Below are 144,179 nucleotides of genomic sequence, written 5' to 3' on the forward strand. Positions count from 1 at the left end.
GAACTGAGAACATTCAGTGGAGGAGCCATTTCCTCCAACCAATAACTCATTCAACCCACTGACAAGAGAGCCCACCTCCGAAGATCGTGACTGGCTGAGGGACAGACTCGGGGGCAGGTTCTCAGGAATTTCTTGGCTTCTCTCCCCCGAGCCAGAAGAGGAACACTACAGCTTGGAAACACTTACTGTTCCTGAAATTATCAAATCTGTTGGGCATCATGGACCTGAGGCAATTGTGGCAAGCATGGCATTGTTTGAGGAGCAACAGAGGGCAATTCAGGTGGCTACCACTGGTCAGCGAACCAACACAAACTGGCATTTGTTCAGGAAAGGAAGGTTGACTGCCAGCAACTTTGGAGCTGTCCTGAGGTCAGAACGTGTGACTGCTTCCCTTATTGCCAGGGTGCTAGGGCAACAACAGGCCCTTGATGGTGTTTTGTCTGTACAGTGGGGGACTATGAATGAATGTGAGGGTGTCAGGGCATTCACCACTGCAACCCAGATGCAGGTCCATGAGTCAGGTTTGTGGCTCTCCCAATCAGGATTGTTGGGGGCATCTCCAGATGGTCTGGTAGGGTCTTCCGCTGTGCTGGAGGTAAAGTGTCCCTACGGAGCCAGGGAAATGACAAAGTGAAGCATTGCAAATCAAGGGCTTCGGTGTCAGTAAGGAGGGAGAAATATTCAGCCTGCATGAGGAACATCCTTACTGGCACCAAGTGCAAGGTCAGCTTCACCTCACTGCAAGAAAGAAGAAGAAATTAAGAAATTGTGAATCGTTTTTAATTTACATTTACTCGCCTTTGCAATGTTGTGGTTGTTAGAGTGTTAGGCTTCCTGTCAGCTCGTCTGTTGGGAAGATATAAAATATTAGTTTCATGGAAGTCACACCGTCGCATATAAGAGCATTAAGACTTTCAGTACATAGGCTAAAACAAAAACATCTAAAGATATAACCTTGCACTTTGATAAATCTCGTGAAAATGTTCACTATTTTGCCATTTTTATAGATCAAAATTGAACTAAAGAAATAAATGGTAGATTAATCCATATTGAAAATAGGTGTCAGCTGCTACACTAATTATAATAGTTATATTTCTAAATTAATTAAGATAATATATTACTGTATTGATTCCAATTTGGGAAATGTTTGTGTTGCAGCAGCATAACAAGAAAAACTAAATATAAGTTATTATATATACAAAAGTATGTGAGGGATGGAATATTAAATTGAATATAAATGTAAAATCTACATGTGATTTTACGTCAAAGAGAAGCTATGGAGCAGAGAGTTCTCTGCCAGCCAGAGGTGATTTGTTATTAGTTCAATATGTCAAACTGATTTCCCTGAATACAATCTTTAGTTACATGGTGAAACGTTATGCTGCTTGTACTAATTAGACTTATCATATAAGCCACACAGGTTTCAATGGGATTTATTCATTATCTTTACTTTTGTTGCGGTCTTTTCAGCAGCACCGTCTCTAAAACGGCGATACAGTCACTACCCATCATTTAAATTTCACCGTGACATGGACAAAAATGTAACGTCAGCTTACCTCATGGCACGAATCCAGACTCTTCTTTGGAAAACATTGGCCGGGAAACGATAGAACGAGCACGTTTCATGCAAAGACATGGCTGCAACCCGGAGCAAACCAAAAAACCATTGCGTAGCTAACTAGTAGCGCTAGATTTAGCTAACGTTAGCCAACTAAACGAACTGCCGAGTAAAATTGGAAAACACTGGTAATTAATTGTTCTATAATTTGTAAAATTACGGTGTTAAAAACGACAATTTCAAAAATACAGATTCTAATGGTCAGATATAGATATACAGATACTAAAGATAGGCAGGTACTTGCTTTCAAGCAGAACATAGGGGAAAACAAACTTAGCGGGAGTGTTTACGTGTTCGGCGTAATGACGTACAATGGCCTCGACAATATTCTGTCCTATTCAGCCACTCGGTAACTAACAACCATCGTTTTTCAGACACGTAAACTCTTAAAAAATCACTAGTAGGGTCACTGCTGATGTATTTAATGTCGTAGAACAAAACGTGATTTATCTCTTAAATTTGTGTCAACCACAGACCTTATTTCGAAATATTTTCCAAAACCCTATGGAGAAAATGAATTGCTTTTTGACGAAGGAACCGGAAGTGCTAAAAATGCTAACTTACTTCCGGGTTTTAGGACGCGTCACTGTGGTTCTCTATTAAGTCAATATACATGAACTGGTCATTTTTTGTACAATAAACATGTGTTGCTTCCTAGGGTAGATGTATACATTTGATACAAAATTGATTTTAAATGTGTCGATATGTGTTTTTTCACTTACGTTTGCTGATGCAGACACTCTTAGGTCATTCCTCTCATTGAAAACCTTTCTGCCCATATCTTTATATTTATCAATTTTGTTAGAAGGAGGTTCTGCAGCGCCACTAGCGTCACAATCCTACCCTGCCAGTGGCTTAAATTAAAAAAAAAAAATCCCACTTTAACACATTAGACTTCCCATTTCACCCAGATAATTACACAATTATACTGCTTCACTCAAAAAAAATCCATCCGGGGGTAATTGGTGTGTTGGGAAGGGGTGGGGGGGGAGTCACCCAGAATACACCGCGGTGAGGGTCTGGGGGAATGAATCCAGATATGTCAAGCAGAAAAAGGGAGGGAAAAAGCTGCACTTATTCGATTTTAATCTCGCCACTTTGCAAGCATTTAAATAGCCTTCATCAGACTCCTGGCTTGCAGCCCTGCCTGCCACTAACCTGTTATCAATGCTGAAAATGCCCATTTTAAATGTCAGTGTGAGCACAGAATGGAGACACAGTAACAGGTGCTCGGCCCGAGGTGAACTGCAGTAATGCCCCCATTATTGGTTTCTCAGAGCGGTTACATGTTGCATTGTCGCTGCTCGGGACACAGCATTCTCCGGGGTAAAAAGCGCAGCTAAATTATTGGCACAGAAACACGCAAAAGCACACAATGGCCAGCAGAATAGGGTCTACCCGGGCTACATCTGTCGCCAATTAAATAACCTTGATAAAAGTAATTGAATTTTACTCTGATAAGATTAACTTGTGGTAATTGTGAGTAGTAGGAACCTTGGGTCCATACGAAAGAAACGCGCTGGATGACAGTTGGGAATAATAACAGCTTCCCTCCCAAGAACATATGCAGAGGAAACAGTGAAGGAATCAAGTCTTAAATCAGGATCTCAGTGGCCAACGCTCCTACCCAAACAGCTTTGGATGTCCTGATTACCATGCACACTCCCACAGTCCTTTTAAATGTGCTGATATGGGCTTTAAACAAGATTCAACACATTAAACCTCACCAGACTTAATTAAGGGTGGGACCTAGCACATGCAGAGATGAGCAAGGAGAGAGGATTGGATCTTGGGAGGAAGGAGGAGGTATGGAAATGGTGGTTTGATGCAGAATAATATGTTGGTTCATTTATACCCACCAGTCCACACTGACCAACACCTCTTTTTCCACGGCTGCACACAGACACCGTTTCATACACATGCAACAAAACAGCGACGTGCCTTAAACTCCACATTACTTTGCCAAAACTGTCTAAAATAACAAACAATGCACAGCCGTGGGGGGGCGCCGCTTAAGCAGCCCAGTCTCATTTCCATACAGCTTTTACATGTTTCCAAAAGATATGCATAATTACAGGTTTTGTATATAATTGGTCCAACACATTGCCGGGAAAAAGCCAGGTTGTTCTTTTTTTTTAACGTTGGCTCTAAGAAAACAGTCGCAGCTTCTTTCTCCCTCGTTTCTCCGTTCTGAACAATTAAAACAATGCGGCTGTCTTGGAAAGGAGTTCTGCTCTCATTATCGCCTTCTCTTCTTCCCCCGTCAGAACATATTCCGCTTAAAAAGAGGCCCAGGCACCTTGGCATTGAAACACACCGTTTCTTTTTCTTGTCTGCTTTTCCTCTCCTTTCTTCTTCTTCTTTCAGTGGCGCTCGGACTGGGAAAAAAGGGAAATGTAAATAAGATGGGCTCATTGTGTTCCCCTGCAAAACGGAGCATCCAAGGTGTCGTAAGAAATCAAAGCAACTTTAAATAAAGCGAGTTGTACTGGTTCGAAAAGAGGATGCACAAATTGTTCCACCTGATATGAGCGAAAACACGCAATTTCTGAATGTGAAGGGAAAATATCTCGAGTTGTCAAATACTTCCTTTTTGTAAGGCTTTTAGTTCATAGCAGTAATGATCAGTGTGTTCCTGATATATGATTGTAGGATGTATGTTTGTGTCTCGGGGAAATGTCTTGTCTCGCTGTCATGTTGCTGAGTGCTTTTTTGCTAAAGCCCACTAATAACCTGCAATAGTGAGTGTTGCTAGCGCCTTAATGGGCAAATAGCCTTCATCCTTTCAGTCTCTATCATAGCGGAGACATGGCTATTATCCAAATTCTTTGGCTCAACATGAATTGTGTTGAGAAAAGAGACTTGTCCCTCACTGGATTGATGAAAGCTTCGCCATAGCTGCCGGGAAGCTCTATTTGAAAGCAGCACCTTCAATGTTTTTTTTCGCAGGCCGCGCGATTTGAGATTATCAACACACAGAAAAACAGCAATGTCAGTGGTGTGATTGACAGCTCCCCAAGTGGTTACTCAGAGCTCCTCACTCAACACTCAGTCTGTCATCCAATTCAAATGTTAGGCATATCTACATCAGGGAGAGACACGCTTCTGCTGGCGTCATCCGCTTGTACAACAAAATAATCAGCCGACTCGCACAAAAGCTGTCAAACACTTTCCGTCCTATTGATCAACACAAGAGAACGGCAGACCCCACGCACCGTCGGACCTCTGTAGAGGTTTGGTGATAGTCCTTTTTTTCCAGCGGAGTTAATTCCCTTCGAAGGCTTAGAGTGGGATTAATTTTTCTTAAATGTCATGGTCAGAGGGTATGTGGCCCAAATTGGTCTCTGCTGACAGTCTGCAGACAGTGATTGCGGTTGACTGCGATGATGTATCAATGCAGCTGCAAGACTTCTTCATCCCAGAACAATATACCACTCGGGGGAGAAGGAGGCGGGGGGTGGGGGCAGGAAAAAAAAATACATCCCTTTACAAGATAAAATTACTTTTTCCTCCAGAAAGTCAGAAAAATGATAGGAATAATACACCATTCATGGTATCGGACAGCAGGGAAGGGAGGAAGCTAGGCATGTTTTATATGCTTTTCTCATACTCATATACCTCGCTGCTGACCAGTGCAGAAAACCCAGGTATCCTAATGTTTAAAAAATAACACCATTATTGGTACCTATTGAATCCAGTTGCAAGCAATGCAACTTGTAACAGATAAGGACCTGATGGAATCTGTCTTTGCTCTATCTGAGCCAAAATGGTCTCTGTATGAGTCAAATGGAGGAGCAACATTGACAATTCAAATGGAACAGCGCTTTGCAGGCAATTCACCCTGTAATCTACATGCTTCCCTCACCAGCTGGCCCCAGCTAGATTGCGTTTTTATACACAAAAGGCATTCTTTTTCTGAGGGCCAGGGTGTACACGCACAATCTAATAAAGTCCGGAGATTTACAAGTGCATCTATAATAACTTAATTATACATTAATAGCAATAACATTGATTTCAGAATAGGTTGTTCAATGCCAGGTAAATCCCTAACAGCGAGACCGTTACATTAAAAGAATACTTTATGCCTGTGATCCTTTTTGCATGACCAATTACACTGGAAACCATGCAACAATAATACCCTCGCTTTTTTTTGCCCTGCTAAGCTTTTTTTAATTGGAACAGATAGCAAATCCCATACATCTCCACCTGGCTGTATATGTCAATATGCCTCCCCCCAGTTATAAATCAGTTACACCCACAACACGCTACATTAAACATATAATAAATGTACAAGCAGTGCACCCTTAACACATATAATTTGTTTTTCTGTGGTTGCCGTAGGGATAACACCAACCTCTGACCTCTCCAGCCTTGAGGAGGTCCCCCGATAGCCTCGCTCCTTCATGAATCTTTTAGGCCAGGAGAGTCTGCGGTTCAAAGTTCCTGTGAACCCGAGAAATAATAAGCTCCCTGATTAGTGGGTCTAAAAATACCCCTGTCCGAAAAAGGCCCCGGGTCGGCACCGCTCGCTCCTGGACAATTTACATGCTGGGAGGCAGCTGATGAGCACCTTCTCTAGCTGGAGGGGATGAACACATCACACCTGACAAATAGTCTGCTGATGGCTGATCAGGCAGTGAGTTTCCAAACATCCACAGAACTCACTGGCTGGTTGTTTACTGTAGGTCAGGAAACCTTATTGGATAGCAACAACAGCAACATCTTGAAGGTCCAGACGCTTGAATGGCCTCAAGATGTCGCTGTAGTTTAATTTCGGTATGTCTATGTAACCGTTGTCGACTAGCGGTGTCTGCGTTGTGTTGTGGAAGGATAAGACCCGAGTCAGCATATTGTTGGAGCCAATATACGTTTATTCTCTCCCGTGAAACACGTTAACAAACATGGAAGAGGAAAATGTGAGGGACACAAATAATCGTATGCACTGAAAAAATGCTGCTCCAAAAACAAGTTAAACAACAATGAAAACAAGGTATTTTCACTTGAAATAAGTACACACATCTGGCAATAGAACAAGTGGAATTTTGCTTGGAAAGATTCCTTGAAGATGGGACATTTAGATATATCTGATTATTTTGGAACTATATTTGACCAGAATCAGGAATTGTTTCTAATAAAATAAATTACAAAGACATATTTGACTCTGTAACACCAAACACTACTGCATATTTACAATTGGTACATCTATACTAATCCAACAGGGATCCAATCAAGATAACCACATCTACAGAAAGCAGGAAGCACCTGGTTAGAAATGAGGGAGAAATTGATGCCATTTTAGAGCCTGAGGAGGTTGATTAAAAATAATTTGTAGTTCTCAACCACATTTGGTGTCTTTGAAAACAACTCATTTAAAAAAGGTATTCTCATTTACCGCCCCTTTGACAACAGAATCATATCAATTGATGTTCTTTTGATAGGGCAACAACTGTTACAAAACAGAAGTCCCAACATTTACAGATGTGCAGCTGCTATGTGAATATTGGTTAAATCAATGACAAAAACTGCTTTGATATTATCCTCATCATTAAAATATAATTGGTAGTCGTACCATTATTAACATAAATACTAACTAAGAAGCAGAAGAACAGGCTGCAAACACATTACTGACATGTTACCCCCTCCCTATCTCCTTGTTATGGTGATTAGTGAACGTGTATGTCTTCCTGTATGCGGCTTAGAATTATGCAGATGCTGCAAATTAATTACATTTTTTAATTCAGTTTTAGTTGTGTTTGCGTCTACGAAGAAGACCAACCCTGCCTTTAGCTAACAATGCGTTTTTTTACAACTTCATGTCCTGAAATAGATATGTTATACGTTTGTACATGTTTGGTGCTGTTGAGCATACAATTAGTCATTTTGTTCTGTAATAACTTCATAAAATGACTCATTCATTAACTTGTTTGGATCCATACTTTGCAAGCTGGATAACTACAGCATTGTTATTCACGGGGAAATAATATTCTCTGTGCTTTGTGTATTATACATCATTTATGGCTTATTTCCCTGCATTGCATTCTACAGCCCTAATGAATTTGGATTGGAGGGTTTGGTTTTGTTCCAGTGAAACATGTTGTCAACTTATAAATGTCTCTGACAATGTTCCAGTGTGTAGCCCTGGGCAGGTGCTGCTGTAAATGATTTAGCAGTGCTGGACTTAAACACCATCCTATCCCTGTTCCCACTGCATATCGTACAAACTTACAGAGAAAAGAGCATAAGGTGTTATCACACGGAAAAACTAAACTTTACAATTTCGTGTACTGAATTGTCCAACAATGCATTTTGCAATTGAAATCCTGGAGGTAAATATAAAGGTAAAATGGTGCAAAAGCGTGGATGAAGAGAACAAGAGAGAAACTCCCTCTGGGCGTGAACTTTGGGATATAAGCCTTTTGCAGACCATTTACATGCACACAAATCTATGTCACACACTACAGGAAAGGAAAACCCCAAAAAGCAAAGTAGGGCCTTTTTAAGAGGAATCAACGGGCTGGTTAGATGATTAATGGGGTAGGAAATTAGGTTTTTGTGAAATATAGGAGAGCCTCAACAGTTATTTAAATGAAACAAACAAACAGACAGACCCTGCGTAACAAGCCACGAAAGGTTGGGCAACACTTGTTGTATTAATTATGCGTCGAATTTTTTAAAGGATGTGTTTGTTATGTTACACTTAGTTTGAAAAAAGATCTAGGTGTTAGATAAATATCGAAAAGTGCAAGTATAATAGCATAAAATAGAAATACACAAGTAAGGTAGTCCTAAAATTGTGCTAAGTATTGTTGTGGGTTTGACAGGAAAGACAGACGGCACCAAGCTGGAAATACATACTGCGGAAAATGACAATATAAATGTATTATAGCTCTTTTTCTTTGTCTAATTATATTTATTAACACCCAGTAGAAAATGCTCTGGCACATGCTTTGTATCCTGCTCTCAGCTTTGACCCCCATGTTCCTCACCCCCCCGTCCCCTATTCATCCCGTCTCCGGTCCTGAGGACAGTTTAATGGGAGGAACATTTGGACCGTCTCACAAAAGGGACAACATTCTGCAGTTAGTATTCACAGGAGGAGATATCCAGGAGCTGTTTGTGCTCTCCTGCTTCCTTCCAAGCACACATGCAAAGAACCCCAAGCACACACACACCAAAGCACACACACGCGCACACACACACAACTCTCTTTCCTCCTATTTTATATTTAACTTCAACCTGTCAATTAAAGAGTGAGAGGGCAACTAAGAAAAAAGAAAGAGGGAAAGAGGAAGACAGCAAGAAGCACAGAACTAATTAGGCAACTGTGTAATTTTAATTAGCTGTTTTGATAATTAAACTAATTAGTTCCCCTGTGTTTCCACAACGTGCAGCCGACTGGAGTTTTATTTTATTTATTTATATCAAGGCTTCAGAGATCCACTCCGTTGGTTAATTAGTCACTTTTGCATCAGAAAGCTTTATTGATAGCCTTAATTTGCAGTTGAAATGAGAAATCTGCTGTCAATAATTCGGATAATTGCCCGCTGTTTGATTGCAGAGAACAAAAGTAAGCAGCCCCGGCTCGACACATCCGCAAATCCCCGGGGTCGTTTCCTGAATGCTTAGTCTCTGTGATCTACATATCAGCAAATAAGCTCCCTCCTGCCTGCTTCTTCTTTTTGACCTCACTAACTAGAGGAGAATCCAGTTAAATAAGGCATAGATTGACCCACCACACCCCTCTCCCAGCCCCGTTTCCAAAACACCTCCTTAAAACACCACCCACAGCCCAGCCTGTGATGCTTCCTCCTCTGCGTGCTAACTTTAAGTGTCCTGCATGTGCGGTAATTGGAAAAGAAGGCAGGGGTGGGGGTTGGCTGCTTTGGGGGGAGAAGGAAAGTTACTGCTTGCTTTGTAGCTAATTAGTGTCCTTGGAATTAAATGAGCAGCTCGTTGTGCACCTCCAGCTCCTGCGGCCCATGTTTGTGAATTGAATAATTGATTCTCCTCCACTAATCAGAGAGCGACATAATGAGCCAGTTTAATTAAATGGGGATCTAACCTGGCGAACACTGGGAAAATATTTGCTCGTTTACGGTTAATCAGGAATAACACGGAGAGTGGGGGAGGGATGTGTATGATGGGAACAAATATTGGTTTGTGTGTGGGGGGGCTGGGTAAGCTCAGTGGCACCTAAACGGGGGAAATACATGTGTTGGCAGGATGTTGGTCAGTGCCAGCGGTAACCCTGCCGTCATTGAACTTCTAAATCATTTTCGTAAAGCTGATTGTTGGTAATGATGTTCTGCTCATGCTCTTGTTTCCACAGAGCAGACAGCATTACAGTTTCCCTTCTGGGTTTCGCCTCAGACCTTGGAAATAAAGAGGTCCATTTTCACTTTCCCTTAGTGTGTTTTAATGCATGTAAATGGTCTGCAAAGGTTACAATCCCTTAGTTCACGACAGAAGGAGTTTCTCTCCCACACATATACTATGAACAAGGTCCTGGCTTTGTAGCTAGCTGCATGGTTTATAATCAGACTAGTCCATATTTTTTCTTGAAAGCGAAATATTCTTAAAGGGAACGAGTTAACTCAATTCAAAGCAAAGCGAGAGTGAATCCAAAACTACTATTGCACAGGTGCGTATACGAGCTAGGCTAGGCTAACTTCAGGGAGCCGCTGTCGTCATTCAGACTAGCTTACTTTCTCTCGTTCAGACTGTCGTACTGACTCTAAGAATGTTGTTCTATCTTTCGTTCTTACTTTTGTTACATGTTCAGACTACTGACTGTTTTTCAGTGTCTCATTGAGACATTTGTTTTAACTCTCATTCGGACTCTCGTTCTAACCCTCAATCAGACAATCTTTCTAACTGTAAGTGTTTGAACCCAAATCCAGCCCACAGGAAACCAGTAACAGTTCGTAACAAGGTCTAATTTCAATCTCGGCTGGTACAGAGAAGGGCAGGTAATGTGCACAGATACATTACATTACATTCAGCTGACGCTTTTATCCAAAGCGACTTACAATAAGTGCATTCGACCAAGAAGATACAAACTTGAAGAAAACAGAATCATATAAGTACATCAGGTTTCATAGAGCCAAACCATTAGAAGTGCTACTCAATTGGCTTTAGATAAGCCAGTCCTTTGTTAGTATGTAAGTGCTTTGTTAGTATGTAAGTGCTTTGTTAGTATGTAAGTGCTTTGTTAGTATGTAAGTGCTTTGTTAGTACAAGTCACTGGCGGTTCTACGGGGTGGCAGCTGCCACCTCAGAAAAATGCCTTGCCACCCTAAATGTAGGCAATGAATTTATTAATGTTTTTTTTTTTTAAATGTTGATTATAAATGCTGGTGACATTTATCCATAGTTCGTGGAAACGTCTTACTCAACAGTTTAGAATGAACTCCCCCCCCTAAATAAAGAAAACAAATGGTTGCACCCGCCACGGGAAAATCGTGTCAGGTTCTTCGTCTCGCACATTGACCTCTACTAGCGCTATTGTACCCTACTAGAAAAAGTCCACGGAGTCGGTCGGAGTGACAGTTGGCCGGAAGTATTTCCCCTTCCACTAGTTTTGGTTTTACTAAGGACGAGAGCTACAAAATACAAAATATTAATAAAACACTGCTGTTTGAATCGATAGCGTTTGGTCGCTGTTTGGGACGTTACGTTACAAACAGCGCTAGCTGGGAGATTGATCACTTTATTTGCTAAACTATGCGGAAGGCCTATATTAAATCCAAGTAAATTACACATCACAGCAATGAGGCCAGATAAATTAAACCAGGATACATCCTTTACCGTCAAAGTGGATCTAAACACAGCTGCATGTGTGCGTTTGATAAATACTTTGATGTTATATACTTATTAGCTACATGGCCCTAACGTGTACAGTTATACAAGCATTTGTACCAGTGCTTTTTACAAGTAGACTCTTGCAGGCCAGAGTAGCTGGAGTGATTGAACAACAACACAAAGACATATCTGAGAAGTGATCAGGATGAACAGAAAGAGGAAAAGGAAAAGAGAGTTCACTGAAGAGACCTCGAGGGTCAGAGCAGGAGGAAGCCAGGAGGAGATGAAGACAGTAGTGAAGAAGAAGACATGTATCTGAGGAATAAAGATGAAGTGTCAGAAAGAGGGACAGAGGCAGTGATCAGATGTCATTTGTGTACTTCATTATAACCAAGTACTTTTACTGTACTTACAGAGAAACAGGGTATCATGAGTATTTTCTGCTCTTTTATACTATATTTTAGTTTGTTTGTCTGAACACCTTGTTTCTCTTGTGCATTAAGAACACTTGTATTAGGGCATGATTTAACAATAAATAGGTTATATATATATACAAAATACCACGTACTGTCCGCCCTCCCATGTCACCCTGGCATGACCTCTTGCCCCCCCTTTACCACCCCATGTAAAATGTTCTAGAACCGCCACTGGTACAACAAGTTAGTATATAAAAAGTACAAGCAGACAAACGAGTAGGGAACAGGCGGAGGGTTAGTCGGAGCTAGGCAGAGGATTGGGAAACAAGGTAATTGTTTGATGCAACCAACACCAAACAGCCGCAGGCGGACAGGAAGCAGAGACGCGGAGGCAGATTGCAAGGCAAGAGACAGAAGGATGCTGAGTTTACCGGGGATGAGGAGAGGAAGGCTGGTCAGAGGCAGTCAGAGGCAGTCAGAGGCAGGCAGGGACGTCAACAGGAAGTCAATCCTGTGCTGGAGAGTCTTGCATGAGAGGCAAAGAACACAGTTGGTGGGTGAGCTTGAGAGGCTTAAATACTGGCTTGATTGAAGATGAGATGCAGCTGGGAGCACAGGTGAGCTGATTTGGTGGGAGGGGCTGGCTAGTGGGGTGAGATGGAGGCGGGGTTGTGGAAAAGTACTGGGGTGTAGCAGGAAATTAGAGAAGCAGACTGACACTAACCCTCAATCAGACTATTGTTCTGACTCTTGTTTTGACTTTCCTTCTGACTTTCCTTCTGACTCTCTAACAGACTTGTTCAGCATGACTCTCCAGCACCATGATCCTCCTACAGCTTTCTCAAACACACGATTCGTACATGAATCATTCCAGTCCGCAAACCAAAATGGTAAGAATCTACTGGTCGTAAGTCCATAGAGAGTATACAGCACACCTATTGCAAGTTAATCCAACACTCAAAATCCTTGTAGTCAAAACAGGGTTAGAATCACCATGCAGTATGCACGTGTGGCACAATTCTGACAAACACCACAATATACTGTACGCACTGGAGCCGCTGCTTTCATCATGTTGTGATTTCAGGACCCAAGTGAACTCTGATATCATGTGAGACATGCTTTTCAAAGTGTAATAGAATGAATGTTATAATAACAAAATATACGATGATATGTTCAGGTCATATATGTTGACATTGAACTTAAAATGGAGATGTATCATCGCATCCGCCTGCCATCCTCCTGTCAGATATGTTGACCATGCAGCCTCTGGCAGCAAGATGACTTGAGCGACTGACCTTTCCTTATCACTGTAATGGAGAGCCAAGGACCCTTAGCCCGGGTCCCTGTCGGAGGAGCCACAGGGAACTCAAGGCCTGATAACAGAGCTGGCCCAAAGCTGTGACCCTGAAGTCCATCACAGCTCTGGGTGGACTGGACAGAGGCTATGACGAAGGTCAGACATCCTCGAGTGCATGAAGTTTGCACGAAAAGTAGTTTTTGTATTGAAGCTTTGATAGAGATTCTGTAAGTGACGTCGCAGTTATAGTACGAAGAACATTTGGAGCCTAACCCTAACCCTAACCACGTTGAGGTCCATCAAGTCAGTTTATCAGGACATTTTAAAGAGAACTTTTTCCTGCTCTATCTGTATCTTCAGTCTTTAGAAATAAGGTATGTGGAATAATAATGCTAAATAAAAGTAGCAATGCAGGTAAGGCACAAACATGTCTACTGTACACATCTATTTCCACACAGCCTGCCCATATTTATATGCACAGGTTAGGCGATGTGTTGAAGGAAGATACGACTCTGTTGCTTCTAATGTACTTCAGTGTTGCATTGTGTTGTTGAGTAACTCGGTGACACCATGTTACCTGGCCTGGTAAATCTATCTTTTATTTCAAAGAGAAATGCAATTCCCTACTGTGCAGCAAATTCCTGTTTTGCATGTTTTCTAAAGACAGAACAAAGAAATGCCTCTGTGTTTGCAATACGATTCTTACGGCACACGGTTGCCAACGTTTTTGATGTTTATCTTAATTCATCAATGAGCACGAGAAGCTTTGAGGGGCTGACTCAGAAATCATTGAAAAAACTGTCTTTGTGGGGGGAAAAAAATAAAAATGGCGCATTGAAATTCTGCACCAGAGGAGAGGGAGAGGAGAGGGAGTTTTGAACCAGTTGCCTGTCAGTCTTTTTCTGTGTTTTTGTGCGAGGAGATGAGTGAGAGTTCCCTGTTCCTCCTCCATGCTACCTGTCCCCAGAGTCTGGGCAAACCCGCTGCACAGGTTGGAGAAAAGTTAAGTTTGTGGACTTTGAAAGAGGAAAGAGAAAAGAAAAAAATCTACCTTGCTTTTGAACTTTCACAGCAACAACATACACAAGAGCCGTACCTCAGCAGAGTGTGCATGGGAATACAAATAAAAAGTCAAATAACCTGGGAGTGCAGCACACGGTCAGGGACGACAGCTGTGTTTCTCTACTCATCATTTGAAATGTACAGCTGGGTTTATTTTCTACGCTTTCACTATTTCAGCCGTAAACTACCGCAGCTGTGTTTCTGTTTTTGTGTTTCATACACCTCTGACAACATGATGTCCATCCTGAATTTAACACTGGGATACATTTATACTGCATTACAGAGCTTTACACACATCACATGTTGTATTTGTTTTATGCATCATCCACAGTAGTGGAATATAGGTTAATTGTTGGTATTTAGAACACTTTTATGGTTTTTCTTCTTCACTACACCATCTTCATATTTAACAAATTATAGAGGAAATATTGTACTTTCTACATTTGACAGTTATAGCTATGATTACTTAATGAATGAAATAACGAAAAACTAAACAAAAATGGCGGGAAATTGTGTGCTAATGTAGGATCTAATTGCTTGTAAGAAGCTTATTTAGAACATTTATTTTAATGGTATTAATACATGCTCCCTTTAGCTTTGTACCTTTTATGAAAAACTGCAGTTGTATGTTTTGATGTGTGGTTCAATTATATTGTTTCACATATTCAACATCATTATGCAATTGTAACCTGTTATAACATATATATCAATAGGTCAGGCCCTCGTTTCAGAGTAAAAGCATTCTCTCTATAACCATGGTTTAAAATATTTTACAAAAAAATAACAATATGGCAATAAACTAGATCTGTATTCATGGCATTTGTTGCATTTGTATTGAGTAAAACATCCTGCTGCCTGTTGTGTTTTCCATGTTTGAGAATAAAGAATCCAGAGAGCAGTGTGTGAGTGATTGTCACCGTTAGAGCTGTAATGACCCACTCGACAAGTCTTATTGTTATCGTTACCATCTAAGCACTACAGCTGTCCACACTGTGGATGTTCACCAGCAGCCCTGACTGCCTCCATTTGTCTCAACTTCTGCTGGGCCACATCTCCTCTAAATCTCTCCCCTCTGAAACATCTTTAATGCTGTAGCAGTTGGGAAGAAAAAAGAGGATCTGAAATGGTTTACCTGATTGGTTCCACGGTGCAGTCGCTGCGCTACATGCAGTGGGAGAGAAAACAAGGGCGAGAGTGAGGGAGTCGCGGCCCGGTGAATAACAGGCAGCAGCACATAACGAGCCTCATCCTCCAGCTTCATTAGAGAGGAGGAGTCCCTAACCCCGAGGGGAGAGGGGCTATTCCCATAGCGCCCATTGCACTTTTTAACAAGCCCCTGTTCCAGACACAGCCCACCAGAGATTTATCGAGTCCACCTGATTTGTCAAGTCCAGCCCACTAGCTCATTTTAGTTTAAACAGGAATCCGCCCCAGATTATGGCGCTCCTGTGGGAGCCGCTGGAGCCTCCTCTGGCACCACCTGCTTGTGTTTGCAAACAAGCAGAGTCTCTGCAGTAAATAAGGTATTAGGAGCTAAGGAACCACTGCCTCATACAGCACACATAATACCTGAGCACAAGTCACAAACTGTTTAAACCACCCCTGCTGCACCCTTAGACAACATGTGTTTGATCTGAAAACTCGAAGGGTTATATAACACAAAAGGTCAGCTCTTAAATGAGCCCTATGGCCCGTCCACACGGCGGCGTGCGTTGAAGCTTCAACGCTTCTGCCCATTGACTTTGAATGGGGTGACGTCACGCTTCGCTGAACTGCAATGTGAGAGCGTCGCTACGCGTTGCTCGACGGAAGCGTCAGCCAATCAAATCATATGCCAGTACAAGCTCTAGCCAATCAAACCGCGTGCCCTTGTGTCCTGGGCGGGAGATTCATGTGATTGGTTGTTGGTCGAGTTTCAGACACGCCCACCTGCAAGCTTCAACGCATGCCGCCGTGTGGACGCTGCGCTACTCTGCTCATTTTCAGGTTCATATTTGCATTGTGTGCCTCTACTGTGACTTGCTTTAATGTTAAAAAAGGTCATTATTTTTCTCATACTGCCTCTTTTCACCCTCTGTCTGAAACCAGAGCCCAGTCTGCTCTGATTGGTTATCTGGCTGGCTCTGTTGTGATTGGTCAACCTCTTAGAGATGTCCCACACCTTAGTCTATCACGTACAATGTGTTGGAGCGCAAGCCAATAGAAGCTTGAGTGTTACATAGTGATGTCACTATGTCACAGAAGTAAACAAATGAGTCCAATTGAGGTGTTTCAGGCAGGGGGGGGGGGGGGGGGGGGGGGGGGGGAGTGTGTGGAAGAGAAACTCCCTCTGGCATGAACTCTGGGATTTTAGCCTTTGCAGACCATTTACATGCACACAAATCACACTACAGGAAAGGGAAAACCTAAAAGAAGCATAATAGGGCCTCTTTAATGACTGATCCCAGAGATCACTAATTTCATTTTGGACATACATTTTCTAATCACCTTATCATTTAATTAAAATGTTTACCAGTGTCACATCCCTTACTTCCTTCTGATCTTTCTGAAGACCACCGGCTTCATAGCAGAAAGAACATTATCATAGTGACAGCGGGCCACAATCCATTTACTAGAGGGGTCTCTGTAATAGCTCTCCAGGTATGTTTAGCTCATATTCACAACAACTGCTTCTCCTAACAGAAGGAGGAGACGTGCTCGGTAATCACTCTGTTTTCTCAGGGAAAATGCTGTTATTATTCAAACTTTACTGTGAATAATTGAGCTAGTGAATGTGCAGGGAAGGGCCCAGAAATGAGACAGTAAGTGTGTGTGTGTGTGTGTATGTGTGTGTATGTGTGTGTGCGTGCCTTCTTAGCATTCGCCTGCTGCCTTCCCTTTGAGGAGCAGCCATTACTAATCGCAAAGAAATTTCCTCCCTTTCCTACCTGCAGGCCTGTCAGGTCGTAAATGAAAAGGAATTAAGTAGAAATCCATACGTCTCCAAACCTCCTTCCATCCCCACCCGCCTGCACCACAACGCAGTATATCATTAGAGAAGCAAATTAAACATTAGCGCTTCGGCTGCCGCTAGTTTGGGCTAATTGCTAATCAGCAGTAAAAGTTGCCTGGCACAGAATATTGCTTACCATAAGCTAAAGGTAATTTGCTTCTCAAGACGAGCTAGACCGGCTCGTCTGTTGTTGTCCAAAGTCCATGCCTAATTACTGCCGGAGGGTGATGACAGTCACTCAATGGAGATTAAGACCGAGGCGAAAAATGGAAATGTGCCATAATGCTGGAATGAGCTAGAAGTGCTTCTGTCTGCTTTTCTTTAATTCCCTCTCTTTCTCCTTGCATGGCTTGCTACTGAAATAGATGGATTCTGGGAGGGGAAATCAGAGCTGTTGCTCTCTGAAGAGTGGCCCTGAAAACAACCCACAGTCATGTATGTGCGTTGTAATCATTTACGAAAAACTTTTTTTTTCATTAGGAATTATCCAATAACTGACTGACCGAGTGGGAAGTAGCCATATGTCAGCGGCAACTTTACAGAGATCTTAGTCACTACTATGAGAATAGTTAGTCCACTTTAAAGATTAGCCCATTTTAACACTAGAACCGCCAGAGGTCGCTGTATACCTACCTATATCCGCCAACGGGTAAAGTTTACCCGCTATTGATTTCCAAGGTACAATGTACCATACAGAACGGTGAGTTTTGATCGCACAGGGATGAAATGTATACCAATATAATCTGTGGACTCTCAGCTTTTCATATTAGGTAAATATTACCCGCTGGCGGAAATAGGTATAAATAGCCATTTTTTTGGCGATCTTTTCAATCTGACTTCATATTGACAATTTTTAACAACACAGGGTGTTACATAACACACTTTCAGGAAAAGTCACGGACTGGGAGACGTTAATATTTTATTGAAAAAAAGTTACATACAATAAAAAAACAGCTGTGAGTAAAATGTACCCGTTGGCGGTTCTAGTGTTAAAGGGGAGCTATCATGCAAAATGCACTTTGTGATGTCTTTTATACATAAATATGTGTCCCCGGTGCGTCGGGGAACTCAAGCAGCATTAGAAAATAAAACCCTCTCTTTTCCTCCGTACCCAAATCTTTTAAAAACGGGTGTACAACGAGCGGATACAGATTTCCATCCGCTGTGACGATTTCCATTCGCTGTGACGTCGGCGGACCCACAGAAAGTTGCTATCAGAAACAATGCCTGACGTGTTTTGGACGTCTTTTTTTACATTAGCAAGCCTCGCTAACACTCAGAGCTAACCTGTACTGTAAAGCACATGTGTTTAAAAAGCAGGAAATAAAAAAAGAACTCCCCTTGTGATAAACCTGCAAGAGAAAAAGCATTTGAGCTCCATACTGTTTCAGAAATAATCCTTGACGTGGTTTAAACAGGATGGCGTTTTATCACAACCGAATTTAACTTTATCTCCGGTAGAATTCTGATCAGGCATTAGCTCCGCCTCCTCTTCTTTTCTTTTTTTCAAGTTAAGGACCCAAGATCCGCGTTTCTCTAACAGGGCTTCAAAAGAGGGGTTTGAGCAGTATGATACATGGCTACAATGGGTGATCTGTTTGGTATTTTGAAAAAAAAACTTCACAGACATGTTTTATATAGGTATGGCCCTACAATATATCCTTCAAATATAGCATGATACGTCCACTTTAAGTTAGCCTGAACGTCCTCTTTTTCTCTCCACACAGACTTTTTACCTGCATGCAACCATAGTTGTGATATGTGATAAGTCAACACTACTTGGATTTTAAACTACAACGTTTACTTCTGCATACTAAATTATTGTCCTGTTGCCTACAGATTTCGCATTAACATGCAGAAATCTGTTTATGGAGATTACACAACCCACATTTCCAACTTGGGCCACTTTGCCAAAATTGCCTTATAATCCCTATTGACTTGGTTCTCGCCATGTCTCTACAGCCCTTTGTCAGCACTAATGAAAGGTCTGGAAGCAACGATTATTATTGTAGTATGGGGGGGAAACACTTTTGCTCGTTTTTCTTCAAACCAATTAGCTAAGCTCAGGATGCAGAGACAGTGCCATTGCCAAAATAGATAGCGCTCATAGCGGAGCGGAAAGAGACCGCTGATTGAAATTGGTGGTCAATAGCTGAGTAGCTTGGTTTGTCCAAAGTTCCTGGTCCCAAATAGCGACAATGTTAAGGTTAACAAATGTTACTTACCAATGCTGATGTTTTGTCACCTAATATCAGTTTGGTGAGGTTGTATTAACAATATCTTTTCAACGTCACATTTTTAATTACAGGGCGTTCAGATGTAAAACAGCAGTATTTGAAGCCGACTCACGGTGCTGTTTATAATACCATCAGACAGGATTTCACATCTCTGGGAAGTTATTAGAATGACAATCATCTTCTCATTCAACGTAACAGTTGTGATTTGAACAATGGAAATGTTTCCTGTTACAAAATAATTAAACGGTACTAAAAAGGTATTTAATTTGCCAAAGCAGCGTGTTGCCAGATCAGTTTGCATTTCAGAGATTGTTCAGCCAGGTTCAAACATTTAGTTGATGTTGTTCCGAACGTAGCCTAAAGGTAAAAGAGATGATGTTAGGTGAGGAGAAGTACATCTGTTTTGACAATGGGGTTCATCCAAACATAATTAACTCTGGTATGTCAATGTCATACACCTTCTTTAAACATGTACTGATGTCTGTCGGTGGTCGCCCTGCCATGCCTACAGTAGATGTCATACTACAGATCCCTGTGTTAGTAAATGCTGTTTGCTCTGTGTTCTGTGGTGAACAAATGCTTTCTCTCTCTCCTAGCTGTCCTTCATATTTAAGAGCCCAGGGCAGTAGGTGATAGACATCAGGGAGCATGGTTATCACAGCCCAGTTCACACTTATCATAATTAACCATCTATCATTGCTTCTCTAATGCTTCAAAGGCCAACATTCTCACCTAAGAAACCTCTTCGTTTCGGATGCGAATGTTGCAGCTCATAGTAGGACCATTCTGTCGTCACATTGTTGATATGTGTAAATATTTCAACAATTGATTTGAATTTGGTTAACTTTGATCAGAATCAGAAACAGGTTTATTACCAGGTAGGTTTATACTTGCGAAGAATTTGACGAGGTATCGTGGTGCATACATACAAGTAAAACAACAATTAAAACACAGATAGAGAACTCGAAAAAATATTGAAAAATATAGTAAAATATAAATATAACAGTATTTGCATTGCTTACATTAGTACTATTACTCAAGTTGGATTTCTTTTGCTATAGTATTAGTTAATTTGCTGTACAATTGTATTATTAATAATCTATTGAAGCAACCTCCATTATTATCAGAGCTGGAAAATACTGACCTACCCAAATATTGAAAGAAAAATAAAAGGCCAATATCAGTGCGTTTGTTGTGTGTGTGTGTGTGTGTGTGTGTGTGTGTGTGTGTGTGTGTGTGTGTGTGTGTGTGTGTGTGTGTGTGTGTGTGTGTGTGTGTGTTACATTTCACACACACTATCAGCGCCTGTCTTCCTTATGTCAAAGTCCGGAATAGCTCCAAACCTAAATGTACAGCAGCCAGATACTGGACGATGGAGAAGAGGTGTAGGTGTCTCTGGCGTGAAAAGCAGCCCGGTTGGATCCTACTACAGACCAATCAATACATCGTTATAGATCGTAATCACGTGAAACGTATAATCGCCTAAAACCTATCAATTATAAAGAGAGAGATAGCCGGGGCCTCCAAATCCTGGCCTGCAGCCCTCTTCCTCCTTGGATTAGGATCTGAGATTGGGTCAGGATCATAGGGGCTGCGCCCAGGCTGGCCAGATATCAGATTAATGACCACTCCAGGGGCACACATCTCAGCCAGCGGTTAGAGGGAGAGGGAGAGGGATCGGCGAGTTACTGCAAAAATAAATAATACATCATTTGGTCTGGGAGCTGACATAATTATCACCTAAAACACAGGCTCTCTGGCCTGTGCATGTTATATATCTTAGATCAGAGTGATATCAGCCGAGTGAAAGCACGGCTCAGACACGTGTGACGTACGAAAGAGTTCTTTGTGTTTACTTATAGTTTTTTCCATTGACTTAATTATGTTGATTCATTCAAATGTGATACACTATCAGACTTTTCAGACCTCCTTCAGCCAAAAAGAACAAAGTAACACAAGGTGTGTTCAGAAACATTACAGTATTTATCCCCAATGTGTATCCCTTGAATATAATACCCCATACAGTACTTGTCTTGTTCGCTCAATATGTAAGGAGAATGCGTCTTAAATACTAACATGATGTTTATCGGACCACAAAGCTTTTAATTTAAAAGTGTCTTTTTGCACCCGGGTGAAAATAGCTACACCAGAGTTATTTGGCTATTTACACCCACCCAGTACAAAGTTGTGTATACGAAGATTTTGCCATGGATGTTCTCTATATACATATACGGTGGTTAAGAAAACCAGTTATGTTCACAGTAACTTCAATTTAAAAGGCACTGATGGATCAAGCCTAAAACCAGGCAGATTAAAATAATGGTTTAAACATAAGGGGGCACTGATCACATTTCTGGGGCCCATGCCACCCCTTCCCACTTCCTGGACCTGTGTAGATTCGCTGTCTACGGCAATGCTGGTAAGCAATTGGCATTCCCCCCGCTGAAACACCCTGTTGCCAACAGCAAGGCAATTAAAGTCACAGGAAGTAATTTGAAATGTGCGTGTCTGCAGCTAAAAATCTCCAATCAAGAGACTGCCTGTGAGGTGATTTCTTACTACTGTGTGGATGGGGAGGCCTCCTGCTTCCAGCTCCCCTCCACCCTTTTGCTTTCACAAAAAAAAAAAAGAAAAACAGTCTGATGGTTATGGGAAAACTACAAAAACAAATATGTATATTTTCAATTTATCTCACCTCCCATACCTGCCTGTGCTCCCCACAAGCCTTGGCATCTCTCCTAGCTGCCCCTCCAACTCACTATTTAAATTCAGAATTCCTAAGCGGATTTTCTCAATTTAGCCATACTTTTAATCTTTGGCGAAATGAGTGATGACTTCTTTCAATAAAAAAAATAAAAAAACCTGACAGGCTTACAGCGCACACCGGCGGATTAGTTTCCCGTGGAGATGAGGTTTTCCTTTGTGCCGCCGTGTGTCTGTTTGATGGGGTTTAACAGGAAGCGTTGGTGCTGAAATTGGATGCAGCAGGGATCGTGGGTAGATGGCCCGGGTTCGATACAGACCCCCACGCTGCAACTTTGCCCTGTGCCTTTTCCTTCATTTTCTTTCCCCCCGGGTCCAATGACTGAGCCTTTAAACACTCATGGACAGACTGATACACAGATACACACATGTCAACACACAAGTACAAAGAGAAATACTGTCTTTAAACACACATATGTGAAACCACAAAGCAGCACACCTGCACATATTGGAATATGCACACCCCTCCAAAGCACCTTCTTTGAACAGTCTGGTCGAGTATTAAATCCCACCTGCTCCATAATGTGTCGGAAAGTCCACATTTTTTGTGCTAGATTCTCACCGCCTTTATTACCACATGATTCCAGTTAAAACAATGTATATGCTGGCTGCCATCACTGTCAAACAACAGTTTATAACATACATGCACATTGATTGGTTACTGTGACGTCAATGTGATAAAGGCAGAGGCGTATCTAAATGAAATAAGGAGAGGGGATTTCCAAATCTGATTGGATGGTTTTTATATGAGGAGAACATACCGGATTTGCTAGTCTGGAAAACATCTTCACTTCACTCTCATGTCACTTAATGTCTTGGGAAATGGGAGGGTATTTGGAAATACTACTGACTTTGGTGTCAAGTATCGGATGATTCCATAAAATGCGGCCCATTTATGGTGAATGCAGGCCCTAACCCTAGCTCTGACCCTGACCCACAGATCATCTGATTTATCACCAAATTCAGGTCAAAATATTAGTTTATCCAATACCTGCAGAACTAATGACACTCCCACCATCTCATTAGCTGTTTAGTTGGTGTTTAAGACACAAGTTTCATCACTATACAACATTGAATTGATTCTTTCAGGGCCTGTGAACACAACAACCTCATGCGCTATACAACACATCCGTTTTAGTTTTATTAACTCACACTAAGCTACTGAAATATGATTTATGACTGGACCATTTAATTAAAAACATTCAATATTTGTTAAGCTGTGGATCCTTGTTAAAGCTGGTAAGCAGCAAAAATAAGGAAAGCTGGTCCACCTTAAAGGTCAGTCCACCTTAAGTGAGCATAAACGTTAAAAATAAGGCTATAAGACTGAATAATGGGTCATCATACAAAATATACCTTGCAGTCTTGCTTATATCTTCAATGTTGTAAGGGGTGCAAGAGACGTTTAAATTCAATCAGAATTATAAAAGCAAATTCTTAAAATATACTTTTTAAACAAAATATGTGAATTGTTGGAAACATATCTGGCCTGTTAACATTGTATGCCACCAACAAAGGGAGTGATGAAGTGTTCATGTTAAATCTGTGGTGGAGAGCACATATTACTAACACCTCTTAAGCTCAATAGATCTGGTTTGTGTTATCTGTATATGGGAATAAATGCAAAGACATGACATTTTTTAGTTTACAGCAGTCAAGTGCTCAAAAATGATGTGTAGTGCGTCTGACTTTAACATATGTTGCCAGATACCGCTGCATCTTTTGGTCCCTTGTGTCAAAACCTAATTAGCTGCAGTGTGTTTCAGACATGACTCTTTTAGAAAATGTTTATCTATTGAAAGACTTAAAGTAATTTCACAATGTTTCCGCATTATTTTCTCCGGGACAGAGACTGCCAAGTGAGTGGTACGTTCATCCATTCAGGTGTTGATGTGAGAGTCTATCAGTCATCTGCTGTAAGGCATTCTTTACATTATGTCCGTCTCAAGTTGATACTTAAGGACAAGACATATGATGGTCAAAGTAACCACTGTATGTTGCCAAAGGTCCAGGACCAGGGTGATGACAGATGGGCTCAGCTAGGCAGGGCTCAGACAGTCTGAGACACTTGGGGTTAGCCAACAGCATCCATGCTCACTGAGTATCTATGGCCCACCATTACTCCTATACTTCTTAATCCAGTATAGAGGACTTAAGCTTCTTTGTTTGCTCATTTGACTGTGTGGGTGCCATATCCCAAAGCTGGGCGTAGGATTAGTCAGGCATTGTGTCAGTAGCTTGTGATGATGCTGGGGAGGGGGATGGGGTTGCTTGATTAAACAGAGGCAGCAGAAACAACAACATGAGCTTTCATTAGATGAGAGACTACGCTGGTAGGAGGGATCCCAAAAGGATACAGTGGCTGATTCTATAAAATCCATGAGATACTTTGGCATTTTCTATAAGATATGTTGACTCAGTTTGCTTAGACGCAGCCTCGCTCGCCAGCAGGAGAGGCGTTTAAGTAATCTAACAATGCGGAGAGTGCTTTTGAAATAGCCATTCTCATCATTTCCTTTGATGTGTACATACAACGTGAGCCAGGGCTGGCTGAGAAGCATGGTACATCGCTGGAGAGAGTTTCTTCACTGCACGTTTTCCACGGGGTCGGGCTGGCGGTAGGGGTAGTGCAGGGGTGGGAGATGTTGGCATTCCTTTTGGAACTGTGCACTTGACCTACTTTTCTTTAATGGGGATTCTGGGTGAATAAGATAGCTGTTTAGCCTGTGATGAAAACCCAAATGACATTTGGTCAAAGGCATTGGACGGAGTGGATGCAGTCCCATCTACTGACCCCAAAGGGTGTATGCTTATTGTCATAGGATGAGGCTGCTGGGTTGGAGGGGCCGGCTGAGTGGGGAGCTAGATGAGCCTGGTGACACAAACACCTTTTGAAAAATGTTTGGTGAAAGCACTGCTGGGAGGTTTTCAATGCCCTCGCTCATGAATCCAAAAAAAGGCAATTTCCAAGATGCTTGCTACTTAAAGTCTAAAGGGGATATATCGTATGAAGAGCATTCACATCCATCATACTGAGTGGAGATGAGCTAGCCCTAGGTGAGGAAACCTCCAAAGTTTGGTGCAGGCTGAGTACAGTGACAGCAGGTGAAAGAGAGACGTGTGAACACTGTCCAGAAAGAGTGGAGAGAGGAGAGAAACGGTACTGAGCCACGGCAATTAGAGAGTCTCACTTCCGAGGTCCAACTGACATCAAAGAGAATAATTCAGGTCCCACCCTTTCTCCTTTATTTTATTATAGCCATTCTGACCCCTCATTGCTGCAGCCACAATGTGTTTCACCAATTAGCCTTGCTATGTGGAGATGTTGTCAGAGTATGAAAGGTGGCACAGCATACCTAATGTTGTGTCTCAATCTGCAAATTATTCACTCTGGCACATACATATATGATGACTGTACCTCACAGCAATCTATATTGGATTTCTCTAATCCCCAAGGTCAGAGTGTCAGGTTGAAAATAAAGATGTTTCACAATAATATTTTTGACCATCTTAACCATCTTAGCATTTCCCTCTGTCTCGTTTTTCCTTCCTCTTTTATTTTCTCTCTCGTGCGCGTGCTCGTGTTCCCTCTCTCTCATTTGCTATTTGAAGCAACTATTAGTGTTTTAACACCACAGGAAAGCGGCTTCATTGAAATGCAATGAAAACTGCACAGAGAAGGCAAAGTTAACTAATGGGCTCAAATTTTCAAACGAATGCAAGATTAAAGTCAATTGAATCTCCCATTGGGTTTTGACTGAAACCCTTTGAAAAGAAGCCCCACAGTGGGTTTCAGAAATGAAAAATAGGGCTTGTTCTAAAATATTAATAACATTTTATACCCTCATTACAGCAAGCAATAACATTTGTTCAGAAACTTACTTCTATCTTTACCTTGAGGTGGTTCATGTGCTTCGGTGAGGAAGGGAAGGTGGTCCTTCTGCAGATGTTACTCATTGACATATCACAGGGCAGGATATCACTGCAAATATCCTATATTCATATTTGATGTGCAGCTCTAAACTCTGCTGCTTTTTTCTCATGCTATTTCACTGTGAGCATTTTTTAAACCATGATCCAGTTCAAATGAATGAGAAGGAAGACATTCTCAGACAATATTAGGGTGTCTTGGCTGCCAAAAAAAGAAAAAATCTGAGAAGCAGAACTACAGAATAACCAAGCAGAAGAAAGGGATAAAGAAGATGTTCAAAACCTTAGAGAGAACTACTCGGATTCCTTGGAGGGCGTTTTTTCCTTCCTTTGCACTATTATTTAAGAAGCACACACAGCAGATCCTGCATAAACTACGATGGCCTAGTTTTTTTACTTTATATACCATGAATTAAATATATTTTTACAATACGTGCCCACATTCCCTTAAATGATAAACGAACAACATAGAAGACATTAGGGAAAGTTGCTCTCGTTCTTCGACAACAAACTCAACAACTCTTTGTCTCGTGCTTGGCGACGCTCGTGCCTACACATAGTGCATGTTCTCTCTCCCTGAATGTCTTTGGAGGATTTCAATGTGTCAAACTCACATTCAAGCCTGAGACAAAGAGCAGCAGGCCCACAGGAGTGACAGGAGGAAGGATCTGAAAATCTTCCCTCGTCTGTAATGGGCTAGAAGTCATTAAAAACATCACTGCCGGCCTAATTAAGACGGGACATCTGGTCTTTCCTCACAGAATGGATCGCAGCAGAGTACAAATAACTCCTCTATGACAAGTTGAGAGGTGTCATACATCTCAGTGATCGTCAGTCAACATGGGAGTTATGGAGCTCTTTCATCATTAACGAGCAAATGCTTTGTTTTTTTGCCGTATGAAAGAAAACAGTTAGATAAATTGAAAAAAATAGATTTTGAGGTTTTTCTGTGTCTTCCAATGCTGCTCATCTCCCTTTTATCCTGCTGCCAATTAGTTGGAATAAACTTTACTCTGTCTTTGATGATACCCGTTTTCCATGGAGCAGAAGTTGGCTTGAGTCTTCTGCGCTGCATTCGGTAATTTTCCCTTAAATGGGTCAATCACTGATTTAGCTGCTACAGCAAACATATAGTCTGATATGGAGTAGTTATGGGGACAACATTCAAATAAATCTCTATTTGTACAACATACACATGAAATAAAGAGATTCAACTAATTGAATTAAATGTCAGTACACTGTAACAAAGTGCAATCTATATTATTTGATATAAATAAGGGCATTTTCCTAGGCTTCAGAAACCATAATGCATGATTTCAAGAAACCTTTTGTATATCCAAACGTCTAAAGCTGATCTCTTGCTTTAACAAAAGTGACTATGTCCTGATAACTTAAAGGTGGGGTAGGTAAGTTTGAGAAACCGGCTCGAGATACACTTTTTGTTATATTCCATGGAATGCTCTTAACATTCCGATAGCAATGAATATCTTTGACAAAAAATCCATTTAAAAACGTCATCTGTGGAAGCCGTAGTGCTGTAAAAAGCACGACCAATCATTTTAGCCAGCCCAGCGAAACTAACTGGATGGCCTACCTGCCTGTCAGCCTTCCATCTGTGCACAAACTTATCTCGGGCCCTCATTGGTCACGTTTGTGTGTGTTGGAGGAGGGGCTCTGTAAGGAAGTGGCAGACTTTTTCCGGTTGTGTATTTTCAAATTCTAGCGCACTCGAGCTGGTTTCTCCAAAATTACCTACCCCACCTTTAATCATACTTAATAAAAAACAAGAAATATTTGCTATGGTAACATATTTACTGGCTTAGGGTTTAGAAAATATTATGGTTGACCTTAAAGGGGCCTTATTATGCTTATTTTGTATTTGATGCCTCTACTCTGACATGTCTCCATGCTTTAATGTTCAAAAAGCTCTTTATTTTTCTTATTTCTTATACTGCCTGTGCTGCAGCACCTCTTTACACCCTCTGTCTGAAACCAGAGCCCAGTCTGCTGCGATTGGCCAGGAAAGGAAAAACCCAGAAAAGCATAATAGTGCCTCTTTTATCTCCATACAGTAAGTCAAGTCAACTAACAACATTTTTGCAATTTTCAATCATGGTATGCAAAAAAAAGCATCCACTATTTGTTTTGGATTGTCACCTGCAGCATCTTTCCAAACTCAGTTGCTTCACTTCCTGTCATGCTTCATGTGTCAGGAAGTCAGATACAGTGATCTTGTCCACATCTCCATGACCTAGCCTCATTGTGCGTCACATCAGCAACTCGATTTTTGTACACACAGGATTTTACCATTAAAAAAGAATCTAGTCAGACACTGAAGGAGCAAATGCATGAAAAATAATTGGAGCCCAAGGGGTAATATTTGTTCTCCTGAAATGATAATTATTCTTATGGTCTTTGTGTGCTAACGCTAAGCCACAGAGGGAGAGCACAATCCACCATTATATTTTCATCAATAACCGTTTGTGGGCGTCTGTGGAGGCAGCTGTATTTCATGCATGTCGTCAGCCTCACTGTTTACACGGATAACATGTCTCCTTCTAGGGAGTACTCCATTCATTTTCCGTGTGGGCTTATGATGGACCACATTACAATACCACATTTGGGGCTGAGGGGCTTTTTTACATTTTGAGCGTGCATCAAAAATAGCTTTAAACTTTATTTCGTATGACATGAGAAGAAAATGGAGAAATAGATACCATTGAACATCTGCTTGTCTTTTGAGACCACTAACAAAACATCCAAACCCTGCATTTATATTAGTCAAAACTAAATCAATGGCCGTCTGCCAATGAGGCTCTGTGTCTGTGAGAAAATTAAAGAAGGAAAACGCTCAAGCTCAAAATGTGGACCGAGGCAACATCAGTCACTGAAAAATCACACAAACTCTGCAGGCCTTAACACACAATAAATAGAAATGCTCAAATTAAATATTCGAAGGTCCAAACACTTTCAAGTCTACAAACTGCCTTTTTGTCTGACCTAATTGCAGGTTTAACCAGACTTTCTATAAAAAACTGTTTATAAATATAAATGTGACCATATTATCATCATCATATTATCAAGTCAAACTACCAATAGGTTACTGACAGATATGAATAAACACATAATTGAAGACTTGATATATGCTTGTCGATGCTAACTTTCCATTTTGTTGGTAGCGTAACAACTAAATGCTGTCTTATTAGTACCAAATGACTTCTTTCCAGACAATGCCATAGGAATAATGAATGACAAACTAAGCTAGTCTTCTAAATATTATTTATGTAATTAGACTCGAGTCCCTCAGTAACATCTCATATTCAATTTGTTTTACTTTTCAGATTTGGTGAAATGACATGAAGCATTTCAAATACATCACAGTATATCTAAAGACTTTGGGTTGTACGTCCACACTTTGGATTCAGACAATGACCAATCGAGCCACTATAAATTAAGCGCTATTAAAGCTGATTTTATTGGAAAGGATTTGGGAACACGGAGTACATTTCAATCATTTGAGAGTCACGTCCGTCCAATGAGACCTACACCTTTTTTTTCCTCAAACCTTCACACGACACATGCAAAACCAAACAACATGTGGACAGGAGGAATTAGGGATTGAACCAACAATCCTTTTGGACAATTAGGGCTGCCACCTAAGCTACTGTACAACGGCCTAACAGTTTAACCTCTGACAGGGTTTACTGTGAATATGCATAATGGTAACTAAAGCAGTGAAAAGGTGCTGTTTAGTCTCGTGAACTGGACTCTAATTAAGTCTAGTGCTTGAGAATGTATGTTCTTGCCCCCTCTGATAAGCAACAATGAAATGGTAAAGCCATTCCTAAGTGTTGCATTCTTTTTCCATCAGTGCAGTAAACCAGCACAGGAACACTATCAATCAATACCATATCCTAACCCAGACCTCGGATAAAGAGCTATAATAAGAGAATGGAAGAAGTCCTTATTTAGCTAAAATAAGGCAATTTCTATGTAAATCGGCAATAAAGCAGAACTTTTACAAATGCATGAGCTTTACCATTATTGACATTTGGTAGTCGAAAATCGTTTAGCTGCTTGATAGCAGTCATCTTATCTCCACAAGTATTTGCTTATCCTCCTCTTATATGAATGTTTCTGCGATATTAAGCTGTCCTCCCAGGAGATAAATATCTGCTGTGGAGCAGCCACTCACACTATAGCCTTTGATTATTTAGCCAGGTAATTCCTTTATAGACACAGAGCTGTAGCTGTGCAGCCACATGATATTAACTGTGAGCACAATATCAATTTCAAATTGAACCTTGGATGCATTATTGATTGACCGCTGATATTGTTCTCTGAAAATAAGTGCCATTGGGTTATTGTTTAATATGAATGATAATACCAAGCCTCTATCTGGAAATAAGGTCCCGGTGTTCTACCCAAGCCTTTGGAATAAGCTCTGATTGACTCGATTGATACTGTGGGATTGTGGGTAATACAACAGCGATGAAAGCTAAGGCTCTTCATTATTATATCCACAAAGATGGCGCAGAGGCAAATATATTTATTTGGAAATGTTGACTTTGCTGTCTTTTTAAATGATTGTATTTCTTTCTGTACAAAATACTTTAATTTCAAGCTTTGTCCAGAAAGCAACATGACATAACACATACAAGAATCCAAAAATGTCTACACATACAAGGAGGACTTAAATACAGACTGACCTAATGAGGGGATGAAGGGCAGGTTAATGAGGTCAGGTGGCTGCAGAGATCATTGGGAACAGGTGAACCTAACAAGGCCACGACAGACAATGAAAAAAGGCGGGATAACACACAAAGACAGGAAGTAAAAACAGACATCAGACAGAGTGAGAATACTTTTCAAAATAAAAATAGGAAACCGATCAAACAAGTGTTATAGGATCATGAGGGACTAAGTTGCGGAGGACCCAGGTTCGAATCCTGCCTGGGACCCTTTACGCATGTCATCCCCTCTGTCTTCCCCTTTCAACACTTACTCTCAAATAAAGGCTAATACAAATAAACTAAAAGTCTAGATCCATTTTATTTTGACCAAAAAGAACCCCAAAACGTAGGGTCTTTCTTTAACCCTTGATCTTTTGAATCTGTCAGTTGGTCCACATTTCGTGCCCAGAGGATGAATCCTAATGAACTTGGTAATATTCAACCTTTTTCTCTAGAGCCACCATGAGGAAGACATTTGTAATTTTTAGTAACCTGTCTTAATGGATTAACTAACGGAGAGATGTTTTGCCAAAAAAGTTGTACATTACGCCACGTTCCCCTGATTGTATATTTATCAAATTGATGATGCTCTTACTTTCCCTCTTCAACCAGCAATAAAAGTTCAATAATAAAGGAATTCAAAAATATACTATGTCGAAGCTGAATAATGTTTTATTTGACATTGAGATTTGAGCCCAACTGACACTTTTAAACTCCTGAAGCTGCTTCATTGTAATCATTTGACAACCATGCAACTCTGCAGCTACTGTAGCATTTGTAATGTTTTCATCACTAAAAAGACCGGACTCAGCATATACTGAGAGTGAAGGAGCGATGATTGAAGGCTAATAAAACAACTTCTTAAACGTACAAATTAATGTCACTGTTTCCCAAAGACCAGACTCAGCATATACTGAGTATAGGCTAGGATTTCTGCACAATATAAAGTATTTGAATATCAGTCGAGTATGATATATCCAAACCAGAGGCTTTTTGGGCTCAATCCCGTTGTCTGTCACAAACTCTGGCTGCTGATGAGTACATCAGTTGTAGGGCATTGATTTATTCATGTGTTTTCTTTTAAATATTCACATTGTGGCAATCTATGGAGACATGCATTCTGTCTCCAGTGCAATAGATGAGGGGACGCAAAGGCCCAAGAAAAAGGACAGTTACTTATCGAGTAAGTCAAAAAATAACCAGTAATATGTATTTTCTGAGGTGCAAGATCATAAGCATGTGTATAAGAGCACAACAAAAAAACTGATTTGCTCAGGTCAGTGTTAACATTCGGAGCATGGACAAACAACATATGTTGTCATTTGATTTGGAGGACATGTTGCTTCTAACCCTAACTCTGAGGGTTTTGGAAAAGTGTTTGACTATGATGCTTAATAGGTGTTGGATATTAATGTTGTCCTACCATAAAGAGCCATGTTTTCGTATGGTGACTGGTCTCCGTAAACATGCATATTAAATAACAATAGTCGATTTTGAAACCATTTGCTATCCTTATCTAATAGTATTGCGTGAACTGCACAACATACTTTGGTAAATATGACAAATGTCATGAATGAGGTTTTACTTGATAAAGAACTCTAAAGTTGCAGCGCTTTATAGCCCAGTGTGAAATGTTCTTAGTGAACATTAGGACTAGCAAAAATGTAGAGCATAGGTAGAGTGTGGAGCTTATGCATTACTTATGCTTGTCAATATTTAAAATTAAACTGTTGATATGATACTATACAGATTTTGGGGAGTTTGGGACGAGCAACTGCCTCTTTGCAGTCTGTCTTTATCTAAATTAAAATGTATATCAGTTGCCTTCGCCCTTACAAAATACCTGCACACCCGGACACATTGATTGCTTGTACTGGCATATGATTTGATTGGCTGACGCTTCCGTCGAAGCTTCAAAAGTAGAACATTGCTCTACTTTTGAAGCGAGCAACGCGAAGCAACGGAACCACAATGCAGTTCGGCAGAGCGTGACGTCACCCCATTCAAAGTGAATGGGCAGAAGCGTTGAAGATTCAACGCACGCTGCCGTGTGGACGGGCCTCACAACAATCCTACATTATTGTGATGACTAATGATTAAAAAGCACTGCCTACAGGATGGACTTACTTTGTTACACCCGATGAGTGTGTTTCATATGTTTTTTATATACATGAAAATATATGCTATATTAATGTGTACCAGTGACACCGGGGTCCTCTGTGACGCAGACAACGCACATTTTCCAGGCTACTGCATCACATGGAGCTCAAGAAAGCCGGGGATAAGAACAGGCGGCCGGGTGTCAGATCTGCAGAGCGCCCCGAACAAAATCATATCACCAAGAGTATGACAATAACATTGAAAGTTATTATAGTGAAAGTGAGCCGGTCTCATGTATAAATCCTAAATATATGGAACATGTATTGTACCAGGCATTTAGGAATACAAATTGGTTGACTCAATATCCTTTAGAGGCCAGAATAAAACCCAGAGATAGTCATCATATTGTTGTTTCTCACTCAATATCTTGTTTAAGAGCATCAATCTGAAGGCAAAACTAATGGAATTCTGTGGAGCAGACGGTCTGGTATATTGTGATGAAGATTGCAATATTGACCAAATGTCAGTTATAGAGCAATGTAATGATTGAATAAAAGAGGATACATAATCGAAGATGAGGAGTCTGCCAGGGCTGCCTGCTGCTAACAACACCCTGGGAAATACTCAAAATCATTAGCACACACAAATATATCTGCAAACATAGCATCACATATCACTTCAAATAAAATAAGACATGTAACAAACGCTGTAGCTTAGCGGAGATATTTGTAAAAATGTGTTGGAGTGATTGAGGAACTGCAAGTGGACAGAAAACCTTGTTACCCAGTAAAAAAGCTCAGTTATCTAATTTGAACCTTTGTAATCAGTTTAAAACTTGCGGCCTCATTTCTACCTTTCCTGCAAACACACCAATGCCCGTTCAGATGATGGAATTCAGTTAAATATCAGAAATCAACACTTGAAAAAATTAATAAAAGCCAGTTTGTATATCAAATACAGGTTACTCAGTTCCTAGATTCACTGACAATGTTTCCAATAAAATACGTTATCATTCAAGCCAGGATAAATCATTGGTTTGACTGTCTAAGACTGAGTTTATCAACGATCTGTGGATGTGGCTTGAACAAATAGTGTGTCTTTGAACTGAGATACAGCCATCGGATAGTGTTTGAATTGTATTTGAAATGTGGACAACTTGGCCCCATCTGTTCTACACAGGCCCTCTGAGAAACCCTCAGTGTCACACACTGTTTGATGGGAACAATACTTGCCTAATGGACCTTCAAGAGCTCATTTGTTTGAAGCAATTATTCCAGGAAGCCTGTTTCTGTAAAGTTTCCCCTCAGACGGCAGAGTTTATTTGCTCCTTGCTTTTTAGAGAATGTCTGAAGGGCATCTGAAGACATCCCATTTCTTTACTGTTGTGCTGCTAGCAATAAAGATGGAAAAAAGGTAAGACTCTGGGGACGGCCATCTGCCCACTCTGTGTATACAGAGGTGGAGGGGATCAGCCAATCAGCTCTCAATGTGGGAAAACAATCGCAAAAATGAAAGAGAAGCAAGCCTGAGTCAGCAGATGGCTTCTGTTTGATGGCTCAGGCCTTCACGTCAAAATGTTGAAAATCTCACAAAGCTGCGTCACAATGATCTTATGTCTTCCTCCTTGCAACAGGGGCATAATTACAGATGACCCAGCTCCATTTAATACATCCTGACATGGAGATCATCGCTCAGATTTGCCACATCCCACGGTTTTCCGCATCTATAAGAGTCCAATTATCCTGCTTTCTCTCAGCCCTTTCAACGCCACAGTTTTATCCAGTTTGGAGAACATTTTAATGTATACTTCAGCAGCGGCGTCACCGTCAGCGCAACAATGATAGCTAAATGCCTATTAGATGTGTCACCGTCAGTATCGCTAAAATACATTCTCATTCAAAGAGAGACAGTGTAGTGTGTTGACACCTGACATGTAAGGACATTAAATATCACATTCTCCTTTTTATCAGTCAACTATTTTGGATTTCCAAACCTTCCCCTCATCTTCATCCTCCCCCAGAATGATCAATGGAGCGCAATTGAAAACAGCCCTTAGCCAATCTGAGAGGAGCCTAAGACGGGAGGAAATATCAAAATGGCTACAGAAGATGACAGGCCCAATGTGTAGCAAAGCCTGGATCTCTCAGCCTTATCCTTTGTGATTCCCTTCCTCCCTTTTTCCAGCATATCAATCCCCCCCCCCCCCCCAAATGCATAAGAGTGAGAAGAGACAGCTCCTCCAGTTTTTCCTGCCTCTATTAGCTCCCTGGTGGATCTGCCTGATGTGAAGTGACTCCAGCTATAATCTCTCGCTAAGTTTGTATGTTCTACAACTTGGCAGGATTTAACTCACTTCTCACACTTCCTTCTTTGACTTTTTGTGGTGCAGTGGCACTTCTGAATCAGAAAATGAAGGAGCGATGCAGTATTGTGGCCTCACACACACAGTAATACAGTCAACAGTATTCGAGCAGCTGCCTGTTTCAAACTGCTTATCCAGGCTGAATCCAGGTGGGAAATCATTCCCTAACAGTTTCCTTTCATAAGCGCTGGTTGGGGCTTAGCGCCGCTGTGTTCATCCCAGCGCACAAATCACTTCTCAGAATGGTCAAAAGAGCAAATAAATGATGAGTGTGACACCGAGGCTGGGGTCGACTTTTCCAGATGGAGTTCCGCGTTATCAATATCGCTTTGATGGAAAAGAGAAATGCCGCACTTGGTGATCCTGTGCCTGCCATGCATAAATACACTCCACCACCTTCAATGGTTGAGTAATGTTTGGCTTCCTTTTTCTCTAAGAATCAGAATAAGTCCACTTGACATAAAAGAGCAGCATCCAATACCTCACAGAGAGTGATTCTGAAATGGACCGAGGTGACTCGCTACCTCCTGGATTCTTACTGTATAACAAGCTTGTCTCGAAAATGTATTCTGCGGCGGTTGTTGCCAAAGACACACAGATATAACGGAGCAGAATCCGGTCCCTCTGAGGCTAGGTTGGGGTGTGATGATCACAGGGGGATTGGCAAACTGTTGTGCGGGGTCCCATGACACTCTGAGAAAGCAGTCAATTAAAACATGAAGGAGGAGGACGGGCGCTCTTCCCGAAAATACGAAAAATAAAAAAATGGGGAGACAACGAAGTGAGATGTAAAGACTTTGAGTTTTCTTGTACATCAACGCTGTTATCCTCCGCTGTGCCGCGTCTGAGTTAAAGGCCTCTCATCCTGAGGGGCTTTGAACCCCAAAGCAGCATGAAATAAAGGCTTAATTTGCAGTTTGACGACACAATTCCCATCAAACCCTTACACGTCTGCATATTAAAGGTCATAAAATAATGCAACCACGCTCATTATGACGCTTTTTGTCAATTTGTCTCCATGTCCTGCCTGTGTAATTGTGTGGTTACATTTAATATGGAAACATGATAAACTTTAGGATGCCAGTAAAGCCCCCAAATTGAAAAACAGAATATTAGTTCTAGAAATGCCTTCCAGGACAACATCTTTTTTTGTTTATACCACCCCAGGAGGATATCAGTTGTCGGATCTTTTTTTAGGTTTTGGCTTGAAAGCAGTTGGTTCAAATATTCTGGTTCGGGTTTACATAATTAATTACTTCAGGTTGGGGAATAGTCTTGGTAGTGAAATGAAATTTGCTGTTACTGGGTATTTGTTGAAACAGCTGATGCCAACAGTCAGTCCGCATATAACACAAGTTAAATAAAGTATACATCTAATGAACAGTGCTATGATGAACAGGCTGTGTATGTTGGAGTCTAAGAAACTGTTTAAATTCACAACAAATGTATACGGTAATTTGTTATCTCTGATACACTTCAATTAAGTACTGCCACTGCTTATTTATTCATTCCGAAGCAACATTTATCTTATCTTTTCATTTGTAGGCCTATAAAATGTCATCAAAGGGTTCCTAAAGTGACTTCAAAGCTACTTTAAATGTGTTTAACTGAACTACGAGTATGCCTATAATCCAGGGTTGCCAACTCTCACACATCTGGCGTGTGACACACGCTTTCACTCTCAATCTCACGCTCTCACGCTGCCCAAACTATTCTCACGCCAAAACAAGAATACCGAAGACTAGAAACGGTTTTGAAAACGGTTGTCACGTCGTATTCTCAATAGAACATCTTTGATAATGTCTTCTGGCCAATCAGAATCAAGATAACGGCGAGGTGTTGTTGCAGGAAGTCCCGACTGCAACAACTTGCTGTAGTACATCTCTATATACATCGATACAACATTACGTGTTGATAGAAATCAACACGTAATGAAATAAGACCCCACGGTTTGATGATTGATAGGTGTGTGGGCTGTCTTTCATTTTGACACACAGAACAATGGGGGCTATCCACCCTTATCCACAATGTAAAGTAATTCACACAGCCTCTTCCCTCTTCTCTCTGTGAGGAGCAGCAGGTTCAGCTTTCAGAACAAAGTAACACAAAAATTAAATGGCATTCATTTTTTTAAATATGTCATGTAGTAATAGATTTATTTATTTTTCTTCTCAAGAGAGTAGCCTACCAGAATGTGTATTTTTTGTTAGTATTTCAAAAAATCTCCTGGGGGACAATCCCCCCAGACCCCCCTACAGAGGTTGGGTTTTCAGCATGTCAACTCTTTCACTTGTGGGGAAATTGCAGGATTGGCTCCAGGTCGCCCTTTTTATTTACTACAAGACAAATGTGCCTTTTTGTTTCATACAGTTCCATTTGGATTGAGACAGGGAAATCTAAACCTCACGCGTGGCGTTTCACTGTCAAGGGGAGCACATTACATTGCAAATACTGACTTGCGCCCCACCACTGTATGGGTTAGCCCTACCATAGATTACCCAACAAAAATACTCCGTAGCCGATAAATCAATTAATTGCTTATCGTGACAGGCACACAATAAAACAGTGGAAACAAACATGTGTTTGACTTTCATTAGTGAAGGAAGCTGTGTGCCCTTTATAGTCTGTGTCCAATATTGTGTATTTGTATATTGTATTATCCTATATCCTAAGGTCCCGCTACTGACACGATAGCAGTCATTTCGTACGCATGTGTAATTAAACCCATGATATCAAAATCTCACTCCAGCCAGGTACCCAAAGTTGGCAACCCTGCTATAATCAAAGCTAATGTCAACATGCTAGCAATGCTAACATGTGAGCGTTAGCATTGCACTGACAAATACGTTTACAACAGGGATGCTCCGATCGATCGGCCGCCGATCGATATCGGCCCGATACTTACTCTCTGCCGATCGATCGGTGCTTTCTAAAAATGCCGATCTCGAGAGCCGATCGCATGATGTAAAATGATGACGTAAAATACATGACACTTTTCTCTGTGCACGGCAAAACAAGCTCGCCAAAATGGCTTCACCAGTCTGGCAGTATTTTAAGGTGTCCGAAAATGACAATAAAAAAGCGGTATGCAACGTGTGTGAAGCAGAAATCCTGCAGCTCCACCCGCTGTGACGGACCGGTGAGCGAAGCAAAACACACACTAAGAGTTACACCTAACACACTTAGCTATTTTATCTACCTTTGGAACAAGCTAAACTAGTTATAAATATGTTTATTCTTCACTGTCGGGTCACTCATTACTGGATCAGTGAGCTGCATGAGATAGCCTACTGACAGGCTGTCAGGAGATAGAGAGAGGGGGAGAGAGGAAGAGAGGGGGAGAGAGGAAAAGAGAGCGCTTCCGGTCATTTCTCCCATGTTATTATCCAAAGTTAATGTAAACTTGAATAAAGTACTTAATTTGAATGTAATAATTATGTTGGTTGTTGTTTGTGAAAGGGCCAGTGAATGAGCCCCATTAACTGAGTTTTAAGGCTCCATCTTGGCTCAAGGCTCCATCTTGGGGCCTCTTCTCTTTAACATCTACATGCTACCACTGGCTCAGATAATGAAAAACAACAAAATAAGTTACCATAGCTATGCAGATGACACACAAATGTATTTATGGTCTCTGACCTGAGTTTCAACAGTCACATTAAAACAGTTACTAAATCAGCCTACTATCACCTAAAGAACATATCTAGGATTAAAAGACTAATGTCACAGCAGGATTTGGAAAAACGTGTCCATGCTTTTATCTTCAGTAGACTGGACTACTTTAATGGTGTCTTTACAGGTCTCACTAAAAAATCTTATTAGAAAGCTGCAGCTAATTCAGAACGCTGCTGCTCAAGTCCTCACTAACACTAAGAAAGTGGATCACATCACTCCTGTTCTGAAGTCTTTACACTGGCTTCCTGTGTGTCAAAGAATAGATTTCAAAATACTGCTGCTGGTTTATAAAGCTTTGAATGGTTTAGGCCCAAAATACATTTCTGACCTCCTGCTAAATTATGAACCATCCAGATCTCTCAGGTCTTCAGGGACTGGTCAGCTTTCTGTCCCCAGAGTCAGAACTAAACATGGTAAAGCAGCGTTCAGTTATTATGCTCCAAACATCTGGAACAAACTCCCAGAAACCTGCAGGTCCGCTGCAACTCTGACTACTTTTAAATCCAGACTAAATACTTTTCTTTTTGTCGCTGCTTTTAATTGAACTATTCACATCTTAAACTGCACTGTAACTTTTACCCATGTATTTTTTCTTTTAATGTTTATGTCATTATCTTTTCTTTTTAATGACTGATTTTAAATGCCATTTACTTAATGTCTTTCGTTTTTTGTAAAGCACTTTGAATTGCCTTGCGTTGAAAGGTGCTATATAAATAAACTTGCCTTGCGGCAGTCTTGAACTTTATTTAGATGATTAATTTCATCAGGCTTGATTGATAAATATAGTTGAAGTTGCATTGAGACTCAACGGAAGTGCTTTAGTTTTTCAGGTATTTGGTTAGTGTAAGGTACTGGAAAAAAATTACATTTTGAACTCATGGTGATATAGATAAAAAGTCAGAGAATTGGCAAATACCAAATTTTACCTTAGCTTAACTTAATTTCTACTTCACAAAATTGCACATTTTAATAATATTAGTTTATTATGCCAGAGGTGTTTCACTATAATGACCAATTAGAGCACAGTTGTGTGGCCCACCATAGCTTATCTGTGTCTAATCACAAAGGCTCCATCAGGGGCTGGACATTATATCCCATGACTTCAGAATCGAAATGCTTGTCTTAAGCCATATATCAACCTTCCGCCCCTGATTTTCCCATCATTACTGCAGATCAGCAGGCTAATGTTAGAAATATCCACTTTTTTATCCTGTCACTGATACCAGACAACAGGTGCCGGGAAGAAGAGTGACAGAGCCTGCAGCCGTTGTGAAATGAAGTGATTAGCCATCTTAATTAGCTGTCGTCTTTGGCCCTGGCCTTCTCTGCATGATGGAAAGTTGTGGTCCGAGGATCAATGGGGAGTAAAACAACAGCCACCCACAAGCCTCCTCTTAATCAACCATTCCTCTGCTTGGAAGCAGAAAAACCGAGAGAAAGCGAGGGTGGGCAGGCAGTTTCTGGTTGAGGACACTGTTTGCCCTCTCTATTGGCCTCTGTTCAGCTCATTATTCATCCAGTCAATAGGTGTTACACTTCTTGCTTTTTACATCAACTATTGTTGAACTTAACACCTTTGACCTTTTCTATGAATCCATATTAAAGGAAACCATACTGCAACATTTCATTGGATAAGAGAGGAATAACCACTGTGTCTGCATTATGCTACAATGGTCATGCTTCATATAAGTTTGTTCATGCTCCCAGGGGGATAAACTCCAAACGTACTGCTCCAGAATCATGCAAAGCGACACTCCATACCCATTATTAACTATACTACAGTGTGTGGCATGTTAGACTGTGGAGACTGGTATATATTCTATGGCAGAATAAGAATAGTACAAGTCACACTTTGTCTGATAATGTCACCTCACCATTGTAGTCATACTGTATACTTGTGGGGAAATTAAGTAGAGGTCATGGGTATTACTATTTTGTTAACAAATTGTGAGTTTTCTGGTAAGTTATGTAATTGGAATTACTTTAATCAAGTGCAATTTCCTTGTGAGGGCACAAGAGTTTAGTTTAATGTAGAAGGTTTAATGGGATCTGAATCATCGCATAGACTTCCCCTCCTGGCTAGACCACTCCCCCAAGATTGTATAACTCCGCCTCTAAAGCATGTGACTCCATCCTTTCCCTCAAAACTATTCTACTATTCTACTACAAGGGCCAAACAGAATACATTTAAGGATGGACTTTTCACCTCGGATAAACTGTTTACATAGACTTCTTTAATATTACTTACGGAGCGTCCACACTACAGCTTCAAAAAAAGCTTGGAGCTGGGCATGTCTGAAGCTTGGGGATTTTATTCAAGCAACGCAACCAACAACCAATCACATGAATCTCCCGCCCCCGACATACAAAGCAAAAACCCCCGGGGATTTTATGGGAGCAATATATATATAAACTCCCCAAACAGGCGAAAACCTACCAGTTTCCCCCACTGTCTCTGCCACCTCCCTCCATGCCTGGTTCCTCCGGTTTGTATCCCGGTAGGTGAAGAGGGTCTGGTCATACAAAACCGGGTGATTTTCTACGGCGATAATTAGTTTCTCCTCCATCTTTTTTTTAAATATAGAAATGAACGGCGAGATATCTCTCCCAGCTTAGACGCGGTTTGATTGGCTACGGCTTGAGCTGTCAGATTTTCCGAAACGGGATTTGATTGGCTGGCGCTGGCTACTCCGGCGGAGACGGACCGCTATGCTACCCACAATTCAGTTCGGCGAAAAAGCGAGGCAACGTGACGTCACCCCATTCAAAGTGAATGGGCAGATTGAAGCTGTCGACGCTGTAGTGTGGACGGGCCGTTAGGGTTACCATCTTTATTTACTGTTAGTATTTCTTTGAGACCATTCTGATCTGTAATACTTTATTTTATTCTTCCTTTGTTTTGAAAAAAAATCTACCATCCGACTGTTTACTAATCCAGGAATACTGTCTTTAAATCTACAACACATCATAAATCACCACAAACAGTAGGGGTTCTACACAACAGAAACGTTTTGTTTTTTTATATATAATCTAAAATCCAAAGTAGATAAATAGTATTTTTTCTGTGATTTTGTTGCATTGCCGAGATCTTATAACTACCACTTTCAAGAACCAATATTGTTTAACACATGCTTCAAATGAAAATGCAGTAGCGTTGTTACACTTTGATAACAATTGTTCAATTGTATGCAGGTACTAGGTCTTTCACCACTGCTAACTGCATCTATCACTTGCACTTCTAGCATCGGTTTGGGAGCAATCGCCACACTAAACACAGAGTGGAGATTTGGCAGCTGGAACCACTGGGTGAGCTGTCCCTGGCTGGCTCTGTCTTGTTCGACGTGGTGATGTTCTGCTCGACCGTGGCTCAGCTGTGCTTCCCTCCAGGGGGGCTCATTTGTAAGACTCCCTCCCTGCGCTACGCTAAAGCAAGAACCACTTGCTTACATATGGCCCTCAATTAGTTTGGTTACTGAGGGGCTTGGACAGACTGCTCTGGAAAATGTACTACTGCAAATGACTGAAATGTTCATAGCCAGAGGAGATCGTGAGTGTTGTTATTGTCCTCTCATTAGTGCTGTGAATATAAAGAAAATCTCTGCATGATGATGATGATCGAGTGTGCTGCAGAGCTCAAGCAGCTGGAGCTAATGCTGTGAGTTGTAACAAAAACAGAACTATTTGATTCTTAAAATGCATAATAATGTTTGTCATCTATATTTACTTATGTATTTTTGCAGTGAGCATCTGCGGGGTCCTACAACTTTTACTAATAACTACATTTAACCACTTATCTCTTTCTCTCCAAATTCTCTGCATAGTTTTGTGCAAATCTATTCTTAATTTTGTAAGCAGTGAAACAACTACGCTGGCAGAGGTTATGAATATTTTGCAACCACCTCTGCCTCAAAGGATACAAGTAATTCCCTTTGTACAACAGATGGCTTAATGTCAGAGGTACAATTAATATTTATGTTTGTATTGAAATCCTTCCCACACTTGTTTCCCTATCCAATGTGTAAACCCAATCCAGCTGTCTCTTTTTCTTTAAATGTGATCACCTTTTTTGTCTTTTTTGCTTCAGTGTTTTGGTGGCTAGAACAGGATATGGAAAGAATGTCAGGGAAAGCAATATTCCATCATTAGCAGGAAAAAACTGTACTCACAGGTATTAAATAGACTATTCATTCATGTGTATGTAAAAATGGCAACAGCAAATCCAATATAAACATCCCATTCTAAGCGGCACAGTTTGACTGTCAACTGATGCTCTGCACTGCAATCAGGGATTGTCGGCAAGAGATTAAAAGATATTTTCCTCTTCAGGCGGAGTAAATTGGTTTTGGATTAAGGCTGATTGATTGCTGCTGAGGTATACAGCAGTCTGTTTGAAATGCTCAGTTCTGAACACACAAGTAATTTCAGCCCAAGCTACTCAAGGAAATCACGCCGGATGGAATCGATAGATATTATGTAGCAGTTACCAGCATTGCATTGTTCAAGGTTATCATTAAAGGCTTGGAGAAATGTTATTATTTGATACTGAATGAGTTTGCATGCGTGCGCGTGTGTACGTGCGTGCGTGTGTGTGTGTGTAATGGCCTTTGAAATGGCATCTAAAATCTCTAAACGTTTCAGTGTTTATGTATCAGTGTCTCTTGGCACATGCTGTTTTCATAAAAGGGTTCGTAGCTATATTTACGTGAAAAATCAACTGTCATATCGTGCTTAATTTAAAGATGCATTGTAACATTGTAATCCTGGTAGTAATCCCCAATTTATAAAAATGTAACTGTAATCCGATACGTCTTTTTTTCTGTAACTGTAATCTGTTACAGTTACAGAAAAAAAGACGTAAAAGACTTTCTATCAGGCATTTGTGAATCCATTTTGTATTTGAAAATGTGTTTGTTGATCTCAATTCTGTTTGTGGATCGTTTTTTTACACACACAGAGTTTTGAGACTAACTTTACGCAGCTACGAACCAAAATCGTGTCATTCGGCTATGTAAGAGGTGGAGGAGGGAGAAAATGTGTCAAGAAAGAGGCCCTTTGCAAACAAACAACAACTTCGTTAATAAGTGTATGTTGTCTTTTTCCTTTATTTTATTCTCAGAGTCTAATGCTTAGTTTGCACGTTAGAATTTAAAACAATTACAGGGGTTTAGTTTTCCACGTCACCTTTTTCAGTGACATGGATTTTAATGTAGTTGGTCAAAGCTTAGTACAGCACAGGCTCATATAATATCAGTATATCATGTGATTTATACGTCAAAAGTAACTGTATTGCGTATTAGCAATGTTATGGAATAAAAAGTACTACATTTTCCTCTGGTTTGTAGTAAAGTACAATTATGTGGAAAAATGACTGCAGAACAGTACTTGGGTAATTGAACTGGGAGATGGTTAGCGTCGCGATACTGTACTTTTCTTTTTGTCGCTGCTTTTAATTGAACTATTCATATCTTAGACTGCACTGTAACTTTTATCCATGTATTTTTTCTTTTAATGTTTAATTGAACTATTCATATCTTAGACTGCACTGTAACTTTTATCCATGTATTTTTTCTTTTAATGTTTATTTTATTAGCTTTTCTTTTTAATGACCGATTTTAAATGCCTTTTTCTTAATGTCTTTCATTTTTTGTAAAGCACTTTGAATTGCCTTGTGTTGAAAAGTGCTATATAAATAAACTTGCCTTGCCTTGCATACTTTAGTGGCTACACAGTAAGTTGTATTTATTTGGTTGATTTTTTTGTAATTTGAAACAAAGATGCAAGGTCTCTTTTCTTTGTAGACGTTTTTAATCTTATACATCCTTATTTAGTGGGAATGCTGATACAGCATTCCAACTATCTGTTCTTCGTTTTCTTTATTATTATTCCGCCGGGATTTTACACCTCTTCTCCTCCCGCATTGAACATCGCAGAAACTTCGTTCGAACATCAAAACGTTCAGCTCGGTCGGGAATCGATGGCTATTACTTTTATCATTCATAACTTTCATCATTCCAGAGATACATCCCATAATTCATCAGATTTTTAACATGGAAGTCAATGGAGATATTATTCAGACTTCAACAAATCTTCATGCGACTTCAACTGCTAACTGTTCATTCATATTTCCAACTTTAAAATGTTACACATCTTTCTGACATTATTCCTGTAAATCTGATTCTTACTTTTAGAGATATTAAACATTGTTCAGACCTTGGTAAAGAGGCCTTCTTCAGATTTTAACATTAACTAGTGCGTGATGTCACAGCTAGAGTGTAGGACACCTTGAAATGTGCCTTCATATATTTTTTTTAAACCTGCCATAATTCCCAAACCCTACATTCCTGAGACATCATTTTTTATGACAAACGTAGGAAAACATCTCGTAGCTTGAAGAATGACAAATAATTAAGCAAAAAATAATTAAACAAAATGCGTCTTGAGGGCATGAAGTGACAAACTTTCAACATGTCTCCATTAAAGCCCATTGTAATTTCAGGCTGATATTTCCTCACAGCAGCAGCCGCACACCTTTAGTTAATCTGCCAAAAAGGCCGCATTATTGACCCGAAAGTACACAAAAAGCACACTTCAGATACTCAAGGTCCTTGACATGCTTCACGCTTTGAAATTTCACCGATACCTGTTACGGTTCTTCAACAAAAAGTTCACATGAAAGAGGTTTATCTCTCATTAAGAACAATGAAAATGCTCTCCTCTCACTGATTACTGCACATCACCATGGAAACCTCTGATCTCTGGACACTCTTTAGCTCAAATATAAACACCTGTGTCATGGAACACGATGATGTCATAACTCCAACTGACATGCTCAGAGAAGCAGATTTCAGATAATGGTTAATGGTCCGGCCCTCAACAGCTCTATGTCAATTATGTTGTGTCATCATATGCCGTTGCCATGAAACATGATGTCGCTGTAACTCCAATGGACACGGTCCGATCGCCCCCAAACTTCGCTTGTATATCACCGGTCCATGCCTCAAAAGCTCTACGCCAAATCTAAGATCTCACCATGGGGTGTTGCCATGGAAACGCATCCCTCGCCATAAAACACGATGTTGTCGTGATTCCTATGCAAATGGTCTAAACACAACCAGACTTCAGATGACAGTTAATGGTCCAGCCCTCAACATGTGCCATTAGTGAGTTTTCCTCAAAAGCTGTTGCCATGGCAACTCATCCCTTGCAATAAACACAATATTGCTATAACTCCTATGAAAATTGTCAAAAAGTGCTCAAGCTTCACATGTGTGCTAACAGTCCAGCTGTGAAGACATCTACAGGACAGTTTTGAGATTTCTTCAAATTCCGCTGCCATGGTAACACAAGGCTCGCCATGAAACACGGTTTTCTCATAACTTCAGTGAAAATGCTTCAAACGGCCCAAACGTTCACAGGTGTGGTAACGATGCAGCCATCAACGCATCTAAGCGTATTATGGGGTGTCATCAAATACCGTTGCCATGGCGACAGATCATTCGCCATCAAGTTAGTTAAATAGTTTGCAGTTCAAATATTCTGCTGCTTTTCTAACCTTTTTTACTTTATTTTCTTCTCTTATCACACATTCAAGCCCCAAGTGTTCATGTATCATTTCAATCTAAATTCTTCACTTTCTTCTTACACATTACATTTCAGCATAGCAGTTCAGCGTCAGCTTTTCAGCATAAAGCATTCCCACTAGCAATTTCCTCAGGAATTGCATTCTCTAGTTTATATTAGCGTGCTGAGAAAACAGTGTAGGAAAGCGCTTGAACAAGCAGTTTTAAAATGTGTTGGTGTGAGGTTAGTTTTCTAAATTTACGAAGTGGATTTGTGAGTTTTTTTTATTTATTTACTTCTGTTAGTTTTACTGATCTACAACAATGGGTTCAATTGCATGCATTGCTCATTTGTGCGCAGGAATTAGTAATGTGTGTGTGCTGTTTATTTATTGTTTTTGAGTATGATGTGTTCATTTGTATGCACCCTATGATACATGCTGTGAGTCTGTGTCTGGTTCTGAGATACTAATAGAATATAATCTAATTAGTTTTATTGGTTTTCTGTATTAAACAACCGCATACAGACCTTATTCATTAAAAGCATACAAACAAACTTATTTTATACGATTTCAGACCTTTCTGAAATGCATTCTTCAAAAAAAAATTCCTAAGCTGATTCTTAAACATACTTTATTTTCCTCCAGCTAAAGGAAAATGTGATGTCTTGACCTTGTTAGGTCTGTTTTTCAATAACATATTCACAGAATTCAACTCTGCAGTCATTTTAAAGGCGCTGTTTTGATGTCCACCCTAATTCAATAGTATGTACATAACTCTAATTTGCATTGAAGGCCAGAGTAAAAAGTTGTTATTGTGTTTCCGATCAATAAGTCCCTGAATTTTAAATTTCTCAGAATGTAGGGATTAGAATATATTGCTTTTTCTTTTGAAAAGCATGTTCACAAGAGATTTACCCAATATAATCCAACACCAATCTCTTTTCAACACTAATGTCATCTTGTAGCCTACCTGAAATTAAACTGTGTCATTCCATTTTAAAGATATTTCATCCTCTATGACAGTTTCATTACAAGGGTGAGCAGGTGGATTACAAACCAACACATGATTACCACAGAAATACTTCCTGGAGAATGAAGGTAGTGTTGAAGCAGAGAGGAAATTGCTTCTTTTCAAATCACGAGAACCCAAAATGATGGGCTTCAGGTGGTAGCTTAAAATCTCAGGATGATTCATAGAACTGACTGCAAAATGTTTATCTCATGAATAAACAGTCCCTCTGAAAACTGTTAGCAGCATGTTCTGATGATTACCCAGCCTAACTTGGACACTCTTTCTTGAAAAATGTTGCTGTTGAAGTTTTTTAAGTCATGTCTAAGTGCTGTGAACACCACCAACGCTATTTCATTGACATCCACTGTCAGTATCTCTAAACTTGGATAAACTCGTGATTATCGTATTCAGCCTCTTGACTGACAATGAAGTGGTTAAAAGCCTTCAGATTTAGCTCTCACTATGATGGATATTAACGATGTGATGTTTCAGACACCGCAAAAACATGACTTTTTAAAGCTGTCATCCGAATGGTTTTATGACATATACAATCTGTATTCACATTAAGATCTGACACAGCAATATTAGACAAAATACTCTTTGTTCTGCCCCTTAAAGAGTGTTTTCTGTTTTGCACTGTATGTCCATAAAGGCTTGCCATAGTTTCCTGGTTCTGGCTGCCTCTGAAGCACATTACATTACATTACATTGCATTTAGCTGACGCTTTTACCCAAAGCGACTTACAATAAGTACATTCGACCAGGAAGACAACCTTGAAGAAAACAGAATCATATAAGTACATCAGGTTTCATAGAGCCAAGCATTTCAAGTGCTACTCAACTGGCTATAGATAAGCCAGTCCTTTATTAGTATATAAGTACTCTGTTAGCAGTTCTTTGTTAGTAATTCTATCGCTCTAGGTGGAGTCGAAAGAGATGAGTTTTCAGTCTGCGCCGGAAGATGTGCAGGCTTTCTGCTGTCCTGATGTCAATGGGGAGCTCATTCTAGGGCTGTCCCGAATACCATTTTTCGGGCTCCGGATATTCGGTAGTAATCAGCAGCGAATATTCGAATATTCGGTGCGGAGAGATTTGTATTTTTTTTTTAATACATTTTTTTTTCACATTTTTTTTTTTTCCCCAAAAGGTTTCATAACACGCTCCGAATCCGAGACACTTGACAACACGCTGTTAAGCAAAAGCGCAGATAGAGCATACTATTACGATTTATATGTATTTATTGTATCAGTACTCGCAAACATTAAAACTAAATGTGTCCTCTGCATTTAACCCAGCGCAGCACCCGGGGACCAAATCTGGTTCCACATTCCGTCTATAACATTTTACAACCTGAACAGTCAAACAAAGATACAAAACACATATTTCAGCTGCCAGCTTCATGTTGCTGGCATTGTCGTGGACAACGGCTACTCGCTTATAATTCGGAATGGCAAAGGCGTCCGCCACTTCTCCAAGCTGTTCTGCAATATTTACTCCCGTATGGTTTAATTCCATTACTTTGGTTTCCAAAACAAAGTTACAGAGTTTCCACTCGCGAGTTATGAAATGACAGGTGACAGCCATATACGCCTCCATACGCACCGAGGTGGTCCAAATGTCCGTTGTAAAACTTACGGCAGTTGAGTTTTCAATCTGAGTTACAATTTGGTCTCGGTGATCGCTGTACTTCAGAGACATGGCATCTAAAATACTGGAGCGTTTGGGGACAGTGTAGCCGGGCTCCATCTTCTTCATTAATTTTCTGAAGCCTTCGCCTTCGACTATGTAAACGGGTCTCATATCCATAGCGATGAAATGTACTATGGCATCTGTTATCTCTATCTTTCTTTTCTCCGTTATCGTTTTTTTTAACTGTAGGGTCTGCTGTATTGTTGAGGATGTTGATGGCTGGGATGCGTGGGGATGCACCTATGGCCACAATGTATTATTAGGCTGAGCTACTCAACTTTATGCCAATAATTGCCTTAGCCCCAGATGTTCCCACATTACTCCTATTATTTTCACTATGCTGATAAAATTAAAAAACTAATATAAAAAAATAATTCGGTTGCTTGCTTGCAACTATTTTCCAAGCAAAGTAAGTGCACGTTTTTATCATGTTTAACGTTACTGTTTAAACGGCGGATAAAGCAGCTTCATCATGGCAACTTCACAACAGCTAAGCTAAGCTACAGCATCCAGGTGACTTTTCAGAGTTGTTGTGCCACCGTGGTAGGCCAGTTTCTTATCACATATTTGGCACACTGCCTTCTTTTTACCGTCGTCCAATTTAAAATGGTCCCACACAGCTGAAGTCTTCGGCATTTTATGGGTGAAACGAGGTGAAGCGAGGTGAAGCGTGCCATTTGCGTTCGTGACTGTGAACAGTGAACGCAATGTCAGGAGCACAGGCTGAGATTGTATATATTTCCGCATTTTAACAGTGCAATTCAAAAGTATAAATATAGTATAAGAATATGGCAATTCGCCTTTATTAATAGCATACATTTAGAAAAATATATTAATTTGTTTGAAAAATATTTTATTTTAAAAATATTTTTTGTTTGAAAAAAAAAAAAAAAACGAATATCCGAATAATGAAATTGAAACCCGAATAGTTGGCCAACGAACGAATATTCGAATAGTCGAATATTCGGGTACAGCCCTAGCTCATTCCACCATTTTGGAGCCAGGATAGCAAACCCACGTGTTTTTGCTGATGGGAACTTGGGTCCCCCTCGCAGCGAGGGTGCAGCGAGTCGTTTGGCTGATGCAGAGCGTAGTGCACGTGCTGGGGTGTACAGTTTAACCATGTCCTGGATGTAGGAAGGGCCAGATCCATTCGCAGCATGGTACGCAAGTACCAGTGTCTTGAAGTGAAACATGGGTTGTGTTTCCTGTGTCCATCGACATTTCCCAGCTGAAATCCAAGGGCCTTAATGTCTGTAAGTAGCAATCCATTGTCTTACATGCACACTTGATTTAAACAGTTGACTTGAAGTGCTAGAAACTGTAAAACAATGAGTAATACTAATCCTGTTAACATGTGAATGGGAGATCAAATGTTTAGTTAGCATCAATGCTAATCGTTATTCAACTGTGTACAATGTTTGTTAAATCTTGTGTATTTATATAATGGTTAAGGATTGAGTGTTTGTTAATGTGACAACAATCAAGCAACACCTTGTAAAATGTGTGTGTTGTTTTTTGTTTTACAATGAAATTAAATGAAGTAAGAAAAGAGATAAACATCCTAAACTGACCTGCTGTCTCCTGGGTGTGTATTGAAGACAATGTTAAGCTGTCTGCCAAGCTAGGAATCATTCAAACATTCTAGTAAGGGCAGAATAGTGTTATTCATTAGGCCTACCCATTTAGAATCTAAGCTCAGTCATTCAGGAGGCCTACTTCTGTCTTTTCAACCATTAAAATACAATTCAAAATGGTTATGTTGTGCAATATCCGCCCCAGTGGGACAGAGGTTCAGTACAGGGTGTGGTGATGGCAATCCAGTAGCGCATTGCAAACTTGTTGCCAATAATTGTGCGTCTTGCCCCCAGCTGCCCAGGCAAGGTTGATACCTACCCCCTTTGTTTTAGAATATTTTGGTTCCTGTATTTTGTAAAGACACTCAAACATCTCTTAAATCACAGAAACACTATCTTGTGTTGTATTTGTTTGACAAGTGATCAAGCAGGAGAAGAAACTTCTGTTCTATTCTGATCATGTCATTAATGCCACAGAATAAAGATTAATGAGCATCCGTACGGTTGGCCTTTCCTTTACTCTGGTGACACTCTTTACAGCCATCTGCAGGCAGCAGCTATACCTGTTCCATCTGCTGTCTCTAATTGGAGTGATGTTACACACTGTCAAGACACAATTACCCACAACAGATCAACCAGTTTTTTTTACAACAACCACCAGAATATAGTTAAATAATCACAGAAACAAACGCCTTTCTGGTCTTGACGTAAAAAAAGCAGCCGTTTACATCAATAACGCAAAGGTTTATATAGTGGTATAGTTTAAGGCCTATTTTTATATTGAGAGTACACAATTATTTGGTGTCTTTACAACACGTTCTCACTCCATTTAACATACGGTAGCCCTATCCTTTAAACAGGGATAATCTATGAAGCCCTAGAGCGTGACTTTGGTATGTGTCAGTTTCCATTTGTTGCTTACGATGTTTTTTCTAAACTTCTGCTTTTCACAGGAAACTACTTGGTTAAGGTCAGGGAACCTAAGATCATGTTTTGGGTTAAAATAAGTACCCTTGTTACGAAGTTAAGGACATTACGAATGCAACATAATTTAAGTATGTTACGTAACTAACCATTAACTTTGTTCTGTAACAGGACATGTATACCGGACTCCTGGGTAAAGGGTTCTGTTTTTTATAACCATCCATCCACCCTGACTTTCCACAATGTTACATCATACTTTTACTGTTCTGCTACAACCAAGTAAACACAACTGATGTATGAATGTGCAGTGTTTCCAAAAGGTGAAAATGTAGCTTGCCACAGTCTTTTATTTCCAGTTCCGACTCAGAGAGAATGAGACTGCCTATTACCAAAGTCTCCGCTCTTTGACTGCGGCTGTTCTCGTTTTATATTCTGACTAAATGAATAGACGCTTGAATTAAGTAATCTCCATTAACTCTCAGTGGAGTAATAAGAAGGGTCAATACTCTTTGGCCCAGCTATTCTTTAGATTCGGAGGGCTCCCTTCTGACCTATTACCGAAGGTGATTCTCCAGATTTTATGTGGAAAGATGGCTTAGGAACTTAGCTCTGCCACTTCTCTTTCTGCCAAAAGACAAAATTGGCCTGCGGGGGAGAGGAAAAGTTGTCATTAAAATTACGTATCCCTTGACCCCACTTCAAGGTCGTATACTGGCAGCAATTACTGAGTGTGACTTTAAGGAGAGGCTCTGCTGGTCGTTAGTGTAGACAGTCCCCTGGCTTATCCCCCTGGGGCAAACCAGGGTGTGTGTGTGTGTGTGTGTGTGTGTGTGTGTGTGTGTGTGTGTGTGTGTGTGAGGGGTTGGAGGACCAGCTGCAGTATCCAATCCTTAAGCTCCTCGTCGGCCTGTGAGGACTCCTCTATAGGAGAAGAGTGATAGTAGAGAGGGGCTGGAGAGTCCTCTAGTAAATGTCAAAACCCTCAGAGGAGATTCTCTTGAAAGGACAGACATCTAAAATGGTACTGATGGGATAAACCACTTACATCTGGTAATCGTGACAGCTTGATATCAATATGCCCTACTTCCTCAATCCAACAGCCAACTTATGAAAACCTTTACGTCAGCTGTTCTAAACACCTGCTATCGGTGAGGTGTTTCTCTGGAAAATGCTATGAGTCACCTGTCATATGTTTTACACATCGACGGTGTTAAAACCAGAGCTAAATTACAGAAAAAAGACGTAGGTTAAAAGGACAATAGCCCAAAAATGTAACAGTTAGTTCAAATTAACAAGAAAATGATGTAATTGATTGTATTGTCATCTCACTGTTATGTAAAAACCAGTGGAGGACCGCACCCAAGTGTATTCACTAAATGTTAATCTTGTAGTATATACTTGTCTTGAGTAGGGTTAGGGTTAGGGTTGGGGTTATTACTAACCCACTACATTACCCAGGGAAATAGTCATTTGTGTGACAGCTGCTTTGTTTTAGTGTCCAAGGTAAGTATTATATTCCCTTTTAATGTATCTTAACTTTCAAGTTTGTAAGGTTCATATGTTTAAGGCATTGCACACATTACGAGCCATAAGAGTGCAATGTACATTACCAGGCGGGTATCTAATGGAATTAAAGGGGCCCTATTGTGCTTTTTGGGGTATTCCCTTTCCTGTAGTGTGTTATATAGGTTTTAGTGCATGTAAATGGTCTGCAAAGGCTAAAATCCCAAAGTTCCCTAAAGAGTGAGTTTATCTCTAACGCTACTTGTTAACAAACCTGATTCTAATCAATGCTATGTTTTGCTATTTCATTTGTATAGTAAATACATGAAAATCTAAAGAATTGTATAAATGTTATACATCATGACTAGCAAAAATAAGAGCATGAATCAAGAATAGTATCCTCAAGTTGACAGGCACTTAGTCCACTGTCTGACTCTGTTACATGAATGAATCTGATGAACCCCAAAGCCCTCAAGTGTTTTTTCCTGTATTTTCTGTCATACTGTATGTAGGTTAGCATGTACAGGAAGTGTCAAGGACAGCACGTGTGTAAGAGAGCTGGTATCAGCAGCAGCCGAGTGGAGTCACTTCAAGTACATGGGTTTATGGTCTTGAACGGTCTCAGCAGTGAGTGCAGACAGCTACTGTCAGCAAGTTTAACTCTGTCACACAGTGAGAGTTTTTTTACACTTTTTAAGGTTGTATGGCTTCCATTTATATGGCTGTCAGTTAGTTTGCTAACATATCAAAGAGTAGGTGGGAGAAGGAGAATGTGTAAGTGTCAGGCTGCTACTTCCTACTTCCTGCAGTATGCGCTCAACAAAAATACTTGGTACAAAACTATTGGATTATTTTTACAAGCCCATTAGTTTGCAGCTACAAAAAAGATTATTTGGTTAAATATTGTTCATTTTTATAAATTAAATGTGCCTAAATGCTTAAATACATCAGAAATGATCTAATATGCGCATAAAACACTTAAAGGGCTCATTTTGTGTACCGTACTCTTGTTACCTTAAGTGTAATTACTGACTACTGAGCAGGAATATTGCTTTTAGAGTATTTTTGTGATGTTTCTATTTTTTGAGAATGCACTAATTCTTATTTTTGTAATAGTTAGTCAGGTGTGTGCTATCTGAAAAGTATTCACACACCCACAGAGACATATTATCAACTCAGCAATTCCCCTCAGCTCTATGGAAGGTTTCAGGATTTCTGAGATACTGTTTTGGTTTTGAAAAATCCACTCATCAACAGCAGCAGCCGCTAGGAAACCTCTTAAAACCCATCTCTACACCTGGCAAAAGCACCAGACAGACACAAGATGAGAATAGATGGTGTGCATTGTATAGCAGCTAAACAGCCAGACATTATTTCTCATCTAATAGAGCATTATTTAATTCTTGAATTTACATGGACGTATGAGAATCTTCTTAATTGGAGATACACAAAGCTTAATTTTGATAACCGGCACTAACAAAAGGTCGACTGATTGCCTGGCCTCTCTACCAGGATTTGCATTTGAACGAATTGAAAGACCACAGCTGATACTGGCCATCAGCAATCATTTGCTTTCTACGATGACTTCTCTGTGTTCATAATCCATCAAAGCCATGTGGAAAGACAACATAACAACCATTTTCTCACTACTGAAAACTGATTATAATTAAAATGTACTAAATGATTTCATAAAACAGCTGATAACTTAAACACACATTTCTCAGAAGGAAGGAAACCAATCATTTTGGGGACTATTTTCTTTGGCGGATGAATCCACATTTGGTCTTTGGTGAAGATGTTTTTTAATTTGCATGCGTTTTGTCACATTTGTGTTTTTTTATTTGCATCGTTTTGAAACTGTTGCTCCCAGTCATGTTTGTGGGTACAACGTAGCTCTATGACGCTGAAGAACATTATATGCCAGACTTTGATACACACACTCTTTTGTTGACAAAAATAAGGGAATATCTTCAGACTTCTGAATCTCAATCACAAGTAATGCATACACGGATCTACTATCACTGTCACACTTAAGATATGCCCTCGAATCAGGAGCTGCAGGCATCACACATTCAGTGCTGGAGTTTCACTTTATGTGCTGTTGTGGAAACACACACACACATACATGAACATTTCAATCTGGGTCATGAATCCAGATATCAAGAAAAACGACGCGCAGTACATCTGTGACAACATAAAGACTTGAGAACATTTTTATCCGCCACTGCTTGCTCGTAAAATACTTGATTACACCCCATCGCAAATAGTTTTTTTTGTATTTGTCAATATGGAGATTTGTCTTCTTTTTAACATGCACTAGCTTGACATTACCATTTCCCCAAGTGCTTTCTGTTTTAGCACTCTGGCTAATTAGATGGGTGAGAGGAGTGGCACTCATTGGCATTATAAAAGCTGCACTATCTGTCCTCACCGGTTACAACACCCCTCCCTCTTTCTCCCTCTCTTCAAAGTTGAGAGGAATTATTTAAGATAAAAAAGCACTATGGAAAAAAAAGATCCTCCCCTGACAGATATTATCATTACAACCCTTTATGGAAAGTGCTAACCTACTCTTTCCCTCCTTACCCTCTTTTTCTCTCTCCATCTGTGCCACTCGCTCTGACTCCCCCCCCACCCCCATCTCCCAAAGGGTAGAAAAAAAGGCAAGGAAGGAGGAATAGAAGAGTGAGTGAGCTCTGTCAATTGGAGTGAGTGCACTGCTAAGTCTGGCTACACTACAAAGGTTAGCAGATCTGACTGTCAATAGTGTCTTGTGGGTGGGAGGGGGAGGAGGAGGTAGGAGACATGGGGGTGAGGTGGTGGGGGGGCGGTCGCTTTGAGAGAAAGAGATACTTTGATATTTCGGAATGTTAGAAGGGTGAATGTGGAGAACTGGAGGTTGGGGATCTAATTACCGGGCCATAATTGGGGGCTGGGGAATAGGTTGCCGTCCTCTCAACTCGCTGCAGATCAATTATGTTAAGAGAACATCTGTAAGTAGAGCTTAATGAGGTCCATTAGAGCAACATGCGCTGCCTTCCCTAACGGTGCTTGTCAGCTTCTTGGATGAGCTGGAGTGTGCTGCTGACTGGGGACCTGGTGGAGGGGCTTAAATAGGAGAGGAGGCTCCACTCTCCGCCGCTTGTTTCCAGCCAGAGAACCAGAGAGACGCACGGAAGAGAGAGGGAGGAGGAGAAGCAGCTAAAGGGGGACGACGAGAGACGACCTGTGAGCCGGGACACGTAGGGGAGCCGAGGTTAAGGTGCAACTCAAGGCGGAGAAGTTCTCTTAACTCCTGTCGCAAAAGTTTCCTTAAGATCTGGAGTCTGAGAAAAGTTGCCTTGTGGACACTTTTAAAAGAAGAAGAAGAAGACATCTGCAGCGACCCGGAGAATTTCTTTTGGGGCATCCTTGGCTGTACTTAAAGGTACGTGGTTGGTCCTCTGTGTGTGTTTATGGGATATGAGTTTACGCAGGACTAGAGCAGCGCGTAAAGTGAGCTCCACAAGAAAACAAACACAGCTCGGTGATACAGATGGGAGGACACTTCACTTCTGGCGTGTCCCCAAACAGGCTGCATCTGTAAATAACACAGTGTTGGGTTAAAGGAATCCGGTGTTGGTGATGATGTGTTTTGGTGCATGTCCCAGCTGTCATTCCCTGTCTTCTTTAGAAACTGGGATGCAAGGTTTGGGTCAGGTACAAGCGTTCCATTTGCGCATATATGATGGATTAATACATGTGCGTGCCTCCGTGGGATGAAGATACTTAATCCGTGCCGTTTGACTGTCTCCTCCTCCATCCTCCATCGCTGCCTTTTTTCTTCCTCTCCCATTCATACGGAGGATGAATAACCGGCAGGAGGGCACCGGGAGAGAGGTGGCAGCCTCACACACTCTGCAGAAAATTGCATGATTACCAAGATAGGCCGCCTTGGAATAATTCAATCCATGACAAAACCTAATTACTGGCAGGTAATACCCTGTCAGCTTTAATGCATCTCATCACTCATAATGGCGCAGAGAGCATTTTATGACCCATCTCATTATCGCTGCATTTTAGGCTGGAGCCGCATGCCAACTATTGACTTGTATCTCCTCCTCCCACAGACTCCCCTCCCTCCATCTTCCCCTGCAAGAATATTTAAGGGAATAACTTGTCAGGCTGTGTTGGATGGGGATGAGGTGTGGGGGCACAGTGCCCTAACATGTGGGCTTCATCTTGTCCAAACTGGGTCGCCAATCGATGTTTCACAAACAGGGCACAGAATAATTTCGTCCTTTTTAATTACAGGAATGATTTAAATAAAGAGTGTGGAGAGGCGGTCATCAGTCCGGGGCCGGCTGCCACTGTGGAGCCGGGACCTCACATGACGCCGTGTGCGCGCATGGAGAAAGAATGCCAGAGAAAGAGGAATCAATGACCTCGGCGAAGATTGATTTAATTATCCATAATAGTTTGTCTGCTTCCTCTTTATTTGAGGTCTATATTTTCTAATAGACTAGTCTCAAATTGAAGGGAATTAAAAAACCATGTTAAACAAAATCACGTGTGAAGAAATTGTACTCTTTTTGCTCTTTTTGATAATTAATAACAGTCATATTTAAGTAGCCTGGTTGAATCCAACACATCCAGGGTACTGTCTTTACACCATGCTGTCATCAATCTCCAGTCTCCAAATCTGAATGTTCTCTGTTTTGTCAGTCAGGTGTCAGAAGAAACCGTTTTTTTTCTGCACAATAACATGCCCCTGAACGCAGCACTTCCATCTTAAATTAATGCCATGCCATGCTCTTCGGGCACCCCTAGACTATACATGTGTTTCGGTGTCTGTAAAATAACGAGCGCCGTGCGTCTGCGCGCACCCGCGGCTCTAAAGATTGAAGGACGTTACGGGAAATGGGCGTTCCGGGGGCGCGCACGCGATGTATGCTCTCCGTCATATAGTGGAGCGGCTGGTAATAAGTGAATGACCTTATCGTGGCGGTGTAATGTCTCACCGGTGAGGGATTTGGGGGGGGGGGGGGGCTTGGAGATAATAAAGCCTGTCTTCCCCGGTTCTCTCGCCACTCTCTGTGAAACATTTGGGGACGTCCGGCCTGAGCACCGCACTCTCTCGGCTGAACACCTGTAGCTGGGCACTCTTCCACTAACTGGGCGCCTTGATCCACGTGGAGCTCATTATTTCCATCCCGAAGATCAGTTTGGTGAACTTTTTATTTCTCTTCAGAGGAGCTGGATCCGTTGCTGGAAGAGATCAGTTCTGCTTAACTTGTTTAGAAAGGTGAGACAAAATACTATTATTTAGCGTTTTAAATTTTAATTGTAACCAAACTGAATGAGTGCAGGGGATGTGATTAATAAAAACACGCAATGTGGGTGAGAATGAGTTTTGTAATAGCAGGTTGTGGTGATGGGGGGGGGGGGGGAGAGACGACTGTGTGCAGATGCCTGCTGCTGGTACGTCAAAGCGCTGATTAGAGCAGCGTGCAGCAGCCTGTAATGTGGCCAGCAGGATTAGATGGTCTCTGCGCCGCGGAGGGGAAGCATCTCTTTGTCGTCCTGTCATTCGCTGCCTGCCTCTCTCCGCTCATACACCTCCGCTCGGCGATAACCGTGCTCTCACACGCCGAGTGACGACCGACGACGGCGAGCAGCTCCGTTTTTGTTCGCCGGTTGTTCTCTCTTTTTCTCTTCATTCCTCACCGGGTCGCCGTGTTGGATTGTTCCCCATCTAACAAAGCCCGACCCCAGCCTGCCTGCCTGCCTGCCCGCAGACAGCTGCTCTCCGGACCAGGGGCTCCGGGTTGCATGGTGGGTGCTTCGGCTGCTTCAGCGGTTCAACAAATGCAGAAAAGGGAGAAAAGTTTCGGTAAGACGCTGACTTTGGCGCTTCGGCTTGTATTATCGGCACGTTTTCATGTGTGTTTTGGTGTGCTCTGCGACGGCAAGTTGCAGCATCTCTCTGCGTCGAAAGGCGACGAGTCCACGTCTGACCTGCTGTTGCTCTAACCTGATCCAGTAGGCTATCTGTTATTCCAGCATTTCACCGAGACATCACATTGCATAGCCTATACGTGCTCTGGTGTTATGTTGGTGATCACACAGTGCCGTGCCTGTCAAAGCTGCATGGCAAATTGAGTGTGTGTTAAAACCGTTATTGGCCTTTACCAGGACTCCGCTGCCATGGCAACAGTAATTAAACTGAAAGGGTGAAATGTCAGCATCTCGTTGGCGAACAGCTGGGGCTGAGAAAAGCAGGCTATTCCTCCATCATCCTCCATCCGCTGGTGATGATCGCCTCCATGTGCATGCCGAGGACGCGCAGCAGCCTTCAGGTCCACAATGAGAGAGTGGGAAGGGAGGATACGAGCCAGCGCGCAAACAAAACCGATATCATTAGGGCTCCGAGAGCAGCTGTGGTTCCCTTTCCTTTATGGAAAATGAAGCTTTTGTTCAGCACTTCCCCTCGGCAATCGGAAGAGCGAAGTGGTCAAATTCCTGCCATGCTTCTCCTCTTCTATGCGAGTTGATTGCACAGTAAAAAAGGGGGGAGTCGAAACTTTTTTCCCCCTTCTTTTGGTTTGGTAATGAGTAGCGGGGACTTTGTAGTGTTAACGAGGCTGGACGGATCAGTGGCGCTGAACAGGAGAGCAGCCGCGCGCACTGCTCTCTAAATCCAGCCAATTAACAAATCAACAGCCCCAACCCGTGGAACAAATGAGCTGCTCACTCTGCAACCTGTTTGATAGTATGTCTGTGCGAATGATTTCTCACTAAATATGCTAGATTGTGTGGCAGGAGAAGAAAAAATGAACAAGTAGTGACAGGTTTCTTTCAAAATAAGACATAATTTCAGTGTTTTCATGCTCATTTGATGGATCTCAGGTATAGTTTTATCGAAAACATTGAAACTCATTGAAGAAAAGTGCTTGTTCTCAACTTTAAAAGGAGCCACCATGTTATTTATGTTACAAAATTAGACACCGGATTCAAGATTGTGTCACTTCAGACAGTTCAAAATTAATAGATTACATTATTTCTACTTCCATGACCAAGTGTTGTTGTGAAATTAAAGGAGACACTACATTATCATTATACCAACAGTCATAATGAATGAATTAGAAGTAAAACAGTGTCTTTCTATCTGTAAATGGACACATTTGAACTGGAATCCTAAAAAAAAGTTAGTTTCAGTATTTGAAATGAAAGCTGAAACTACATGCTAAATATCAAGCGTGTGTGTGTTGTGTGTGGTGAATGGTGGGACAAAGGGTAGTGGGGGTGTGCCTCTCCTCAGGGAATGGTAGGAGAATACTAATTCCAGCTGGTGCGAAGCTACATTGTCCCCCCCACCCCTCTTCTCCTGGCTCCCAATGGGCCAACAAAGGCTCTCCACAGTCAGCTCAGGCCAAACAATACAGGCCGCTTGCAAAGCTCCTCGCCTGTAGCCACGCCCCTCTAAACACAGGAGGTCAATGTAAAAAAAGTCCTGGAAGAAATGTGAAACTGTGGCTTTGTGTCTGTGTGGGCTGCTTGTTGCTCTCACACTGGACAGGACTGTTTTGGTTTGTAATGTCAGATCTGCATTCACTTCTTCTCCCTTTTTAGTCCATCGCGGGTATTTTACTGGGACTAGTAACTTGTTTTGAACACTGGATTTCTACATCGTTAGAATAATACTTTTAACTGTTATTTAAAGTGTGTGTGTGTGTGTGTGTGTGTGTGTGTGTGTGTGTGTGTGTGTGTGTGTGTGTGTGTGTGTGTGTGTGTGTGTGTGTGTGTGTGTGTGTGTGTGTGTGTGTGTGTGTGTGTGTGTGTGTGTGTGTGTGTGTGTGTGTGTGTGTGTGTGTGTGTGTGTGTGTGTGTGTGTGTGTGTGTGTGTGTGTGTGTGTGTGTGTGTGTGTGTGTGTGTGTGTGTGTGTGTGTGTGTGTGTGTGTGTGTGTGTGGTAAAAGTTGTTTGCAGAATTGAAGTAAACCATTCCTTACCGGAGATGTTTACAGCTCACATTGGTCGTGTGTGTTCTCAAAGTTAGAAAATATTGTTTCGTATTTAACAAACAAAAAGACTGTCCCATATCCATACTTAATTTTAAGTACTTTTCAGTAAACTGGAACACATTTGTGTCCACTTAGTGTGGACACTTACTACTAAGTATAAGGGAATTGAATTATAACACGAGTTAGAAATAAAGGTAAATAGAGTTTTTTTTCTAAGGTTACCAAAGCTCTCACTATTTTTAATTGGGTTATATCTTTTGTAAAATATTGTATTTGTTAAGTCTGCATACTAAGTTTTTGAGTATACTTTAATTTGGAATTGTGGAATTGAAACTAAGCCCTGCATTCTCATGTCTCTTGAGTATATCTAATTTGCTATAGCAGACCAGGTTAAAATCTGTGTTTTCAAACCACTAAAAAATGTAAATAAGAATGATCTTGTTTATTAATGCTCATTTTCACTTATGTTTTTTTTCTTTCATTTCAGTCTTAAGTGTTTATGTGTGATAAATACATGAATATTGTACTTATACCACCTGCTGCTTAAAGACCGAGGAGCACAATGAAAACAAGTGAGAATTTGTATTTTGCTCCATTTATCTGTCATCAATTTATTTCTTGTTCTGTATTTTTTAAATGCATCACAATCCTTGTTTTTGTTTTCTGCCTAGAATGTGTGTGTTTTTCTTTCACCATAAGGAAACGTTCCTCTGCCAGTGTGCTGGTGCTGGATGAGTTTTTAAATCGTCTCTCTTCTTTCCCCCCAGGTATACAAATGCTCTCCGTCCAGCCGGACACCAAGCCAAAAGGCTGTGCCGGCTGCAACCGGAAGATCAAGGACCGCTACCTGCTGAAGGCCCTCGATAAGTACTGGCACGAGGACTGCCTGAAGTGCGCCTGCTGTGACTGCCGGCTGGGCGAGGTGGGCTCCACGCTCTACACCAAAGCCAACCTCATCCTGTGCCGGAGAGACTACCTACGGTAAGAGAGACGGCGTCTGCGTGACGTTCAACAAACACTGCATAATGCTCGGTCTGCTCCAGGGCTGTTGGAGAGTTAACCCACTGAAATCCATTCTACACACATTGAGAGTTCGGTTTGAGCTCTGTTTGTTATGTGGAAAGGAGCTAAGGCCGTTTTTATTCACAAGAAGGCATTTGGTTTGGCATGTGACCCTTTTTTAACGCCTCTAAATGTGTCACAACCCAGCAATCAGACGGGAAAGTTACACATACGTTATGGTTTGACATTTCACTTTTTTCTTTATTGTGTTTTCATTTATTTTATTTTGCGCACCTCAATACAAATCTGTTGCACTTTTGTCCAGTTTCTTTTCTCAAATTGGTTTAAAATATGGTTGTTATGACACTTGTGTGCAATCAATATTTTGTATACATTATATACATTAGGGCTGCACGATTTGGGGAAATCTAATTGCGATTTTTCTGACAGATATTGCGATTCAATTTGCGATATTTGTTTTTAAGCGACCCAACAAAAGTTTATTGTAAAATGCCGCCATATCTCCGGCTAGGAAGGTCGCATCAACGTGCTCCCGTCTCTAGCACCCCTGCAGCCCGAGCTAAGAGTGAAAGAACTAAACTTACATGAAACTTCCGTTGGGTTGCTTGAAAGTCAAGCTTCAGTTTAAGATTCACCCTGTAATAGATGTAAAACATGTGATGGAGCATCACTAACCTGACTCAGGTGGTTTGTTTCACCAAACCATCTAGGAAAGCTCCATTGGAAGCCATTTGGAAAGGGCAGGCATTTTCAAAAATACTTGGCTTCTATCATGGGCCACTTCTGATTGGTTAACAATGACTGGTACATGTGGAGCACAGCACTTCTGATTGGTGTAGATGACTGACACACAAGAAGGGAAAACAAATCACAGGCTTTGCGATTTGATAATTGCATCATTTCAAATTTCGATTTTAAAATCGATTAATCGTTCAGCCCTAATATACATGTAGAATGTACATTTGTCTTTTTAAAAAAACAACCTCAAAATATTGCAGCTTGTTAAGTTTTTAGTGAAACTCAAAGCAACTATAAGCCTCTATTGTCATACTAATATTCTGTACAAACTGTGAAGTCCACTGAGACAAATGTAACATTTGTGCTATTGGGCTATATAAATAAACATTGATTGATAAACTATAGCATCTATCAGAAAGCAAAGTATATGTGAATAAGAGGTGAAATCATATGAATCAACCCGTTTCATTGAGCACTTATTTCTCAAGAATTATGACAGGAATAATCTCATGTTGACAGATTATTTTTGACATATTTAAGAATAAAAAGGCCGATCAGTTTTTAACTGGGTTCAGTATAAGATCATTTTCCTCTCCATGGCATGTAGCACTGACACCTGCTGAGAGTAAAACAGCCGCTGGCTTTAAAGTTGTTTACATAAGAACTTGTAGTTTATGGAGGTTTGACACATGTAACGCTTTGTAGAGACATGGCTTCACATTAAATCATCTTTGGTTTTAGTTTCATTTGGGTAGGAACCTGATTTCTGATAGACAAGAATATATCATTTTGAACAGATATATATTTAATAAACATGTGACTGGTTGTAGGGTTGTTTCTGTTAAAACATCATTTGAGATGTTGTCCTACCAGCGACGTTGTCCAATCGACGTTTATAGACGCAATTGTGATATTTTAAAAATATATATAAATGACAGGACCATTGCACACAAAGGGAAAACATCTGCATTTTAGTTTATTTATGTTAAATAAAAAAGTGTCAAGAACATGATTAGGTCAGAGGTCATGGGCCCCTGTTCATCCCAAGTGTGTAAATAACTTCCAATGTTTTCTTCCGTTTAGTTCACTGTAATGTAACTGTGCAGAGAAGTTGAATCTACCAGGCAGGAAGACACCTTTTTTCCCACTTCAGTTGTGTTGCAGATTGTGATCAGTTTCTACAAGCCTCATGTGTAGGCGGCTACTTTAAATGTCTAAACCAGGCTTGTTGAATTGTTGGCATAATCTTCAGGCAGCACCACATCTGGTGGTCAGTCCAATGTGAGACAATAACACAGACATACTGCTTTAATGTATTTAAACATTAAAAGACCCATTGTGTATCCACCAATGGGTGAGATGTTCATTTATTACCAAGAACACACACGTGTATATGTATTTTTACTAAATCACACATACACCATACTGATGGCCCAAAAGAAGATTAATCTGACACAGAAAATAGTTTGCACTTTGCAGCAATGCACTTTTACATCCTGGTTGATGAAATACAGTGCTACATTGTCCAGAAGTTTAAGGAAGTTGCTGAGATGCACCAACAAATCATTGGTTTGGGTGTTTTTACAAGATTTGTGAAGAAAAATAAAATGTACTACTCTCTGGATATGATATTTTGTTAGTTAGCCTGGTATCCTTAGGAAATTAGGTTTCCATAAAAACATAGCACATTCTCAATTGTGCTTTTTGTCCACATTGTGTCCCGTTTTTGTTAGGGTTAGGTTCATAGTGATAGTTCACACAAGTAATCATAGGGAAATGTAGATGGAAGAGTTAATCAAGCTCTGGGGCCTCATTTATAAATGGTGCGCAAAATATGGCGTACGCCAGTTTATACGCAATGTTTGCGATTTATAAAAAGAAAGACGAGAAACTGCGACACCGTTGGCAGAAGGAAGAATGGAGAGAAATATGTGGAAATAATACTATAAATAAAATGTTACCTCATTTATCATATATGAAGAATTCATTTGTACAAATTGATTAAAGCCAATCTTAAAATTATTAAACAAACGCCTGTTTGAGACTCCGCCACAAAAACATAACTTGGAGAAATAAATAAATACGGAAATGTTATTGATCACCCCTCGATTATGCTCTCTTGAGAAATGTATTCTCATAAATGATGCGGTAAACAGGACAGATTTCTTTAAACTGACGCCGTTTTGCATTTCTCTAGGTTGTATAGATGCGAGCATGGTTTTATATACTATCATGTTTAATCATGTTTTATGCCGTTCGCTAAGACTTGATAAGTCGCTCGTAAAACACAGGAGGTATGGAAACTAAGAACACCATATGTGGTCAATTGTACAGCTAACACAACACATTAGTTGTATTTCCTTTAACTGGTGGATTATGGATATATAGTTACTGATCGACAGCTGGAACACAAACCACCAAATACAAAAATGACTCCACTCCGGAGGGATTCCCCGATCATTTCTTACAGTTTCTCATCAAGGGGGTGTCTCCTGTCCCCGGTACAAACACACTGCCTGAGGAAGGTTAGGCTATGTGTATTTTGTATTAACCTTTTTCGGATCACTTATTTATTTTTGGTGATGATCCGACCTTCATGCTGCTACTCTGGTTCAAACTGCATCCACCAAACAATATGATTTATCTCAAAAAAATTGTTTTTTTAGCTGTTCTGTCGTCATTTCCTGTGATCTTCTTCCTGCAGTCACAATGAATGAATGAATGGGCGTTTCTTTGACTATTTATAGGCAAATATGGGCGTTACGTGAAGCCTGCAAAAGCTGCGCCGCATTTCGAGTTGATTGTGATTTATAAAGGGAAACCGGCGTAGGATGTGCCGTATGCAAGTCCTACGCCGGTATGCAGTGTTTTATGAATCACAAAGTGTCTGTGCATATTTATTTGCTTTGTTCTACGTAAGCAACCTTCCCACGTCAATCCTACGCAAGGCTTTAGAAATGAGGCCCCAGGACTTTCCCCAGGAGACCAACTGTCAACTCAGACTATATTCAATCTTTATTCCGTAACTAAAATGATGTGGCTGGGGTAACCATTTTTAGGCAAACTATTATCTGTCACTAAACCTAACCAAGTAGTTTGGTAGCCTAAGCTTTTGCATTTTATTTTTCTCAATCACATCTTTTCCTCGAAACACATACAGTTTAGACATATCAGAATAATAGTTTTAGTAGACTGGTGTCCACATGTTTACCTGGTGACTCCTGTGTAGCAGAGCTTCAGAACACAAACTCTAAATGTCATCAATGAATCAGTTGGACATTGTTTTCCCAACACCAATGCATTCAGTAGCCATGAGGACCGGGCGAGCGTTTCTGAACAGGCGTACAGGCTAAGAGGAAGACCAATTCCAACATGTTATTCTTTCATCTTCAAAGTTCAAGGTGACTGAATTGATTTGACGCTCGCTATCACGCGAGTGGCCTGCCCGCGAATGCGCCCTGACATCTCCTCACTGCTGGCTAATGAATGGCAAATATAGCAAAACCGCAGTACTCCACATCTGATCTGCAGAGCAACAAAGAAAGCCAGGCTCCATCACCAACACAATCAATGGCTGCAGCATCGCAAAGCAATACCATTTTACACACACACACACACACACACACACACACACACACACACACACACACACACACACACACACACACACACACACACACCTTGCTCAAAAAGCAAATGTATTATTTCTACTTATGTTTATCTCAGTCTGTCAGCCCAGGTTAGCGACAGGAGAGGGAGAAATAAGGACATTTAGTCCAGTTTTATATTCTATTGGCTTTAACAGTAAATTATTTGGGCCTTCATTACACCCCCCCACCCCCTCCTCCAAGTCAATCCTTTTCTGCTTAGCAGGGTGGCATGTTATTAGGCCTGACATAACCAGGGTTAATAGAATTCTTCAGGGGTCTACAACCATGAGCGATGTGATCCCACCAGCAGAGAAATAATAATCCTTTATCGCAAAACATGCACAAACAACTGAGGAAAGAAAACGAATACGAGGGAGGAAAAAATACTTAGTTTCAGCAGTCTCTGTGTGATCAAAAGTGATGTAAAGAGAGGTGTGTGTGTGTGCGTGCGTGTGTGTGTGTGTGTGTGAGCCATCCCTTCATAAACCTGCGACTGCAAACATAATTACAGGTATTATCTCCTCGAGCTTGATTTGTGCTTTGCTCTCTCTGAATATGGAGGAATGCGGCACAAACATTTTTATCAACAAATGATCCCTTTTAAACCAAAGCTCCCATTGATGATACTGGTAATAGCGCGACGCCACTGTTTATGCTGATGTGTGATTTCCACAGTACAGAGCGATAATGTTTGAAAGCCCGGAGGAGGGAGGAGAGCAGACAGACTGACACATTTAAGTTAAAAACGCTGAGAAAATGAAGACTGCGGCACGGCGGCCTGCTGAGTGCCACACACACACACACACACACACACACACACACACACACACACACACACACACACACACACACACACACACACACACACACACACACACACCCCGCTTGCTCCAAGGCCGGTTGCAGGCGTGAAAAAGCTGTTGGGCATCAGTTAATGGAAAACTGTAAATTCCAGGCATCCATTTTAAAGACAGCACCAGGAGAACACTTATTTATTTATCTATATATTCATTCATTTTTTTAATCCAACTTCAATTTTCCTCTACAGTGGTTTTACTAAGATTGTAAATGCAAGCAAACTCACAGAGCCGTCAACATAGCTGGATTTATTAACGTTTTGGAAAGCTGGCTATCAGTGAGAGATAACCAACATGTAGAGCATGGTTCAGTGTAATAACTTGCATTTTTTTTTCTCCTTCAAAATCAACTTTGCAGTCTGCAGCCACCTTCTATAACCATGTATGTAAATGAAAAATGTATCTTTTTTTTTTCATCTCGCATCGGGCTTATGACGCATTGTCAGTTTGTATGTTGGCGTCAGGCGTGACTGTGACATCAAGTCAAGCTTTATCTCCAGGGACCCGGCAGGGAGTGAGGAGAAGAGGATCAGGCTGTCTATTCTTTTCAGAAATCTCATTTAGATACATTCTTCCTTATGAACATGTGTCGCACCTTTAATATAAAAAAAACTGTTCATTGTAGGGTTACTCGCAAAGTAGCAGCATATCGTTTTTGAGACACATTGAAATGTAGTGTTTAAGGACAGATTCTACCTCGTCTTGTATTTATTTAATTACAAAATCATCTCTGCCACCTCTCTCAATTATTATTTGTTAAATGTTGGCTCATACAGATTCACTGAGCTGAAAGTGACACTAACATGCATGTGTGACTTGTTTTCCTTTATTTTAACTGTAATACATCAGATCCACTTTTCTCTTTGAAAAGGCCTTATATGCACCGATTCTAAAATTAGCTTCACATTCACTGCTTAAAGCCCCTGTCACACTGTTCCGAAATTGACACCCGATGGACACACGATAAAGGAAATGTTCAAATTCGGCTGTGATCGTAGCAACATCGGGCCATTCGTGAGGGCATCTAAGCCATCGTATGACCGCCGGTGGAGTTTCTCAGGCTCCGGCAGCAACTTCGTGAGGGCATCTTGTCAAATCGTGTCATCTTCGTGTTATCATCGGTGCATTCACACTCACTCTGATCGGGGTGAATGCCCGATGGCACCGAGGATAACAAGATGCCCTCACGATGGCCTTACGAAGGGCAACATTTACACACAAATTCAACACGAAAATGAACCTTCGCAAGGTCCTTCGGCAATCTTTTGGCATGCCAAAGATTTTGCCTCCGCTCACGAAGTTGCTGCCGGAGCCTGAGAAACTCCACCAGCGGTCATACGATGGCTTAAGATAACCTCACGAATAGCCCGATGTTGCTACGATCACAGCCGAATTTGAACATTTTCTTTATCGTGTGTCCATCGGGTTGTTTTATTGCAAAATCATGTAAATATATTATGTAAATAACCCAATTTGTGTTCTGTGAAACTAAAAAGGATATAATATATTATTTTGAAGGACAGTTGACAGGAAATTGTTGTTGTTATGGAAACAACATCACGGAGAAAACGTAATATTTTCTACATATAAAGTAAAGAACAAAGTCTGAAGATATCAGTACAGTATCATAGTACTGTAACATAATTGTTTTTGGTACTTTCGTTGCAGTTGTATGTCTTAAATGTAATGTAAATGTTGCCTTCGTGTGTGGTTCGGGGCCATCTTCGTGCGAAATTCACAATTCCATATTCGTGTGTCCATCGGGTGTCAATTTCGGGACAGTGTGACAGGGGCTTTAGAGTGAGTCCACTGTAGAATTTGAAGACGGTTGTAACCGAAAGTTTGTAACCTGCGCCTTCATGAAGAACAGTGGTTGTTACATGTAGCTTGAATTCATGTCAGAATAAAGATGGTAACACGTTTTCATGTCAGAATAGGTATGAAAATGACCATAGAAACTTGTCAAACTCCTTCTATCAAAATACATATTAGGTTTCAAACAATTACCCCACGACATGGCTAAACCCTAACCCTAACCCTGTGGAGTTTTGAGGAACAAAAAGAACCCAGCATATTTAACAGTTATAGCCACTACAGGACTAAAGGAATAAGTGTTGCTAACTGTGCATTGTGTCATAAACCTTACTTATGATGTAAATACGGGCGGGACATTTGTAGTGATTGGTTATGAATTGGTTATTCTAGATTGAGCATTGGTTATTCCAGATTGAGCAAGCAGCAAAAGAGTATTTGTGTCAGACTGAATAATGCACAGACCAACAGAGCTGACTAGACTCCCAGCGAGGTCGGTCATTGTTATAGCAGCAATGGATGGCAACCGGCTCCACAAAGAGCTGAAAGTCGGTGGATTCCGAGTTGCCTCCGAACAGCATCCCACTCACTTGACGATAGCCGTGCTCCTGGGAGATGTGCAGGAAGCTGGGTGTAGTTTGTCATCAGCTCTCCTCTCCTCCCTGATTCTCTGCAGGCTGAAAGATTCAGGCCAGCTCCTCTTTCGCTAATGACTAGCGCAGATGTTCAGCTGTCCTCTCAACGAACACTGAAGGGCACAAGGACATCCTCAGCCAGGCCGCTGGTCAATGACACCAAAGCTTACTTATCTTCTACTCTAGCTGCAGTGCTGAGAGTAAAACATAGTACTGCACAGCACTGCTGACCATTTCTTAGAAGCATGCAACTGAATGCGTTTCCTATATAAAAGCTTGCCCCTAGCCCAAGGATTAATGTTCAAATTGGATGATTGTGCAGCAAGGGAGGTAGACTGGCACCTTGTTCCATTTTTCTGCAGGAAACTTGAGGCCTGTCAGCTGTAAACAAAAGTGTTAACGCCCAAAGTTGAACGTAATATATCTTTAGTTTGCTCTAAAGTGAGAGTTAGTTCTGGATACTGGTTCGAAAGACCTATCCAGGGTGTCTTCGGAAATTTGTGTAACTGGTAAACCCATTGGTGCGCCATTAAACTAAAACTTTGAATACTTGAATTGGATCCAAGACAAAGCACTTTTAGAGGGGAGATTTTGTGAAATTAGGGTCCAAACTTTTGCTCAAAGGCAAACAAATACAGCTTGCCCAGGTATACAAAGTGAACAGAATGTGGAAGTGGCTTAAAGTAGCATTCTTCAAAGAGCAACTCCACTGGTTGCAAGAATAAGTCAGATTCTATAGAAGTCTATGAGAAAATGACCCTTCTTCTCTCTTTATTTATTACGATAGTAAAGACCTCCTGACGAGTTTATGGTCTCAATCAATAGTTTCAAGTCGTTTCCAATTCAGTATGATATCCATCCTGTAAATAATGTTAGAGTAAAATAGAGACAGGTTGAGATTCAGGGAGGGGCTACCTTGTGATTGACAGATTGCTAGTATGTCGGTGTGCGGTCTGTATGTTTTCATCTTCAACATCTTTTCACATTGGGTATTTTCAGTTCATGAAACCTAATTGTGACATTTTAGTTGTTTTTTAAATATGGCTTGTTTAGCATTCAGTTGTACTTAGCTCGACACACTCCAGTCACTTCTTGTTCCAAAAAAATAAGATTGTGACGGCCAAAACAAAGTCTAACATCTTGGCACATTTCCTTTTTTGAAACCACTTTTATTTTGGGAGGAAAGTGCAAGGTACAAACTAGTCTGGACTTGACGTACTACCTTGATTGAAAAAGAAAAGCCTCATTCAGATGTAGGTAACCAGTTATTCATATACTGTACAATTGTGACAAACCAACAACGGGATTGACCTGTTTAGCTGGATGGGTAATGTATGCTTAACTTCAAAGGTGTGTGACATCAAAGCTAATGTTTTTGTCTTTCTTCTCGTATCTGTACGCATGCTGTAATTGTTTTTTCTGATTCCTTTTAGAGGAGAGTGGGGATAGGTTTTTTTCGTTTTTTTGAAGGATGTGGTTCTCTAAAAGGTTACAATGCCTGCTGCGTCAGTGAATGCCACCACCATTACTTTCTGTCCTTGTGCTTTGCCACATTTTACTTTTTCTTTGTTGTGACAGCAGCAGAACAGTGCTCTGTTAACTGCAGTTTACATCTGAAAAAGTCAAGTCAGTCACACACTGACTGACCAGAGGCTTTTCAAACTGTGTGCATTTATTCCAGTCAGTACCATGTTAAACACGCACAACCCTACCCTGCTATTTACATTTTAAATACCTAGTAAACAGGAGTTTATCTTTAATGCTGAGAGTCGTTATCCCTTCAAAAGCTCAGAAAAGAAGCATCCTTCAGTTTTTTGAATCTCTTGAGGACTTGAGGGAGAGAATTTGTCTGGAATTTGTCGGTTCATTCAGGCCCCAGATTGAATCCTGAATCCGCTGCTTGTTATTACAATAGAACACTCAGCATGCAGAAAGGGCCTCTCCTGCTCGAGCTCTTAATGGGACTTAAAGGTGGAGAATGCAGCACTTGGTCTGTCAGCCTTGGCACTTCACATTGTTATTCCTTCATCTTTCTCACACACACACACACACACACACACACACACACACACACACACACACACACACACACACACACACACACACACACACACACACACACACACACACACACACACACACACACACACACACACACACACACACACACACACCTCCCTCAGCCCTCTTTGCCTTCTTTGATGCTGCTAATCAGGCTCTCCATCACTTTAGAGAGGCCATAGATGATTACCTGATTCTAATTACATACAAGGGGGGAAACTTTGTTTGATGTCTTTTGTGTGTTTCTCGCTCTACGCTTCCTATAGCTTTAACCCAGCCCCCCCCCCCAACACACACACACACACACACACACACCTTTCTCCTCTCCCCTGGAGACTCCTCTGTATGAGGCTAGACATACACGAAGCAGCGAGGCGGCCTCAGCGCTACAAGGTGAACTATTCCCCGGCACGTGTTATTATTAATAACTGCCAGAGAGAGGGGTCACCCAAGACAACTCCTTGAAAAGAACCGCGGGCGAGGCAAGTAGGCCGCAGCTGGGTGTGTTGTAAAACAATACACCCCTTCCCCCTGAGGAGACGTGCTGCTTAAAGCAAGAATAATGCATGGGGGAGAGAGGGGAGAGTCGGCGCTGGCACATTTTTCGGCCGTGAAAAATTAAGATGTCACCACCTGGCGCTTTTAAGCATACCTTTACCACTGAGCTGAAGGTATTAGAATATGAATAGGTCAGGGCTATAACTTTGAACAACCCTTTCTCCACGTCCCTTTTTTTCCGCCGCACCTCTGCTTTAGTCGTTAAACTTCTGATGGCAGTGTTAAATCTAAAAAGGGCTCGCCAGCGCAGAGCCACCGGGGGGGGGGGGCAGAAATGAAAATTGGAGAAATGCTAATCACCAGTCAAATTATGGGACATGGTTAGTGGAATTCATGGGGGTTTTATAGCCTGCTCAGCTGTGCAGCACTGCACAAATACAGTGGGTGTGCTTAAGGTTTGGAAAGCGTGGTCTAAATGTCGGCAGTTACGAGTAAATACAGTTCAAAGCAGGACAGTATTTTGCAACCTGGAATGGCCTTACAACACAACTCATACTGAAATACAGTATATCTGAATGCCACATGTTCCCGTTTCTTTTAGATTTCTTTTAACAGAGAGATATATGTGACTTCAATTTCCTTCCTCTAACCTTTTCATGAGAGGCCTCACTCAGTTTGCATGCATTACAAATCCGGCTTCAACATCCCCGACACTACAGCACAACTCAGACCTCCATCTCTCCAAATGAAATTGGTTTTGGTGGGGTCAGAGTTCACAGAGTGGTCTATGTCCTGATTTGATCTGATCTGTGCTGAGGAATAGAATGGGGGTAATTCTCCCCCAATGAAGCTATCAGACCTATAGCTTCGTATTTCTATTCCACCGCACGAAGGTCTAAAATTGTTGCATTACTTTTTTTTCCTGTTTGTTTTGGGGATTTGGAGAAAATGTGTCCTGCTGCAGTGAGTCATCTCACAGTTATTGAGAGGAGAGTCTGACAGTTCAGCCTGTTACAATCAGAGTTGATCTCAAAGATTGTCTGAGGAGAAAAAACTCCTACATCATTTATTCTGTTAACTCTTAGATCCCTCAGATGACAGTTGATCCTTTCGAGGAAACAGATTTGAGCTTTATTTTATTTTCCTGTTTTATCAACAGTCCGATGTTCAAAATACCCTTGGTTTTTACGTACATGATATCACTTAAAGGTATTGTTTTCTGAAGTTTAAAAACCTGAGAACTGATAGATTAACCAGCTTATTTTAAAGCTTTCCCTGTCTATTCATTTAATTACCTGGTAAATGTGAACATGTGTCTGATTCCATCACAGACATAATGACTGATGTTATGGTCGGGTAACACACATTTATATCCGACCTAAGTAAAATACTGAAACCCAATGTCTTAACTGCCGAAACACAAGCAGTCACACATTCAAACATAAAAAAAGAACACTAGGTTAGTCAAACTCTCTGTTGTAAACAACGATCGCAGTTTTCAGATCCACTTCCTACTTCAACTTCTCACTTACAGTTGGACTTCTTTTCCGTTTGATTCATTCAAGAGGTTAACATATCTGGATAAATCAATCAATCAATGTTTATTTATATAGCCCAATATCACAAATGTTACATTTGTCTCAGTGGTCTTCACAGTGTGTACAGAATATCAGTATGACAATACGACACCCTCTGTCCTTAGACCCTCACATCGTACAAGGAAAAACTTCCAAAGAAAACCCAGTTTAAAGGGAAAAATGGGAGAAACCTCAGGGAGAGCAACAGAGGAGGGATCCCTCTCCCAGGACGGACAGACGTGCAATAGATGCCGTGTGTAAATTGAAAAGATAATACATTTGCAACATAGGTAGTCCAAATGTTTGGAAATGCATGTGTGTAATAGGAAGATGAATCCACGAGGATATCCATCCAGGACCGATGATCCAGGACCACAGCCACGACTCAAGATCCAGCGCTCGCGATCCAGGACAGCTGGGTTAATCGGAACATGAGAGTACACAGGTATAGACAGCGAGAAGGAAGAAGTAAGATGTCCCCCGACAAACTAAGCCTATATCAGCAAAACTAGGGGCTGAATCTAATCAGCCCTAACTATAAGCTTTATCAAAAAGGAAGGTCTTAAGCGCACTCTTAAAAACGGATAGGGTGTCTGCCGCCCGAACACAAACTGGAAGCTGATTCCACAAATGTGGAGCTTGATAAGAAAAGGCTCTGGCTCCCATTGTACTTTTAGAGATTCTAGGAACAACCAACAACCCTGCATTCTTGGAACGCAATGCCCTAGTAGGACAGTAGGGTATAATGAGTTCTTTAAGGTAAGATGGCGCCTGCCCATTAAGGGCTTTGTAGGCGAAGAAGAATTTTAAATTCTATCCTGTGTTCTATAGGGAGCCAGTGTAAGGCAGCCAGAACAGGAGTCATGTGGTCCCTTTTCCTAACTCTGGTTAGTACACAAGCTGCAGCATTTTGAATCAGCTGAAGCGACTTGATTGACTTCTTGGTACTCCCTGATAATAAAGAGTTACAATAATCCAGCCTAGAAGTAAGAAATGCATGGACTAGTTTCTCTGCATCGTTTTGAGGCAAGATATGCCTGATTTTTGCAATGTTACGTAGATGGAAGTAGGCGGTCCTTGAAATTGATTTTATGTGGGCGTTAAAGGATAAATCCTGATCAAATATAACACCAAGATTCCTTATAGTCTCACTGGAGGCCAAATTAATGCCATCCATAGTTAGTATATCTTTAGATAATTTGTTTCGTAGATTCTTCGGGCCAAGTACAATAACTTCAGTTTTGGTCGTGTTTAACATCAAAAAGTTTAAGGTCATCCACGTTTTTAAGTCCTTAAGGCAGTCTTGAATTTTATTTAGATGATTAATTTCATCAGGCTTGATTGATAGTATCATCCGCATAACAATGAAAGTTTACAGAATGATTCCTTATAATATTGCCTAACGGAAGCATATATAATGTGAACAAAATAGGTCCGAGCACTGAGCCCTGTGGCACTCCATGGCTAACTTTGGTTTGCGTTGAAGATTCATCGTTAACACGTACAAACTGAGAGCGTTCAGATAGATAGGACCTAAACCAGCCTAAAGCAGTTCCCTGTATGCCCAACTAGTGCTCTAGTCTTTGCAATAGGATATCATGGTCGATAGTATCAATGCAGCACTGAGATCGAGCAAAAACAAGAATAGAGACAAGTTCCCTTGTCTGAGGCTATTAGAATATCATTTGTGACTTTAACAGAGCTGTCTCTGTGCTATGATGTGTTCTAGAAGCCAGACTGAAAATCTTCAAATAAATCATTGTTTTTTAAGTAATCACACAACTGTTTTTGCGACCAGCTTTCTCAAGAATCTTTGAGAGGAACAGAAGATTAGAAATAGGTCTATAGTTGGCTAAAACCTCTGGATCGAGGTTGTGCTTTTTAAGAAGCGGTTTTATCACTGCTACTTTGAATGATTGTGGAACATAGCCTGATAATAAAGACATATTCATAATATTTAATAAAGAAGTGCTAATTAATGGAAAAACTTCCTTCAACAGCTTAGTTGGAATTGGGTCTAACATGCACGTTGATGGTTTAGAAGAGAGAATCATTGAATGTAATTGTTCAAGGTTTATGGCTGAAAAGCATTCTAGTTTACTATCTAGGGTAATATTAGAACTTACGTTTCCGGGAGCTGTTGATAACACTATACTGGTCAAAGGCAAGAGGTCATTAATTTTTTTTCTAAGAGTAACAATTTTATGGTTAAAAAAGCATATAAAATCATTACTGAGTGCTATGGGAATAGAAGGCTCAATGGAGCTGTGGCTCTCTGTCAGCCTGGCTACGGTGCTGAAAAGAAATCTTGCATTATTCTTATTCTCATCTATTAATGAAGAGTAGTAGGCTGCTCTCGCTTTACACTTATAAACTGTTGGTTTGAACCTTCCTCTCTTGGCTGATAAGACTTGAATGTCCCTCTATCCTTAAAACATACTGTATCCAACCATCTTTAAGAAATATACCTTATTTTCTCAGTGTTTCCATGGACTTCTATTCCATTGTTACTATGGAGCCTTCCATCTGTCATTATCCTGTAGGTCATGCTTAACTGTGCCATGAATATCCTAGCTTACGATCCACCCAAACCTGATCGTATTTCTGTGTGTATGAGATCCTCTGAGTGTGTTGCCTCCCGTCTGGCCCTGAGGCCGGCGGATACACAGCCTCCGCTCTGTGTTTCATCAGTGGGCTTATCTAATTCAGTGTCCCAAACACATCAACCAGGGTAATGAAAAATTCATTGAGTCAGTTACTTTGCGCAATTGAACACATCCATCATCTCCCGATGCTTTGTAATATTGTAAATCATGTGACTGTCCCTGTCATGAACCCGCTCTGACCAGGCAGACCTCTTTGTAATGAATATTGACTCGTATTGCTTCAAATTCATTCGAGCAAATCAAGCCTTTAAAATGTGTAAAACCCACCGTCGCCCTCTCTGGTCACGGGCACCAAAAGTGTTGGCGTTTAATTTTTTTTTCTCATTACATTTTCATACAGTGTAGAAGTTGATAGTTGGTAACTCCATTACCTGCTGACTGGACTCGGGCTAAATTTAACTTCCCTTCACAGAGGGAGCTCATTTGGATTTCTCTCCTCATCCCAACTATTTGATATCCTCTCTCCTTCCAGATTAACCTTTATGGCCCTAATAAACGGTCTATATTGACATCAAAGGGATAGGAAGATGGCGCTCGGCCTTATGGGAAGGGGAATACGGACCTTCCTGAAAGAGCCTAAGCACAGCTCCCCTTCTCACGGAACAGTAATTGTGCCTGTCCTCTCCGAAATTATGCTCTTCTTTGTCTTTTTAATTAAACTCAAGTGCAGTTTGGAGGCTATTTGACCTTTGCTGGCCCCTCTTTATGGGGAGTGCCGCAGGTCATTTCCATGCATATATTAATGGCTCACCCTCCTCCCTTTTCCTCTTAGGCAATGATCCACGAGGCTTTACAGATTAAGGAGAGGTTCAGGTCCCGAGTATTGCCCGTTTTTAATCTGCTTTGCAGGAAGTTCTTTGATAGAGGAGAAGCAAAATGTTTTAAACGTTGGTTAAAATGGTTAAGGGAAGGTGTGTTTTTGTTATGGTTAACTTCCTGAACCCTGATTTGCCCTTTTAATTTCCTCTTTAGAATTAAGAAAACAATTCATATCGTCTTATTTTTTTTGCAAGACCATTTTGCAGTGAGAACCAGAGTTGAGCTAATTTACTAGCCTACATGTGTACAAGGGATTTGTTTTGTTTCGGCAATACAAAAATTAAGTATACAATTAGATATATTGTCTGTAGTGTCCATGCAGCGAGGCCTTAAATACTTTACATTTCATTGTCACCGTTACATGTCACCGTTTTGAAGACATGACCTTGTTGTGGCACTCTCACAAAATATATCCTTACATATTTAGTACGCTTTGAAACTCTAAGATGTGATACACAATGTTGGCTTTGTAACAATTAGAAATTACCAAACATAACACATCCTGCCTTAGTCAGAGGGCTCATAACCTCATCCTTAGGAATAAAATAAAAGCATTATTTTATGAGTTAGTCTCATCCCTTCTGCTCTTTGTTTGTTTGTAGCCTTTATTTAACCAGGTGAAAATCCCATTGAGATCAACGATCTCTTTTTCAAGGGAGACCTGCAGCACATTGGTTGTGATTTGTTGTCATGTGTAATGTTGTGTGTAAGTGAAGGGACCTCTGCGGTCACTGCCTCTGCAGCCCGGCCCCATGCCTTCGCCTGGAACACACCGCAGCCACATATTTGGCTCGTCCCTCTCTTCTGCAGGCATGTGAGAGTATGATAACAGCCCTGCTGGTTGACACACAGTGATATGCAGCCCCCTCCCCTCTTCAACCCCCACAGGCTTTGGCATTGGTTTTGTTTTGTTTCAGGGTTATGTGTTTGGGAATAATCCACAGCCTGTATACAATCGCACTCTCATAGTCAGTCCAAAAAAAAACTCTGGAAAGTTGAGTGGTGGGGGCATGGAACCTGTGTGATGCCTGAAAGCGAAGGCAACCCTCTCCCCCGTGAACCCGCCCTCCTCTCTGTTTTCAACTATTGATGCTAAATTGCTCCAAGTGACAAAAGCAGATGTGTTGTGGCAGGTGGGATCAAATGCGGCCATGCATGATTAATGTGGCCTGCCGGAGCAGATGAGGGTGTTTTTTTGTGGTGGTGGAGAAGAGGAGGGAGATTTACAGAGAACGGGATAGAACACCTGTTAGACAAACACTCCCCCTCACCTTAACCTCTACATGTGTGCGAAAGTGTCTGTGTAGTTCAGTGTTGATTCAGACCGACTTGGATGACTGGAAGCAGTTTAGAGACCAGATCTCAGGTCTGGGATCAGCTGAGGCCAATAAGGCTGGGGGTGACGAGGGCCGCTGCTGCAGCTTCAGAGAGCTGCTGATTTTGCCGGAGGGTTCCACACACTCACTGGGGGGGGTCCAGTGATCGCTGAGGACTCAACAGGAGGTGGTTTAGTAGGAGCTCTGAACAATTAGCAAGTCAGTTCGGAAAAGTAAAGCCAATCCGGGCGACTCTACTCTATGACCCTACTTCTCACTTGATTTATTATCTTAGATTACCTTACATTTAGCTTATGTGTTTATGTTCTCAATAGAGTTTTAAACCTTCTTCTAATCTACAGGATATTCATTTTGTATATGGTCCCATTGAGAGTAAATCAACCTTAATGCTCTAAGGCAGTGGTTCTCAAAGTGGGGGGCATGTCAGGGGGGGGCGCGAGAGACCAGGAGGAAAAATGGTTATACAAAAAAGAAAATTTGTAAAATATCCATAAAGAAATAGTTAATCTGTTAACAGTTCTGTTTCATATGGGTGTTGAGAGATGTATCCATAGATCTCTTCATTTTGCTCTCAAAGTACACCAGATTGATGCTTTTAACTTCAAGATTGAAAAATATATCTTCCCGGGGGACCATGCCCCCGGACCCTCCTATGTGAGGTCCACACACCACCTATAAAAATAGCACTTTACCCCTGCTTACACCTATATGCCGTGAGCTGATTATCGAGCCTTCATTGTAACTGTCACACTGTGTGTGCGTGGGGAGTGTTGCAGTAGAAAATTCCACTGTAGTGACCGGTACATTAATGGGAAACCCTAAATGTTTGAGCACCCTCTATGAAACGTCAAGCTACCCCACAGCACCACAAAATAAATCTCTGGCGCCGCCACTGAGCCTGACTATTTGTGTTGGGGGGGCCCGACTTTTTTTTTTCTCCAAAGGGGGGGCCTGACAGAAAAAGTTTAAGAACCACTGCTCTAAGGCATGGCATCCTCGGGTCTCGTTACACTTCCATTCAAAGTGTGTTTTCAATTGATGAACATTTGGTAACATTCTTGTCACCTAAACATTTCTTGTTTAGTGTTAAATTCTACTTAACTCGCCCTCTTGTGTTACTTAAACTCAAGGGTAAACTGGTAGTTCACAAACAAATGGATGACATCAGTGTTTATTAGGGATGTCCCGATCACCTTTTTTTGCTTCCAATCCCGATCATTTGATTTTGACAATCTGCCGATACCGATTTTTCCCGATCCGATCTTTATGCAATGCATTAAGAGAAAAAAAAAGGTAACAGATAACGGCTGGTCATCCAACGCGATGAAGTCAGCTATCTTGGCTGTTATTGTGTTGGCCTTTTCACTGTTCTGGGGCAGTTTCTCTTTCCTTTTAAAAGTCTCTGAAAGTGTCGGTTGTTTCAGTGCCGTTACCTGAGTGGCCGCTGTGTACTCGCCGTGTTGTTGTTGGTGTTTGTTTCTCAGGTGGCGTATTAGATTGGTCGTGTTGAACGTAGCTCTGTTCTTTCCACCACGCGGAACCTCTGCCTTGCAAACATTGTATCTGGCTGTTACACTGCCTTCACTTTCAATTTCATAATACTTCCAAACTCCTGACATTTTCTCTGTCCCGACTCCCGAGTCACCAGCTGAACGTAGCCTCTCGTTAGCTTACTGCTACTGTCTATTCGACACTGCGCCCACTCTGTTGCCAGATTTCAGAGAAATAAGCAACCAGGTCTATGAAAACAAGCCCAAAGAAAGCAACACATACATGATGTTGTGTAATTTTAAACCAAAACTAAGTCCTCAGGATGACTTTAAGACGTGAACATGGTCATTTTTGTTTTGTAATATTAAATTAAAAAAAATATTTTATAAAAAAAAAAAAAATCCCGATCCCCGATTTTTGGAAAATCACGTGATCGGCTCCGATCCCCGATCACGTGATCGGATCGGGACATCTCTAGTGTTTATATCCACTTCCTGTGATTGACAGACAGAAAAAAGGTCAATTTACTACAGTGAGGCTAAGGTAGATTTGAAAGTGCTGTTTAAATGGACCGTTACACTGCTAAAAATGTTAGTGTCAACACTCATGCTCATGTTTTTTGGGGCTTCTTTAATGTCATCAAAGTGTTCCTATAACAATACACCACTTTTTAAGTAGAACTCTGAATGCAATACTTGTAATGGACTATGTTTATACCATCATACTGCTACTCTTTCCTAAAAACGAATAGCAATCGACTGTTCTCTTACTTTTTCTGAATTGTTTTACTTTTAAATGTGGCTGAAACACTGAGGGCATGTCCTATGATAGCAGACGTCCCGCTCATGTCGGAGGTGGTCTTTAACATTGGGGAGGTCACCTCATATTGTTAATGGAAGTGTGTGAGCTGGAGTCAAGCTCGGTCATGGAAGCGTGCAAGCAGCCCGTCTGCATGCGTGAACCTGAGCTGCTCAGCTTTCCAGCAATTAGAGTGGTGGTGTTTGCAGATGAGGCAGTGTGTGTGTGTGGATGTGGTGAGCTTCAGCCAGGCCTTCTGTGCCACCCCTGGTTAATGAGGCCTTTATGGAGATGAAGTGGGGGTGCGGGAGAAGAGGACGCAGAGACGAGTGCGAGCAAGGGAGACTGGAGCTGGCTGCAGCTGTTAGAACAGTGAGTGTTGGAGAAGGGGGGGGGGGGGGCAGTATTGTGGAAAACAGGATTTCAAAATGCTGATTGGTTGGTGTCAGCCCCACTTACAGGCGTTATTTGGATGGTATAGGCAGAGCTGTGAGGCCTGCGCTGAACCCCTGAGCGACTTCTCAATTAGTGGGCGGCCTAGCGTAACTGCCAGACACACTATTGTGCACCCCCTCCTCCTCCCCCAACAACACCACCACCCGATCCTTGATCCGGCCGCCGCCCCCAAGGCCGCATGTCGACAGCCAGATCTCCACGGTGATCAGCGCAGGTCAAGTTATTCTGGCGAGAACAGGCTTGGATAGAATCCGGTTGTCAACCATCTTTTGGAAAAGCACTGAAAGAACTTCTCAGCTTGTTGCGAAAGCTTTGCGAACATATTACAATGTTTCTGATGTAAGCGCAGTGCTCCGAACGGGGGAGTGTGTTGCTTTGTGATGCGTCCAACCTGAATCTCTGTGATAACACGCGCCACAATGAGGAGGGAAAGAGCCCGGCTTGCGTAACAGAGCTGAGCCAGTCTAAGTCACCGTGCTACGCTTGTGTAAAATGAGATGTAAATGCGGCAATTTTAACAGCCTGAGTTATTCATGAGGAAGCCAAAAGAAAGAGAGGAATGCTAATGCTACACACTGCTTTGCCCTTGGCCAGTGCACATCAACAAACAAGTCACTCCGCAAAGGAATTAACAACTTCATTAAGTTACCTGACAACGTTTGCACGTCTTGTCCCGCACCTCGTCTGTGCTGCCTTAAGGGCCCAACATCCATTTTTGAGACTTGAAATGTGACAACGCATCATCTCAGGATGTTTGTCCAAGCAAGGACCCTGAAAACTGAAAGAAGTCCATCAGGCCAGATCCATACAAAGACTCATTATTGAGAAGACATCCAATCTATAATTGGTTTTGGAGGTATAAAAGAATCAATGTGTTGCTGAGGTCACGCCTGCCTCTTGTATATCTGATGTGTATCTGAGTACATGCTGGTGAAAGGCTGGAGGACACAGCACTGCAGACGGGCTGCTGCTCGCTGCATTGATTGCACCTTCCGCCAGTTTTCCATACGATTTTAATCTGTGAAATGCTAAAGAGGCAATCAAAGCGATCTGCAGCCGTGCTGTCAGAGCAGCGTCCATGTGTCAGTCTGGTGATTTCTCAGCCACCTCCGCTGCATTAAGAAGGCCTGATCAATGGGTGGGAGGGCCGGGCCTTCTGCCTGCACACACACAGAGGTGGTGAGCTGCAGAAATCATCCTGCCAGCAGATTTCACAACACGTCCCAAAATAACAACTCTGCTTCATTTTTAGAGGATCTGACAATGTGCAGATGTAGTGCTAGATTTCTTCGATATTTTTTTCTGCTATTAAAAAGATTAAGTCGTTGTTACCCTTAAAGCATGTGGAAATGAAGACAAGGATAACTGCATTTATCATCAGAGGTAAAGACATTTTTAGGAAGAATGACCATCCTTTATCCTTTTACTTGAAACAAAAAAACACCACAACTGAATGTCAAGAGAGAAGTTTTAAAAACACAGAAGAAATTCAATGTTACTGCTCGCGTAGAAACCGATGCAACAAATTGACCCTGAGTTTTAAGTAAATAGTCATAGAGGTAACATTTGGAACGATGTTGGAAAGTACAAATTTATTTAGAGAACCAACTCAACTTTGTTGATTCATATAGAAACAGAACGCTCGGTTTCTTTAATAACAGTCAGATTGGGTTTGGTTTTCTAACATGGTCAAAATGATTAAAATCACTTTGGAACAAAAGTGACATTGACTTTGACCTAATCATTTCTGCTGTTAAATACTTTTAAAGTTGGTTTATAGCTCAAGGAATATCTAGCAAATGGATGTTACGAAAGAAAAATCATTCGAATGGTCGGTGTGGTGTTAATGATTACAAATGTGCTGGATTGCATATTGAGATCAGCTTACACAGCGAGTAGAAGGTAGAGAGCACTCAGCCTTGAGAAACCCACCCATGAGAAAAGTCATGTCGGGGCAGCATTTATTCTTAACTCCATTTACACAAAGCACAGTTGGCCTTGTGGTTTGACTTGACAAGTGGTCTTAATGATGGTTTTAGTCATGCTTTCTTGCTCATGATGTAAGAGTTCTCCTCCAGCTGCTCCTAACACAAACAGTTAAAAAGTTGCTCTGCTTCAGTGCTACAGAAAGCTTTTCAGACTTGAAAAATGGTTTTCCATATTTGGTTTTGGCCAGACCTGGGGCTTTTGTAGGCTCTCATTACATTAATTGGCTGCACTTTGTCCATTCATTCTCAAGATCTCTTTTGTTCCACAGATTGCCTGGCTTCATTTTCACACATTTTTGCCTCATCACCACGATTTCAGAACGATAAAGAGCCATTATACCTCAGGAAGTGTAGGAGTTGTTTCCTTAATGCCTCACTGTGATACCCAGATGTACTTACAGCAGCTTTTGATACTTAATGATGAGCCTATTTAGACGTTCTGACAGTTTGGATGCAGAATATATTGCACATAAAACTTAATAAAGTAGCATCATTGTATCGGTGACCTAAGACATACATTTCACTCATCATCATTCTTTCTTTTTATTACTAGGTTTATAATTTGATTAAAATGCTTGAAATTTCAGTCAGTAAATACTACAAAAAACAATAAATCCCCCATAAAGTTTCTAGTCAGACACTTGGTTGCTGCTAACTGGGGGAAAGAGCAAAAAACAATGTAGTTGGTCGGTGGTGGCGAAGTCGATAGGCTTGGCAACTGGAAGGTCACCAGTTCAAGTCCCGGCAAGACCAAGTGCTACCGAGGTGTCCCTGAGCAAGGCACCGTTCCCCACACTGCTCCCCGGGCGCCGTTCAAAATGGCAGCACACTGCTCCTAATACTAGGATGGGTCAAATGCAGAGAAACAATTTCCCCACGAGGGATTAATAAAAAAAGTCCATCTTAATAAGTGTCCTCAAGAATAAAATATATTGTATCCACCAATTTGACTTGAAGGACAGAATAAGCCACAGCATTTGGAGAAAAATGTTGACCTTTTCCGGGGTAGATTGTTCGGATATTTCCTCTGATACATAGCAGATAAGATAATAAGAAAACCCAATAAATATGAAAAGATATTGCTGCTGACGGCTTGTGACAGTTGGCTTGCAGACAACGGTGGGAATATTTATAATATTCCTATCCAGTGTTTCAACAATATGTCAATCAAAGATTTCACCTGATGGACCATGTCTAAATCTTGCAGATGCTGATTCGTAGGTGTAATACAATATGTAAGCTCTGGTTGTTTGGGGTTGGAATCATTCAGATGCACCACATTTATTTGATTTCAAAGACATGTAAGGAAAAATAATTTCACCTATGAAAGTAAACTACACTGGACAGGATCTGACCCTTACAAGCCACGAACCAGGACACTAGTTGCTTTAACATAACTCGTTTCCTATTTGGCAGTAGTTTTAAATGTCAGAAATGATATGATAAAGAAATGTGTATCTCCACACAGCTTTCACCTCAGTTAAAGAAATAGCATGGCACATGGATGTTAAAAGCTCTGAAAGCACCCTATAATTATGTTGTGCTTCGAAAAGCTTGGCTGCCATTAACCTCCCAACACAACAATTCACTTCACACGTCCAGCAATTACCTCGGCAATAAAGCTCAAGCTCGCAAATACGTGTGTTTCGAAGTTCCTGTAATTAAATTGGGCTTTTCACATGTAATCTGAAAATGTTATGGGGTCAAACTGAGAACCGGTATTCACGAGCAATTGAGTCTGAAGGAGGGTCACACATACTGGAGGGTCTGGTTCCACCCAGCACTTAATTGTCCCGATGAGAGGAGGTCACTTTCCCTTATGGAGAGGTCAACAGTGGGTGCCTTTGTTTCCCAAAAGCACAGAAGGAATCTCATTTGATGGAATAAATAAAAGGCCTTCAATCACGATATAAATTAGCTTGTATTATATCCGGTACGATGTTGGAAGAAAGCCATTAACCAAACCTCTTGGTAGTCTAGTCATGCCGATATACAATTAAGCAACTCTACCATTAATAAATAGCTTAAACCCACTCAAGCTGGCAAACTGACGTTGTTGATTTGTTGTTGGCTATTTTATATAGAGTTGTCGTTCTGCACTTGTCTTTCAGTATTTTATAAGCTTGTTCCAGTTCTATCTTTTCTAAAAATGCAAACAAACTATCCTTAAGTAATCACTGACATATTTTGCCTTTTTTTTCACTTCCCTTAATAACAAGGCCATCATTTGGTTTCCATGAAGAACACAACACTGGTATTTTCATTTTAACTAAAATGCTTCAGTTCGGTCGCCCGGACACATCGTTTTTTGGACCGTCCCCTCCAGTTGAGATTAGTTAAATTAGCTGTGAAGAGCAATGACTCTTGGGACTGTGCATGTTTGGTGCAGATAATTGCAGGGCTGGTATGCCACAGCCTGGCACTCAGCTTGGGATTGCAGGTGGGTTGGCGTGGGGAACTGCCTATCGAACTGCACATCTGGCCCCTGCAGGGCTCGAAATCTTTCATTACACCCTCTTCAAAATGGACCCAAACACAGCATTGCCAAAAACGGTGCTGAAAGCTGGTTACTTTGTTTGAAACACTTTTTTTTAAATAGTTGTTTTGAGTGTATGGGCAGATGAACTTTGGTAAATTGTTATCAAGTACTATGTGATCTAACGGATTAGTAGATTTAAGGGTTAAAGATAAGGAATGGTGTCTTAATGGGTGAGGTAAAACATGTAATTTGATGGTAGTTACTCAAGACAGGACTGCCACCAGTAGTTTATCTCTTCTTCTCTCAGTTTCAGAGAAGCGTGGAGTGGTGTAATGTGGACTGGTGGGTGTTTTTCGACCTTTTCGAGGAGTTTCTATAGGAGCTAATTAGGTAGCACTCTGCAGCTGCTCTTCAGGCTGACAGTTCAGGGGAATGTTCCTCTGTATGGTCGGCAGTCTCTCAGAAAGCAGGCCATAATTCATCATTAGGATATCAGAGTCCAGGTGCAGATGAGAACTGATAGAGCCGGCAGCCAGGCAAGTCAGGGCACTCAAGGAGGAAAATCTTATCCCAGGGACAATTCCCAGGTCATGCCCGTGGTAATTGAAATAATTTTGCCCCAGAGTTGTTTAATCACTGACAATCCCACACGCAGGGCGGACAAAATTGAGGAACGCACAAGTCTGATTACATCTGCCACCCTTAACCGTCTCCCCTCCCCCGACTGCGACAGTTCACATCAGTTCTTTAGATTTCTGCAACCCCTTCTGTTTCTGTGCTCTCCTGCTCATGTCAAGATTTTCTTGAGATGAAGCATTTATGGGCAACTATTTCTTGCCTCTCTTTTTTGGACACATTCTTGTTTACACATCCAAACCATAAGCCTCTCACCGTGATTAAATTCCAAGTGGAACGCCGGGGTAGATCATCAAGTGGACAAAGCACGGTCCCCATTAAAAAAAGCCTATGTTGAGATGCAACGAATCATTTGTCTGTTATTAACCCTGAGCCTGTGATTATGCAGATTGTCATAGATTTTCCCTGGTTGCCTGGAAGTGAGATCCAGGGGTTGTTCTCAGCTTGGCAGGCGGACGAGGGAACGGCCGTGCATTACTGAACTTGCCACATTCATCATGTTGACTGATGGCACAGGGAGTCGGTCCCCGGGTCCCGGTGGTTAATGTAGTGGGTAATTAACTGTCATTTGCCTAGTAATAGGCCGATGATCAATGGTTTGTGAGGAAACAAATTCTAATCCGGCAGCTGATGAATGCATGCCGAGGCTGGAGCAATTGAAGTGGTGGGAGGGATGGGAGAGACGGGGATGGGGGAGCGAGGAGGGAGGAGGAGAGCAAAGCTGCCACCGGAATTTCAAATGGCAACTGGAGACATCGGTGCTATCAATGTCCCACCCCCGCGCACCCCAATCACAAAAATGGTTTAACACTGACGAAGAATTGGCCTTTATGTTACTGGAATACATAGTCAGGTAAACGATAGAGGAGTTGATCAATCCTCTGGACCAAAGTTAGTTTCTTAGGCAGCGTTCAAAAACATTTCTCTATTTCCTCTAGTGGTATTTCTTATTTTGCCTGTTCAGGTTTTTCCAAGATTTCTGCAACTACAATAATGTTAAACAAAATGTATTGTGTTGTTCACGGCAATAAAAGTCACTTTCTAGACACAGTGTCAATGTTCACTGGGGCTGTTTAAAATGGTTTGAAGTTGTCGATAACCACTCCACCGTCAGCCCTGTTTGCGTTTGTGTCGCTACATGTATATATTCCAGGATAATGCATTTGGCTTCCTAGGCCCCAGTAATTGGCGGTCATTGTATTTCGGATTTAGCTGAGGAAACGCATTGGCTTGACACCGCTCCAGCGTTCTCCACAAGGGGCGGGGCCTGCACTCTCCGATTGGGTTTTGGGGTCCACTGGGCTAAAGCCTTGTGGAATCATTTAATTGGTGTCTGTTTTTCTCTCATCAAATAGGTACCACTGAGCCGTACCAGGCTGTAATGCACAGTGAATGCCTTTTGACTAAAACAAGGTATTGGCCGCTGACTGCCTCTATTCTCTTTCAAATTCAGATTTCAGCAAGGCATGAATTTTAATTTCATGTTGTATCTTCAACCTTTTTAAATAAACATGCTGTCTTGTCAGCCATGGATATGAAGTGTATGTCAAGCCTGCTATTCTACATATGTTATTCTGTTTTCATTCAAGCAGACCCACAGTTAGAAGCCTTCAAGGTATGGCAGACAGTTGTACACACATCAGCCTGTGAGAGATGCATTGGAAATGTATATATTTATTACTATAATATAATAATCCAGTGCTGAGAGCGTTGAGTCTCAGGCACTGGGTCTTACACACGAGGCCTCTAAACTGTCATACTCTGATTGTGTTTAAGGCTGTGCCTTTGAATTCATTGCAACCAAACCACGCTTAATTTGCCTCCTCCCCTGAGAGCCATTAGCGTCTGTGGCATCAAACTGGCGGAGCGGCAAAAGACGAGTGGCAGGTACGCTCCATCCATCTTCCCTCCCCACAGGGTGAGCTGAGGCTTCCTGTGCTCTGCCGGTTTGAAGAGCGGTTGCCACACAAGAGCCCAGCGAGCCGCCTGGCTACATGCTGGCGCTGCCACAGATACAGTTTGCATAAATCTCTGTAGACTGGCATCAGCCGCTCCACTTCTTTATCTCAGCTTGTCGTTAACACTAAAAAGATGTTTTGATTTGAGTGTAGAGTGAATGTATGTGTTTTTCCAATGTAATGGTGTTTAATCATTTTGAGCAGTGTTATCAGAAAGGGTACAGGAGGAATTGTGCAGCAACATTTGACGAGAAGCAACCAGGAGTTCAGATGATCTGGTTGGGAAACCTGGTTGATCGGGTTAGGGTTTTTATTTATTTATCTTATACAGACTCCATTTCCTCTGTAAGAAAAATCGATGCAAGTATTAGCTAAGAAATATATAAGGGTTAGGGGTTTTGGAAGCTATATCATTGTCTTATAGTCACTTCTGTAATACATTCACTGTTAGCTGTGTCTGAGATGTAGTGAGACTAGAGTGGAAAGCAGCATATGATAATGTCATGTTAGAGATACTGAACAACTTCGTATTTTTATTTTATGGTTCTTTTAAATATCACTTTTTTTATTTATATGAATATTTTATCAGTTTTAAACCCTATACCATCTGTAAAATGTAACGTTTTCTTTATTTCCTTTCATCAATTTGTGAGTTTGCAGTGTGTAAAAAAAATGACATTTAAGACTTGTTTTGGCCTAGTTGTCGACCGGTTGGGGGAAACTCATGAACACTGGTTGTTCACGGATGCAATGCATTTTACCCAGAATTTCGGAGAGCGAAGTAGTGTGCCAGTATTTTTAAGCTGTGCAGGCCACGTCAGATTTGCACAAGATGAGAGAAGAGCATGGACAGAATACCGGCAGTAAGCCTAAAACATCATTTTTTTAACACAAATACCTTCCATCATTTATGATACGGAGCCTTGAGTGCATCCCATCTGAATATGACTCGGATTACTGAGACAAGGACATTCGCCCCTGCACAGCGAGAGGCGGCCGCATTGTGACTGTCGTATGGTGCCGTACAAAGTGCGGCTGTTCTGCTCAAACACTCTTGCTCATGATCTTGCACTAAATCTATAATTTCCTGTTCTTCTTTTAAAGGTTTTTTAGATCAATTACTCTGCTTTGTGAGAAGAGAAATAGATGAAATATCTATTTCATGTGAAGGCCCTCTGGCAATGCACATTTGTGCAGAAAAGAGAAAGGACAAGAGATACCACAAATGTATCTAAATTTAGATTGCTCAAAGGAAAAGGCATAATTCTTTTAATTAAGTCAGCACTAATCCATCGAATTGGCCTTCTTTGTTTTCTCCCACCTACCATGTTACAAGAGATATCCTTCATTGTCTCAAGGTGTGTTGACAGTGGCTCTTAATTCTGTAGATATTCATGAGGGCACAATCTATCTGCTTCCTTTGCCTCTGGGAAACATACTTTCTGAAGGTTAATAAACAACCCTGCATTTCCCAAGCCCTGAGATCATTTATCAGATTGCGATCTCTTACAGACTTTGAGAGTGGCATGCCGTTTTATCATTTTAACAACGACAGCTAAAAGTGCCTCAAGAAGTCTGCCTAATAGGTTATTTTGTTATATGATTTCGTTATCAGATATTTTTTCCCCCCCTTGCTAGTCTGGTCTGTGTCGCTGTGTAGCAACAGCCCTGAATCCCTAATGAATACTCACATTAATGTCCCCGGAGCAGGCGAATAAATAATAGGGTCCTCCCTGGGCAGTAATGCTAGCCATGGACCCATCTATTTCTATAGCACAAGCTGTGGCTCTGCTATTTTTTACTCCGCTACTGTTGCCCAGCTCTATCCAACCTATTTTAGAGCCTGATTCAGAGCCCCCATCTGTGTCAGCAGCTCATGTTAGTGTGTTTACCGCAATCTCTCTGACAGCGGTCACTCCATTCTCAGAGACACAGCATAGCACAAGTATTCATTCTCTTGTAAATTGTGTTTCTGGTTATAATGGTGATGCAAGGCTGGGTGGTAGGTGGAGTCAAATTCTAAACTTAAAGTAACAAAAACACACTAAGAGACTGTGTGAAGCTAAAAAGTAAACGCTGACTTATTTTAATTTCCTTCTCTAACGTAATAACAACGTTCTCCCATATCTGCCAGATCACGATTCAAAGGAATCGTGGTTTGGTTCAACCTTAGCAACTATTTTTGTGTGTGTTTTTGTTCAATGTACATTGTTAACGACATGTTTAATACTGCACAAATACTCCAAACTTATTTTAGAATGCTGTTAAGTTGTATGTTGAATGGCGTATCTTGCAATCAAAAGTCAGAGGGCAACTTGGAAAAGAGAAAATAACCCAAACACCTAAAACAAAGTGAAATAAACAAATACTCTTTCATATTGCCAGTATGTGATTTCCCCCTGTTCTAAGATAACCTATACACCTGCCAGACTTGCTGTCGTGTACTGAGGCTCACTTGCATCATACGTCTTTGTGTGTGTGTGTGTGTGTGTCTCAGGTTATTTGGTGTAACGGGGAACTGTGCAGCCTGCAGCAAGCTAATTCCAGCCTTCGAGATGGTCATGAGGGCCAAGGAGAACGTCTACCACCTGGACTGCTTCGCGTGCCAGCTCTGCAATCAGAGGTGAGTGATTGGACCTCACCGCTGCTCCTCTCCCATCCCTGTGCCTAGGCAGATGGCTGGTCAGGGAAGCAAGATTGCGGGCGTAGTGAATCTCAAGTGCCGCTGAAAGTTGAAGAAAGATCCCATATCATAGATTTATCTCTCTAACCAGTGAGCAACAAGACACCACCTGGGGCCGCGGGACACCTGCTGGACCTAGCACAGTTATTATAATCCTGCATTACTACTGTACAGTGTCAGCCTGGATGTACTGGTGCAGTTACATGTGCATTCATTATTCTGGCCATCAGTCTTCATTACTGAGCCTCTGCCTGTCGACGACAGTGTGGTCAGAGATTTTGTGAGAGCTGTTTCTTACCACAGCAGCAGAGCAGAGGGTGCAGCTTTGGAAGCAGTGAACTCAGTGGTAGAAAACCCTTGTTTAATAAACTCCATTGTTACCCTCAGCGAGTCTCTCGCGTACCACTTAAAATGAGTTCATTATGTAAGCTGCTACAATTTATTGGAACCCAATACAACAGTCCTGCTATATAGCTTATCTTTGAGAATCTAATCATACTCAGTATCTGAGTGCAATGCTGTTATCCACAATCATTTACATGGTTAAAGAAAGAATAAGAAACAAATACATATTTCTCTCCCAAACACTCCCCCATAAAAAACCTATACGAATGGAGATGATGGTGTCTCCTCTCCACAGGATTCATGGTGATGCAAGTAGTTGGACAAGTACAAAATGACAGAATAGGTTATGTAAAACACAGCTAATCTCCTAAAAAGCTGCAAAAAACATGTTTCAAGGCTACTTTGAGAAAGTCCCACAAACTATAAATAAATCAGCTAAAGCCTCTAGCCCTGCACATCCTGGGCCTTTTTAAAAGTGTTCTCCACACCAGGGTTTCCGCTAGGATTTTTTCTCGCCGGTCAAATGTCCAGGCAGAATTTATTTTACCGGACAAATTTGAAACTTACCGGTCATATTTCAATAATAATAAGAGTTGTGTAGCAGAGTGTCCGTTAGCAGGTAATCACCGGACTATGAGCAGTTATGCTTCAGTTTAAAACTCCGTTCACGGGGCTCATTTTTATATTGCTTCAGTTTATAATCGTAACAGATCGAAAAATTCAGATTCATTTTTCAATAAATGATTCCACAAACAACAAACAACATAATTATTACATTCAAACAAACTACTTGTAGTAGATAACATACATTATTCAAAAGTTTACATCAACTTTGAATAATAACACGGGAGAAACGGATCCTCTCTTTTCCCCTCTCCCTCCCTCTCTCTCCTGACAGCACGTCAGTTTCTCATGCAGCTCCTGCAGCTCGCTAAACAGAGGGCGGGGCTTCAGGTGATTATACAGAGCTGCGTGTCAGACTCAGCAGCTGATCTGATCTCTCTCTCGCATCCGGTTACACTTCACTCGCGTTCATGTCCATATCGATCAGATCCAGCTCTCCTGATCGGCCTTTATAGAGAGCACCGATCAAACTATTAAGAGTGAATATCGGCCGATAATGACCGGCGGCCGATCGATCGGAGCCTCCCTAATTATTACCAGACATTTTGACCGGCAGGTTTTGAATTTACCGGTTTTTAATAAATTTTACCAGCTAAAAACCGGTAATTACCGGCTAACGGAAACCCTGCTCCACACATGTAAAACATTCCTGTGAATAGTTATGGGAATTTACCAGGAATTTCCCCAAAGATCCATGTTACTATGATGGAACGTTGTTTGTGAAGGAACATTCTTGGAGCTAGTAAACAAACCATAATGTAATCAAAGGTTTTCTGAAGGTTACAGAAACACCATTAACCAGAAAACATCAGGAGGGTTATGTGTTGGCCGGAGTTCCTTCGTTTCTCACCTCTTTTCCCAAACTTGGCACACACACACACACACACACACACACGCACACACACGCACACACACGCACACACACGCACACACACGCACACACACGCACACACACGCACACACACACACACACACACACACACGCACACACACACACACACACACACACACACACACACACACACACACTAAAGGCAAAGGACCTGGTTACGCACAATTAGCACTCGGTTATTGTCTTGCCACTTCAGCCGGCTGCACCAGACAGCCTCTCCTAATGGAAGAAGTCAGCTAATCTTCATCAGCCGGGCCCAGGCAGGCCAACTCAGCTCTCCCACATTAAAACCCATTAAAGCGAGAGCAAATCTTTCTTTTTACATTAGGCCAGTTGATGAACTGTTGAATAAAATCGACGTCAGTGTGTTTCACATGGTCCGCTGTGGCCTTGAAAGCACCGTTCAGATGCCCATCACAATTTCTCAGAGGCCTGGCCAAGATTTATGGTGTGGCAACGCTTTAATTGAAGCTGTTCCTCAGCACTGGCTTTTTGTTTTCCATTTTGTTTTGCAACATCGGTAGAACTGTTAGGGGAGAAATACTTAAATGAATATTGATTGAAAGGATCAATCTGTTTGCCTTAAGTTCATGAGTTCACAAAACATATTTTATTGGTTGTGTACACTTCAAAATCAAGCTTGGATCAGAAATGATAACCCCAAAACAGCCACATATTTTACAGCCAATAGTTTTTCCTCAGTAGTCATAAATCAGACTTAGTGAATTAATTGACATCTGTCATTACGATTTGAAAGTCAGAGCAGGTTTAATAGATTTTCAGTGATGACCACAGCATTGGTAAATGAATCTCGTTTGAGTATTTTAACATTTATATCCAGATTAATAGAATGACCTTTTACAAATGTTCCCAGCCTCAGCCTGAGATCTATCAGGAGATCTCACTCAAGTTTCTCAGCGTCTTGTTGCCTGGAAATGGGCTTTTTAGTCTTTGTCTAGCATACCGATCTGCTGCCTTGTTCATCTACACCAGCTCTGTCCCCTCTCGTTTTTCCAGCCTCAAACAAACATGAAAGCAACCCATCGACCCCCCTACGGGCCCTTCAATAAAGCAATCTAATCCATCTCACAAATGGCCAAGAGATTTCTCTGCGGAACGTCATCAGAAAATGTGAAATTTAATAAACAGAGCAGGCGATCGCGGGGTCAGCAGGTGTCAACATTGTAATTATCCGGCACTCCTGCAGGTCAGCCGCGGCCCATGTTGCCGTTTGAAGGTTGAATTGCTCCAATCAAGTATGAACATACAGCCCCCCCCCCACACACACACACACACACTCAGTCATGCATGTATCTACGCCATCAGCTGCTTTGTGGGTACAACCACCCTACTGTATCCCACAGAGCAAGAGCAGCCAGTGATTATCCTGATTTCATCACGGACTCACTGCAAGACTAATGGTCATCGTTATGTTCAGCTATTAAGGGCCTTGCTTAAGTTAAAGGGTCAGCAGAGATCGAGAGACTGGCCCGTCAGCTGAGTGGACATGTCACTGCAATCATGACCTGCAACTGCTCTCTTCTTCTTTGTCATCATCACCGTCAAATTGGCAGCAATCTCTTGCTTGCCACGAAAAGAAGCATTGAGAGCTGAGACTGCTTCAGGAATAAGATAAATGGAAAAAGCCTCACCAGTTATCTTACTTGTGTATCTGCCAAAGAGCAAAAGCCCCCCCTTACTCCCTCTTTCTTCGCTCTGTGCATGACTTTGAAATGGTATCAAGCTGAGGGGAGTGAATAGCTCCTGTCCCTGGTCTATCAGTGAAAATATAGGATCCTACATTGGCTCTGATTGCTCATGTCTGCACCCAACATGGCCTTACTCTGTTAAACTGGACATGAATCTGCAGTCGTGACCTTCCCACCAGCCAGACCTGTTATTTTCCCTACCCGAGTTGGGGAGAGGAAGCACCGCTGTGGTCTTAGAGGCGAAGGGACGGGGGGGCTGGTTCTCAGAAGAAGAGGGGGTGTTGGGAATAAGGACAGAGATATGAGACTCCGTCCAGCAAGCAGTTAGCCACAGATCAGCCCTGGGGGACAGCTAATCGATGGGGCTGTCGTCCAGCCTCATCATCTAGCCAGTGCTGGCCCAATTTCCCCCTGATGAGCTGGAGGCCACAGTCTAGGGAGGCTGAAGGAAAGTTAGAGTAGAGGGGAGCAAAGGAGAGCAGGATGGGTGACAGTGCAGGGGAAGGTCAGTGCTGATAAGGGAGGATGCTCCACACTGGAGCTTGGGAAGGAGAGACTGACACCAATTGGGTTCAGCACAGCTAAGCTTAGCCACTGGTGCCTTGTATGTCACGACTAAGGCTTGTTAGACAGGAGCCTAATAGCCAATAAGGGACACAGTTGTCACTTTGTGTATGATTGGTGTGGAGGAGTAAGAGCATGAGCAGCCAGCCTACTAGAGAACACCATTTAACTGTGTAATCCTGCACAATATAAAGTGAAAATGTCATATTTTATACAAAATGTCAGTTTATTTCTGCTCATGGAGATGATAAGAGTGTTTCAACCAAGGCCGCATCCTTCAAGGTCAGCATCTGTATGTCTCTAAATGGATGTCTCATGACTGACTGTGTTGCATTACTTTTTTTTGGACTTCATAATTTGGCAGGGCAGGGTCATATTCCATTGGATGGTACATGGCTATAATGGCTTCCACCATTTGTAGACACATTGTTTGATTAACAATTGATTTTTTGGGTGCTACAGTATAGAAACCTGACATAACGCCAGAGTGTGTTAAAACACAACCGCATTGGAGGTTAACACCAAAGAGGGACACCTTTCCATATGTGAAATGATGTTCTTCACGTTACAGTCCCCAAAGAAAAAACTCATCTTCAGTGTGTCCTTGTGCGGCTGTCTGATTGCCCAGCAGCAATCTGCCAGAGAAGATTTACAACACGCTGTTACAATTAGACATCAGTGTCACCAGGCCAAGTGTTTCTGAACCTGTATGCATCCCAACAGTAATTAGATTTGGTGCAGTTGAGACTATTTTCTCTTTGACAATCTCCCTGTTTCTTCATTTGAGTGGAAGTGAACACTCTAGTTAACACAGGCCTCCGAGGCAAATTGCTGGCATCGCAATACATCTTTAAAGTGTGTGCCTGTGGAAGCCATTCTTTCTCTTCCTCCTACAACAAGAGGCCTCTAAAGACTCATTAGTCACAGTCACCTCTAAGTAAAGGAAGGAAGACGGAGGGAGAGAAGTGAAGGCAGCACAGGAAGAGAGGAAGACGGCACCGGCAGAAGCTCAGTGAAACCATGATGTGATGGTAAAACTATATGGATACTAGCAGCTGTGGTGTTAAGGGAGGCCTTTAATGAAGGTTGAGCTATAGCTAGCTTACACAATAACATGTGTTAGCTGCATATAAGTGACAAAATAATGGAAAAAAGCTGAACTTGTGTAAATGAATACAAAATAATCAAAGCAGATGCTAACAAAAAGGGTTTGGGGGCTCAGTGAATGGTATGATTTGTATGAAAATGAAGTAAAGTAGGGTTAGGGTTAATACATTAAAACCTTAAAAATGTGTTTGATTTTCCGAAATAGATATGCCTTACACATAAGTTTTACTTGAATATTTATATTATATATTCTCTTCCTATGTGTTGGTAACAGTGAGGAAAAGCCAATGAACATTTAAAAAAAGTTGCGTTTAATGATGGTTATAAGTTCCTCAAATTAGGAGGAATTTGGGTTCATTGCTGGTTTTAAAGCTCAAACTGGGAAAAATGTACATGGTAGCCAATAGCTTTGGATAAAAGTGTCCAACAAGTGACATGTAATGTTAAATGATGAGAAGTTACTTACACAAACTAGCTGGTTATCCAATGTTTACTGAAATGTCAGGAGCAGCAAACAAATGAGCCTTCTGCAATTGTTTTTAAGAAAGTGGAAGTCCTAGGGCAACACAATGTCCTTTATTAGACACGCCTGTGATGGGCACGGTGTAATATCCTCATCATAATTGGTGCACAGATGTCACATGCTGTTGACATTTCACGGAGCAGAACAATTTGTCTGTGTGAAATAAGTGGAGGGCAGGGATAAGAGCTGTGAGGGGGGGGGGGGAAGAGGATGACGGAGAGGGAGGGCAGCAGTGCAAAAATAAAGGGAGATAAAGCTAAAGTGGGAGTGGGCTCGACACAGACCCTAATACATTCTGGGAGAGAATGTGTCATTTTAAGGACATTTGTATCCGAGAGGATGACACCGGGACATGACGCACACCTCTGCCTGTTTAATCACCGTGTCAAACAGTTTAGATGAATGGATATTAGTCTTCTGTGTTTAGTTTGTTAATGAAAGTGTGCAAGCATTGTCAATCTAAAATAGACATGTGAGAAAACAATTGATTGCAGTCACCTAATGTACATATTGTATAAGTGACTAACGGACTGTAATGCTCATGTCAGAATCAGAATGTTCAGCTTTGTTTTTTTTCCAAATAAAATGTCAGCTCTTCCTCGGAGCATTTGGATTTGTTTCCAGAAACACACCATTCTCACACTTTGTATTACTTTGCGCCAGCACCTACGGTGCATTTGAATCCTGCTAATTGGTCCCAAATGGATGTAACAAATCAGCTTCTCAATCTGCCCTGCAGCCCTTAATAAATGCTGCAAACAGCCCAAGCTTGTCAGGTACCTGAGCTCCATGCGCTGTGTGCAGCTCCCAGCACTGAACTCAGCAGTCTTAACATCCAAGGAAGTCAAATGGAGGCGAGGCTCACTGTCCCCATCCCCTAACCCCAGCTCCAGCTCCCCTTTGGTAAACACTGGCATCACCTTGTCTAACCTGTACATTGAGAGATGAGCAGCCCTCAGGACAATACAGGAAGAGTTACTGCTCTTACGCATTCAACATAATCTCCACTTGGCACTATGCTGAAAGGTCGAGCGTAACCCCCCCCCCCCCAACTGGGGCTGGACGGGCCGCTGCCGAGGTCGGTGGGGGTCTCTGTAAAAGCTGCAGCTGAAAAGGGATCCTCGGCTTGAAACAGAGATTATTCCACCCCCCCCCCCCCTCAGCCCTGCATTTGCCCCCTTGTAATTGAGTTGACTGTTTCCTAAAGGAGAGCCTAGCTTGCGCACGGCAGCGTTGCAGCTGGCTAGGCCTGCTAGCCTCCAGCTCAGTGCTAATGATGAGATTCTTGCTTTGATGCTTATGTAAACCCCCCCCCCTTCCCTCCTGTCTCTTTTGTGTTGTGCAGGTTTTGTGTGGGAGACAAGTTTTTCCTGAAGAACAACATGATCCTGTGCCAGACAGACTACGAGGAAGGGCTGATGAAGGAGGGCTACTCTCCCCAGGTCCGCTGACCCTCGCAGGCCAACGAGAAGGAAGAGGAGGAGGGAGAGGAGTGGGAGAAAGAGAGAGACTGAAGGAGAGCTTGCAATCACACAACAAAAAGCACTATTGCCTCCTGTCCAGCTCCTGTCCCCCACATGTACATAGCTAAGCAGAGGGGACACTCCGCTGTACAGAATAGCCATAGAGACGCCGGTGTGGCGGGGAAGGGCCCTGGAAGCCTACAACAAACTACAAGTATGAAAAAAAATAGTGTGGCCATTTTTTTTTTTTTAACGGATGCTGCCTCTTTCCTCGTGGCCAACCGACACCAGCCTCAGAGCAATTTCTAACCAACAGCTGATCCCAGTTGTTGGAAAGCAACAAAAAAAAACATTTTAACCAACCCAAAAGCAGCTGTGTCTCTTCTTATCTGCAACTTCTACTTGAATCTGAAACACACTGAGGTATTGTCAATCAACTTTCAGATGAAGACCTTTTTACTGTATGATATCAGATTTAAAACAGTGAATGTAAAGAGGGCACAAATAACACTGATGACTCATTTGTTGCTTGGTATGTATGGTTGTGTGTGTCTGTGTGTGAGCATGTTTGGAATGTATCCATCATGCAGTCCTGCGAGGCTAAGTCTTGTCCATATAGTCGGTTCAGATCCTTAAGATTCCAGAATATTTACATGCTTCCCAATCACACAGCTGCTTTGGCTCACAGGCACAAAATCAGAGTTTTGGAAATAATCAATGTGTTTCTCTGGATGAATAGAATCTCATACACAATCACTACATAAATATACTCCATAAAGCCAGAAGAATACTGTCACAGAGGAATGTAATTGGCTATTTGAATATCAATGAAAAGAACTTTGCTGGTCAAAGGGAGCAGCATTTGTTGGCATGTAAACTACAGTGGTCAGTATTTGTCTTTATTTGAACAATGAATAGAACGGTGTTTAATGTGAAAAGCATTGCTATAGTGATGAAACCCTTTCAATCTTAAATTCTTCTGAATTGTTTGCCTGCCCAGCACCAAACATTATTCGAAGTTAGCAACTAGTTAGCTACAGAGCCAGATATTTAAAATATATATTTGAGCGGTTGGAGGAGACCAAAACAAAGCTAAAAGGAGAGTAAACATTGGATTTTCATGTATCTGTTGGACAAACACCAACCCAATGAGACGCTAATGTTGCTTGCAGGTTTACCCAACATTCGTTAACCTGCAAATATTGCTTTATCTTTTGAATTCGCAATTATTGAACTGCTGTGCAAGTAATCTGGATGTGTTAACAGGCAAGAAACATGTTAGGCAACAACATCTGAATAAATAAATAGCTAAAGCGGCTTTAAACATATGGACCAGACTTAATGCCTGTAGACAACTGTGTGGTTGTGCAAGATTATCTTTCATATAATCGACAAGAGTCAAGGTTCTATTCCTGAAATGCATTCCGCCAGAGCCCCTTTCAGCCGCGCTCTGGCAGCCCGGGTTTGAACTCTAACTCCAGGCTTAGTTCTGAAAAACGGCTGTATCTTTTTTTTTTTTGCTGGAGACGGTCTTTCTATTTATCCAAACCTTGCTTTCATACTGCTCAAACAGAAAATGTGAGGAAATGCTGGTGGAGGCAGGTTGTTGTAGTGTTTGTAGGGTCGTAGGGATTGGTCGGGGATGGTGGGGGTTGGGTAGTTTTTGTACACTATTTATTTGATAAACATTCAGTGCATCACCTGTTGTCCAACATTTCACATTGTTTGACATGCTGATACTTGAATCCAATCGATGATTTGTCAATCACTGTTTGTGTTATGTCGGGGGTGGCTGTGTAATTTCCAACACAGCCAGTTAACTGCACTCTGCGGCAGGTCGGTCACCTTCAGATCTGGTCTTCGAAGTCTCAATGACTCCCTGCTGCGGGGGGGTTAAATCCAATATTAAATCCAAGCAGGTGCAACAGCGCTCAGCACCATTTCTAGCTGAAAAAAAACCTTCTTTACTTTGTAAATTGTGGGTGTACATAAAATAAATATTAATTTTTGCTTGCTATTGTACAATGATTTCTTTTTATGTGTCATCCAGCATGAGATGTTTATTTTTAGGACAACGCTTGTAAATACTGTAATTGTAATAATTTTAAGCACAAATGTAATACAGTTTTATTGTGTTACCAGTGAGTGTGGCGTCTTTTTGTCTTCAACTGTTATTCAAGGCTGAGATTTGTGTCTGAAGAAAGTTTTACATCCATATTTAAGTCGGTGTTCGCTGGAACAACAAAGGTTAAGTATCTAGCCCAAGGGCACAGCATTAGATGCAAAGCAGCCACCCAAACGGCCTGTTCCCTGTCCATTACCCTAACCAGCAGAGCATGTTGTAGCCCATGATATATGATCGATCTAAAGCGCAATCATTTCCTCAGTTTGTTGTCTCCGCTGCTTATAAAAATGCCCTTTTTTCAGTTTGGTCCCGATGAAAGGGAGCTCACAATATTTCCGAAAGAGCCTTGGTTGCAGGGATTACATTTCCCATATTAATGAGATTCATTTTTCAAATCCATCCTTTGTTCAGTTCTAAAAACACAATGGGCTTTCATCTTGTCAGAAGGAAAAAAGTGGATTTTCTATTTTGGTACCGTCATGTGTCAAACATTGAAAAAAAAGGAGATAAACCAATGCTTCCGTGATACTTTGCCATCAGCTGCTATCAAGAAGCGGCGGCAGCCATCTCCTCGTGGGTTGTTTCAACTAATTACCTGGATTTCAATTTAGAATCATCCGGAATGTCGAAGTAAAACATTTGGATTAAAGTTATTGCTCTAATTAGCGAGGTGCTTCCAAAGTGCCCTGTGAAGTTTGTCGACACTGATGCTTACATCACATTACAGAGCATAATATCTAGGCCAATTAAGCTAATTGAATTTCCTTATCGAGAGACACAGAGAAGAGAGAGAGGCTCTTTGATTAGGCTCAAGCTGTTGAAAGTTCTTCAGATGAAAACACATGGAGATTACAGCCGAGTCAAATTAAAAGAAAGTGTGGCAACCATGGGGAGAATTCTCACTAATGGCAGACATGTGTCATGTGTTATTATGGTGCAGCTTCTCCAGAGTCAGATGTTAACCCCTGAATCCTGCCGCTGATAACGTAGCATCATTACCGCCGTGTTGTCTGCTTTCAAAGGGATAATGCATCGCAAAGTAATGGCCGTCTGCGACACAATGTATGCAGACGAATAAAGGTGGTTTTCTTAAGAGAATACTACAACTGTCTAATCATTTACTGTGGGATAATGCAACCATTTATATAAAACAGATGGTGTTATGATCATTGCGGTAAGAACAATGTTTCATGTGCTTGAGGAAAACAGCCAAAGAAAACAAAAGTATTGTTTGAGAGCCAAGAACCAATAAAGATAAATAGGCTTGGATTTCATGTATTTGTTATGTTGGGGCCTTTAAATGCAACAATGTGACACTACACCATCAAAAAGTCCAACGGTTTGGGCTATCATCAGCTTTTGTTGGATGATCTGTGATGGATTACACATGTTGAAATAAATAAAGCAATGGTCACAGAAGTGGAAAAACCCAAACATACAGTAGCTAGTAAATATCTCTAGATCGCAAGACTAAGATTTATTTAATGTCGGTCTTTATCACAAAAAGGAAATCTCTGCCATGTCCCTGTCGAACCCAGTCTCACGGCATTTCGTGTTATAGTCATGACATGTAATCTATTGATTCGTGTTCACCAACAAGATTTTCCCCTTTTTTTTGTTGCCCTGTCAGCAGGGCAGTTGATGAAGCACAACGAAAAACAGAGACCCACAACTCTCCCACATTAGGGATGGCAATCATTAAGAGCATTTAGAAAAAGCATTAGCTGCCAGGCTGCGTATCGTTAGCGTCTTCATCCCTGTGTTACAGCTGACCCTGGAGTTAGCGCTGGGTGTGCAGTTAGCCCTGCTCACAAACGGCTCCAGGGGCAAAAATAATGATCTCTACAGACATGCCAATGCTATCTGGACCAGATAACACTGCTTTAATGACTCCTTATCCTTTGGCCCTTTCAAGGAGATGGGTGCGCTGGCAAATGTCTTCCCGTTGTTGGGTCATTAGCTCACTATTGCAGGGATAATAGACTTTTGTATTTTTAGTCTGATTTGACTACTTCTCAACTGAGTGAAGCCCTTTGAACAATTATTCAACCCTCTGTGACAAAGCATAACACCCAGGTCACCGTTACTCATTCACAAATCAGAGCCAAATCACATTGGCACATTCACCAACATCAAATGGAAATATAATAGTCTGAATAATGATTGGTGGTACAAAAGTTGAGTTGCTTTGAGGTTGTAACTACTGTATATCACTACCAAATATGTAGGTTTTCCATTTGTGGTGGTCATTTGTGGACCCACTGTCCCCCCAACCCCCTAAATCCTATTGCAGTCACGATACAGGGAGGGAGGAAGGTAGCAATACACTATTTCCATACAATGTGTTTTGATTGCATAAGTAATCCTTATAAAACAGCTGGTGGTGTTAGGAATGCAGCTGCTGCTACACCTCAGTCATGGCTGTCAAAGCAGCTGTTTTGACTGACAGTTGATGGAAAGCAGCTGCTTTGACATCCCCTCACTGAGGTGTTGAAATATTCCAGGTTTAATTTAATAGAGATATCTGTGGTCCTCACAGAATGTGTCCTATAAATCTGGTAGTCCTTTGACCCTTTCCTGTTTCCACCAACACTCGACAAGGTCCATCTTCAAAACTAATGAGCGAATGTATATGAAATTTACTAAGGATGTTCATAAAAGGGTTGGAAAACAAGCTGATCTAAATGATGTCGAGACAAAGAAATCTGGCTTTTATATGCTGCCTTTATACACTCGAGTAATGAATAACATTCCCATTGCTTGAAAATGTTGTTGGATGGGATTGATTGTTCTAGGTACTAGTGCACTTTAAGATGTTACCGGGCAAGTAAAGTTACAGCTTGTAGAAAACTTTTTTTATAGGAATTAACCATAGTAATACGTTGGATGATGCCGTTTGAGCTATTATTTTAGATTAATGGCCACCCTGTGACCTACTTTCAGCCTCCCAACCCTGCCTAATGTATGCCACTCCCTGATTCTCCCTGTGTGTTGTGATGGTTTAGCTGGAGTCAGAGCAGCATTGTACTAGCTGAAACCATTTCCATAATCAAGACTCCCACAAATACTCCCCCACATTTAATACCAGATTCATAATGGATTCACCGTTTCTGATCTGAACCACCAACACCAATTACTCCATCGCCTGTCTGTGTCTGCACCTGCGTCCACCTGTTCTGCTGCCCCGCTAAACACGACCTTTGCTAAATCGTTGGGCATTATCCCTTATACAAAGCTTTTGCAGAGGATGTGATTTAAACGTATCGAATGATCCAGGCGAATGTGTAATGCTAAGCTGTGTAGCACAATGTTATCTTGTCAGTAGGACAGGCATCTAATGCAGTCACAAGCTAACCAGCCTGATTATTGACATTCTAGATAGCAAAAGATGTCGATGTCCCTGAGACACACAGTTAGCACCACATTGATTGCAGTGGCATCTCAAACACGTGTTCCAGCATTAATCTGACCCAGTCAACACATCCCTTATTTCAGGGAACACAACAAAGAGAGTTTTGATCACTGAGGAATCTGCCTGTCATTAGCCACATTGCAGTCAGACGAGCCAACGGTCGGTGAGATGCAGGATTCTGGGTCTCAGAAATCTTTCTTTTGATGTACCAGGGTAACTTCAACCAGATGCTCATTTAGGTCTACCAGCTCAACCAAGGAAGGAAAATGACTGCAATCCACCTCCCATTCACAAACATACTCACGCACATCACCTTTGACCAACAGAAGCCATGCTCTGCAATGTTATTGAAAGTGTTTTAGTGATAAAAGTGGGCCTCTAGTAGTGCCAAGAGAAATATTAATGTTCTTCTCAGATGGCAGCGCTGATGTCAATACCGCCGTATCTCAAACACTGAGAACTCGTTTGTTTGTTCAGATATGATTTATGTTGAATCAAAAGAAACAGCCGAAGCCGTAGTGTGTTTACTGATCCAGCCGCAAATCAAACATCCAATCTGGTCATGCTGCGTCGGGAGGAGGGTGGGGGGTCGACTTCTCTCCTTCTCCCAGTTAGTAACAGAGATCTGTGGATTTCTGTTTGTTTGTTGCCCTGGTTTCTGCTACTGCCAGTGTCATGGCAATCAAGGCTGGATGCACCCAGAACAGGGGGAAACGGTGCCACCCTCCCCATCCCCCATCGCCGGGGTGCCGACCCTGTGTGTTTACGATGTGCTGTTTCCATATGACCTAATCTCAAACAAATTGGAAAGATGATTGTCATCTGCAGGGGGGCAGGAGCTGCATTATTTTCAACAATAACCTTCAGAAAACCTTTCATGAAGAAAAAAAAAGAAAATAAATCAAGAAGTGGATTATTCAAAAAGGCAATTTTCTTTCGGTTTCCAAACCCACCCAGCTCGTTTGGTGGAGAAACGTTGTGCGATGAGACGTCTTATTTTGTTGTGTGAAATGGCGGAGGAGATTCAAAGGCAATGCTCCCTCTCTTTCCTCCTCCTCTCTCTCTGGAGGATGAGTGTAATCAAACAGGGCAGATGGAGGATCTGAGGAGAACTGTGCATCAGCAATAAACTGTTTTAGAAAATACAGACAGCAATGGCCACTTTACCTACAAATTACACACACACTCAAACTCTTGTTTGAGCAGGCAATGGAAATGAAGAGGTATGTGTGGAAGGAACAATATACCTTATCACTAAAGATATGTAGATTCCCATGGACACCTTTGGCCTACTCCTGCTTAGAACAATACCCCTTAGTTCGCTTCAGCATTAAATAACATTTGTTAGTGGTTACCAGTGTGAGTTTAGAGGAGACGATTTCCTGTTCCAACATGACAATGCCCCCATCCAGAAAGCCAAAGCCAAAGCGGGTTTTCCCAGTGTGTTTTAGGTAATCCCATCTAACTGAAGCAAATGTGGTCAAAATGTGGCACTTTAACTTCTGTGTTAGTTGGTTACATCTTAGGCCCAAATATACTTACATTTTTAACTAAATCAACTACCCAGAACAAGCACTTTTAAAGCCCTTATTTAAAGGGGACCTATCATGCAAAATGCACTTTTTGATGTATTTTATACATAAATATGTGTCCCCGGTGTGTCGAGGAACTCACGTAAAGTCAGAAAATAAAACCCTCTCTCTTTTCCTCCGTACCCAAATCTCTAAAAACGGGGCTACAACGGAGCTGATCCAGATTTGCATCCGATATCGGAAATGTAGGCTGGCTTTACACCCACGGCCCTATCAGAAACATTGCCATCAGAAACAATGCCCGACTGTTTTGGACGTAATATGGTCGGTGCATGTTTACATTAGCATCGCTAACACTCAGAGCTAACCTGTACTGGAGAGAGCATGTGTGTGAAGAAGCAGGAAATAAAAAAGGAACTCACCTTGTGGTATAACCGGCAAGAGATAAAGCCTTTGAGCTCCATACTGTTTCAGAAATAATCCTTGATAAAACATGATATGGCGTTTCATCACCGCAGTATCTGCCGGTAGCATCTCCCGCATGAGCTCAGCCCCCTCCTTTTTTTTTCTCTTCGCGAAGCTGCTGGCGCCACTTTGTCCGGTCCTCCGCCAGCCTCTCCTAGTTGTCCGTCGCAATGTCCAGGGTCTTCACGTCACGTTTTACGAATGAACGAGGTTTTAATACCTCACATTTGCTGTAGAAACCAGAGGTGTCTTCATTTCAGTAGTAAGATATCCAGGTTGTGTGCTGAATAGCTATCCTCATAAATATGAGCAATTACAAAGCTTACATTCGGCTTTTTCAATAATAGGCCCAGTGTGCTGCAAGGTCAGGATCTCTCCACCAATCAGATGTCATGTAACATCACACGGAAGCCGTAACCCCCATCATTAACTCAACCTGCACGTCTCACCCTGCTGACTGCTGGCCTGCAAGCTCTCGCTACAGAGTGCGTTATTAAGGAGTCTGTGGACTGAGGTGACGCTAACAACAACAGTGAGCTCTACAACTGAGCAGGCCTAGCTGTAATTGTGCAGTGGAAGTGCACAGGGGTTGCTTGATCAGGACACTGGGCCTCTGTCCTAATGGGTCCTCTGGAGAATCCGAAGCTGGTGCTCCTCCTGCCAATCCAGCGGCGTCCTCGTGACACCAGGGGATCTTGACGGGGGCCGGGGCCTCGCTGTAATTACTGTTCACAGTCCCATCACAGAACCTGACATCCCTAATACCCCGGCAAGCCCCAGCCTGAAAGGCCAAGGTGGACCGCAGAGTCTGAGAGAAAGCTTCATTTCTGATCCGTCATAAAGCAGAACGGTGAAAAGTCTGTCAGATTGTGGGGCTGTCACAGAAATCCCCCAAAAGCCAGAAGTTAGTGATGTATTTAAGTGTCATTGGGGGGTTCCTATTGTGACATAGATACTGTCCCACAGGATTAAGAGATGTAGGTGCTATGTTTACACTATGTTCAACATGTTATATTTCATATTTCATACAGATGTTATCAGCATGACTCTCATCATGTCCCTGTGTATTGTAATGTATTTGTGTTGGTGAAGTCATGAAACACGTCTTTTGGCCGCCTCCACGATTGACTCCCAGACCCCACTTGCTTACGATTTTCAAGAGCACACCCACATGCAGCACTTGTAGGGTGTAAGTCACTTTGGGTTGAATACGTGGGCAGAGTGAGAGAGGAACAAAATATGAGAGCAAGCGGAGACAGTGTGACTGCCAAACGTTCCTGGAGTGTTTGTATTTGTCTCTGAAGATGGAGCGGGCCAGTTGAGAAGGGCTGTCTCTGGAGAGCCACTGAGCCAGAGCCAAAGCCAAAGCCCGAGGCTCTACCCCGGGGCCTCCAAACCCCGTACAGCACCACTGAGACATCAGGACTTACCTGGGACTGCCTGCAGGGACAACAAAGAAACCAAAACTGTGAGTATGAATTATAGATATGTGATACAAAGGGAAGCTGCTTAACAATACAACAATACAGGCAGAAAGTTTCAGGGGCAATCAACATGTGAAATAAATGATTCATTTTTAAAGAATCAGCACAGGGAATTCCCTGAAGGCCTTTCAGTATCATTTACACTTAACCACATATGTGCTCTCTATGCAGTACATTCACAGTGAGTATAGCAATACTTCAAATACTCTGAACTCAGTATGTTACTTTTTTATCTTTTTGTTTGTGTTACTGTGTCTTCCATGTACTTAGTGCAATTGGCAAGGCTGACAGAGAACCATGGGCATACTGTTAGCTTGTTTACTTCAGTATTAAACTTCTGTAAAACTTGCTTTTTGCAGAGCTGATAGGATGAGGTTTACTCACTTTAAGTATCTAGTATTGGTGAATAACAGTAGTCGACAAGGGTAAACACGCAACTATGGCCCAAAAAAACTGTCTATTAGAAGAAACATGCTACAGCTACAGAAACGTTGCCAATTCAAAAACACCCAAAAATCCAAGACAAATACAGTACAAAAATGGATAATGGTTAAAGAAAACAAATACATTACCAGCCAACTTGCTGGAAAATGTCAAAAACACTGAATTTCCAGTCAGCAGAACAGAAGTTCTCAAGAGCTCCAAGTGGAACACTAAGAGGAACAGCTGGATATTCACCTCAAAAGAAATAGACCAGACAAGAGAGTGTATTTTTTTTTAAGCAGGAAGGAAAATGCACATAGAGTACAAATAAACATTCTTACTAGCTGTTTGGCATCATTTCTGTTTCTCCTAATGGAAGTACTGTATGCCGTTGTGGTGCATTTAGCCTCGTCGGCCACCATAGTCTAGCTCCAAAAACACTGGATGCTACAATTCCTAAATACACATCCATGCCTGATTCACGTCTTTCAAAGTACTACTTTGTACAGTCTAAGTCCAACCAAAGATAACCGTCATTACATCCCGTTTGCATCATCTGAGTTATTCACATATCATGATTATTTCTCTCTTCAACATTACGTCTATAATATATCAGAAAATCGTGAAACCTGTCCATGACATTTTTCTGGAGTTCAAGGTGATGCCCTTAGATTGTTTATTTGTCTGACTAACCATATACATATACTGTATTCCGTTTAATATCATAGTGTTGTGCGGGTGTGAGTGCGAGGCAGCATGGGAAGGTGCCAAACACAGATTTCCACGACAGACGGGGACAGTTCTATTATATTTATATACAAAAGTGAGGAATCATATGCTTACAGGAAAGGGTAGAAAGTCCCAACAGAAGTAACAGACCATTCAATCAGTTGACAGGAATCAGAAACAAGTACAGTAACACGTTCCGGGTACCAGTTGCAGGGTTCAGGTAAAGATTGCAGGTACCGGGTGCCGAATACAGGGCGAGAAGGCAAATGCATAAAGCACATAAAAACATTGCTGACCTGGCCATGAGTGAGTGGAAAAGGGATGATTACATACTGCAGGGCTGATAAGGGATGGATGGCGGGTCAGGTGACTGGGACTGTAAGGAAAGGGGTTACTACAGCCTTTAGGCTTAAGTAATCCCAATGTAGCCACGCCCTTAAGCATACACAGCTTTATCGTCTATTTTAATTTAAATGTACTAAATAAACCTCATGCTGTATTGGAGAAGACTTGTAACAAGCAATTGAGAACATAAACTCATTGGGAAAATGTCTACTGAGAGTATCAGTCAATTGGGAAGTAGGGTAATTTTTTCATAGTCTTCCATACAATCAGCCCTTATTTTGTGACATTTGCAAATTGCACTTCCAACATTATGGCAAATAACGACCTTCACCTATACAGACTGTGTTTTTGTTCCTGCTCTAAATACACCTCTCACCAGTTCCTGCAAATGAAAACCTTGTAGTTATGTTCAGCTGTAACAAGCATCCTCTGGATCGTCAGCAGCCTGTTCAATTCATTTTTAGTAGACACGTTTGGCATATTTGCTGCAATTAATTTTCACGATTACCAGGGTTCAGGTTGAGCGTGACACTGAAAACATTTTATTTTTTAATTTGGATGGAAAAAGAGTTGTCCCACAAGACAGAATCCACACCCCAAAGTATCCCAATCAACGCAACTCCTCCAAGACCTTGGGGTTGGCGTTAAAGGGTTTTCCTTTTTACCCCCTTTTTCCCCTCTTCCTCCCCTCCCTAAACTTAATCAAGCAATGGAGTGAGGAAACAAGGGATAGTAGATAAAAGTGTTGGGAATGGTAATGATGCCAAGTAATGATTTCCCTGGAGGAAAACTGATCTATTGCCACAGGGAAAAGATGGAGAAGAAAGGCCTGGGGGGAGGGAGGGAGGGGGAACCCACATCAGCATTTCATGCAGGAGCACCTAAGCCATAGGAGAGGAAGGAGAGACCAAATAATGGAGGAAAGATTTTTTAGCACCCTGTGGGTGGCTTCATCTGCCTCTTTCTCTTCTCTCATTCTCCTCATCCCTCCTCTATGCTCAGAGCATGTATAAAGACAGAATGCCCGAGGGGAATGAAGGTTTGGTGCAGGGTGAAATTAAACAGCTGAAAGGTATGATTTAACAATGTTCAAAACTCAATAAGTGCAAGGTAAACAATACATTAGATGTGTCTGTGTCAGGAGGACAGGAAAACATCTCTTTATCGATCCCTTCGTCAAAAATGAATCTGCTTCCCTGCTCCTCCTGCAAAGGATAGTGGAAATCAAAGAGAGTTGGTGGAACAGCCTTCCCCTTTTAGAAAGCTCCTACCAGCTGTATGTAGAGGGTGCAGTGTTAAATATACCTTTTGTTATACGATCTTATATTCTGTAATGTTCGGTAAGCTAATGACACAAGAGTGACCTTGTGAATGCAATGCTGCCAATTGTAAGCTCATCGTACGCGACCATATGTCCTGTGGTGCCTTTAGTTCAGAATCTTCAAGCAGTGTGTTTGATTGCAGAAAAAGAACAATCCATGTATTGGTTCTTTTGTGCATCAACTAAGTCCAATAGTTTTCAGTTTCAAACCGAACACATACAGCGTGACAAACAAGCTTAAGCTCCACTGCGGTTCCGTGATGACCACAATACAAAGTGACACTTAATTGTACACACAGTGAACAAACAGTTAAGATGCCATAGGATGGATATGCTTTGGCCTGTAACATAGTTACTGTAGTTTGCTCATAGGCCTGCATAGAAATCCCATAGAGTAGGTTTAAGGTTAGGGTTAACCCTGCCCCCCGATATTAGTGTTTCATTATCTCCTTATTGAATGACTACAGTAAAGCAGATCTCATCATGGATATGTCTAAGATCCATGACTGTGTTGCTTCTCTAATCTGTGGGAAGAGGGATCAGATCTTTAAGAGTTATTGTGACAGGAAAAAGAAAGGACACAGGTGATGAGCAGCTCCGGACCACGAGCAGCAATTTATTTTGCCCCCAAATGAGTTTCTCACCATGCTCAGAGTGTGCGATGTGTGTAGTAGCTATTATCCTGGCTCTGTTCAATTATTGATTTGCGAGTGCCACAGGGTGAAAACCAGAGCACACCACGCACAGGCCAGATAAATCTGTTTGCAATTTTTTCGGCTTTCTCTCTCTTGTGCTGCCATTTCCAGATCCCAGTTTTGCCAGCAGGCTCAAACCTTCAGCAGGTCTGCTTTTCCCTGTGCGGCGTTGCAGTCCCACCCCCAGCATCAGTGACATCTCCACAGTGTATGAGGGATGTTTCCTTGACAAATCCCCCTCATCCTCCCCCCCCCCATTCTCACAATCTGATCTGTCAAAGGCCTGGCAACACAACCGACACTCTGACATCCTCCTGTACTCAGTCTTTGCCTACCAGGAGCAGATTTGTCTACGCCTCCTTGGCCTGGAGAAATGTTGAAATGATCACACACAAACTACTATAATAGTCAGTTACATCACTGTAGCACCGACACTGAGCAACCTACAATGATGACATCATACTTATATCTCAGTTAGGTCTTCACACTCAGGGTGAGCACACTGCCTCTCAAAAGTTATTGAACACAGTGTGCTATATTTCTGCATTTGGCAAAGTTGGGTTAACTGGAAACTTTAAATTGTAGGTTTGAATGTGCTCTGCAATCTAGAGGCAGGTGGCAATGAGAGAAAATAATCTAAAAAGGGAAGAATCCTCTATACATGCAATGCAAAAAGTCAGCCCCAACAAAAAACGACTTTCAATGCAACATCAGTTGAAGTTACGCTGCTGAGTAAATCCCCAAAAAGACAACGAAGCTCCGATCTGTGATTGATGCAAAGTTTTAACACAACCTGTTCATGGTAAGGAGTAGACTCATTGGTCTTACTTATTACCCGGTACCACTTACTGTAATTTTTCAATGTGCAGGGCAGCCGTATAAAATTAGTTAATATTGTAAATTCACACATTAGTAAGAGAGGAACAACAAAACTACTTGAGACAAGATCATGGATCATTGGCTTACATAGCTTAAGCTACCTACGTGAGTTTAGAATGCTTCATAAGTTGACTTACGAACGTTAGTTAAAATAAGTTAGCACTGACATTTGTTTTCGGATATGATAAAAACCCATGCATCTACACCACATGTGTCAAACTCATGGCCCGGGGGCCAAATCAGGCCCTTGGTGGATTTAATTTCGGCCCGCAGGATAATTTGTAATTACTTTTAGATCTGGCCCGCCGGTATATTGCACGCACACCTTCACTCAATCCTGAGGGTTTCCTCCGCTCAGAGCCTGAGCCCAAACATTGATGAACTTGCACCCAAGATGAGATGCCAAGTATCCGGCTTGAACTATCATCACAGAGCAGCAAACTGAGTTTACATGGATGTTTCCTTCTGCACTTTTTTTCTTGCAACAACAGGGCATGTTTTTGTTTTTGTTTTTTTAAGCTGTTGTTGGCCTGTGGAAAAATGTAATCATAAGAAATTACTCGGGATAAGCTGCAGATAGAGCCATAAGAAATTAATGCAACTGATTATTTAATGTTAAATGTTGTTTTTATAGGCAATAATTTAAGCATTGTTAGTTTGAGGTTTAATATGTGCAATAAGTTCATTTCAATAAGTTTTGCAACAAACATTGAACCAGTCGGGCCCTCGACTAGCACCCATTTTTACATTTTGGCCCACTGTGTATTTGAGTTTGACACCCCTGATCTACACCAACCTCCTCCCTATAAAGACTAGAGATGATTGTTTGGGCCAATGACCAAGCGCCATATTGGACGAGTTGGTAGTGAGAAGACGCTGCTTAACCATAGTCTGCATTCTATGGCAGACTATTCTATCCTCTGAAGCTCATCCAGAATGCAGCGGCTTGTCTGGTCTTCAACCTTCCTAAATTCTCCCACACCACTCCGCTCCTCCGCTCCCTTCATTGGCTTCCGGTAACTGCTAGAATCCACTTCAAGACACTGGTACTTGCGTACCATGCTGCGAATGGATCTGGCCCTTCCTACATCCAGGACATGGTTAAACCGTACACTCCAGCGCGTGCTCTACGCTCTGCATCAGCCAAACGACTCGCTGCACCCTCGCTGCGAGGGGGACCCAAGTTCCCATCAGCAAAAACACGTGGGTTTGCTATCCTGGCTCCAAAATGGTGGAATGAGCTCCCCATTGACATCAGGACCGCAGAAAGCTTACACACCTTCCGGCGCAGACTGAAGACTCATCTCTTTCGACTCCACCTCGAGCGATAGAATTACTAACAAAGAACTGCGAACAGAGTACTTATATACTAATAAAGGACTGGCTTATCTATAGCCAGTTGAGTAGCACTTGAAATGCTTGGCTCTATGAAACCTGATGTTCTTATATGATTCTGTTTTCTTCAAGGTTGTGTCTTCCTGGTCGAATGTACTTATTGTAAATCGCTCTGGATAAAAGCGTCAGCTAAATGCAATGTAATGTAATGGCCTCAAAGTGTACAATCTAATGCGTTGAAAGCAACCAATTGGCGGCAAAAACACCAAAGTGTTAAACATAACTTGCTCATTGGAACAGAGATGTATGAAAGATATATAAACACAATGCCTTTGTAAAATTATTTATTGAAGTGATAGCTAAATTAAGAGCTACATATTAATTTCTCCTCAGTCACTCCCTGTGGTTTATGCGATGCAGAAGCAGGAAGTGAATGATGGTACTGAGTGGTGGGCAGTTTGTCTCTGCACTCATCATCACCACGGTGTCACATGTGTCTTAGCAGCCCAGTCTTCCATCTGAGAGGACCAGAGGATGAAATATGGTGCTTGAGTCTCTCCACAGCCCCAACTCAGCTGCCACTGAGGTGGGGCGCTTGACAAGCATAAATTATGTTAATAGAATTTAATAAAAAACACTTTATTCCAAAGGTTTCGGTACTTTGAAATGTCAAGATGATCTAGTGGGCTACCTGGAGAGAATTCTGAAGCTTAAGTTAGAACACTAAAATATTAAAAGAAGAAATTGTGATCCCTCATGAGGAATGACGGAGCGTGATGAAAAATGGAGAATGCACAAGTGTGTCTCCCAGGTGGAGTTTTCTCCATTTATTAATTGATCTGAGTGCTGGATCTAGTCCTTCATTATGGCTCTGTATAATGAAGAAGATATTAAACCGATTTGGGAATATTTTAATGAAAGAATTGCCTTTTTTGTCAATTCCACACTGTAATTTGCAATCACACTGTTATCTAAAAAAAACAGCAGAATTGCAATTAAGTAAGAAATTGGGCTTTTGTGTTAAGTTTGGTGATTAGCAACCACTGTATTGAAAAGTGGAATTATCAGAAAATTATTCTTATGAATACAGAAAACAGTGTTTAGAGTGTGTGCCACCTTCCCAGCCCCACACACACACACACACACACACACACACACACACACACACACACACACAAAGTAATGATGGTTAGACTGTAAATTATCCACTGCTGGTTGTTAATTGAACATTTCCATTGTTACCATGACAGACTGCCTATTGATTGGCTATTGGTGCCCCCACCACTCCCCCTGGCCTCAGGATACAGACTGACAGAAAGGAGCACAGTTTAGCATGGATACTGCTGTTAGCACAAGGATAAACAAAGGAGGGGAAATACAATGAAAAAATAAAAGGAAAGAATGTAGCAAAAGTGAGGAAGTGAAACCTCTAAAAAGGGAATCAGGAGGCGGGGCAGTACCATTGGGTGCTTGGCCACGGTGTTCAATTACAGCATGCAGGATGTTAAATCAATAACATTTAAATTGCTTATGGTAATCACCTGCAATGCACCTCCAATCACTGGGATCAGCATAAGCAATCTGCTGACCCCAGCCCCGCTCAGCCACAGATTGAAACATATGAAGAGGAGTCATCTGGCTGGAAGGGTCAACCTGGATTTGGCATGTGTGTGTACGAGTGTGGATGTGGGTGTGCATGCACCAGGCTGGTCGAATACAATTTTTGGAAATTAGCAAGATGTCTTAAAATTCAAATACTGCTGTGTGCAGAAAAAGTGAGAGAAATGTGGTTCCCCCCAAAGAGTAATTGAGAGAAGGAGACCTGCAGGAAAAGACCAGGGATGTTGAAATGAGGCGATAGAAAATGAATATGAGGTCAGAGAGGCTGAGAGGAGTGCATTTGACCAAAATTCAAAAGGGTTTTGAATGTTCTCATCTCTGTCCTTGTCTTCCAATGGTAATGGGTACTGTGTTTTGAGTTTGAGAATGAAGACTGGTTGAAATGAAATATTCCCCATTTTTTTAAATATTACTTTTTAAAACACACAAATAAAATCAAAAACATCTTGTGTGTGTTCTTTGTAATTTTGTCCTAACAGGGATTTAAAAAAGGTGTGTACTGACAGATATCAGCCAAACATTTGTTGTGTTGTTTCCTTAATTATTTGTGCCTATGGCAACATTCAAGTCAAAGGACTTTTCTCGACAAGATGACAAACAACACACAAGGTGAAAAGGAGTGGCAGCCGACAGCAGGAGAGACTTTGTAAAAAAGTTAGGAAAGTACGTACATTATTATGGTGTTGGCGATTAGTGTGGTTAATGTATGTGAAGAGATATATACATTTCAAGAAGATGTTAGTATCAAGTGTGATGCAATCACATCAAAAGGTGTTTCTACTTGTAATTGAATGGCCGTTGTTTTGAAAACAAAAAAGTATGCCGTCAGACCTTATTCTGACACCCTTGTACTGCCTTCTCAATCTCTCGCCATATGTCCATTGAGTGTCATAGTTTTGATGAAGTGTATACATCTTTAAAGGCATTAATGTTGTTTCACTCAGTTGCATGAAACCGATATCGGCATGAAATCCGTCGCTTTTGGAAAATTATAATAAATGTTGGACAGACTTCTTTAATTTTGTGCCAGAAGGAAGGTTTAAGATACTAGGATAAGTCATAGCCTAGCATGTGTTGTACTGTGTCATACTGTGAGCATTTCCACTGCAAAGACAGCTACCAGAAGCCAATATGTTTTTTCACAGTAAGTAAAGAAAATGTGGTCTCAAAATGTCCACCTGGTGTTATCCAATTGATTCAAAAGTCTCTTCACCAGCCTTGAGTTGGATTCTGTCTAACCATTCATTAATTTTTCACGACCTTGGGTGCTGTTGTACGATATAAATATCTGGCTCACCTCAGCACCGGTGTGGAGTGTGACTTTGAAGTTGTGCCTAATGAAGCGGCTGTATAGTTAACCAGCTGAACAATAAGGCTCAGGGCAGATCTTAGGCATATGGATGACAGCTAATGAAACGCAGACACAAAGCAAAGCGAACAGGCACACGGAGGTAACATCTTCAACTGGAGACACTACTGTAACTAATCAGGTTGCCATACATGAAGCTCTTCAGTAGTAGGCACACAATGAGACATGCAAATACTGTGGTAGCTGCATGTATGTGTATCTAACCCTGTCTCCAACAAAATATGTCATACATTAAATTAGCTTTATCAAATGTGTTTTGGGGTTGTGGTGAATGGATGGATGTTCAAACCACATAATACAGCAGAATCAAGTGGTGTGTGTCCTGTCTCCCATGTGTCGTTATGTGTATGTAAGTTACCATGTTGTTCTTGTAGAAATGGTTATTAGAAATGTCCCTTTATCTTGTTAAAACACAATGTAGTAATGCCAATCTGGTTCACTTCAATAACATCTCATATATGTTTTAGGCCATTGTTCTGTCATTAAAGTTAGCATGGAATCGCTTAAAGTCATTGTTGACTTTAATGATTGCACCATATTTCGCCAACCTTATCAAATTCTAACTTTCCTAAAAGAAACCCAGAAGCTTTTCACAGAATTAAGAGCATATTTTTGACATGAGTCTCAGCAGGGATTACACACAACCAGGGCCGTCCCTGGCCAACATGAGGCCCCACGCAAAGTTATATGACGTGGCCCTCAGTTTCGCGAGTGTCGACGGGGACGGGGGGTTGCTAGTGAAACCTTGCAGCGGCGAAACCGTGCCACACTAATTGCACCGCATAAGCGCGCCGCATTTTCGGCTCAGTTGAAGCCCCCCTCCGCAAGGTGAGGCCCCACCAGAGTTGGGTGTAACGCGTTACTGTAATAATATTACTTTTGTCGGTAACGGAGTAGTGTAACGTGCTACTTTTATAATTCAGTAATCACACTACAGTTACTAACATTGCCCCGACACGCGTTACTCCGTTAATAAAATCAGTCATAATTAAACCTCAACAAACACCTGCAAAGAACACATGCTAAGGTGAAGCTAACGCACAGCTATTTGTTGTTTGTTTATATCACGTAGTCTGTTCTTCTTCTGTTTTCCGGTTGTTGCCTCTTTTGAATGACGAATACACACTACCGCCGCCTGCTGGTAAGGAGAGTTATTGCCACTCACGCATGCGCAGTTCGTACTTGCTCGGCTGAAGTCTTTGCGGTGTGCTCCAGTCTGGTTCCAGTGCAACACATGGCCAACACGCAGGAGAACACGCCGATGCAACAGCGTGAGCAGAGATAGACTGCGCAAAATACAGATAGCAGGAGACAGAGGACAGCCACGGTCAGATAGGAAAACATTCAGGATCTGGATCAGTCTTATGCGACAATGGAAACTGAACTAAAGAGAACATTCGAAACTTTAGCAGTCTGCGTGATCTGCCTGTAGGGAGGGGCGGGCCGGCCCTGCGAGTAAAGTAACGAGTAAAGTAACGAGTAACTTTATGTAGAGAGTAACGAAGTAGTGTAATACATTACTTTTTTTTTAAAAGTAATATGTAATATATTACTTTTTTTTTTTAGGAACGACCCCATCTCTGGGCCTCACGCAGTCTGCATGATCGGCCTGTAGGGAGGGATGGCCCTGCACACAACTCTCAACAAGGAGATAGCTGAGCTAGCAGCTAGCAGTGCTTGCAGCACTAACAATGGCATCTGTGCTAACACAGCTATCAGCGCTAACCTGAGGGATAAAGGGCAGGCATTATGCTTCCCCAACACCGTAGGTTATCAGCGTTAACCGCCATGTGAGCATATGATATGGCCACATGGCCTCTACACAGTACACACAGGGCAGGGTCTCTACACACAGGGTCTCTACACACTGCTGGCCATGTCACCTAAACAAAGAACAGAGAACATCCAGAGTAGGCAGTGAACATTTTGCAGATACATTCAATTTGACCATACGGATTTTTTTTTTAAAAACACAATCCAGGCAGATTCACTAAAAGACATTCTGCTAATGCAAACAGTTTCACATTCATTGGAGAAGTGAGTCCACTGATGCGACATTAGTGAGGCGTCCTGGGTGTGTCTGTGGTTGTTACTTATAGAAAGGGGTTGAGGTGTTCCTCCGCCTCCATCCAAACTGTGAAATGCCTGGCTTGTCTGAGGAATGAGAGACCCTGGAGGGCCAAGGGTCCCGAACAAATGAGCTCCCATAAAACTCCTTATAAAAAGGGACAGGACACAATGCAGACGAGCAACCGTCCAAAGCAGCCTTCATGGTAATTTCCCCACTATTTACAGTGCCCACCCATGGGTTTCACTGCTCTGTGTTGGAGCCAGTCACCTTCATGTGAAGCGTGAGGCATTCATCATCCAACACATCTAAACAAGTCCGTACGCTTCACTTCCCAACAGCAAACACAAGCGGTGATGACGATAACTCAGTATAAAAATGTTAGCAAATTGGGCTAAATGATACCGATGCTGTTGTTGTTCCTTGCATTTAGCCTTTGCATATGTTAGAGTGTTTGTGCTCTGCTGGAAATGAAAGCTGCGTTGTGGAATGTTTTCAGCCGAGCAAATTAAGTTAATTGTTTGAGCTGAAGCGCTTTTATGAGCTGCACCTGGTCCATAAATGAGTCCTAATGAGGAGCAACTCAGTTGACTTTTAAAATGCCTCCCTCTAGTGGAAGACAGACACACGTCTGAAGTGTCACTGTCAGCTCTCCTCTGTTCCTGCCAATGAAACATCTGAATGCTCCTGCACTTGTTAATGTATTTGTGAATAAGACTGTAAAATACATAGAATGTCTAGAGTAAAACAAACTGAATTTCATAAATGGCTCTTTTATATCTCCCAATGTTCAACTCCTCCTCATGTGACTCCATTCTCTGTTTGTTTTATCAGTTGGCAGCACATTATTACACATTTTATCAGCCAATAAAGGAAATGAATAATGAACGAAAAAATATAATATATCATAAAAATGCAGACACTCTTGCATGGATTTTCAGTGTGTTTAATTAAAAAGTTGAAATCTAATTTGAAGAATGACACTTTGTATAGAAATTATGGTTTTTCTTGTTTAATTGAAATTACAGATGAGAAGACTAACGAACGATACTGCAGATATGTTTCACTATTTTCAACAATATCATAATAAAATGATCAATAGCTTCCTAAACAATAGTGATACTTGGAAGAAAATTAGGACAAGGAGCAATTTCATTTCTAGAAAGAAAATAAATTAAGGAAATGCAATCCGTTCCAAGTTAATTTAAAGAGAAACTTTGAACATAACAAATTAACCATAGCACTGAACGATAAGACAGTTTCCACTTAAATAGAAAACATAACCGGTATAGAATAGAATATATAGTTTGATTGGTACGTTTAAGAAGCTCCTACATGCTGGATCAGATGGAAACTCAAGAAATGTCGATGTCAAATAGTTTAATTCATATTTTTTTTTTTTCTCCCTCAACTGAACTCAACATCTGAGACAGAGAGGATATAATTGATATTCAAATAAAAGACATATACTATCATTTTTCATATTTATTCAACTTTAGATATTTGACATGAGCATTACAACTGGAAAAAAGAAAACCACTGACTGACTTCAAATAAAATGATTGAGTTTTATGTGTTTGTTGTCAGCTCAACACCAGTCACACCTGACAACAAAATAGACATTTTTATTTTGTTTGAGATAGTGTTTTCAATTTGTCAACACCCTGCTGAGATTCACATAACATAAAATGACACCAAATATGAGCCATGTCAATTTGTTCTGCCTTTTGTAATAAAGTAAGTCTAATCACAGATACTATTTGTATTTGCAATATCATTCTTTACACTCATATCCAACTAGTTATACCTGTTTTTTGTTGGTAGCTGTGTATGTTAGCAAAACATCTAAGAAATCCAGATTCTAAGACATGTTGTCTCACTTTTAATAATATTAAAACATATCCCTTGACATGTTTTATTAAAGTGTTTCGCCATTCCCCATAGATATTCAACCATGCAGGGACCTTCATAACAAAGACAAGGAAATCAAGTAGAGACATCTTGTTTGTGTGGTCCAACAGGAAGTTAAATCAGTTAAACCAGTTAAACCGTTTCAGGATTATGTGAGTGTGCAGGTAAGAGTTTATAGTACATGTTCCCTTGTTTTCTGCACAGTCATTGTGAAGAGCAAAAAATGAGTCCAAAGATTGGAATGGTTGGCATCCATCCTGGGGCTGTGTAATCTTTGGAAGGATATCAGTCCTCAAATAACCTGTACAGTTCGGTTGGCTAATGTAGTAGCAACTTAACCTCAGATACACTGATACTCACACATATGATCCATTTAAAGCAGGCTCAGTCAGCACTCGAACACATGTACAGAGAGGGCATGTGATTTTCATAGGAAGGCCCAGACAACCGTGATATGCCGTGGCATAGTATAGATAACATTTACAGCATGGCCGACAGCAGTGTGCGTAAAGACCATGGTAAAGACGCACACATGTGCAAATACGCACCAATAAAGAGCAACATGGAAACCACTTTTGCAACATTGTGTGCGCGGCGGCACATGCACGCATGAGCTTTGCACACATACAAAAACATGACAGCAGCTTAGCATGGGCCTTAAACTTGGGCCACCGCTGACCACAGCCACAAACATATTTACATAATATAGAGCGACATAACTTTATGCAGTGCGTAATACAGTTGTTGGCCCAATAGCAGTAGTACCTGTGGATGTGCTGCTGGGTGGGTAGAGGCCCGAAGGAGGCTGGCGGGTGTGGTGCAGGGTGCGGCACCGCTGGGGGTGGTGCTGGCAAGACAAGGAGGCCCGGGGGCTGGTAGAGATCGGGTCAAGCTAGCAACGTTAAGGCTAGCTGCTGCTACGGTCCCGGAATCCCTTTCGTCACGATTTGTTGTTAATAAATCCTTATACCTACTAGTGGATTTAAACCAATTCCCGATTTGCATTTTTTCATTTCAAACAGAAAAGGCAATGCAAAGTAAAAACAACTCCAGAATATGCGGCAGAGCAGCGTGACGCACAACCACTTGTGTGGCGGCCAACATTCTATAGAACTAAAACAGCTTCTGAGGCACTAGTTAGCGGATCTTACGCAGGGCAATGATCATCCAAGTCCAGACAAGAACCTCCATTTGTGCATTTTATTCCAATAATACAGTACAATGAACAGGTTTCCTATATCTCTTTTCCTTAAGCCGTTCCTATGGCTTTCCTTTGAAACACCCTGGTAAAAAAAACAAAAACCCAGTGCTCTGGCTCCCACCACCCACCTGTCTCCAATATATACAATTACACCAGGTGCTCTAATCACCCAGTGACCAAACATGCCTTCAAAATAAAAGCATAGAAACTACTTTAACTTATGACGCTAACTAAGAATACATGTACAATAAACACTATAAACAGCAAGAAAATAAATGTTAAACTATTAAATAATATAAAGAGATATATAGCTCCAACAACTTGCTTGATCTGTTCTGAACAGTGATTGGTCTAAATTAGGGCTAATCACAAATCACAGAAGTCCGTATTAAACATGTGTTTGACTTAGGATATATGTTATGAATTTGACTTACTATCTAACATCATATACATCGTAGCGTTAAAGTGCACATTTGAAAATAAATAAAAAAGGTGTTTGTTGGGGAGCGCCGGGCCTGATTTAAAGTAAATATGGACATAATTGTTATATGGGCTGGTCACATAACTGTCTGAATATTGCTGTCAAGTCTGAAGTAACTGGGGGACCTTCTTTGACATTTTATATGAATGATCCTGCTATCGTTTAAGTACCTGTTTCACCTTTAGAAGAACTTAGAAACAAGGTTGTTAGCAAAGTTGATACAAAAAACACCTCCACCCTTGATATTAGTTCCAGGACAAAGAGTAAGTGTAAAGTTTGTTTATTTATCAGACTGAAGCCAGAACAAAGTAAAAAAACAGATACAGGTTTCATGTTGGCATGTGAAGAGGTCAACTGGTCCAGTTTGGTTTCTAAAAGTAGAGAACGGTGCTAAGCACGCTGTAAGACATGGAGAAGTTGACCAGCAAGCCGATCATCCAGGACAGACCCCTGCTGGGCTGAGGCAGAGAGAACAGGTAGGCGATGGTGTGGCAGATGCGAGAGCCGACGAAGATGCGGAAGTGAAGCAGAGCGGCCGACAGCATAGGGCCAGTCAGAGCGTAAAGCAGGCCGACCAAGACGAAGGGAATAATGGTCTCTATGTCATTCTGGTGACACCTGGAGAACAAAAACACATAGGATCTATCAGTATCTATCACAACATATTTGTATTAGATAGTTTACCATTTGAATTGTCCATAGAAGTATTTTATCTGGTTTAGTTATTATTTAGCTTCCCATGATAACCTAGCCAGGATTTTCTGTGACCCTGTGTTAAGGTCACTCATAACCTCTTATCATCTCACCTTCGAACTCGCTCTACATCTGGATGGCTCCTCAGCAGCTTCTTCCTCTCCTCTGCAGGCTTTCTGGCCACATCTTCCTCATTTGCAAAAGCCTAAATTAGGGGGATCAAATTAAATAAATTGACACAAAAACCAAAGTTAGCGCCAGTTAGACATTCCACATTTCCCTCTCAAAGACCGGAAGTAGAACCAATACAATTCTTATCGATTTTCCAGAAAAGACTAATGTAGAACAGAAATATATTTGTTAACCTGTTAAGCCCGGGAGCCCGGGAGCAGCGTCTGAGGGCTTCTTAACATTTAACAAACTATGAATGTGTCATATCCACTTAACGGGAAGAAACTCAGCTACCTGAACATATGAACAATTTTTACCGAAGCAAAACACAAGTCTAACGCCGAGCCTCTGAATTAGCACTAAGCGAAAGAGTGCTAACGCACTTAGCACATAACTCACGGTAGAAATATTGTATACTTCATTGGATCTGCACAAACTAGACATCATATGAAAGTTGAGATTCCACAGATTCCAATGGTATAAGTATCATTACTGTGCGACCAGCGAAAGCCAGCAAAGACAACACGCAACTTCACTTTACGGGGCCAAAACAGCAAATACGTCTTACCTTTGCTGTTTTCTGATCAAAGTTGTGTTCAATGGCATTAAAACGCAAACACTGCTGAAGGTTAATCCAATGTCTCTGTCACTTTGAAATGATTACTGATAATCCATCATAACATTTATGTCAAAGATGGGCGTGACTATAGAGTGGCGAAGTCACGCCCATCCACTTCCGCTCCATGGGACCTTATTTCTGAAAAAGTATGTATTGAAGTCAATGGGGAGAGAAAGATTATCTTTCGATTCCGTTTGAATTGTGCCACGAATTACACATATGATGTTTGTCAATCTTAAAAAATCATTTCCATGTCAAAAAAGTCACAGTTTGTCTTAAAACTGTTGAAATATAAGACTGAAAAATATGCAACTAGAAAGACTACAAATCCCAGAGTCGCGTAAGTGATGTCACAATTGTTTTCCTCCACTAAGAGATAGCTAAGATCATCAGCGCCATAGAATCTATCTATATGGCGCTGGCTAAGATAAGATAACTTTAACAAGATGCCTGTGTGCTTAGTACCAGGTTGTTATCATACCAGCAATGGGTCTTGCTCGTTCTTTCGCTTCCCGTCTGATGAAAGGACCAGGAGTGGCTGGATCAAGTTAGCTACCTAGCTAGTAGCTACCACGTTAGTTAGTATTACAGCCTTGTCATTTTTATTAGCCTTAATATGAAGTAACATTAAGTAACCCAACATGTTAAACAGTAAGAGTAGTAGTCATATTTCGTGAACCCTTTGAAGAGTACTGTCACCGGTGTGATCATTCTATAATACACAATTTAAGGCCGGGGGAGAAATGCTAACGCTACAGTAGTGACGGCCATCTTGGTGACGTGTGTTGTGGGAGACCAGAGATGTAGTTCATTCAGCGTTCCACACAAACAAATGTGTTACTTCACAGTTTTACGACACATTTTTTTTTTTTACTTTCCAAAATTATCTTTTAAATTGACAAACATCATATGTGTAATTCGTGGCACAATTCAAACGGGATCGAAAGATAATCTTTCTCTCCCCATTGACTTCAATACAAACTTTTTCCGAAATAAGGTCCCATGAGTCCCACCGGAAGGGGAGGGACTTCGCCTCTCTATTCATTGTTACTTACCCCTCTGGTAATGCGGTAGAATGCAGTCAGGGGAGCCATCAGCAACATTTTCACAACAACAATGACTGCATAGGTGGTGAAAGCCATGAACACCTCATCTTCCATAAGCTTGGCCATCTCTGCTGGTTTACAACTGAATCACGCTGAGGAAGAGGTAGGATCACGCTGTGGCAAAGATACAAAATTAACTTAACAAAACAACATAGATTAAAACAATTCTGCTGCCAAATGTCTTCAAAACTTCCACAAAAGTGTCAAAAGTGTGACCAGAGTGCACTCAAGGCTTATTACTATCAAGTGGAGAATATAAGGTTGTTTGTAAGGTTTTAAATGCACTGTTTATACAGATCAAGTAAAACAAACAGACACACCTCTGCTACAAAAACTGAACAAACAACTTTCAGCTTGTGGGTTTTAAAGTAAGTCTGACCACATATGAATGCTAATACAATATTGTCTAAAATACAGAAAACCATTCACAGTTCAACAGCTGTACTTACGTGCTGAGGTGACTCTGCAGAAGTGAAGAAAGTCTGTGTCTGTTACGACAAACTGACCCAGAAAACTCAGGGGGCGGGGCTACAACTTCAGGACAAAACACACAGCTTCCTGGTTGAAGGAATGTCCCTCTCTGTGCATTCCAAGATTATAATGCTTTGTGTGTCAAATTTTTCCTCTGGTTCCATTTTGCAGTTTATTAGGCAGCATGTTTTTCTAGGTATTCTAACATTTAGTTATACATATGATACTGACCCACAATCCGCTGCACACAGGACAAAGTTCAAGGTGCAATGCTTTCATGAGTAGTCCTCTGAGTGCTTACTCCATGCATTTTTTGTAAGGGCAGCTATAGTTTAAAAGAAACTCAGCGATGTTTCTCCACTTAAATACACAATTAACATCCCATTACATCTGCTTCCTATTTTTAAGATTTGCATATTTCAAATTAACTTACACTGCCTTAAGATATGATATGTTCAGTATATGAGGATTGCTGTGTATGGATGTATTTCATATAAATTTGGACCTTTGCTAATCCTACCAACTCTGAATGACTTGAACTATTTAAGGAAGGGTAGGGAACAGTGTGAGTGTTTACAACTTATGCATGTGAGGAGTGTGTTAAGTTTAATGCATTTTTAAGTACACTCATTGAAAACGTCTCTTTTGGATGAGATTGACGTAGGTTAAATAATTGTGAATGAAGCACGGTTTAACAACACACTCTCACTCCTTAAGCGTCCAGGAGCGACATTTGGTCAGTGTCCGTGGCGTCCAGTTGTGACGCTCCTAGGCTCCTTCAGCGTCATAAAAGGACGCAAATAGCTTTCAACTGATTGCAATGTATTCCCATCTGCGGCGGGATTTGACGCTCATGGAAGCACGGCATTCGTTTGTGTCGGCTGCCCTTAAAGGCAATGTGAGCGTCCATTCCCATTGGAGAGCGGAGAATTGTACACCCGGAAGTAAGTATTCCTCTTACTGTCGATTGATTTTACAGTGATATCTACACTACTCATCGACTACAAAACACCATATTATCCTTGTTAATTACACAACATTGATTGGTTTAAATTATGTGCAATGCTTTTGTATTTTTCCCCTTCGATTCGGAGAAACAAATATTTTTTCGGAGTAAAGGATGGCAGAAGACACTACACTACCCAGAATCCCCAGCTATCGTTTGGACTACACCATGTGCTCTGTTTCACAAACCCCGTTTTTTTCACCATTCATTCCAATGGCTGGCGTCTATGTCACGTGATCTTCAAATTTCTCCCTGCAGAAAAAGAAAACATGGCCGAACTTCGTTTTATTCTCGGTGGAAAATGCCTATTTTAAAGTTAGTTTGGCCATTAAAATACGTTTTGCTGTCATGTGATGCGAGAAATATGAGTTGTTATTTCAGATTATGTGTGCAGTGGATGTACATGATCTTTAGTTTGCTAGTTATTACGAAGATTACTTCAGGAAATCGCGACGTTTTCATTGTTACCAAGGTGGTTGCTAGGGACGCTGCTATCGATATTATTTCTGTTATGTTGTGTAACTGTTTAATGGTGTTATCTTTATTGCTACCCCCTTCCCCGTCAATGTATAGTGTTGGTCCACAGCGCAAACATATTAGTTTAACAAAATCCGCATCTAAATATAGCCTACGTTATTTTCCCCTGTGCAATTCCAGTCTCACATCTCACAGCACATCGTCATTAACAAATACCGGAAACAGACCGAAAACATTTTTAAAAAAAAAAATAATACTTTATTCAGAGTGTGCTTGCTTTTCTCTTTGAAAGTCATCACATAACGGCATTGTAATACACGGTTCGGCTGCATTAAATATTACCTATCTGCCGTAGTTCTGTATTTATAGAGCCCTGATGAGAAGACTTCTAGACAAACATGAGGAACTGAAAACGTGACGTGGATCATAAATATATCAGCCATTAAACAACATCTTACATTTCTTTTCACACAATACGTCTCCTTGCAGTATCAACACTAATTCGGCTGACTTATATATTTGATCCAATTGGTAGATAGGCTGTATTTACACCATAAAGGTGCACAGCTGATATAAAGGGACACCTAGTGGTTAAAGCATGTTATTGAATTTCATTATTTTTATTATTAGATATTAATAGGATCCCTATAAAGTATATTCATTACTCGTTATTCTCTACTAATAGTTAATTAAAGACTGTATATAATGACTATTTTGCACATCCCTTTCAAGATATCAAGATTTTCTAAGGTTTATTGACATATCATATAGGCCTACACAACTATGGTGTAGTTCTGCATTGAATGAAAAACTTGGGTCGCAGGTTCCTCAATAGTGCATTACAAGACATCTATCAATATTTGTGCATACCTCCAGCAATGTTAACTATGTTGAAGCACTTATTCTAACTGATATTATACATAATGTATTATACTCTTATAAGATGTATGTAGATATTTCATCTCCGGCCTTGTCAGGTATTGAACAATCAATAAATAAAGAACACAGAATTGTTAAATATAAAACACAGAACTTGTGTGATTATACTAAATGATTTACAAATAAACACAACTGCATATTTACAACTGTTACACATGCTGATGTAAGGCAAATGTTCCAACTTGGGATCAATAAAGTATATCTTATCTTAAGCTGATCGATGGCGACTGCCATATTTGCAAAATTTGCCTCTGAACCTTGACAAGTGCATGTTTCAGGCTTATCAATTAATGTAATGTTATCAATTAACAACAGGGGTCACAAACATAAGACCAGCTGTTAAATAAAGCTCTTCTGACCTCAGCTGGCATGTGTGTATATATATTAATGCTGCCCATTATGGGCACAAGCAATTTTCACCCATTTATTAATTACATGTTTTAAATTTGAGTGTTTCCTATCCCCTAAACCTCCAGGGATGTACACAGTTGAATACTGGCAACTTCTTATTATGGGAAATACGAAAACGTCTTTTAAAACTACAACTCCCAGTAGAGACGTGCCATAGATAGAGAACATGTTGCGAAACAGAATAGCCAGCATGTGTAGTTCTGGGGACGGAGTGGGGGAGGGGGGACGCGGTGGACCCATTCAAATCCAGTTTTGGACAGTCTGCCGTGGTTCCATCCCATTTCAAGTGCTGTTCGAGAATCGGCGTAACCCTCTGAGCACACTCTCCAATCACAGAGCTTGAGGACTATCACAGGGTTTGTCAAACAGAGCACATGGTGTAGTCCAAACGATAGCTGGGGATTCTGGGTAGTGTAGTGTCTTCTGCCATCCTTTACTCCGAAAAAATATTTGTTTCTCCAAATCGAAGGGGAAAAATACAAAAGCATTGCACACAATTTAAACCAATCAATGTTGTGTAATTAACAAGGATAATCTGGTGTTTTGTAGTCGATGAGTAGTGCAGATATCATTGTAAAATCAATCGACAGTAGGAGGAATACTTAATTCCGGGTGTACAAAAAAACGCTCACATTTCCTTTAAGGGCAGCCGACACAAACGAATGCCGTGCTTCCATGAGCGTCAAATCCCGCCGCAGATGGGAATACATTGCAATCAGTTGAAAGCTATTTGCGTCCCTTTATGACGCTGAAGGAGCCTAGGAGCGTCACAACTGGACGCCACGGACACTGACCAAATGTCGCTCCTGGACGCTTAGGGAGTGAGAGTGTGTTGGGTTTAACGCTTTTCATTACAAGATAAAATGTATTGCTCTACATGCTGGAGTTTATTACTCTGCATGCTATATGTATATACCCAAACCCATGGACAGTAGATTAGCCATGCAGTCAGTTCAATTTAGATAGAAATGCATTTAAATGACGTAACCATTGCCAGTGAAAAGCATCAGTGTCTTTTTGAACCCTTGTTGATTGTTAATTTGAAAGGACTTCACATTATGTACTATTTGTCCCTGTGATCTGATGCATTATGGAATTTTTTTTTCCTGATGAATGTGTTTGTAGCACCGGCTGCCTGGTGGGAAAATAAAGTTTGACTTGACTTGAGATCTGTTGTTAGCACAGATCAGAAAAACCTCAAGGACCAATTTAGACTGACTGCAGGTGTCGGTTTATACCCTCATCTGAGAGGGGATTTTGCTATTGCGCTTGAAACCTTTCACAGCTCAGTTTCAAAACCCCAATAGTGAATTGGGAGTACGAGTTGCAAGAATCAGGGAGTGTACGCTTACAGGTGTCATATGTGAGAGATACTGTATGTCAATTTGAACTTCACATATTAGGTTGTCAAGTAACATGATGAAGGGTTGAATGTTATTCACATAAATACAATCACAATCATAAGTCAGCAAAAAATAAAGAATACAATGACATTTTCGCTAAGCTTCATCCCTTGATTTAAGGCATTAAGGAGCTCGACACCAATTAATGCAGAAGATGTATTCCTTGTATTTAAGTGTATTTGACACTTTTCGCAAAAGTGATGTTTAAACAAGCCAAGTCAAAGTAGATCACGGAGGAATTGTAATTTATACTCCTTGCCATTTCAAAATGTCCTGCTGTCTTGAGACACCGAAGGGGAACATTGTGAAGCAGCACTACACATTACTTTTTAAAGCCTGCCAGTTATGTGATTCAGTGCTTGAACATCCACGTCCTATGACTAGGAAAGTTCCAATATGTCCAACTGTGTTGTTTATAACATGAGATAGTATTCCGTTTTTAAAGAAGTCCTCATGTCAACAAAAGTGTATCCCTCAAGATACACACATAATGGATTAGTCCGGCAACCTCACGTTCTGATCAGTGAGCAGGTGGCGACTCTTTTGGTTGCAAAATTAAGTGGGGTTGTTCAGAAGAACCCAACTTCTTCTTCTTAGATTCTCTCAGTTTTAGAACTTTAACCCTTTCATAGTGTGGTTTTAAGTTCATGAAAGGTAATTATTACTTTTAAGTTGCCTAAAAATGCCTTGTACTGCGTTCCGTTGTACTTTGGCCACCCTTTCATATCACTGCTGGTTCCAAAAAATCAAGGTGGCAACTACCATAATGCCAAACTCAATGTTCCAAACTCTAGTCCGCAAACCAATGGGTGAAGTCATGGTGATTATGCCCATCTCTACACAATCCATGGGATAAGTATACATTGTCAATTGCTCACAAGTCATAATGTTGAAAATCCTTCCCATCATTCTTAATGCCTGGGACACATTTCTGCCAGTATTATATATCAAAGTTTCTCAATGCTGCAGATCTGCTTGTTGAGTGAAGTGGATTAACAGTAGACTTGCAGCTCCCTTGCTTAAAATATCAAGTGTTTCAATCTGTTGAGATCTTGGTAGCAGCTTTTAAAGCAGCCAGGCTCTCTCCTCTCCGTTCTTCATCCTCCCATCGTTGCTCAGTGAACTCCTGTCCCCAGACGGTGTGGCTAGATTTCAGCTGGGTAAAGTCGAACCCACTTTTGTCTCAAACAATGCTGTCATGTCTCTTTAATCAAATGTGTGTCACGTTGGTGTGTTTTGAGACGCTTGAAACATTGAGTCTGAGCTTACACAAAGAGCTATGTCTTACCAGCATGAAGCACTTTGAAAAGGGTACACAACACCTGACAAAGAGACCAAGCTTGTTATTTCTCCCTGTGCACCAGCTCCTCTCCCTGTCACATCCCACTAAGCCCAGTTGATTCTCTGAACCGGGAGGGTGTACACCAGTTTGGGAGGGGAGTCACAGTCGGTTATGTTTAGTTGTTGGAAAGCAGTGTCTGCCTAAGAAAAACACTATTTTTGATAATGTGTCTATTTAGCCCAAGGCATGTTTTCCATGATTTGACATGCTGATACATGTAGAGGCATGATGCTAATGACAGGTGACAAACACACACAGATGATGTTAGTTGTTTCAATTCCTCTCACTGCGCCGGCTGTATAGGAGTTGCTTCAGCTGTGTTTTTTAGTTGTCTGTCTAATGTGCATCTGACAGAACAGGTTCTGTTTTAATCAATACAGCTGTCTACACAGGCTTGTGTTTCACTCACCCTGTATGTGCGACCCAAAGCATATTGTTTTATGCTTCAATTGTATTTATTGTGAGTGGAGCTGTTAGCTCTGCCAAAATGCTACTGTACACTCAACACTTTGCCTGAATGCATCCTGTACTTGGTGGAAGACTGAACCATACTACACAGCAGAAAACTATCCCAAGGATAAAAAATGTAACATTAAACTAGTGATGATTTAAAGGTCCCCTATTACTGTGTTTCATCAATATATTATGGGTCTCAGATATATACAAAACATGTCTCAAAATACCAAACAGATCATTGCAGCATCCCATAAACCCCTCTGTTTCAGCCCTGTTTCAAAAGTGCTGATTCTCTGTCTTTTACATTCTGAAAATGTTTTCAGGATGTTATTGAGGACTGAGATGACAGAAAGGGTTTTTTTTTATAAAATGTTCCTTTTAATGTTACATGATAACAAATGAAGAACATTCTCCAAGCAACATTCTGCAAATGTTTTCAGGATGTTATTGAGGCCTGAGATGACATGTGTTCGGCGTGGGGAACCTCCGGGCCGTATGCGGCCCACGAGACAATTTGGTACGGCCCTCGAGGTAATTTATAAACACACGCAAAAAAGGAAAAAAATTAAGAAATCTAGACCGCAAAAAAAATTAAACAAACGAGTGCCTGTTTTTCCTGGCCAAGGTCAGTGTCCATGAACACAACACGAGCCTAACGTGTCATCACGTGGTATATGTCTCGTCTGACAGGGGTGTAGTTCTGACGGAGAGCACCAGAACGTGGCTCGGCACTTCAGATAACGGTACGTCCACACAGCAGCTTTTCAAAAATCTTGAAAATCTTGGAGCTGGGCGTGTCTGACAGCTTGGGGATTTTTTGCGAGCAATGCGACCAACAACCAATCACATGAATCTCCCGCCCCCGACATACAGTACAAAGCAAAAAACCCCTCTTCTGGGGCCATCTGGGTGGATTTTCCTTATCTCTAGCCCCCCTTCTTCGATGTTGACATGTGACATCTCTTCCTGACCGTTAGAGCCAATAGAATCGAAGGGGAATCTCCCCACACACACACATGGTAAAACAAAAAGGTGGGGGCTTCGCGCACACAGTTTTGCTCCAGAGTGAAGCTGTCTCTAGGTCTGACATCTCAAAACCGAAAAGCAGATTTATTTCTCATGGATTATCAGAAATCATTCAAAGTGACACAGACACATTGGATTAACCTATGGATTAACTTCAGCATCGTTTTTATCGTTGTAATGCCATTGAAGACCACTTTTGACCAGACTACCACACAGGTGAGCCATTTTGCAGTTTTTAGCTAACTAGCTCCATATGTTTTGATGTGTGTTCTTGTCATTATCTCAGAGAATTCATATAATTGAGTGATAATGAGGGTACCCATCGATTCTATGTCCCCTCACCATGTGAAACGATGGGTTGAGATGTGCAGCAAAGATAAATAATGTTTTGTGAGTGAATTTTGGTGCAGTCATCTGTTAGCATTTTTCGCTAGTTGCTAATTCAGAGGCTCAGCGTTAGCATTGTGGGTTTTTTTTTTATTTATTTTTTTAAATGATCAGTTAGATGAGTTTCTTTCCGTTACATGGATATAAAACATTCATCGTTTATTAAATGAACATGCTCAGACACTGTTTTCTGCGAGATATTGCAGGAGGCCCCCGTTACTGGGGTCTCTCGGGCTTAACAGTTTGCAGTAGGTTCAGATCATGAATTATTAGGGCAGATTTACTCTGGATTTTCTTCTTTGTTGGAAAAAATAATATATGTATTATTAATTAAGAGTGACTCATATTGTGTTTACTGCTAATTGTATACACATTCAAACAAACAAACCTTATTCCTCCCAATGCCTGTCTGTTTCTGTGAAACCCGGTATTGGGTCTGTCGGTTGAGAAAGTGTAAAGATTTCTGGCAGTTACATTTAATTTCTCTGCGGTAACCAGTTTACTATTTTAAATTGATTCATTTTCTTGTCAGGAGCTGCCAGGGATCAATACGTTATGATCACATATCATGTCAATGGCTGCCAACAAAATATGAGTTTTTCTCTCTCCCTTACTCCCACTCGGCTGCAGGAGTCCAATCTGAGCCCCGCCCCAAATGAAATGGAAGCTAAGCGCCTCAGATGGATCTTAAATATCAGCAGCCAGGCGTCATCCTTTGTGCAGCAAATTCCCCAAGAAAAATAATGTGCAATGATTTCCCACAAGGAGTAGTAATGGCAAAAAGCTGCATTGATTCCTCGCCAGCCCTGCCAGTAATTGGGATGCTGGCTGCGATACGCTGCCATTGATTTCTTATGGTAGCCAGGTTATGCTGCTGGTGTAGGACAACAATGACTAAATAACAGCCTGGCCAATGATCTTAATGCCAGAAGCCAAGCACAGCTATTGATTTCATTACAGAATGCCTCCTAGGTTCTAGGCACATACATTTTTTTATTGATCAGGAGCAATGTCCACATTACTTTTAGCACTGTCACATGCAGCCGATCAATGACTGCAGAATGCTGAGTGCATGGAATTGCATAGGTACAGTGGGGCGCAATGAATTTAGGCAGCATATAATCAGGGATTGGAAGGTGACCCCGACTGACAGAATTGATAAGTGCGAGCATTTTCAGTGCAACCTGTGGGATAAACTGCAGATATTTTGTGATTAACTTGTCCAATTGGGTTTCATTTGACCCTATTCACAACTGTGTGGCCCAAGGGCGGGGAGAAAATAAGAAATCAGACTAGCACCAAGGCGGGAGAAACTGCTCAGATAAGACTGTATTGATGATAGGTTGGAGGTCATTTGTTCAGCCTTAACCACTAAATAGAGAAATCATATCAACTGGATAGACGGGCAGAAAAATAATGGTTGAAGCCACAATACCGGTAATTGGTTGTTTTTCGTTGAGCAGGAACATGATGACACCGTCACAACCAGTCAATTTCCATGCTCGCTAAGGGGGTGCACAGGTGGAGGGGTTAGTTTATGTTATGAAATGTGAAGATGAACACAGACATACATCAACAACACAATTACTCCATATTGAACTGAAAGTAGCAAGGCTGTGATTTAGACGTTTGTAGAAGGGTAGCACATTTGTTCACATGCTTTATAGCTGCAAATAGAACATTACTTTGTCATTGATGCATCTAAAACCCTGAACCCTGCTGTAAGGTATATTATCCAAAATACAGCTGCGAACAAAGAACTCTACAATTAATATTTGTATAGGTACAATTAGGGTCATTAAAAATATATTAAAACTTAAATATGTCATACTGCTGCAGCACCTCTTTTCACCCTCTGTCTGAAACCAGAGCCCAGTCTGCTCTCATTGGTTAGCTGGCTGGCTCTGTTGTGATTGGTCAACCTCTTAGAGATGTCCCGCCTATCACGTACAATGTGTTGGAGCGCAAGCCAATAGAAGTGCGAGTGTTACATAATATGTCACTATGTTCTGGAAGTAAACAAAGGAGTCCAATGGAGATTTACATGCAAGTAGTTATAAGGATCCCGCTTTCGTCACATTAGTATGCATGAAAAGTGACAGATGACACGCCCCTAATTATGCAAATGAGCTAAGTCCCGCCTCCCATTGTTCGAGATCCATTGATGTGAGTGGGTACAATTATGTTAATGAGCTAAGTCCCGCCTCCCTTTGTTCGAGATCCTTTGATGTGAGGTGTTATAATTAGTGCTGTCAAAATTATCGCGTTAACGGCGGTAATTAATTTTTTGAATTAATTGCGTTAAAATATTTCACGCATTTAACGCATGTGCAGAATAGCCCGCCCCATACGTGCCACCAGTGGCAGCGCCAGGGTATGGCTGGGGTAGGCTACACCCAAACCAAGAAATGGCTTAGCCCCACTATGAAAAATGATGTTAAAGTAAGTAAAATAAAGTCTGCCAACTCGCGCGGAGTAAATTGCACAGACAGCAGTTAGTAAGATTGATTTCAGTAGCCACGGTTTTGAAAACTTTTGTCACGTAGTGATCGTCTTCTCAATAGAACATCTTTGATAACGGCGTGGTGTTGTTGCAGGAAGTCCCGACGGATAATACTTTTGCTGTAGTACAGGGCAGAGCCATATAATAGTAATAATATGGCTCTGGTACAGGGGTGCACATAACTGGTACGCAGGTTATGTGCGTAATCTGAAATGCGTATCGTCACTTGTGCCACAAAGCGCATTTGCGTACCGACGTACTTGTGAAGCTTTTCCAGAAGGCGGTTAGATCACCGGACGACAGAGTCGGTCTCCGTGGGCACAGACAGGGCTGCTGTTAACGTCGGTCTGTACAACGGAACTGTGCCAAAACTACGCCAACCGGCTGCGGAGGGAGACTCCCCCTTCACTGGAGAACTGCGCTAAAACAGCTGATCACAACGTTCACACTCTGTGGTCACGAAGTACTCCACTAGCCCCCCGCCCTCTGTCGATTTTCCTGAAGTACTCCCCCGTTGATAGAAATCAACACGTAATGAATTAAGACCCCACGGTTTGATGATTGATAGGTGTGTGGGTTGTCTTTCATTTTGACATGCAGCATTTTTTTATAATAAACATAGATACTATATGTTAAATTGATATATCCGCCTTCTTTCATTTATCTTTCCATTCCCACAACAATATACATAAATAAATGGCATATTTTGGACATAGTTCGAATGGTGATTAATCATGATTAATATATTTTAAGCTGTGATTAATCTGATTAAAAATTGTAATCGTTTGACAGCCCTAGTTATAATAGGTAGGTGTGAAAAGCCCCCCTGTGTAGTGCCTTTGTTGTCTAATCCTTTGATGGGTTGATTAAGGCAGTCTTTTTGAAGTTATGTTGTCTGGGCCCCTCACACCCCTTTGTAGTCTAATCCTTTGATGTGAGGTGTTATAACGGGTAGGTGTGATATAAGCCTCTGATGTTAATCTCGGTGTTGATTAAGGCAGTCTCTTTGAAGTTATGCGTGAGACTGTCTGGCCCCTGTCCCCTCAGAATTGTATAATCTAATTAGCCTTTGATGTTTGCCCTTTGATGTGAGGTGTTATAACAGGCAGGTGTGATTTCACACTGGAGTGTTATAAGCCTCTGATGTTAATCTAGGTGTCTCTTTGAAGTTATGTGTGAGACTGTCTAGCCCCCGCCCCCTCACCGCCCAAGCCTCTCCCCTTTCTCCACCCTTTCCTTTGGCTATGAGGCCAGCAGATAGGCGGTGGAATTAGGTGAAAATAGAAATACGCTCAAACTAAATAAAAAAGACAGTAATTTCCACTTACCAAGTCACCTTTCAAAAAAGAAAAATGGCCAAGAGACGCCTCGATATGGGTTTAATCAGCGAGAGGCCTGTGACAACTTACCGCCATCCGTCCGGAGCGCCAGTCAAGAAACGAATGCAGCATCTGTGTGGGGTGCAGACGCCTCCAGCCGAAGATCTGTGCACAAACTTATCTCGTGCCCTCTTTGGTCATGTGAGCGCGTTCATGTGTGCTGGAGGAGGGGCTCTGTGAGGAAGTGGCAGATTTTCTCCCGGTTGTGTATTTTTCAAATACGTAAAGAGGGAAATAATAAAATATTCTATTGCCCCCATGATCTTTGTCTTTTTTATAATTACTTCACACAACTATAAGGAAACCCAATAGAAGTTATGTGAGGTTGTATGGGTGTAATATTAGAATTTGCTGTGTGCAACAAAAAAGGTTTGACTGCAAAAGACTATCACTTTTACAGAGGGCTCCTCATGTTTCTTTTTAAGTTTTTGTGAAACTGTTAACTACAAGGAAGTATCTGTTTGCAAAGAGGGTATTCATATTAATTTAAAAAAGATCTTATTTAGGTTTTAATAGAGATAACTAAGAATGTTATCTTTAGTTGTAGGGCTTGTGAACAAAGAAAAAGCTGTAAACACTTAAAATACATAGAATCAACAGTGTGAGGGTAAATAAAAAATATTCATTTACAGACATATAAGGCTTTGTCTACTGAAGATCAATCTAAGGGCAGAGTTTCACTCTGTGGGGGGACAAAAGAAGCATCGTTAATCACCTGGACAAAGGACTCATTAAAGCAGAGATACCATATGCAGACACATACCTGAATATCAGCAGGAGAGGACTCTTTAAAGTAAATACATTATAGGGTTAAAATAAGATATATATGTGGTGGAATTAGTTTAAAACAGTCACCTTACACTTTTAGTTGTCCTCTCTAAATTAGATGTAAGGTTTTTTTTAAATGATTAGTGTTAATTAAGGGCTATTGTTATTTTGGTTTATAAGGGGATAGGAGTTAAACTTTAAAAAATTGCACAGGATCATTCTAAGAAGAGTGAGAGGGCTAATGAGCCAGCACCATACCTCCTCTATGCATTTTCTTGACCTGTATCTGATCTTGAAAAACTCTGGTAAGTACTTTTTATTTTTATTTTATAATATCATGTACATTTTTTATTTATTTTTTTGGTAGGGGTTAAACTCCTATATTATGTGGATAGTATATTATTAGATACTTAAAAATGTTATGTTTTTTCTATTTACAGTAGAGACCCTGTGTGCTGAAATCTACTCAAACAGAGTACTTCATGGTAGTGCTCAGCTTTTATACACAAAAGTGTATCTTTCTGTAACTTTCTCAGAGAATTTAAGCATAAATCTGTCAAATGTTCAAAACAGCCTTGTTTCACTGAAATAGCCTCAAAATCACAAACTGCCATTAAGAGTCAGATTCTTAACGAAATCTCTCAAAATCACAAACTGCCATTAAGAGTCAGATTCTTAATGAAATCTACTGACACGAAGTACTTCATTATCTACTTTTCAGCTTTTATACACAAAAGTGTATCTTTCAGTAACTTTCTCAGAGAATTAAGCATAAATCTGTCAAATGTTCAAAACAGCCTTGTTTCACTGAAATAGCCTCAAAATCACAAACTGCCATTAAGAGTCAGAATCCTAACGAAATCTACTCAAACAGAGTACTTCATGGTAATGGTCTGCTTTTATACACAAAAGTGTATCTTTCAGTAACTTTCTCAGAGAATTTAAGCATACATCTTTCAAATGTTCAAAACAGCCTTGTTTCACTGAAATAGCCTCAAAATCACAAACTGCGATTAAGAGTCAGATTCTTAACGAAATCTACTAAAACAAAGTACTTCATTATCTACTTTTCAGCTTTTATACACAAAAGTATATCTTTCAGTAACTTTCTCAGAGAATTTAAGCATAAATCTGTCAAATGTTCAAAACAGCCTTGTTTCACTGAAATAGCCTCAAAATCACAAACTGCCATTAAGAGTCAGAATCCTAATGAAATCTACTCAAACAGAGTACTTCATGGTAGTGGTCAGCTTTTAAACACAAAAGTGTATCTATCAGTAACTTTCTGAGAGAATTAAGCATAAATCTGTCAAATGTTCAAAACAGCCTTGTTTCACTGAAATAGCCTCAAAATGACAAACTGCCATTAAGAGTCAGATGCTTGACGAAATCTAATAAAACAGAGTGCTTTAATGGTAGTGGTCAGCTTTTAAACATAAAAGTGTATCTTTCAGTATCTTTTTGAGAGAATTAAGCATAAATCTGTCAAATGTTCAAAACTGCCTTGTTTCACTGAAATAGCCTCAAAATCACAAACTGCCATTAAGAGTCAGATGCTTTACGAAATCTAATAAAACAGAGTACTTTCTACAGATGACTCCTCCCACTCAACGCAATAAGTCCCACCCCACTCAGCAAATCATATAAAACTAAGGACCCCACTAAGACGACCGTTGAAAACTCGCCATGGATCTGAGAAAAACCAAGTCTGATGTAGCCTCCCCTTATTATCACCAGGATAATGGATATGGGCTTAATGACTGGATGTTACAAAGTAGGGGAGAGGATGTTCCTGAAGAAGAGCTCTCCTCTATATCATATCCATGTAAGGTCTTTAGGACAAAAGAGGACCATGATAACATGACATATGAAGAATATCTTTCTTTAAAAGATGGTATTATAGATAACCTTTATAGAAACAGTATATCTCATACCACTCGCCAAGATCGCAAATGAAAATTAGCAGAAAAGAAAAGAAAAAGTAAAGAAAAACGAAGAAAAAGAAAAAGAAGAAGAAAAATGAAAAGCAAATGCAGAATGCGAATGAAAAGAAAAGGGGCAAAAGGACGGAAAACGAAAAAGACAAAAAGAAGGAAGGTGAAAAGAAAAAGGAACAAAGTGAAGAAATTTAAACTAGAGGATGCTGATGGTGTTGTAGAGCCATTACCGGATCATAATAATCTTATAGATCATCTACCGCTAACCGACTACTGCGAATGTGTTAATACCAAAAGCAATGGCAGAGCTTTGCTTCAGTATAATGAGAGAAAAAGCGCGATACTATGGAATTGCCCAAATTGGCGACAGTGCCAGAACATGTATTAAAAGACTGTTGGAGGATCTCTATTCTAGTATCGGTTGTCATTACATCGATGAATACGCCAAAACGTGTGACGACATAGACAAAGCTTTTGAAGACAATTATATGGTACCTGTCCTTACAGCTAAACAAATCCTACGCCAGGTATTCAACAGACCACAAGAAGCACAAGAAGCCCCAGAAAGGATTACATTCAGAGCTAATAATGGTGAAACTGAAGAAGAAGCAAAACAGATTATAATCGTTACGGGTGAAAGGATAGAGAATTGTTAATCAAGGCAGTTTTGAACATTTGACAGATTTATGCTTAATTCTCTCAAAAAGATACTGAAAGATACACTTTTATGTTTAAAAGCCGACCACTACCATGAAAGCACTCTGTTTTATTAGATTTCGTCAAGCATCTGACTCTTAATGGCAGCTTGTCATTTTGAGGCTATTTCAGTGAAACAAGGCTGTTTTGAACATTTGACAGATTTATGTTTAATTCTCTCAAAAGGTTCCCGAAAGATACACTTTTCTTTTTAAAAGCTGACCACTACCATGAAAGTACTGGAGACTGCCCCTGTCTTGTCACATAGATTATACTATCTGTGTCGTAGTAGAAAACTCTGTGCTGTAATTTCTCCAATTCACTGTACAGTTTCAGCCAGTTTGTGATTTTGAAGCTATTTCAGTGAAACAAGGCTGTTTTGAACATTTGACAGATTTATGCTTAAATTCTCTCAGAAAGTTACTGAAAGATACACTTTTGTGTTTAAAAGCTGACCACTACCATGAAGTACTCTGTTTGAGTAGATTTCATTAGGATTCTGACTCTTAATGGCAGTTTGTGATTTTGAGGCTATTTCAGTGAAACAAGGCTGTTTTGAACATTTGACAGATTTATGCTTAATTCTCTCAAAAAGTGACTGAAAGATACACTTTTGTATTTAAAAGCTGAAAAGTAGATAATGAAGTACTTTGTGTCAGTAGATTTCGTTAAGAATCTGACTCTTAATGGCAGTTTGTGATTTTGAGAGATTTCGTTAAGAATCTGACTCTTAATGGGAGTTTGTGATTTTGAGGCTATTTCAGTGAAACAAGGCTGTTTTGAACATTTGACAGATTTATGCTTAAATTCTCTGAGAAAGTTACTGAAAGATACACTTTTGTGTATAAAAGCTGAAAAGTAGATAATGAAGTACTCTGTTTTAGTAGATTTCATTAAGAATCTGACTCTTAATGGCAGTTTGTCATTTTGAAGCTATTTCAGTGAAACAAGGCTGTTTTGAACATTTGACAGATTTATGCTTAAATTCTCTCAGAAAGTTACTGAAAGATACACTTTTGTGTTGAAAAGCTGACCACTACCATGAAGTACTCTGTTTGAGTAGATTTCATTAGGATTCTGACTCTTAATGGCAGTTTGTGATTTTGAGGCTATTTCAGTGAAACAAGGCTGTTTTGAACATTTGACAGATTTATGCTTAATTCTCTGAGAAAGTTACTGAAAGATACACTTTTGTATTTAAAAGCTGAAAAGTAGATAATGAAGTACTTTGTGTCAGTAGATTTCGTTAAGAATCTGACTCTTAATGGTAGTTTGTGATTTTGAGGCTATTTCAGTGAAACAAGGCTGTTTTGAACATTTGACAGATTTATGCTTAACCCTCTGAGACCCACATAGGACATTTCTGTTTTTGTATATTTTTGTGTTTTGCCTAATAAATTGTCATTTCTTTGCAGTAAAATCAAGTTTTACACATCCCAGAAATCAACACAACCTCAGCTAATGATATGTGTCACTCATTAGAGACTTATATACACTATAATAGGGGATATTTGCCCATAAATAAAAAATAAATAAAAAACGGAGCTTGAATGTTTTACTTATTTCATTAAAAAGAACTGCTAACCATAACATTGAAAGAAACATTCAACACAGAAAATTGCACACATTTATTATCATTGTATCATAACTGATTAGAAGATTCTAACGTATTCTGTTCAATAGTTATGCCCATTCTTTTGGGCAGTGTCCATGGGCGTTTTTTTGCGAAGAATTGTCATTTTCTGTCCTGCCAATTTTGAAGAGTACACATGATATATCATGTCCTCAATCACACATGGCATGCTGAGCAGATTCGTCTGAATTTTCATCAACATTGTCCCCTTGAAAAATCTGCTCCAAAGCCTCAGCTGTAGTAAACGTCTTTGCCGTCCTTGTTTACTTTCAAAACACTAAAAGAACGTATTCCAACTTTTATTTATTTCTTTCGCGCGTGGAATTATACCGGCTCTCATTTCAGTAAACATAACATCAGAACAGACAGGCAACCCTCTGAATCAGACTCCGATTGGCTGTGACTGCATCCACTCAGAGTGTCCGATTAAGAAACGTGACTCTTTCACTCTTTACGTCAGAAACAAAGATGGTGGATGAGAATAGATCTATAAATGATGAGCGATGCGCCAGAATCAAGGTGAGACCATCCGCAGCATATACAACTTTATGCATTCATTTCACCGAAATAAGTAAACGCCTCTCAATGAGGCGTGCCGTTTCTGTAGTTGAAGAGGAAAAACACGGCATGTCTCTGGCTGAAACAGCTGAGAAGTTATGACGCTTTGAACACAACGTGATCTTTGGGATCGTATACGGCCCCGTGGGTCTCAGAGGGTTAATTCTCTCAAAAAGATACTGAAAGATACACTTTTATGTTTAAAAGCCGACCACTACCATGAAAGCACTCTGTTTTATTAGATTTCGTCAAGCATCTGACTCTTAATGGCAGCTTGTCATTTTGAGGCTATTTCAGTGAAACAAGGCTGTTTTGAACATTTGACAGATTTATGTTTAATTCTCTCAAAAGGTTCCCGAAAGATACACTTTTCTTTTTAAAAGCTGACCACTACCATGAAAGTACTGGAGACTGCCCCTGTCTTGTCACATAGATTATACTATCTGTGTCGTAGTAGAAAACTCTGTGCTGTAATTTCTCCAATTCACTGTACAGTTTCAGCCAGTTTGTGATTTTGAAGCTATTTCAGTGAAACAAGGCTGTTTTGAACATTTGACAGATTTATGCTTAAATTCTCTCAGAAAGTTACTGAAAGATACACTTTTGTGTTTAAAAGCTGACCACTACCATGAAGTACTCTGTTTGAGTAGATTTCATTAGGATTCTGACTCTTAATGGCAGTTTGTGATTTTGAGGCTATTTCAGTGAAACAAGGCTGTTTTGAACATTTGACAGATTTATGCTTAATTCTCTGAGAAAGTTACTGAAAGATACACTTTTGTATTTAAAAGCTGAAAAGTAGATAATGAAGTACTTTGTGTCAGTAGATTTCGTTAAGAATCTGACTCTTAATGGTAGTTTGTGATTTTGAGGCTATTTCAGTGAAACAAGGCTGTTTTGAACATTTGACAGATTTATGCTTAATTCTCTCAAAAAGTGACTGAAAGATACACTTTTGTATTTAAAAGCTGAAAAGTAGATAATGAAGTACTTTGTGTCAGTATATTTCGTTAAGTATCTGACTCTTAATGGCAGTTTGTGATTTTGAGGCTATTTCAGTGAAACAAGGCTGTTTTGAACATTTGACAGATTTATGCTTAAATTCTCTGAGAAAGTTACTGAAAGATACACTTTTGTGTATAAAAGCTGAAAAGTAGATAATGAAGTACTCTATTTTAGTAGATTACGTTAAGAATCTGACTCTTAATGGCAGTTTGTCATTTTGAAGCTATTTCAGTGAAACAAGGCTGTTTTGAACATTTGACAGATTTATGCTTAAATTCTCTCAGAAAGTTACTGAAAGATACACTTTTGTGTTTAAAAGCTGACCACTACCACGAAGTACTCTGTTTGAGTAGATTTCATTAGGATTCTGACTCTTAATGGCAGTTTGTGATTTTGAGGCTATTTCAGTGAAACAAGGCTGTTTTGAACATTTGACAGATTTATGCTTAATTCTCTGAGAAAGTTACTGAAAGATACACTTTTGTATTTAAAAGCTGAAAAGTAGATAATGAAGTACTTTGTGTCAGTAGATTTCGTTAAGAATCTGACTCTTAATGCAGGGTTCATACACTCTTTCACCAATGATTTTCAATGACTTTTCCATGACTTCTCAATGACCTTTACCTCATTTTCCATGACCAAAAAGAAATTCCCACTGAAAATGGTTTATTTTAACATGGAACAGGGAAATAAGGTCTGCATATGAAACATGTTGTGCCTATCTAAAACAAATCAAATAGTAGGCTTACTAGCTTCTACACGCTAAAGCAACTGTAGTCAGGGAGGCTGGTATGAAAAAGGTGGCAAGGACCCGACCCCTGACCCCCTGAAAGCAGCAGTGTCAATAATAACAGAAACGCCAAAGAGTCACATCTAATAGAAATATATAAAAGCATTTTTTTTAATTGTGTCGCAGTCAGTTTATAATTCTGGCAGCACTGTTGAGCATTTTGAAAATGTATTGTCATGCCTCTGCAAGGCGTAGTCTTTCTATCTTTATAGCCACTGGTGTAACTAAGTTCATAAACTCAACAAGTACTATACGTGGGTACAATTTTGAGATACTTGTACTTTATTTAAGTATTTCAATGTTTTGCTACTTTGTACTTCTACTCCTCTACAGTTCAGAGGTACATGGTGTACTTCTACTCCTCTACA

At 41.1% G+C, this 144,179-nt stretch overlaps 2 protein-coding genes across 7 annotated transcripts; one reads left to right on the forward strand and one right to left on the reverse strand.

The window, feature by feature from the left end:
* The first annotated feature begins 56,107 nt into the window (after window positions 1-56,107).
* On the forward strand, window positions 56,108-100,743 carry lmo3 (LIM domain only 3). 6 transcript variants are annotated; one of them, XM_034112298.2, is made up of 5 exons: window positions 58,287-58,533; window positions 61,739-61,823; window positions 62,019-62,232; window positions 91,228-91,353; window positions 98,523-100,743. In XM_034112298.2, the coding sequence occupies exons 2-5, from the start codon at window positions 61,814-61,816 to the stop codon at window positions 98,626-98,628; spliced, it is 456 nt and encodes a 151-aa protein (XP_033968189.1). In that variant the 5' UTR covers window positions 58,287-58,533; window positions 61,739-61,813; the 3' UTR covers window positions 98,629-100,743. The 6 variants fall into 6 exon arrangements, with proteins under 6 accessions (XP_033968192.1, XP_033968189.1, XP_033968193.1 ...); XM_034112300.2 differs by lacking the exon at window positions 58,287-58,533 and adding an exon at window positions 58,671-59,121; XM_034112299.1 differs by lacking the exon at window positions 58,287-58,533 and adding an exon at window positions 59,136-59,587.
* A 21,556-nt stretch (window positions 100,744-122,299) lies between these two features.
* Window positions 122,300-125,176, reverse strand: LOC117439153 (microsomal glutathione S-transferase 1-like). Its single transcript, XM_034074924.2, has 4 exons — window positions 125,074-125,176; window positions 124,574-124,738; window positions 122,842-122,933; window positions 122,300-122,653 (listed from the first exon to the last, which is right to left on the reverse strand). Exons 2-4 carry the CDS (start codon window positions 124,688-124,690, stop codon window positions 122,407-122,409), a joined length of 456 nt encoding a protein of 151 aa, XP_033930815.1. The 5' UTR covers window positions 124,691-124,738; window positions 125,074-125,176; the 3' UTR covers window positions 122,300-122,406.
* Window positions 125,177-144,179: the final 19,003 nt, after the last annotated feature.

The sequence above is a fragment of the Pseudochaenichthys georgianus genome, chromosome 23 (assembly GCF_902827115.2).
Source record: "Pseudochaenichthys georgianus chromosome 23, fPseGeo1.2, whole genome shotgun sequence".
NCBI lineage: Eukaryota > Metazoa > Chordata > Actinopteri > Perciformes > Channichthyidae > Pseudochaenichthys > Pseudochaenichthys georgianus.

Coding starts and splice junctions, on each gene's coding strand:
- lmo3 (XM_034112297.2), top strand. CDS start 59,061: ATGGTGGGTGCTTCGGCTGCTTCAGCGGTTCAACAAATGCAGAAAAGG. Junction 59,122..62,018: donor GAAAAGGGAGAAAAGTTTCG/GTAAGACGCTGA, acceptor CTTTCCCCCCAG/GTATACAAATGCTCTCCGTC. Junction 91,354..98,522: donor TGCCAGCTCTGCAATCAGAG/GTGAGTGATTGG, acceptor TGTGTTGTGCAG/GTTTTGTGTGGGAGACAAGT.
- LOC117439153 (XM_034074924.2), bottom strand. CDS start 124,690: ATGGCCAAGCTTATGGAAGATGAGGTGTTCATGGCTTTCACCACCTAT. Junction 122,934..124,573: donor TCTACCGCATTACCAGAGGG/GTAAGTAACAAT, acceptor CCCCTAATTTAG/GCTTTTGCAAATGAGGAAGA. Junction 122,654..122,841: donor GATGTAGAGCGAGTTCGAAG/GTGAGATGATAA, acceptor TTTGTTCTCCAG/GTGTCACCAGAATGACATAG.